Raw genomic sequence first — 121,896 nt, forward strand, 5'->3', positions numbered from 1 at the left:
CCCTACTAAAAAATAAATTTCATTTAAAAAATATTAAATATTTTTATTATAATTTAATAATTGTACACCAAAATAATTTTTTATAATAATTAAGTTCCACATTATATACATATATATATTATGATATGATTTTGTCTCGTAATGTATTTTCACGGAATGTATTCCGTGGTATATTAGATGGGTCTCATGGTACATTAAATGAGTATCAGGGTACGTTTCTACTTTTTAACCCTAATTACCCCTAGATCAATCTCAGCCGTCAGATCAAATAACTCACTCATCTGACGATTGTCGTATGTATTACAATCCGTGAAAGTACAATAACAGAACAAAATCATATCCCTATATATATTAAATAAAGAAAAGATACTATTAGTATTTAGCATTCTTCAACATGTCATATTAATATTAGTACAATTAAGTATCGAGTCTCGTATAATTTAATATAATAATTTTTAAAAAATATCGACAACCAATTGTAAAATACTGTCTTTAAATACTAATGATATATTATAGCAATGTTGTTAAATAAAACAAGATATTAATTAGCATTTACTAATTAGAATAACAAATAAAGTGGGCAAGCGTGCGGACGTGCGTGGGAGTTATAAGGATTAAAGATTCTATTTGGTTGGACCAAAAGAACATCAACACACACACAAACACATCCTTATAGACTATTTGGCTCTTTTTGTTAAGCCATAAAAGAAAGAAGAGAAAAAATGGTAAGAAATGGCAACTATATATAGTACTATTTTATTATGACTATATAGTTGGTTTCAAATAACTTGTTGATTAATTTTTATTTGGGATTTATACTTAGAAACATACCCCACTTTGAGTTTTAGATTCCTTAATTGAGTTTAGTGGCAAGAGCATATAAATGCATCCATTATCTACTTAAATAATTGAAAATTATTAGGTAAGGTATCACTTTTCCTCATGTTGTAGCCTTGTAGGTGTTTTTTATTTTTATATTGTAATTTATGAATAATTAGCAATTTAATTTTTTTTAAAAAAATTTACATTTATAAAAATTTAGTTCTTTTGTTAGGTTCTGTCTCATTATTCCGTTTAAATATTGATGTGCTTTTGTAAATTATTAACTTTTCTCTTAAACATTGACAACTATTAAAACATACCTTCTCTAAATAAAAATGAAAAAGATTAACATTTGTTTTGATTAAATTTTGAAAAATTAATTTAGATCTTAAAAAAAATTATTTTTAATAATTAAGGAAATTAAAATTGTAAAACTAATTAAGTGATTTAAAAAATTAATTATTTTTATTAAAAAATCCATTTACATATTAAAAAAAAAAGTACATTAAAAATTCACTTTTTTTAAAAACTAAATTTTACAAGAATAAAGTCTAGTTTTTTTCTCTAGAAATCTAGATTTGTTTAAATAAACATAATATTCTTTTAGTTTAATTTCTACTTTTTCAAATAATTTTATATTTTTATTAAATTTCTAATTATTTTTCTTTACTTTTAAGATAAGAGTTTGTAAATATAAATAAGTTTAATTTTCTTTTTACAAAATCTTAGTTTGTTATTTAAATTAGTTATTGGATAATAATTTTAGTTTGATTTTTTAAGATATGTGTTTATAAATAAAATAAAGTTTGAAATTATTATCTTTTTAAGAATAATTTTAGTTTTTTAAGTGAACTTAATATTTTTTTTTGTTAATTTAATACTTTTATTAGGTTTTTTAATTTTTTTCTTTTTCAAAATTAATAGAAAATTATAATTTTTGAAATTTAATTTTTTTAATAAAAGGGGACAAAATTAATGGGGAAAAATATTAATTTTTAACGGCAAAAGAAATATAACCTAACAGAAGGGACTTGATTATGTAACTGTTATATTTTAGGAAGAATTTTTAACAAGACATATATTTTAGGAGGCAGAATTATGAGGTTGTATCAAAAGTTTAGGACGCAAAAAATACTAATTCTTCTTTTTATACGACATCATTAATTCATCATTGGACATACTATTTCTTTTTTAAGAAAATTTTAAATAAGATTTAAATATCTAGTTACATTACATGCATATTTTTTTATTTTGAACATAATTTTTTACATCATGAATTATTAAAAAAAAAATCAAAAACATATAAAATATCTATTATATCAAGTCATATATATAATGAAAATACATATAATATCTTTTAAGTGCTTAAAATTAAAAACACTATGATAAAAGTGATTTTCCTACCTAAAATTCTGCATATATATAGATATATGTTATGTATACACAACTTTTTGTATAAGCTCCAAAGTTGGATGCTTTTGTAAGTAAGATCAAAGTGACATATCATATGAAATAATTAAAAGGATTTATACTTCTCTCTTATCTTTTTTCTTCTTGAAGCTTTTGGCTCATCACTTCATCCTGTGGAATATACTCATAATAAGTTTGAGTTTGGTTTAATTTGGTTAGAATTTCATTTTTCTTTGGGCATTTTTTTAGATTTTTATTCCTTGTGGAGTGAGTTTGTGGAAAGTGATGGGCATCAAATCTTAGTGAAGAATCCATATTATTATTAAGAATAATAACTGTTTTTTTTAATTAAGTATTAATTTGTTTAGGTTAGCCACTCACTAGTGTGGCTTAATTAAAATTAAAAATTTGTATTTATTTTTAAGTAATTAAATAGTGGATGTTGGGAAACAAATGGTTGTGTTTTGAGGGGGACAAAACCTGGTTACAGGATTCACCAACTCTTGTCAGGGTGTTTTGGTTTTTGAACCCTTTGAAAATGGATCACATTTAGACAAGAAGGAAAAAAAAAGTTGACAAAATAAAGTTACAAGATTATAGTGAAAAAATAATATAAATTATTGGGTATTTTTATAGTGCATATAACACTCAAAAAGTGAGATACTATAATTAGTGTATTTTAATATCGAGTTCTATACATTTTGATTTAATAATTAATATATAAAACCGTTAACTAATTATAAAGTGTTATATCGATATGATATTGAGTACCTTAAGGTACGAAACAATGCTCATTTCTTAAAGATAGGTGTCCTGATACATTGTATTTCTGATATCTGAATAGTTATTATCTTGATTTGTAGTTTTTATATAAAGTGTATATTGTAGTTATATAAAATATTTTATAAAATTATAAGAAATTTAAAATAATTTATAATATATAAAGTATGATTCTCTATCTATTCAAATAATTTATTTTACACACATTAAAATATAAGATGTATGTGTGATGTGCATAATATAATTGTGTATCTATTATTTTTAACATGTTAAATTATTTTTAAAATTTTCAAAGAGAATTGTTAAAAAGTATTATTGGTGCCTAGTATCCTTCTCAGTGTCATTACGTTATTAGTGTAATTAAGTATTGAATCTTATATAACTTAAGGAAATAGTTTTTAAGAAATACCGTTAACCAATCATAAAATGATACATATAGAAGGTGCTAATGCTCATTCTCAAAATATTACAAAATGTCTTATAAAATAACTATAATATACACTATAAATAAAAAAAAATTAAAATTAAAATTATTTAGACAAAACACAAAGAAATTAAGTGCATTGATACACTTCTTTTTTAGGATCCACCACATAATTTCCTTAAATTAATATTATTCTTTCTGTAGTTTATACTTTTTATAACACCTTGTTTGGTGGGTTGTGTTCATGAGTTGTGAGTATAAAAAAGGAAGAAAAAAAACATGAGTGTGATTGTAATTTGCTCTGCACAATTAATCTTTGACTCTTGTTAATCTATTTCCTTATTATGTGATTCACATGTGTAAACATCTGTGATTAATGTCAGTGTATGTATCCCATGTGAGATGTTTGTGATTTTTTGCTCAAATATTTAATTGAAAATAGACTATATTTTCTCAAATAATTAAGTTAATAATAATAATAATAAAAATAATTAAAAAAAAAACATGACCTGTGTAGGGGACTACATCCCAATCATATTTTATATGCATAAAAGGGCTTTAAATCTCCTTATGCCAATTGGTGAGACAGTCATTAATAAATTAAATTATGGAGAGGCTTTCATTATTAAAAATGTGTTTTGGACAGCTTTAAATATTTGAATGCCCAAAAAAATAAAAAAATAAACTATACTTTAATACTAATAATAATAATCTTAAAGTTTTGCAGGCTTGTTGTGGGGTCATTAAAGATTAAGTCTTATGTGTCTATAGTTTGTACCTTGGCTTTTTAAACATTCTTGGGTTTTAATAAAAACCTCTTTTGATTAGATACCAATATAGGTGTGGACTCATTAAATGGGTGTTTGTAAAGTGGGGTAATTGTTCTTTTTCATGTTGTGAAGGACATGAAAGGTTTTTATTACAAATGTATCTTTCCCTCACATTCTTCCCCCTCTTAATAATTAAGGACACCAATCGAGTTTAGTATGATATTATCTGTTTTGTATTTAAATTTGAGACTCATCACCTTTGTTTGACTTTCTGAAAATATGATCTGTTTTAGGCTCAAGCTTTTACAGTTTTACTATTAGGAACCTTAATTCCCAAAAAAATCTTATATCGATAGAAATAATTATGTCTATTATCAACTGAGATTCATGTCAGTATTGTATATAGTACTGGTGTATAATAATAATGCTTAGTTAAATTCTTCTAAAATACTATACATCATAAAAAATTACAAAATATTATAAAAGTATCGTATCGATATAATATTAAACATCTTAAAATATACAAAAATAACATTAAATAATTATATATAAACAATAAAACAAAACCACACAAATTTAATATATGCATATAGTATTTTATTATAAGAATGTCTGAATAATAAGAAGAAGACCACTAACAGTGTCAAAGATCTAAAGGACAACAGAAGAAAAAATCAATTAAAATATTGAATTTGAAGAGATATTAATTTTAAGTTATTAATTAATATATGATGAGTTTGCAGTTAGGAATGTTCATGTATGTATAGACCGTACATTAATGTATTTTATTTTATAATTAATATATTTGACAATATATTCATGATTCAAGAACCCTTACTAGTTGTGGTTTAATGGAACATAATTAATGAAATTGTGTGGTGTGGGCTCCACAATATATATACCCACTAACTATTAATTTAATTAAATATGGTTTTTACTTTTTAGGATCCACTAAAACAAAAATATATATATTGTTTTTAGGATAATTATTAGTAAATAATAATGGTAATAATAGCAATAGTGATAAAGGATTAGAATTGCATAATTTAAGCTTTAATAATAGCATGACTGAGTTTTTTAATACAAAAAATTCACACTAAAAAACTCATGTAAAACAATTTTTCTATATTATTTGGTTCTTAATTATTTAGGTCTTATTCTTAATTATTTTATTAGCTAGGACTCTATTTAATGACTCGAACATTTGTAGTTTTACTTTTTCTCCTGATTTTTTCTTTTTGAAATATAAATAATTATAATGCTTGTTATTCTTGCTAAACATCTCTTTATATATAATTATATATATTACTATAGGTTGATGCAGGGCAAAAATGTAGTATTTTTCAAAGTCACGAGTAAAAAAAATATATAATTTTAGATAGAGAAATTTTTTTTTTGGGTCCTTGAGCTAGGTGGGTTCTAAGTACAAACTTAGCCCGTCTATGCCCAGGGTCAGGCCTGAGTTGATGTTACGTACAATACAAGTATAATTATTTTTTTTAATTAGGTTTAATTAAATAATGTTAAGTGCAATACATGTTTAATTTTTTTAATTAGATAACGTATTTTTGTTTTTTAATTTTAAAATAAGATTTGAGATTTTGATTTTTGATAAATTTTTTAACTATTGCGGTTATATTGGTGTGTGCTCTTTAAATATAATTATATATATACGTATTTTATATTTACAATAATTAAAAGAATAAATTTCATTGTTATACATATTTTATATTGATTTTTCTATATATAAGTATTATATTAAAAAATATTTTGACAAAATTTGAGTTTGATTAGAGAATTAATTACTTTCAAAATACATTTTGTATATTATGTCTAAACATTTATTTAAAAAAAAAACAATGATAGTGATAGATACAATATTCTTAATTTGTAATTAGAAGAATGTAGTTATAATAAAGTTACAAATTATTAGAAGTTTATATATATATATCATTAATTATTTTTATAATAAAAAATTATCGTAAAATTAAAGTTTAAATATATATATTTTATGTATATATATGTAATTATATATAGATATAATTTTTATTTTAAATATATATAATTAAATTAAATTTTTTATATAAAATATTTATATAATTTTAATTAATAATATTATAAAATTCATAAAAAAAAATATTTTATTTAGTAATTGGGATATTCTGTTAAAGTTAACGTAGAAAACTATAAAATTCTATTAAACTAAAAATTCTGTTACATAAGCATTTATAATAACATTTTGTTTTGCTTATTATTATTATTATTACTATTATTATTATTATTATTATTATTATTTAATAATTTATTTTATTGGGGTCCAGTTCACAGCTTTGTTGAAAATATACAAGGCTAATAAGCACTTGATAGTCAAGATGGATTTATTTATTTTTGGTTGAGGTATATGAAGTGCATTATTAGATAGATGAATTATTATATCTTCTTTTCTTGGACAATTCAACTTTTATTTATGATACATTAATAATTAATTAATTGGTTCTTAGCAGAACAGACTAAACTAAGAGACAAATACAATACATGACAATTTGTATTGGAGCATCCAATTTCCCTAATGATGGAGGAAATTTCATCAACCACACTCTTATGTATATCTATATATAGCACTATGTATCTATATCACTAAGTGGAAAATATTTTTGATTAATATACTTTTTAAAGAAATATTGTTGATTTTTGATACATCTCTTTCTCCATTGTTAAGAATGTGAAAGTTGGTGGATAAATATAGAAATAGGTGAAGTGTATAGTGAACTGTATGAGGTTTTATTTTAAAATTAATTGACAATAAAAAAAGTTTCATGTATTGTATATGTAATACTTTAAATAAGTGCGTTATAATATAGTAGCTCCTTTTTTTTGCTCATCAAGTGTAACACCCTAACTAGCTTAGGTGTATTACGTGATTTTTAAACATACTGTGCAGCTAATTGCTAATCAACGAGGTTTATGGAAATGGTGATTAATTAAAATTTTTGTTTTTTAATTAAACTTATATAATATTTTATACAAAAATATTCGGGATCCTGATTACAAAATACTTTACAAAAGTTTACTGTCTAATACAAAATACATGTCGCTTAGCGACTAGTTACAAAAGCATTGTTGTCCCGAGGATCGTACGCTCCAGGGCTAACCGCCCCGACATGTACAATCTTCATCGGCTCGTCCTCATGGTTCTTCAGCCTTGGCCTTGCCCTTACCTACACATAAACATAGCACTATGAGTCGACAGACTCATTAAGAAAAGTATAATCATAATCATACATAAATCCTGGGTTATGATCAGACGCCCATACCCCTGATCACAACCCTAAATGCCGTGTCCCACACGATACTGAGTCCCGAACGTTCGTACGACGGTACTTTTGACAAAGTAACAACCTATACTCGGTACATTGGTCATACTCCAGCTGCTAGTCATACTCTAGCCTTACCAATGTGTTACAGTATCAGCCTATACTCGGTACACTGGTCATACACCAGCTGCTAGTCATACTCTAGCCCTACCGATGTGATACGGTCAAACAGTACAGTACCACCAACCATAGTATCAGCCTATACTCGGTACACTGGTCATACTCCAGCTGCTAGTCATACTCTAGCCCTACCGATGTGATACAGTGTCAGCCTATACTCGGTACACTGGTCATACTCCAGCTGCTAGTCATACTCTAGCCTTACCGATGTGACACAGTCGGATGGTACAAAGCCAACATACATATCTAATGTAATCTAACAGGCTTCCTAACATGCACGCTAAACATGTAATACATATGCATACTGTTATACTAATCTTACCTCAATTCTGAATTCAGGTGTGTCGGTCAACCTGAGTGGAACGAACAGCACGGCGGTTTATAGGCTCCTAAACCATAAAAATCACAACACTAGATAAGTGATACGCTAAATCACTTCCTGGGGACTTAAACTAGAAACTAGAAGTTTCCCTATCGATAAAAAGCATGGCAATACCCTAAACCACATAAAAACGAGAAAAACTAGGGTTCCTAAAAATCTCCCAACCGGCAGACCGGTTCTGCAACCGGAATTCCAGTTCTAGGAATTCCTGAACCCCATCCGGAATTCCGGTTGCACAACCAGAATTTCGGTTCCTCGCAGGAACATGCAAAATTCCATAACTTGCTCAAATCAAACCCAAATCAAATCAAACCTTCCAGACCTGCTATTTAGACCCTAAAGAACATTTCTAAAGCATCAAAACCATCCAGAAACCACAGATACTAAAAATGCCATTAAAGTTCCATGCTTTGAGTTCAAAACTCAAACTTGGTTAAACATCACTAACATGCATCAAAACTTGATTAAAACTACATAATCATGCATATAGAAACTGCAGAAAATGAACTCAAGCACCATTAACAAACACAACAACTATTTCACATTTTCACTTTGAAAAACCATAGCTTTTGAACCAAAACTCTAAACTAATTTAAAACCAACCAAACATGCATCAAAACAGTTTCATTCTACTCAATCCAACATACTTAAACCTCTGAAAACAACATAAAAACACAGCAGCAACAATCAACTCAAAACTAAGCATGCAACCTATCAACATTTCTCAAAACTTCATAAAACTTAAAAGAAAGCTAAGGGAAACATACCAACAACTTGTGATCACTAAATTTGATTAAAACTAGATGGAAATCCCAAGAAAATGGCCAGCTTCTTGCTGCTCCAAGAGGGCCGAAATAGAGAGAGAGAGTTGAGAGAAAAAGTTTTGCTTTTCTTGATTTATTTTTTCCAATTTGAAAATAAAGGATAAAATGCATAATTCAACTCTTATTCAGCTAACAAATATCATTTAAAATCGTATATTTTCATTACATAAAGTCCACTAAAGGACAAAATATTATTGGGGCAAAATGACCATTTTGTCCCTCCACACTAAAATAACATAAAGGGCACTAAAGGGTATTTTTGGGAAATTCTAAATTCCCGACCACTCCCGACATTCCCAATGTCTAAATAACTGCCCCCTAATACTAACATACTAAGTTGTGATTTTACTGAGCTAAACACCGAGTTCCATGTTACCGGGCACCGGAAATGCAAAATTATGAAATTCACTATATGACATAAAATGCATTTCAGAATTCAATAATAACAGCATAAATAATTATTTAAATATCTATAAATAATTTTCATAATTAAACATAATTAACTGCTAATTTCCAAATTAAACTAAGCGGTCTTTACATCAAGTTTAGACAGCTTGATCACAAGTATTTATTTTGACTCATTATTCTTAAATATGAATCATAAATGACTTTTTTTTTAGCTTAGATACTATGTTATTAATAACATACTCATCTTAAATAAATCTGAGCTCCTTAGTTATAAATTTATAATAGCTAGCCAATTAAAACAAAATTGTAAATTTCAAGTTCCACCGATACTAATATTGTCTCACTATATTAGCTAAAAGAATAGGGAACTCGTTAGATGTAGCAAACTCTATTTATTTTTGGAAAAAAATTATATTATTTTAGTAAGATATTATTTATTATATTATAATTTTAATGAGATACCATCTATATTCAAAATTTAAAATTTTAAATAAAATATTAAAATAGTGAATGTTAGCTAAAGTAAGTGTAAATAGATAGAAAAATATGATCATTCTCAAAAATAACTTTTTAGTTAAAATAACTAAAATTTAGAGAGTATGAGTAAAAATGCTCTAAATGTAAAAATAGATTAAGTGCATATTAAAATATTTGAAATTTGATCTCAAAACCAATTAATAATAATAATAAAAATTACACATACATAAACAAATATAATAAATTTCATTACATCTATTCTTAATATATAAAAATAAGTGGGTGGACCTTTTTTAAGGGGGTTTAGGTTCCTTATAAGCCTACTTTTTTTAGTCTTGATTGGAGAATGTCCTCCTAGTACTACTCTTCAAGAATGCATAATTAAAAAGCTTATGATTAATCATATATATATATTATATAGGCATATTCTCTCTTTACTCTAATGGAGCATTTTAATGGTCTTTAACTAGATAATGAAGCATCTCCATTGCATTCCAGCTAGTGGGAATTAAAGACCTTTTGAATTGGAAGAGAATCATCATCTTTTTCTTAAGCACACCTATTAGCTAGGGATTAATTCTACTTAATAAAGGTTCATTAATTAATCAATACACATATAATATAAGAATAATATTAAAGATTGTTACAATGAATATATTGTAATTATATCCCTAATCTCTTCTTTAATAATTAATAAAGATTTACAAAAGAAAGTCTTCATAGTGAAGATCTATACATGTGCACTTTTTTATCATCATGCATGGCTAAGAATATGATTACTTATATGCTAATTTGAAAACTTTCTAACATCATAATGGGGTCAATATAGTTTTATCAGCTCGAGAAATATTCAAAAATATATATGTTTGCAAATTTAATGCCCTTCTAATGATTATGATCTAATGGATTAAACAAATAATTAAATTTAAAGTATTGTTATATTAAACATTATTTGTACTTAGTACTTTTTATAGGTGGTGCATTATAATTAGTTAGTAAAAATTATTACCTTAAATTATATGAGATGTGATACTTATTATACTATGATACAGAAAAAATACTAAGTGTGCACCAATAATACTTTTTAATATTTCTCTTAAATTTATATTAAAACAAATCAACTATAGAGTAGAGATGATTGCTAGCTAAGCAAAATAAATAAATAACTTTATTCTTTGCTGACTAAGAGCATGTTTGGTATTGTTTTCTGTTTTTTGTTTTAAAAAATTGTTTTTAGAAATGAGAACAAAAAATAGTTTTTGAAATTTTTAAAACACAAGTCACGTTTGGTTAGTGATTTTTAAAAACAATATTGACCAAAAGTGAATTGGTTTTTAAAACAGAAAACAACATTTTGTTGTTTTCAAAATTCTTGTTTTTTGTAACTTTGTTTTCTGAAAACTGTTTTTAAAAAACAATGCCAAACAAGCCAAATTGTTTTTAAAAACAATTTTCTGTTTTTAAAAACAAAAAAAAGTTTTTTAATTATGATGCCAAACATGCACTAAACCTTTCTGTAATTAAGAGACCAGATTTGATTTTGGGCAAAAGTCACAAAAAGTATAAACAAAAATTCACAAAATGTAATCCACTTTGTTTTATGGTCCAACAATATTAGAACCTCTTAATTCAAGAACCAATAATATCTCAGCTAAATACATATATGTTAACCTCAAAATAATTAAAAATATTTAAATAAAATGAGATTTAGGCAATAATAGTTTCTAATTAAGTTTGTCTTTAACTAGTTATACATTGCATTTTAGATAATGAAACACTAATAAAGTCTACTTTTTTCTTGTTTTTTTTTTCTTTTTGTGTGATTAATTATTGAGAGTCATATCTGGTATTCCAATTTCCCAACACTCCTTTGAAAGAATTTCACTTCAAATTGGGCCTTAAAACACTTTTTCAAGATCACCAACTTATTTTAATTTGATGTTTAGAGGAAAAATTCATGCATGATAAAAGAGATTTCCAAATTTTTGTATTAAAAATAATAATAAAAACAAAAATTATTATGTTTAATTTATATTAGGTTGTGTCACAAATATATCTACAAAGGTAAAAATATTGCTAAAGAACTAGAAAAAATGTGTTAAAAAAATTCATTAAAAAGATGAACTATTAGAGCATATCTCCAACCCTCTCGCAACTTTTTTTTTTTTTAAAAAAAAAATAAATAAAAAAAATAAAAAAAAATTATAAACAAATCAATTAGGGAAAAGAAAATAAGCATTGGTCAATGCTTATATTTACAGTTAAGAAGTCAAAAAATTTGGATCACATGGTCTCATGTATGAGTGGTAAATATAATCATAAATAGTATTTACTTTACTTAGTGTAGCTACAATATTCTTAAGTTTTAGTGCATATATAATTATAATATTCTATTCCTTTTATAGTATTTTTTTTTTTTGTTAATTTTTGTGTAAAATTATATATATAATAATATTTTATTATTTATGTATTATTAATATATTGTTTATATGATGTAAAAAAATTTAGGCTAATTAGTAATTTTTTCCCTTAAATTTTGACATGTACTAAATCGTGCCTCCTGAACTTTTTTGGCCATTAAAAATTCCCCCGAACTATTGAGATTGTTAAATTTAAAGACTTTTGTCTAATTTTATTCAATTTTACTGTTTCAGTGATTGTTTATGTACTAAACCATGCTCCCTAGACTTTGATATATATCTACCAAATTATGCCCCTCAAACTTTAATATGTACTAAATTATGCTCCTTGAACTTTCATCTATGTTAGAATTTTTTTACTAAAATTAGACAAAAGTTCTTAAATCTAACAATCTCAATAGTTCAGGGGGAATTTTTAACGGCCAAAAAAGTTCAGGGGGCATGATCTGGTACATGTCAAAGTTCGAGGGAAAAATTACTAATTAGCCAAAAATTTATGGTATAATGTAAATGTTTGATGAGATAAAATAAAATAAAAAAAAATTGAGTTTTAGTGAGGTATTATTTTGAAATATTGAGTAGAGAAATTGATAGAAATGCATGCTATGTAAGCTTACATGTAAATAGAGCATCCTCATTAGAGCTGAAATACCTAAATAGTAAATATGTACATTTATAGAGAGAAGAGAAGGTGTAAAAGTATTGCCCTAGGATATCAAATGATGTATTATATACAAAATATGATAGTATAGTTAAATCTCAAAAAAAAAAAAAAACCTACAATATATTTGAGCTTGTTTGGCTGTGTTTTCAGTTTTCAGTTTTTAAAATTGTACTTTTAAAAGTGAGAATAGAAAGTAGTTTTTAGTCATTTTAAAAATTTAATGGTGTTTGGCACAACTTTTTAAAAACTGTTTTTAGATTTTTTCTTACGAAAAAAAATTAATATTTTAGCACCATACTATGACATTAACCCATTTGGATCTAGGTTCGGGTATGGTTTCGGGTCTAAGATCCGAATATGTGAGCAAAATATAAAATATAATATGTTAGACAAAAAAAAATATTTTTGAAAATTGAAAAAAAAGCATTTTGATGTTTTCTGTTTTCTAGTTTTTTAAAACTCAATTTTTAAAAAACAGTTTTTAAAAATTTTTGTCAAACGACTCCTAATAGTTTTTAAAAACTGTTTTCAATTTTAAAAAATAGAAAACAGTTTTTAAACTGTAAAGCCAAACAGTGTCTTTATTTCTCCTATTTGGAATATTTTTTAGCTATTTATATTTACCAATATTCTTATAATATATTTTGAAACTTATATTTTATCTTTTTAATTAATTTATATTTTAATTTATTTTACAAATTCAGAATATTTTAAAATAAAATATAATTATATTTTGACATTATATATAAATAGATAGTGTAAATATTAAAAGATTTAGGAATATTAGTAATTGTTAGATAAAATATATAAAATAAATAATATATAATATTTCGATGATATAAATAAAATAAAATAAAAATTGATGTATGATGATATTTAAAATAATATATAATTATATTTTAGCCTTTCTTTTCTTCATGTTGTGTTCGGGTGAAGTTATTTTTTAGTTCTATTAGGTCCTTGTTATCTATCTTTCCGGGTGTATGTCTTCAACATGTAATGTGAAATGGTAATACCGCAAAACATGGTGAGATTATGCACTATAAATAGAAAACGAGGTTTTAGGTTGGAAGAAATTTCCTCCTTATTTAATAATCAATGTATTATTTAATTTTCAGTAATGAAATTGATTATTATATTAAAAAAAGTAATTGAAATAAAATCGAAAAAAGTATATATAGTTGTAGTAAAATATTTTTAAAAAATAAAAGTAAACAAATTGATGGAGTGTTCTAATAACGGATAAAGACAAAGAAACACATGAACTTAAAATTGTTGGTTTGAGAAAAATTAATTCACACCTCTAATGGTAGAAAGTGAACTATATGTGATTATTGGTGGAGAGGTCACTTTGTTTCACAAATCATTTTTGATTGAATCACATCAATATTTGAGGCTGCCTCAATTTTTGGAGACAAATTATGCTATTGTGGTCACAATGTTTTTATTTATATTTCTTCATTATTTATGAGGAAATAAACTTTCCACATATATATTACTTATTAGTATTGGTAGTGTAGTAATTTAAGTCACCATACGGATTTAACACGAAAAATAAACCGCCCCATTAGCGGCGTACATTGTGGTCGGCTCCTAATACTACTGTTATTAGCGGCGAATTTGGTCCACTGCTAAAAAATTCGCCGATAATGATCAAATTTGTTGTAGTGTCATGATACGGATTTTACACGAAAAATAATAGTATAAGTTAAAATCTAGTTAAACTCGCAAATAACATGATAATTTTTTTTATTTGAATCAAGGTTAACTCATGTGTATTTAAATTACACGAATTAATCTAGGAAAATTATCTCATATATTATTTTTTTTAATTTTTTTTTAAATTTACGGTTTGGGTTTCTAAAGTGGTTGCAGCGCTAGTTGCAATATGAGTTTCTATGTAGAATTCCGTAAAAATGCAACAAAAAAAAAATATTTTGAAGTGTAAAAATGAAAAAGCCCCATTAATCTATGTGATCATTAAAAATATACTAATTTATATTTAATTTATTACTTATTTCCTTTAAAAAAAAAACAAAAACAAATATTACTTATTTTTCATTAAAGAAAATCTAAAAGTAAAAAGAAACTAGTTAGCATATGAATATATATACCATATCTTATTCAGACATGAAAATTACTTTATATTAATTTTTGATCATTTTATTGATATTTTGTGATAAACTATTTATTAAATTTATCAATTTTGCTTATTTTTTATTTAACATATTTTTAAAATGAGTCAAAAATATTGATAGTAATTATGTTAAACAACATGTAGTCTAAGAAAAATTTAATAGATAAGTAAGAATATTTAATTGGTACATAAACATGATGAGTCACACGAAATTATAAATAAATCAAGATATAATTAACTGATTAGTAATGTTGTATGTGATGAGTACCAAATTTTACCATTTACCAAATTCTACATTTTGATATATTAATAATAATTTTCTTTATGTCAAAAATAATGGGAAATTTATAAAAATATTGAAATTTGGGTTAACTTTTACAAAAATACTGTCACACGAATTTTTTTTCAAAAATACTGTGTTTTTATAAAACACCAGTAAAACACAGAGCAATATAACTCAAAACAACAGTAGAACACTAGTAAAACACCAGTGAAACTTAACACAGTATACTGCAGTATGAAACTTATAAAAAAACACAGTAAAAAAGTAAAAAATACCGCCTGACAGTATTTTTGTAAAAAAATGACAAAAGTTAGTATACTATGTAAATTTTCCTAAATAATAATTATAATTTTCTTAAAAAAAAGGTTTTGTTTTACCACCTGGCCGATAAGGATGGGTGAAGGAAGGGTTTGTTTGTCGATATTAATAATTGGGCCTATTTGCATGAAAAGTGGGCCCATTCAATTGACTTGGCACCAAACAGTACTAGTACTATTGCTCATCCCATAATTAGTATAATAAGACGTAAGAGATTTAAAGGGTAATTTTAATTTGTGTATGTAATAGTAATGAATAATGATATGTGTGTTTGGAGTATTCAATTCAATTTTCAATAATTTTGGAACTAAATTCTGGATTTTAGCTAAGGATACCAATATCATAGAGCTTTCATTCTTGACTCCATCCCCACTTGCACTTGGACTACCTACCAAAAAACTTATCCCAACTCATGATAATAATTATTTAATATAAAATATATATACACATATAATTTGTTTGCTAGGAAGGAAATTAGAATGAATTGTGTGTAAAAAAATAATATTTCATTTTTATGGTTTATTTTCAATGGTAATAACAAAAGAATTACAAAATATATAAATCTTTTATTTTTCAATCTTTGAAATATCAAAAGTTGACTTGAGTAAAGCGAGATAAATAATATTTTTATTTTTATGGTTTATCATTATTATTATCTTTTTTATTGGTTAAAACTAAAAGTCCTTCAGTGAAGATTTAAGGGAAAGAAAAGAAAAGCTACATGTTACACTATGAAATAGTGTAGGGATTTATTAATAATTCACAAAAAGTGAGGTGCGAATCACTATAAATATGTAATTGTATAGTTATTATGAGATATGAATTGAGTAAATAGAACTTTGGTTTAATTGGGAGTTTGATACTGACTCGAAAAGTGCATTTCGGTGATTTGTCCTGTCTCGAAGAGGACTGTTATCTAACACTACCATTAATATGAAGATCGATCCATATCAACCAAAGGGCTCTGCTGCTTGTTATTTAATTTTACTCAATTTATTATTGTACAATTTTGGTTTAAAATTTTAACTAGAATTTAAACACAAGTGAACATGTGAAAAATGAAAAGTAACAACAACATAACATTATCAAAAAAACGAAATTTATGTGTGTTTTGTCTCAGATTGCTCGTATGTGAGTGATAGTATCTACAAAAGCCTTAACCCCACGATAAAATTTTGATAATTGGGTAAATACTATTTCATAACATAAATTGAAAATTGAGACACTACACATTAATAGCCTCACGTTTATATAAGTGGGAAGGTAGCCTTGGAGTAGGAATTGCTTGTAATGGGCTTTTCATGTAAGTAACCATTCCTGGATTTTCAGTCAAGTCAATATCTTCTGGCTTAATTCCCTTACATGGGCTCCAACTGAAATGGTGTAACAAGTGACCCATCATAGAAGTAACCAAATTGATACCAAGTTGAGCTCCCGGGCAAACCCGACGACCCGCCCCGAATGGTAGTAGCCTATAATCATGACCCTTCATGTCAACATCTTCTTCAAGGTACCTTTCGGGTCGAAATTCGAGTGGGTCTTTCCACACCGCGGGGTCACGGGCCACGGCCCAGACGTTGACATGGACTATAGAGCCCTTTGGAATGTCGTAGCCACCAATTTTGACATTGGCATTAGCCTTGTGTGGAAGCATGAGTGGTGTTGGAGGGTGTAACCGTAGTGCTTCTTTAACTACACATTGTAAGTAATGTAATTTTGAGAAATCATTTTCGGTCATAACCCGATCCACACCGATAACCCGATCCAACTCCTCTTGGGCCTTTTGTTGGACTCTTGGGTTCTTGATTACTTCAGCCATGGCCCATTCGGCTGATATTGCTGTAGTGTCCATTCCTGCTGTAATCATATCCTACAATTGCAAATAAATATAATTACTTTGTAGTAATAAAAATATATCTCTTCAATTTTTTCTATTCTATATACATTTACATATTGAAAATCATTTCTTTAGGAAACATAAATAAAATTTCTTAAAAAATTCAACAATTAAGAAGGTTGAACTTGACACCATAACTAAAAACAATATTTTTTTTATTAATTTTTGAACACAAATAGATGTATTTGGCATTATTCAAAAGAGAAAACACACACATTTAGAAACAAAGCTACGAAAGAAAAAATTGAGAACCAAAAGTTTTACTAAACTTCTGTAGTAGACTTTTAAAGGAGTGTTCTGGTAAATGTCTATTTATTCTAACATTTAAGAAAATATTTTAATATAATTTTTGTATGACATATGTTGTAACTATTTAAAATTACATGTAAATTTTCAGAAAATTCTAAATAGTTTATAATATCGAAAATAAAGTTTAAACATTTATGTACTTACCACGTGTATAAAAGAACAGTCATATGTGCAATAAAATATGTAAATCTTATTTTTAGCATTGTAAACTATTTAAAATTTTTTAAAAATTTACAAATAGTCTTAAATAATTATAAAGTATATGATTATAAAAAAAAACTCTAATAGATAAGAGAATCTACTGAAACACCCATATACCCATATGATGTGCACTATAAACTTTTCGAAAAATATTTATCATTGTTTTTTATTGAAGATTTATTTTATAATCATTTAGAAAATAGAAATCAAACATTTTTGTTATTTGTTTCACTAAATGCAAATATAGTAAGAAAGAGTGTAATGTAGTTAATACTTACCCAAAGAAGACCAATAACTGTATCCTCACTAAGATCATACTTATCCTTCAAGGTGAGTAAGGAAGCCACAAAATGCTGTTTGGAAGAATCATCACTTGTTTGGCCAGCTAGAGTGTGTTCATCCATAATCATCTTAGTGAGTCTATCTCTTCTAGCACCGTGTTTGGCAAATGCCTCTTCTTCTATTGGGAACATCCAACGTACCCAATCAATGTGTTCAGCCATGTTTAGGGATGCCCCTAACTTAATCCCATTTCCCACTATTGCTTTGAACTCTTTTCCTTGCTCGTCTATCTCGCCTTCCGAATTCATAAACTGTTTCCCAAACACTAGCCTTGTAATGTTGTTGAAAGCCACTGCCCCTAGAAAATCCCTCACTGGTAAACTTTTTTCATGGTTTTCTGTCAATGAATAAGCAAGATTATTAATAATGCGTACAATTTAACGTGTTTGTTCGATCATATAATTACACTCTCAAACAAAATAATACTATTTTTAGTAGGAAAATTATCAATAAAATCTCTAAATTATTAGATTTGGGTGTAATTTAGACTAATTACAAGATTTTGTATGCTCGTTTGATCAAGTGAAAATAATAATAAAAAAAAAATCTTTTAATAAATATACATATTTTTTGAAATTTTTAAAAATACGATTTATTTTTATAATAAGCTCTCAAAAATATGTTTCTATATTATTGACATGCTTAACCCTATGCATCGGCGAGTTAGGCCTATGCTAGGGTCTCACCTAGCCTAGAGATCTAAAATTTTTTCTTCCCTTTTTTAAAATACATTTATTTATTTTTTACTAATTTTGAAAAATATAATTTTTTTTTCTAAATAAAAGCTTAAATATATTTTTTTTTTTCTTACGATCCACTTAATTTTAATTTTAAGGCTGACCTTAATTATTGACATATAATATTATTCCAATTACATTAGTGCCTCTAGTTATTAAATTGCTTAAATTTACGTACAACAACCCAAAATAATCATTTACCAATAGAAATACCTAAATGAATTTATATTGGGGATATGCATTACCTATATCAAATTATAGCTTACCCCCAAAAAAAAAATGAAAAAATAAAAAGAGAAAAATACATTTTCCAACTAAATTTGGTAGACATCAACCAAATCAATTATGATTTTTCCTTGTCAATTCAAGTAAATTAGAAACCAAGCTAACAAATTATTGAAAAGAAAAATAAACTAATTAAATTATTTATTTTAAAATTGAAGCTAAATATATAAATATAATTAATAATTACAAGTCAATGTTGCCCACCAGCAAGAGGACTATATATTATTGTTAACAAACACCCACATGGGATCGTGCAAAAATACTATGACTCCTTAACCATGTGACTATATTTGTGTAATTTTACTATTTTAATTTTTATGTGTAATCAAATATAGCAATGAAAATTTTAAATAAAAAATTATTTGAATTCCAAATTATCAAACAATTCATAGATGTTATAATTTTCCTAGTCAATAATTTGTTCTATGTTTGTTTTTAGTAGATTGATTCTTTGTCACAAGGTGGTTGTCGAAATTGTTGACTTGGACTAAAAATAATGATTCTTAAATTGGAAAAATTGAACTAACTCTTATTTATATTTAACTCCATTCACACAATGTCTTATCTAATCATCACCAACCTCATTAAAATACTTTCTGATCTATACTGAGTAAGTAATGTAATGACATTTATTTAGTTGATCATAATTTATCAAAATAATTGTATTAATTTCATTATTGGCATTACATATTATATTCATCATCATTTTTGTAGATTTTCGGCATACATCAACATTGTCACAAGTCTTAAATTACAAGAAAAATGTGTGTAATTGATTACATTTGCAATAATAGATATGTAGACCTTATTTAAAATTAACCTATAACTAAAATAAAGATTACTTAAAATTTTTGTTATGAACTTTATAATGTTATTTAAATTTTTAAGACTGTTAAAAATCTATTATGAATTATTAAGAATGTTATATTTGAAAGTTTTTATTCAATTTTAATAATAATAAAAAAAAAAGTGATAAAAGTTGATGGCGCATGATAAATTTGAGAGATATGATTTGGTAAATATTAATATTTGGAAAACATAATTTAATATATAAATAATTACCGATTTAGTAAAATTGAATAAAATTAGATAAAAATCTTTAATTTAATAATCTGAATAGTTTAAAAAAATATTAATAGTCAAAAAAATTTAGCAAGATGATTTAACAAATTAAATTTTAAGGAGTAAAAATACTAGCCTAAATGCACATAACTTGAATGTGTGTGTTGCATTATTACTTTGAGACAAATAAATTATAAAAATTTTATATTATATTTTAAGATGTGAATATACCATAACTCATACTATCCTGTGATTTGAATATATTTTTTTAAAAAAATAAATTATAAATCAAATATTATAAATTATAATAAGCTCAAATTAACTTGTAATGGCATAGTAATGGATAATATAATAATATTTTACAAATAATAATAAAATAAAAAAAGAGATATATTTTATGAAGAAATGACTTACCAGGATTGACAGAGTCTCTGAAAATAGATTCAACCATGGCCATAACCTCATCTTCCCTAATTGGCCTTAGAGCTTCAAGCATCTTAGGTGTGAAAAGCTCAAGTGTACAAACCTTTCTCACCTTAACATAGTGAGGCCCATAATCGGCCCAAATAAGATCCTTCCCGTCTCTACTGAACCTCGCCGACGATCTGGTCCGGTGCCGGTCGGCGAGTTTGTGGTCATGTTCTTTCAGAACCTCTTTAGCCAGTTCCGAGTTGGAAACGACGACGTTTAGAGTGGTCCCAAACCAAACTGATATAATGGGCCCATATGATTGGGCCCACTCCGCGAAACATCGGAACCTTACCGGTTTTATATCGTAGAGATTTCCGACTATGGGCTTGGGTCTTGGGCCTGGTGGGAGCTTGTATCTGAGGCTGTAGTAGAGATTGTATGTGATGAGGATCACTATAATTGAGATGGGTATAGCTATTAGAAGAATAGCCATATTGTTATGTGCTTGTTTTTTTATTCTTTTCTCTTTCTCAATGACCAATCTTGTTTAATATGTAGATGTAGTTATATATATGCTTGATTTTGGAGTTGGTAAGGATGAGGTTGGATATATTTTTCTATGGATGAATTTGTAAGAGAGAAAAATAGTCACCACTACCCTTAGCTAGGCAAGTCAAATGTATGGTATAGATAGATGATTATAGTGTGTGGAAATGGGGCCCATTTGGAGTTGGTGTGAGGTTGGTGAGTAGATGATTTGATGTTGCTTTGGTAGTTGGTGAAAGCTGAGAATTAATGGAAGTGGGGCCTATTGGAGTTGGTGAGGGGTAGAGATGTAATTTTAGTTCATGGGGGAATTGGGTTGTGTCTTCAAGGATATGTATGATAACATAAGCCCCTTGTTTTAGTTTGGTGGTAATAATATTTTGAGTAATGATTATATCAAAACAAAAATAATAATAATAATAATTTAATTAATCTTATTTATAGTGATGAGGTCTTTAATTAAAATTGTTTTAGGAGTCGTTTGGTAGGAGAAGTTAAAAAAAAAATTAATTAATTAAAATATTAAAATGGAGAATATAATTGTGTGGAAATTTATAATTTTATTTTTTTAAGTGGTAATGGTGTTTGATTATGAATAAGAATATTTGTTTAAGCGGTAATTAAATTATATTATTTATTCAGAAGCGAGTACAGCAATGGGAAGGTCGTTTTCTGTCTAAAGCTGGCAAAGAAATACTTCTAAAAACAGTCGCACAAGCCCTCCCAAGTTATGCCATGTCTGTGTTCTTACTTCCTGTTGAGACTTGCAAATCAATGGAAAGTATTATGAGCAAATTCTGGTGGAAGTCTTCAAAACAAAACCAGGGAGTAAGTTGGGCTAGCTGGGCTAAACTTAGTAAGCACAAGAATGAAGGAGGTTTGGGCTTTAAAGATTTAAGAGATTACAACCTAGCAATGCTCGGCAAACAAGCTTGGAGATTAGTATCTAATGCTGATTCTATTGTCTCAAGAGTCTATAAAGCAAGATATTACCCTCATGACTCTTTCCTCTCTGCATCACTTGGAAATAATCCAAGTTTTATCTGGAGAAGCCTTTTCGACACCAAGCAACTTATTGCAGCTGGTTCTGTTATTCATATAGGGAATGGATTATCAACAAAAATCCTCTCTGATCCATGGCTGCCAGATTCTCTCAATCCGAAAGTGACTTCAACTCACCCTGCTCTCACTGATCAGAATGTAGCAAGCCTTATGTGTGTTGATGAACTAAAATGGGATACTGAAATCCTTGATGATTTGTTCAATGACAGAGATAAATTTCTGATTCTTGGAATCCCTATTAGTCATGCTAGCCGTGAAGACTGTTGGAGTTGGCTATTTGAACAGTCTGGAATCTACTCTGTAAAAAGCGCATATAGGTTCCTTCAACAAGCTAAGAACACTAACAACCACAACTCTGATCTTTGGAAAGTGTTTTGGAGAATTCAGATACCACCAAAAGTCCTTCATTTCGGTTGGAAAGCAATTACAGGCTGTCTTCCTACTAAAGTAGAACTTCAATACAAACATGTACCGGTTGACACCCTCTGTCCTTTCTGCAACAATGCATCTGAAACCATCCTTCATGTGCTTGTTACCTGCCCGTTTGCAACCTCCTGCTGGAATAGATCCAGTATTAATTTTTCTGGCAGCAGCAATGGTGATTTCAGAACCTGGTTTGAAGCAATAACAGCAGGAAAAAAGGACAACAGCTTGCAAGAAATTTTAATGATTGCTTGGGCTATCTGGAATGCACGAAACAAACTCCTGTGGAACAAGAAAATTACGTTAGCTGCTGATGTAGTAATGTCTGCAAGATCAACCCTTAATCAATGGAGTTATGCTCATCAAAGGAGAATGGAGCCTCTGCTTATGTTCAATGAACATGATGCTGAGGTAGAGCATTGGATTTCACCTGCAAATAATACGATTAAGGTTAACGTGGACGGAGCAACATTTGAAGCTACAAATTCATTTGGGTTTGGATTCATTGCTAGGAGAGATGATGGTTCCCTGATAGAAGCTGTCTCGGTTGGGAAGATAGGAAGGGTTGCACCTGAAGTAGCTGAAGCTTCAGGCATTAAGGAGGCTCTTAGCTGGATCAAAAGTAAAGGTTGGGAAAGAGTCACTCTTGAATCCGACTGCTTAGTAGCTATACAAGCTATACACAGTAAGGCTTCACTTCCCTCAGCTTTTGGTCTGCTGATCTATGACTGCCAACAGCTTTTGAAAGCTCTAAATAATGTTAAGATTTATTTTGTCAAACGTTCTGCTAACAAGGCTGCGCATTTTCTTGCGAGAAGCTCTTGTTTTTCGTCAGTACGTGTTTTTTATGACTACAACTCACCTTCTGAGTTAGTAGATATTGTTCAGAATGATTATTTGAATTAATAAAATGATCCACTTCCATTCAAAAAAAAAAAATTATATTATTTATTGGACCACATTTAATATTGGTAGATGAATTTAGATATAATTCAATTAGGGATATTAGCAGTAAAATTACTTGAACTATGCGATTGATTATACTTAACCACATAAATTAATTTTTTGACGGTAAAACTACCTAAACTGCTCTTCCGTTTTGGTCTTTATCCTTCCGTTAAATTGATGTTGTTAAGTGCTTAGGTGAACATTCTAATTGTACACAGTGTACATGTGACGAATTTCTAATGGTCCAAATAATATTTATTATTTAATATATTATAAAATTATTTCATAAAATATAAAAAATAATTTTTAAAAAAATAAATAATAAAAATTACAACTCATTTTCTCTTTTTCTTTCTCTAGAACTACGGGAAACAACCACCACCACCTCAACCTATTTCTACAACAAACCCAATAGCCCCCACCAAAACTACCAGTCCCCGTCGCCAGCCACCACTGAAACCACTACCACCACCATTATCACCGTCACACTACTATTACCACCTCCATTATCACCACCACACTACCATTACCACCACCAACAACAAAATTTCTCCAAAATTAAAAAAAAAAAGAAATAGATCTCTAAAAATACAAACAAACAAACAAAAATTTAGAAAGTCTCACGACTCCATCAGATCTCGAACCACCAAACGCCTCGCCCCCCAACAGCTCCAAACTCACTTCCTAATCCTGATGTCAAAGTCGACCTTTTCCTTATTGTTCTTGCCTTCTCCCGATGCTGAAGTCGACTAGTAAAATGATGTCCCGGTCGCACCACCAAGCCCGATAGCTAAATGCTCATCGTCGACTTGGGACCTTTAGGTTCAAGGTTGACGCCAAAAGGAGAAAGAAGAGTGAGGGAGGCAAGCTTCAAGGTTGGGGATTTTGGGGTTTCAAGGGACTTGAGGTCCGCCTGAGTGAGAGGGGGCAAGAGATGGTGGCTCCAGTATGGTTTCGGCACCGCACGAGTGAAAGCACAAGAGAGAAATAGAGGTATTGAGAGAGGAAAAGAGAGATTGAGATTAGGGATTTTCATGCTTAATGCCTCCTATGTGTTTAAATTTATCACGGGAGTAGAAAATTTGCAAGTAGGTTGAGATTTATAAATCGTAGCCCGAATATAAATTTTTTAGTAAATCCACTATCACATTAAAATTAAACTTTAAGAATTAAATCCCAGGATCTGAATGCCATGAATCTTTCCTTATCTGCATTGCCAACCCACCAAAATTTCCTCACGAGAGCATCTAAATCACGACAAATTGAAAGTAGAACCTTAGAAGTTGACATAGAATACACAGGCAAGGAGGCAGCCACCGATTTAATCAGGGTGAGCCTCCCTGCAAAGGATAATGATTTAAGCTTCCATCCTTCCAATCTTTTCATCATATTATCTTTGAGTTTTTGAAAATCCTCTTTTTTTCTCCTCTTGAAAACAAAAGGATTTCCAAGGTGTTTCTCATCCCCAGTCACTTGCTTGATATTCAAACACTTCAATAAAGAATTCCTTTGACTGCTGTTTAGGTTATTTGAAATAGTACACTAAATTTTGACTTACTACAAGCTTGGCCAAACCATTCCTTATATGCATAGATACATTTCATTAGTTGCTTTGCTTCCCCTTCATTAGCTCAACAAAAAAAAAATTGTATCATCAGTAAACATAAGGTCAGAAATTGGCGGGGCCAAGGGCCTAATTTATTCCATGTAAGGCTTTCCTTCTCTCAGATCTACAAATGATTTTCGAGAGGACTTCCTGGCATAGAATAAAAATAAAGGGAGAGAGCGGGTCCCCTTACCTAATTCCTCTTTGAGGAGTAATTTTCTTAAGAGGGCTTCCATTTAAAAGGATCGAGTACGACACACTTGTAATACATCCCATAATAAGCTTGCAACTCCTATCATCAAAACCATTCGCTTGAAGAACCCAATGAATGAAAGGCCACCCCATCCTGTCATAGGCTTTAAGCATATCCAACTTGATTGCCATCAAACCACCTTGGCTTTTTTTTCTGTCTAATCTTGTGGATGATTTCTTGAGTTAAAATTGAAGATTCAGCAATCCACCGACCAAGAATAAAGGCAGCCTGCATCGGGAATACCAACTCATCCATAAACGGTCTCATCCTATTCGAAATAATCTTTGCAACAACCTTGTAGAGGAAATTACAAAGACTAATTGGACGAAATTGATCAATTTTCTCAAGATTTAACAACTTAGAAATGAGACAAATATAGGTATAGTTCAAGCAAGAATCGATCTCACCCTTTCTGAAAACCACCTAAACAGCTGAATAGAAGCAGTCGCCCACTATCTCCCAATACTCGTGGAAGAAAACACCAGAAAGACCATCTGGCCCACGAGCCTTAAGAGGATGGAATCCAAAGACAGTATTTTTAATTTCAGTAATATTCGACATCTGAACAATACAATCATTTTTCTCCATATCAAGCTTATACGAAAAAAAAAACTCATCACAATCCAGAGGCATAGAAGTTTTAGTAGACAAGAATAATTTAGAGAAGTAGGAGTCAATAATACCCGAAATATGATTCCTATCATGCCAAGTCCTCCCACTGTTATCTTTAAGAGCCCAAATCTATTTTATTCTTCTACAAACAGCAGTCGCAACATGAAAAAATCTGGAATTTTGGTCTCGAAGTTTGAGCCATATTTCTCTCAAATTCTGTCTAGCCATGTCCTCTTTATGCCGCCACGCATCTTGCGATTGTGATTGAATCTCTTTCTCTTCTAAACACAAGTTGTGATGCAATCATTGCTGCTAAATCCACTCCAATCTTTCTCCAAGAACCTTGATCTTGTGGTCCCAGTCACCCCAAAACTGCTTCTTCCAACTTTACAACGCTTTTCTCGTATTATCCATGTTTCTAATTATGTTCATAGAAGGCTCAAAATTATTCACCCACCTCGCCAATTCCACCACCACTTTACATGATTCTAGGTTGGTCCATGCGTCAAAAAACTGGAAGGGAATAAACCCTTTACTTCTGAACATCTGGGAGTCTAAAAGAATGGGCGCATGATTTGAAATAGTTATTGGAAAATTATGAACCCCAACTTTAGGACACATATTAATCCAATCAGGGGAGGCAATGGCCCTGCTAAGTAGTGGGCATCATCCAATCCAATCCAATTGAACCGAACCAATCCAATCTAATCCAATTGCAAAAAGTTGGATATCTAATTACAATTGGATTGGATTGGATGCTAAAAGTTAGATTCTAATTGAATTGGATCGGTTATTGGATATCGATCTCAAAATCCAATTAAAAACCGATCCAATCCAATTACATTTATATATATATTAAAAAATTATTTATATAATAAAAAATATTGAAAAATATAATATATATATTTATTATATTTTTATCAGATTTTTTTGTATGTTAAATTTGTAACACTTGATTATTTTGTGTATTTATTTTCATGATATTTTGTTCTATTTTATTACTTAGAAATGTTATTGTTTTAATTATTTAAAATTTTTAGCTACATTACACTTGTAAGAATAGTATGTATATGAAGTATTAAACTTAAATAGAAGGTAATACTTAGTTTTTACATACTTTTTTTGATCATATTTTTAAGTTAATATTGAAATTTAGGTGTATATTTGGATATCCAATTAAAAAACCGATCCAATCCAATTAGTAATTGGATTGGATTGGATTGGATTTTGAGGTCTAATTGGATTGGATCGGATGATGATTTTCCAAATCCAATTACTAATTGGATTGGATTGGATGAGGAAAAAAATGTTGGATTGGATCGGATGCCCACCCCTACTGCCAAGTCTTTCTCTGATTAGCCCATTAAGAAATCTTTTATTATGCCACGTAAACTTACAGTCCCTTGAACGAAGATCAATGCCACCAGTGTTGAGAAGGAACTCATTAAGCCATTTAGTGTCCCTAAAAGAGACTCTCTTCCCTCCCATCATATCCTCCTCCCCCCCTAGACAGCTCAGATCTCCAATGACCATCCAACTTAGGTCATTAGCCAGAATAGAGGATGCTAATCTGCTCCAAAACAGGTCCTTGTATTGTTCATACGGAGGACCATAAACCGTAAAGAGTCTCCAAGAGACATTCATAGAGTGATCATAAACAATTGCTTCAAAAACAGAGTCCACACCTTGAACAATTTGAATTTTCACACCATCATTCCACATTAAACACAAGCCACCAGCAGTACCTTGGGCCAGAATACAGCCGAAAAACCCAACCTACGAGCAACCTCCAACATTCTTCCTTTGTTTACTTTTATTTCCATAAGAAAGGCACATTCTGGATTATACTTTCTTATCCAGACCAACAAAGCCTGGCTTGTCGGGTCCTATGCAAAGCCCCGAAAATTTCACAATAGGATTCTCATTTCGAAGAGGGGGGCAAGTTAAGGGCCGCCTCCTCGCCTATTCGAAAATTTGGAACCGCTTCCACTCTCACTTTGACCAGATTCTTCAGTTCAACTTCTAAATCCTTTGAAACATCTCCATCTATGTCTTCCATTGGGGCTTTATCTTCTTTTCTAGATGCAAAAATCTTTGTACGAGAGCCCTTCCTTTTCTTCTTACCCTCTCTATTTTGAGTCGACAAGGACGCACCATTACCAATCTTAAAAGGGGTGTTAATTGGACCAGGGGAAAACTCAGGAATCACATTACTCTAGTTTCCCATTTTTGACTTATCTTCAAGTTACTGTTTTACATAATTTATTTAGGTTGTGGTGGATTTGACTCAATGGTTCAGTGCCACATCAGCAATCATCTATCCTAAGTGGCATGCAGTTAGTTATTTCAGTTGGAGCCTACAAGCTACAACAACATATAAAAGCCAGTCACTTCCACTAGTCTGAAAAAAAGGCTTTCCTAGATTTGTTTGTACATAGACTTCATACAGAAAAGAGATTCAATTGTGAGAAATTGGAGGGTTGTAAAAGTCTTTCTCATGTATTTGATTTAGTAGACTCAAGTGAGATTAAGTTTTGTAATGTGTTGTTTTTCTGCATGTACATTCAATGTTCATTTGAGGAATAAAGTGGCTATATGTTTCATTGGTTTTCATTCAAATGTTAATCAAGTTCTCAAGTTGGTTTGTCCATTAATTCTCTTGTTTTTCATCTCTGTTTCTGGTTTTAAGTTTCTTGTTCAAGGTATTGTTGTTTGAGTTCAATCTTGCCACTGTTGTTAAGTAACAGTGAGAGAGAAAGGTGAGTTTGATTCACCACAAATGGTATCAGAGCAAGGTGTCAAGAAGAGGTTTCAAGATCCGCACACAAACCTCCAAGATTGATCTTCAAACATCAAGAAACAGATCAAGTTAAATGGCTACTGCAAGATTTGAGGTGGACAAGTTTAATGGATCAAATGACTTCAGTTTATGGAGGATTAAAATGAAAGCCTTCCTAGTGCATCAAGGAATTCATGAAGCTCTTAATGAAGATGCTTTGAACCTAATTGAAGATAAGAAGAGGAAGCTGGAAATCGAACTCAAGGCACACAGTGCAATCCTACTGAGTCTTGGGGATGAGGTACTTCGGGAAGTATCTGATGAGGAAAAGGCACTAGGATTATGGAATAAACTTTCTTCAATTTACAAGAAGAAATCATTGGCAAACAAGTTGTATTTGAAGAAGAGATTGTATACTCTCAAGATGGATGAAACCAGAGAGTTAAGGAGGCATCTTGATGACTTTAACAAGATTATCTTGGATCTTAATAATCTTGGTGTCAAAATAGATGATGAGGATCAAGCAATAATTTTTCTTAGTTCTCTTCTCAAAATGTATGAACATTTTGTTGACACCATCTTGTATGGTAAGGACACTCTCACCATGATTTAAGTGAAGGCAACACTAAACTCAAAGGAAATTCAAAAGAAGGGTGATGAGGGAGGAGATAGCAATGGAGAAGGGCTGTTGATTGTCAAAGGGAAATTTACAAAGAATCACAAGGGAAATCAGAGTCATCACAAGTCAAACCAGTTTAAAACTGGTACAAAGAGCTCTGCAGGAGGATCAAATTCAAGGAGCAACACTGGAAAACAATGTTTCTATTGCAAGAAAGAAGGACATTTTAGAGATAAATGTCTAGCCTTGAAAGCTAAACTAAATAGAGACAGTCAACAATCAAGAACCAGAAATCATGGGGAAGCAGATCTTGCACATGGTTGTGAGACAGTGGATGTTCTGGTTGCATCAAGCTCAGATTCAGGTGGAGAATGGGTGCTTGACTCAGGTTGTTCATTCCACATGACACCAAACAAAGAATTGCTCAGCTCTTTCTCAGAAGCATACAGTGGAACAGTGCTCCTAGGGAACAACAAGGCATGTGCAATTCAAGGAATTGGCACTGTGAGAATAGAAAATCATGCTGGAAAGTTGCAGACCCTACAACAAGTCAGGTTTGTTCCTGAACTCAAAAGAAACCTACTATCTATTGGGATGTTTGACAAATCTGGCTACTCTGTCAAGATTGAAGGAGGGGTAATGAAAATTGGTCATGGAACACAAGATCTCATTACAGGTAATCTAAATAATGGTCTTTATTTCTTGAATGGTAAAACCATTACTGGAAGTGCAGCACCTGCTGTACACAATCCTGCAACAAGTCAAATTAAACTTTGGCATCTGAGACTTGGACATGTGAGCCAAAGAGGACTTGAAGAGTTAAACAAGCAAGGGTTGTTCAAGAAGAAACTACAAGAAAGGTTAGAAGTTTGTGATGAATGTGTACTTGGGAAGGCCTACAGGGTAAAATATAGCAAAGGAGAACACACAACAACAGAAAAACTAGCCTATGTACACTCAGATCTGTGGGGACCATCAAGAATTCCAACCATGGGAGGAGCACACTACTTCATGAGCATCATAGATGACTTCAGTAGAGAAGTATGGGTTTACTTGCTAAAAAATAAGAATCATGCCTTGGATACTTTCATTGAGTGGAGAAAGCTTCTAGAGAACCAAACTGGTAACAAGCTTAAGGTACTTAGGACAGATAATGGCCTAGAGTACTGCTCAGGAGAATTCAAGATGTTTTGTGCTCAAGAAGGCATTTTCAAGCACAAAACAGTGGTGAACACACCACAACAGAATGGCACTGCTGAAAGGATGAACAGGACTCTGTTGGAGGGGTTAGATGCATGCTTGTAGGAGCTGGTTTGGAGAGACCATTTTGGGGAGAAGCTCTCAAAACAGCATGCTATCTAATCAATAGGTGTCCATCAGTGCCAAACAACTTTAAGACACCTCAAGAGGTGTGGACAGGGAAGCCACCAAAGTTTGAACATTTGAAAGTGTTTCGTTGCACAGCCTATGTGCATATCAAACAAGATAAGCTAAAGCCAAGGGCTCTAAGGTGCATGTTTCTGGGATATCCAGAGGGGGTCAAGGGCTACAAGTTGTGGTGCCTTGAACCAAGACACAAGAAATGCTTAATATATAGAGATGTTGTGTTTAAGGAGGAAGAGATGGCCATGAGAGTTAAAGCTATCTCTGAAACTGTTCAAACTACTCTACAGAATGAGAAACAGTTTGAGGTGGACAAATCACCTGATAACTCTACTCGAGAAGAAGACTCAGTTGAAGATGAGAGTAATCAGAGTGATCTAAGCAGCTACCAACTGGCAAGAGACAGAGAAAGAAGAGAAAGCAAACCTCCTAACAGGTTTGGCTATGCTGACTTCATTGCCTATGCTCTGACTGTAGCAGAGGAAATGGATAGCTCAGAACCTACTAGCTATCATGAAGCAGTAAATGGGAAGGATGGCAAAGCTTGGTCAAAAGCTATAGATGAAGAGAAGGCCTACCTAGTGAAGAACAAGACCTGGATAATGGTTAGAAAACCAGAAGGGTGCAAACTGGTAGGCTGCAAGTGGATTTTCAAGCACAAAGAAGGAATCCCTGGTATTGAAGTCACTAGGTTCAAAGCAAGATTAGTGGCAAAGGGTTTTACACAAAAGGAAGGTGTTGATTTCAATGAAATCTTCTCACCGGTGGTCAAACAAGTTTCTATTAGAACTATGATGGCTAAAGCTGCTAAGTTCAGCCTAGAAGTTGACCAAATGGATGTAAGAACTACTTTCTTACATGGGGAGCTTGAGGAGCAAGTGTACATGGAGGTTCCAGAAGGGTTTGAAAAAGAACATACATACCAAGTCTGTTTGCTCAAGAAGTCACTATATGGGCTCAAGCAGGCTCCAAGGCAGTGGAATCTCAGATTTGACTCCTACATGGCCAAGATAGGATTCATCAAAAGTAAGTATGATCCCTGTGTCTATTTCAATGATCATATTTACTTATTGTTGTATGTTGATGATATCCTAATAGTTGGTAAAGAAAGATCAAAGTTGAATGATCTCAAGGTGAAATTGAATGAAGAGTTTGAAATGAAAGACCTTGGTAAAGCCAAAAGAATTCTAGGAATTGATATACACAGACCTACACTTAACTGTATTACACTGTCTCAAGCCAATTACCTACAGAAGGTCCTAGATAAATTTGGCATGGAGAAGTTCAAACCTGTTGGTACCCCCCTTGCACAACATTTCAAGCTTTCATCATCTCAGTCTCCAACAAATGAAACTGAGAGAGTCAAGATGAGCATAATCCCATATGCCAGCTGTGTTGGGAGCTTAATGTACTCAATGGTATGCACTAGACCTGATCTAGCACATGCCATGAGTGTTGTGAGCAGATATATCTCTGACCCTGGAACAGAACACTGGGAAGCTTTGAAGTGGGTCATGAGGTATGTTAAGGGCACACTAAACACTAGCATTGTGTTCAAGAGTGAACACCAATATGAAGAAGAGGTTACTGGTTATGTAGACTCAGACTTTGCTGCAAATATAAACACAAGAAGAAGCTGCACAGGTTTTGTATTCACTGTGTTGGGAAGCTGTGTGAGTTGGAAATCGAATTTGCAGAAAGTTGTTGCATTGTCATCCACAGAGGCTGAATATATGGCTGCAACAGAAGCTGTTAAGGAGGCCATCTGGTTGAAAGGATTGACAAGTGAATTGGGATTAAACTCTGAAGATATTGTTGTCCATTGTGACAACCAAAGTGCTTTACACCTCATGAAAAATCCTATGTTTCATGAGAGATCAAAACACATTGACATAAAGCTACATTTTATTCGAGATGTAGTTATGTCAAAGCAAGTTCAAGTAAAGAAAATTTGCACTCATGATAACCCTGCTGACATTTTTACAAAAAGTGTTACCAGGGACAAATTCATTCATTGCTTGAACCTATTATACATACTAGATTGCAAGGACATGATCAATTTAGCCAGATCTGTCCAGACAGTGAACAAGTGAATCAAATCAGGTGGATTTGTGGTGGATTTGACTCAATGGTTCACTGCCACATCAGCAATCATCTATCCTAAGTGGCATGCAGTTAGTTATTTCAGTTGGAGCCTACAAGCTACAACAACATATAAAAGGCAGTCACTTCCACTAGTCTGAAAAAAAAAAGGCTTTCCTAGATTTGTTTGTACATAGACTTCATACAGAAAAGAGATTCAATTGTGAGAAATTGGAGGGTTGTAAAAGTCTTTCTCATGTATTTGATTGAGTAGACTCAAGTGAGATTAAGTTTTGTAATGTGTTGTTTTTCTGTATTGAATTCTTTGTTGTACCTATGATTTTCAAATCATTCTACATGTACATTCAATGTTCATTTGAGGAATAAAGTGGCTATATGTTTCATTGGTTTTCATTCAAATGTTAATCAAGTTCTCAAGTTAGTTTGTCCATTAATTCTCTTGTTTTTCATCTCTGTTTCTGGTTTTAAATTTCTTGTTCAAGGTATTGTTGTTTGAGTTCAATCTTGCCACTAAGTAACAGTGAGAGAGAAAGGTGAGTTTGATTCACCACATAGGTCTTTTACACTAATGCAATCAAGAACTTCATGTTCCTTGCTTACTGAAGCTCATCTACTTAGCCAAGAAAATGATAATTATTTCAAATTGACAACAATATATCTCTTGTAACATGAACTAATTATTTTAGAATGACTCGTAATTTATGACCATCATGTAGAAGGATATAAAGTTTGCACATTAATCAATTTGTAATGAGTGATGTAACTTATATTCTTACAAGTTAATGAGTGTGCCACACACTCTCCATATAGGACATTATTAGATTGATTGTTGGGTCATTAATCCTAACAAGATAAATTCTTGAACATGTTCTTTCTGTTTTTTCATTTCCTTCATTTACTGTTTTGGTTTTACATTTTGATGCTCCAGGTGAATCCTTTTAAACATTTGATAACTTTCTTTCTTTGTAACAATTCCTTTGTAAACCCATAACCACACCAATCTATTCTTAAATCTTAATTATCTATTGCAATACCTATGATTAGATCATCACAATTATACCATCTACTTCAGAAATAGTGATCTAGGAAGAAAAGTTTAGTAAATCAGAAATACATATATATATATATATCATAATATAATTTAATAAGTCGGTACTGCTGCCTAATTACAATGCTCAATGAAATAAGTCTAAAAAATGTTCTAAAATATTTTTAACCAAGGGTAATGCAAATCTCGCTAATGGAAATGCCAAAAGATACTGTCTAGCACCCTCCAAGGTGTAATATCACAATTAAGTATCAGATCCAATATAATTTAATATAATAACTTTTGTAGAGTATTGCTAACTAATCGCAAAACGTTACCTCTAAATGGTTTTTGTAGAGTATTGCTAACTAATCGCAAAGCGTTACCTCTAAATAGTATTAGATACTATGTGCCTAATAGCAATGTTCAATTCAGAACATTATTATATAGATTAAAATATAGAACGAATAAAGTAATAATATGCTCCTCTCTTCTCCTCTATTCGAGATGGAATCTTACTTTTTGTTAATTAAGTCTTTAATACGAATACATAAAAGTACCAACATATAATAAAAAGAAAAGCATCAAAACATTGGGACAACCATTAGAATAGTCAAACCAAAAGCAAAAGCTGTTACAATGCAATAAAATATCAATTGGTCAAGACTCAAAGATGATACAACAATCTCAAAGTATTTTACTTTATAATATTTAAACCAAAAAATAAAATAAAGCAATAATAATATTAAAAAACTATGTGTTAAAAAAAAACAAAAACCATTCTCCTTTATACTACTAAGTACTAATGACATTTTTCTCTGGGAGTTGACAAAATGATTTGTGAACCATTTTCAATTTCAGTGTCAAAGAGACTCAAAATGAGTGACATATTCGAAGGAACATGTCCTAAACGACATCGAAAAACTTACATTTGTCGTCGTACTTAAATGATTTATCAAACCGAGGGGAAGAACTTGTTGAGATTGAAAGGCAATGAGTAAAACTCTTCACTTCTTGTGTCGGTTTTGAATGATCGGAATCTGTCCCACCAATGCATTCCTCGGTCTTTTCTTGTTGCATTGTCTTTTTTATGCAAGGTGACGTCGAGGAACATTGCCAAAACGCCCGCGACAAAGGGTTCGGATGAGAAGGGCACGTTGATCATGTCGTTGAACTGGAAAACAAAAAATGGACAAGTGTAAAGAGATATGAAACATGGAGTTGGTTTTTTTTTTTTAAAGAATGTTAGATAAGAGGTTTTGGTTGATACCCATCTTGCTCCGGTGTGGACTGGACCATAACCGTTTACCACGGTGTACTCGTTGAAGTATTGGGGGATTGACAAGCCCATGAAGAATGAGAAACCAAGAATAAATTTGGTTCTGAAACTGTTTAGATTGCAAAATTGAAGTAAGCTGAGACCTGCAGAGCCTGCTCATTCGGAATTGTGAAGAATTATATTAGTTAAACAACATAATTTCGAGGTGTGACAGAAATATGCTCAATTGTTTCGTAACTCTTACCGACATAGGCAAAGAAAAGACAGTATAATGCTGCAATTATAGGTGCTGGAATTGAGGCAAAGACTGCTCCAAATTTTCCTGTTGGACCAGAATGGTTTAGTGGCATAATTGTTGTTCGGAAGAGAAGTTAAGATTTGGAAAATAATCAGTTACCGAGTATGGAAAAGAAGATCATGAATCCAGCTGAAATCTGAACAACTCTTCGGCTACCAACTCGTGTCAATGCTAATAGACCGGCATTTTCACTGCAAGAGTATCAAAAAAATGTTCCTCATGCTAGCCGGGGAAGATTGTGATTAAGCAAATCGAAAAATAAATGTATGGTTATGATAAGGTGGGAAGAATCATACACTGATACCGATGGGCCATTTCCAGTTCCAAAAATACCCGAGAAGAGAATGCCAACCCCCTAAAACAAGAGAGAATTCATTTATTGTTATATCAAAGATTAATTGTAGTGCAAGTAATCAAGATTTTTGAGTTTCTTTACCTGCCAACCGATTCCACGGCTAAGTATAGAAGGTGGCAATGGTGTCGCGCTAGCATACCTTGACACGGCAATGAATACACCAGTGGACTGTTAACATAAGAAAAATAAACAAGGATTGATCAGTTTACTCATTAAGAAGTGAGTCGTTTGGGAAATCGAAATTCGAAAGGCTAAAGAAACTTAACAAACGTACCTCTACTAGTGCAACAAATGAAGCAGCCATCATAGCAAAAGCTTCTCCTGCATCGAAAGTTGGGGCTCCCCATTGAAAGGGATATGGAACTCTTATCCTGTGTAATTCAACACATAAATCAAAGGTGTCATAGCAACATGAATTCAGTTACAAGGAAATAGCAAAAGAGGCTTACCACGGGGCAGCACCGATAATGCCAGAACGATCAGTTCGACAGGTAATTTGAGTTTTAGGTCCTGCGTTCTTATATGCTCCGCCCACAGTGAGTAGATGAGCATAAACCCAAACAATTGCCACAGAAAAAATAACAGCGAACCGATCAAACACAGGTCTCTCGCCTCGTATCATATGTGGTATGTACTGAGAGAATTAAGGGGTGAAAATCAATTGACAGAGGAATCAAGTATACACAAAAATCTTGAAAATTGAAATAGGACTAATGAATAGTATATATGTGAAAATTACTTGTGAAAATAACAGTAGAAGGATGAGTTGAGGCAGCCCGATCTCCACACATTTTGCAAGCTAAAAATCCAGACAGATAGTCAAAAGCATAAAAGTCAGATAACAGTAAGAGTAGACTTTTCCTTCCTTTTTTCTTATTGAGAAAAAGTATAAAGACTCCTACCACAGGAAAACCAAACTCGTATAAACCGAAGCCTGATAGAGCTACCAATGGAACAGCTGACAACGGACTCAAGAACCTGTACAAACAGAAATTGTAGCCATGCTTAGAGAAGAGCTAACTATAGCATTGCAAATTAACTAAATGGGAATTTGAGACATAATAAATTGTTAGAGCCTTTGCAGACCTTGCCACATTACGCCAAAGGCCACTGAAACCGACAACAATCTGGAGAGTTGAGGCGACAATGAGAGCGCCCTGAGTACCACGCATTATCCTTTCGAATTTCTACACTCAAAACAGGACATATCAATATCAATTCAATTGGGAAAACGACACTAGAAAAAGAACAAATAGAAGGGTCTGCAATGGAAAAAAACCTCCTGAGGGTTCACTATGTCACTGTATCGGCCAGCTAAGATAATCGAAATGGTTGTTGGCACATAGCTATAAGAAGCTCCAATGACAGCAGGTAAACGAGTTCCAAACAATGTTTGAAACAAAGTGTTTAAACCAGCAACAAAAAGTATTGTTTGGATCATCTTTGCTTTCTCTTCCTAAAAAAGATTATCATAAGTTAATTAAGAGACACAGCAATCAATCAATCAATATAGAGTCATTTAACACTTTGTGTTATAACTTACATTTCCACCTCCCATTTGGGGTACCAAAGAAGCAGGAATGAGAACCGTTGTGCCAAGCATTACCAAGTAATGTTGGAAACCAAGTAAGATAGCTTCAGCTGCATTAAAAAATCAATGGACAATAACCCTTAAAAGAGAGTTTAGAAAAGTCTAGTATTGAAGAAAATGATGAAAAGGGTTGTAAATATAGTTCATAAACTTCATATAACTAAAGAGATATTGAAGAATGGGGTTGAAAAAATGAAGATGAAAGTATGAACTTACGCCATGGAGGAGGACTGGTAATGCAATATGAGATATTTGGTAACTGATCTTTGACTGGATGAGGCTGAAGCTCCTCCTGTTTTGGGGGTGGTGCAGCTCCTCCACCTCCACCTGCCATGTTTGGTTGATGCTTTTTTTTTTTCTCTTCTAAGTCCTCACTTCTCTTCTTCCTCTTTTACAAGTCTATGACACCCAAAAACCATTATTAATTCTACTAATACAGTACTATACTCTAATTTCATAGCAAAACCCAATTAACAAAACAATCAAAAGTGGGGGAAAACAGATTAAAAAACTAATCTTTTTACTAATACCAAGACATTTCAAGACTTTTTAGTCTCCAAGTCCAACAGACCACTCTCTAGAACTACTATCACCAGTCAGTCACCACCCCATAAATATATTTATGCAAATACCAAGATTGATAGACCAGGCCAAAATCAAGAAAATAAAATAAATCACTATATACTTACTGAAGACAGGCTCAGACTCAGGCTCTGCAGTGAAAATCTCTCTCCAATCCAACCCTTTTATGAAAAAGCCTTTTCTCTCAAGCTAAAGAAAGAAGGAAGAACTGAGAGTTAATGCAGTGTAATGTAATGTAATGTAATGAAAACATTGTGATGCTTTTACAACCCAATACCAACTTAGGGGCAAAGAAACATAAAGTGAGTGTGAAGATGTAAGAAAAAGCAAAAGGGGTTGAGAAAGAAAGAGAGAGACAGAGAATACCTCTTAGTGAACCAAAGAATATATGTTGTTTTTGAAATATTTTAGTTATATATTAATGTGGGTCTTCTCCTCTTTTGTTCAGTCACGTAAAGATAAAGGTTATATAAAAGGATCTCCTAATCTCCACCATCGTCACCTTTACTATTTTCTGATAACTCAAACTTAACTTTTTTGCAAACCCATTAAAGTTCTGAGTCTCAAGTTCAAATTTTGATTGAAGATTCAAGATGGGGTTTTTGGAATTAGGCTAATAAGACTAATGAAAATGTTGATGAGTCATTTTCTGTTTCTCAAGTATTGTCAAAACGTACACACAAATACAATCACCATCGTTCTGTCTCTCTGCACATATATATTTTCATTTTTCTTTCCTTTTGTTATGACACTTGGATTCTGAGCTGTCACTCTGCAGAGACCAGTGACACGTCCTCAGAGTTGGACAAACCATAAAGCATTTTCCTTTGGCAGAGACAAAGTTTCATCAATGGGTAATAAATAGGATATGAGAAGAAAAAGGAACAAAATTTACAATGCTTTTGGTGTGTAGTCAAAAGTTAAAAAAGAAAAACGTACAGTCAACTCAACTCATCTCTTCTGTGTACTTATATTTATATTAAATTGCCATTAATGAAGGTCCTAAGTTGAATACACAACACATAATAATAAAAACTTCCTTGTTAATGCTAACCAGATAATATTTCCTTGTAATCAGAAAAAGGTTTGATTTTTTCTTGGATAATTAACTACTAAATTTTTTGTTTAGTGTGAATTCTTATTACAATTTCTTAGTCAATTTTTGTACTCGAAAACATATGCTGAAATATATTTTTTTTTTTATGATAGTGTTCGTTATGCTTACAATATCATTTTTGTAAATTTTTAAAAAATTTCGAATACTTTACAGTGCTAAAAATTCGTTTGAAGTTCTTTGAATACACGTAATATGTTGGAATATCAAGAACTCTATTTTCGGCACGATAAAATATTCAAAAATTTTCAAAATTTTATAGAAATGATATTGTAACTATAACAAATACCGTTATGAAAAATATTTAAAAAAAAATATTCTAACATGTGATTTAATACATTGAAATTAGTTAAAAGATTGTAATAGAAAGTTGTAATTAGCACAATTTAATTTTTATACACTTAATCTTTTTCATTTTTCTATTAAATATTAATAAGAATTATCACTGTGAACACATGTGTACACATGAAAGTAAAACTTTAAATTTAATAAAAACATGTAATGTATATAAGTGTACACAATAATAATTTAATTAATATTTAACGGTGAAATTTAACTGACTCAAATTTACAAACAAAAATAAATTAAAGGAATTATTGCAACAAAAAAATTCAAAAAATTAAATGTATAAAATTAGAATATAAGATGGTTTTACCTAATTCTTTATACTTATTACTTATTAGTATCAATTTGGCAGTAGTAAGAATATGATGCCAAATAAAGTGTTTTACTTTTGGGACTAAAATGGATTGTAGTAGATGAGTTTTGTATCAGGAATTTTATCTCTTTTATTGTGAATTATTATTGGAATAATTAGTAGGATGATATGACCAGATTCCACACCATTTATTAAAACTTATTTATTTTTTTTATTTTAATATTATTATTGAGATGTCCATATTCCCCCAAAATAGCTTCTGATGTGAAACTATAAGTTATTTTACAATACAACAAAAGAAAGAAATTGTCTTGATCTTGGATTTGTTTTGAGTCATTTCATTGAAAATTGAATAAACTAGCTTTCATTACTTTTTCTTTTTTTGAGTTTTGTTATATTTCTTTTAAGGCCTTGTTTTCCAAGGAAGCATTGAAAGTGTTCATTCCATTGTCCCCACTACAACTTTTCCACCTTTAGTTTTTTCCTATTCCTAAGCTTGAACCCAATAAATATGTATGCATATTATCAAAATGAACAAGCTTTTGAAAATTGGAAAAGAGAAAAAAAAAACCCATTATGTAAAGAAAAAGTACTTCAATCAAGAAATTGGAGAGTCTATAATATATGAGTTGGGTTTGGTTGGTGATGTCATAATGATTATAAAGGGTTAGTCTCAAGAAGTTTTTGATCAAAGAAATAAATGATTTGACTATAATCTCATGTGCATTAATACAATTATCATTCACATATATAATAAGATAAATGTTAAAGTGTAGCAGTGGTGCTTAGTATCTTTTTATGTGTCAATATTATTATTGGTCTAATTAAATATTGGGTTTCGTATAGTTTAATATAATAATTTTTAGGGAGTATTCAATCACAACGTGACATGTCGAGAAGGTGCTAGGCACTACTGGTGCCTAATAGCAATGCACATGTGAAAAGGGTACCAATTAATTAAGTATGATTATGGCTTCCAATTCATTCATTATGTCCAATCCACTCTTATTGAATATTTTTTTCTTTTCAAGTGTCATATAGAATGTTGGTGGAGTCATCTTTAAGCATACATTGATTTTGTACCATATTAAACAATACTACTAAAACACAAGAACCCAACAAGGATTTGATTAGTTATATGTAATCCTTTTGTGAAGGATTTGGTTGATTGGTCCTAAATGATTGACTATTCACAGCCATTTGAGATCATTTTATTTTTTTGGGTTAGCTTAAAATCAACTTACACACCTCTCTAATGAATTAATCTTAGAGCAAATTTTCTGGGCAACCATCCTCAATAGAAGATTTAAAATTTGTTAAATTTAGCACAAAAAAAAAATTATATTATATATGACTCATTATTTATAATTGTGATTCAATGCACAATATGTGAAATAAGAAAAAAATAATTAATCATATTGATGGTTATTAAAAATATATAAAAAAATATTATTTTTTTATTATTTAAATAATAGTAATATAAAAAATAAAAGTATAAAACTTAGTAAAATTTAATGAATTGTAATAATTACTAAAATTATATTAAATAAAGTAACATTTATTGTAGGCTAAATTTAACACAATATTATATTTTGTACTAAATTTGATACAATTTTTAGCATGTGTTAAATTTAGAATACTTTTTAAAACACAATTTAAGTAGTTTTTTTTTTTTTTAATGTACTAAAATATAACAATACTCTATTTTTTTTTCACTTCATTAGGATGCTCTAACGCAAAACACTATTTGGAAATTTGGATAATTAAAGGAAGATACTCATATTAATAAATATGGGTGTATAGGGAGTCGTTTCTAATTAGCTTAAACCGAGAAAAAGGAAGAACTTCCTTAAAAGCAGAGCAATCAGACTATAATTTAACCAAGCTAATTGATCCCATAGCCTAAGTGAAAATACTAAATAAAGAAATAAATTTAATCTAATTGCATCAATAGCGATATAACACACCTACTACTCTTAAACTCTTAAAGAAAGATGAAGATTTGCTTGGATGGTAATATAGTTATATACATATGATGCTACCAATAGAATATGCTAAGCTTTACCAATATTATCATGTAGATAATGAATCAAAGATGTAAACACAAAACATGCATAGCTCGTCCATAATTTCTCACAAATTTGTTAATTTCCATAATAACAAGATGTAGTAGCAATACCAACACTTTCGATTCTCTCTTCCGCGAAAATTTTCGTTCTCAGCTTTTTCTTATCTCACTTTCATGATGAAACAAAAAATCCATCCAAACATATGCCCTTAAAGAGTTGTGCAAAGCAAGTGTGCAAGTTTAATTTGAAAGAAACAAAGCAATACTATTTTTCTCTATTTGTTGGAAAAAAAAAATTAGGATCATTTCACTTCAAATCAGTCTTATCAGTAAAACAAGACAACAAAGAGCACATTAAATTAAACATACTGCAGTTGCAGCATACAACAAAGAGCACAATGTTGCCAGGAGGAAAGAATAAACTAAGTGCATTGAACAAGCACAGCACTAGTAATTTTTTTTCACTAATTTAGGCACTTAAATATCCATGGATGTAAGTATCTTTCTCTTCAGCAGGGTTGGTTTCTAGGAACGTACCCGTCACGATTGATCTCTCAAGGTAAATTCTTCCAAGGGGTGAAAGTATGAAGTTCTTACTGACCACTGTTACGAGATTGCAGCCTCTTCCGTTCGAACTCAACCTAGAAAGTTTGAATACGTCAGTAAAAAACCTTGCATGTGTGTGTGTGTGTAAGATTAATTATCAGACTAATAATTTTCTATCTCTTTCTAGTGTCTCACCACTTTCTTCACCCGATCTTTGGCAGCAGCAGTTCCTCCACTAACACACTCGGGAAGATATGGACTGCACACACGCACCTCATTCATCACAACTATAGCAGTCTTGTCCCAGCGAACCGGAAGCCTGATATCAACCACAACCAGTCAGAAAAACCAACATAGTTAACTTTAGGCATCACCCACTCTGCAGATTCTTTTGTCAAAAACCAAGAACAAATTCAACATATTGTACCTTAAATTTGCATTTCAAGCACTGTCAAAAAAGGTTTAAATTAAAAACAAGAAATAGAAATGATATTTTTAAGCATCCCTGCATGCACAGAAATATATTGGTCAACCGGTTTTTGCTCGTGTACGAGTAAAACATAAAGACAAAGCCTAAACTATATCTCAAGTCCAGTCAATTGCCTCAATAACACAAATTCCATACATTATGATTATACATAGTATTATGCTATAAATTTATTGTACTGTAGAATAAAGTGCATAAATGCAAGACCGTATCTTCTTCTAAAAAGGACTTTACATGTCTTCATAAGGGGAAACCAAGATCCTTAAACATCAAATGCTAAGGAGCTAAGATACTTTCTAAATCAATCAAGTACAACACTATCATAAGCTACAAATAAACCACTCCATGAATTCGTATCTTTTATAGATCTTTTAGCTTTAAGAGACCAACAGATGAGTTGCCTACATTAATGAAGTAGGCCAAAATCCATTCTAAATTTCAAATCTACTACGAGCTTTAAGCATCAAACTTGGCCACCAATTTGTCAATTAACCAAATCAATCCAGCTTATATCTTATATTATGTTCTCTAGATGAATTTAATTCCTCATTCCAATAAAATCTACATTTATATATAAAGCTGGTGCATCATGAACAATGAACTACAATAAATACATAAATTTACATTTCTAAACTGAATAAAAACAACCATAGTTGATATCCCAACAAAGAAAGAAGAGAAGAGCTCACGTTTTAGATAATGCATCAAAAATACTCTGTGCCTCACTGGTGACACCAACTCCTATTCTCTCAGCCTCAACCTCTGCTTGTCTGCAATTAATCTCACCATGTTCCCAAAATCAAAAATTAAAACTTCACTGTCAAGATGGGCAATAAAAGCAAAACCCTCAAAAGGGTTAAGGAAATACCTAATGGCCGATTCCTCTCTGGCTTGAAGGCTATTCAAATCGATGTAACACTTCTTTAGATCAAGTGGGTCTTCGGCTTGACCCAATAAAGTAAACTCTTTAATATAGTTTGCCTTTAGTAGCCTTATGTTGCGCCGTGACCCTGCTTTGGAACCCTCTTGTAAGAGACCGATCAGAACAAAAAAAGTTAAGGATCGTACTCTCTGAAACCCCAAAAAGTCTACTTTTTTTTTTCTAGGGCTAGCAAAAAAAAAAAATTAAGAAATCAAAATCAAAATTGGAAGTAATTAAGGATATGAAGGACGAGGATGTTGGAGGGGCGGTCGAAGGTGATGACGTAAGCCTGAAATTCGTCGCCTAAGGTTGTCTTGATGGAGAGGAAGCAACCCACGGCGAAGTCCTCGGCGTTGCTACCTTCCATGGCTGCTCCTTTGGTGTACAGCTCTGCAGCTATTCCGCGCCTTATTGAATCATTTTCTACGGTCGTCTTTGGGCTTGGATTGGGCTTTGGGCCTTAAAGAAATCAGGTTATTTGGGCCTAACTGAAGACCATCGCTGGAATAAGTTTAAAAATACCTTTTTTTATCCATTAATTAAAAATACCATCATATTAGATTTTATTAAAATATACCCACTTTTTTGAGTGTGTTACCCAATATACCCTCACTCCCTACTTAAATTTAGCATATAATTTACATTAACCTAAGGGATCTACTAGGGACATCATCTATAAAAGTGGGTATATCTTAAAAAATATAAAAATAGAGGTAAAAATTAAAACATGTAAAATAAAGTGGTTATACAATATAATTTCCTCACGCTTCTCTAAAAAAGCCCAACTATAATAATCAAAGAATTTTTACTGTAACTGAAAAATAATTACAGAAATATAATAGAGAATATAACCTTAATTATCTAAATAATTGTAGAACTACCTGATTTTCTATCATTTACTTTGAAATTGGTATCTCACAAATTATTAATTCACATCCTATTATCACAAGAACTAGACCAATTGGTAGAAAAAAAGTAAAAATTTGTGTATGAGTTAATTTAAGGGTGTATTATGAACTCTAATATGTTAATAACATATTTAGTATTATTTTTATTATTATTATATATTCTAATAACATATTATGAACGCCTATTAGAATGTGGATTATATGGATTATAGAGAATATACTTTGAATCTTTATTCACATTTTATTTTGGGAATTTTTAGTTTTTATTATGAACATGAGGTTTGATGAATAAATTTTAGTAATTATTTGGTTTTGAATTGATTTTTGTACTTTAAATTTAGAATTAATGCCTTTTCTTTTAAGTGCTATGTTTAATTTTCATAAATAAATATAGTAGAAAAAATAACTATATAAAATTTGGATTAAAAAAAGGGCATTTTACAATTTTGTATACATTAGCAAAAAAACTTATTATCATTTTCTCATACACTTTTATATATAATTAAAAACTTTTTTTCAATTTTTATTATAATATATATATGGTAATAATTATTGATTAGTATATATATGGTAATATTGGTTATGTTTATTTTTATGTTTACAATTATAATAAACATACTAATAATATAAAACATTTTATATATGTGTTTATTGGCTATGTTTATTTTTATGTTTACAATTATAATAAACATACTAATAATATAAAATATTTTATATATGTATTTATTTTATTTTCTATTAATTAAACATACTAATTTAATAAACAAAATAATAATATTCACATAAGTTTATTATATCACTCTACGTGTGTTATGTTTATTTTTTTAGTAATTTTTTAGAAAATAAATAATATATATATAAAAAATTGTTTATCTTTATCTTTTTCTTTGTTTATTAATTGTGTCGTGTTTATTTTTTTTAATTAAATAATTTTTGGAATTTATAAAGTTATGCTTGTTTATTTATTTTTTGATGTAAGAATTATACTTCAATAAAAAACTTGTTCACTAACTCATTAGAAAATAATCAATATATAGAAACAATAGAAAGAAAATATACTTATTTTAGTATAGTATAAATTGACTATGTCTATTTTTATGTTTACAATTATAATAAACATACTAATAATATAAAATACTTTGTATATATATGTTTATTTTATTTTCTATTTATTAAACATACTACTTTAATAAACAAAATAATAATATTCACATATGTTTATTATATCACTCTACGTGTCATGTTTATTTTTAGTAATTTTAAGTATTGATTTATATTTATATACATTAATGTTTATAATTTTGATATTGTATTTTATTAAAACAAATCTTATTAAATTATAATAATTCATACTAAAATAGATAATAAACATTTATCTTTTAATAAAAAAATATTTAACTTGTTTATTTTTATAAAACCGTTTAATTAATTTTACGAAATTGTTTATTTTGAGGTTTAATAAACATATTAAAAATGTATGGTTTCATGTAATAAGTTTTCAAAATGTATAAATTTTTAAAATAATTTTTTTTTGCACATTTTTTGTAATTATTTTATTTTTGTTGTACATTTATGAAAAAAGCCCTTAAAAAAAATAACCGGGTCAACCCGTCCAAACCCCGAATGCGCAAATTTGTAAATCCGCAACACGTGAACGGATGGGTATGGGTTTATTTTTTTCACCCAAAACTTATGAACCTAAAACCATCCAACTCAAAACCCAATCCACCTGTCCGATATTCAATCTTATTACCATGCACTTCAAGAAAACAAGTGGTAGTAAATGAATATAAAAAATATAAAATTTAGTATCAAAGATTTTAAAAACATATATTTAGAGAAAGTTGTATGCAACTGTAAATTTTCCAAACAATTGAATGTCTTTCATAATTTGATTACTTGAGTTTGTCTTGTTTTGTTTTATTTTTTAGAAGAGAAGGAGAAGTAGTCATGAAAAGTCATATTCTTGTTGTCATTAATACAATACTAGATAACGATGTTGTTGTTGTTATTGTTGTGGATGGGATGGGTTGCTTTCAATGTAGAATTTTGTAGCAACAAAATCAAGTTTGTCCTCTTTAGTCACCACAGACAGAGCCATATATTAATTCATTCACTCCATCTTTGTGTGGGCCCAAAATTATAAGCTGGCCCATCTGCAATAATAGCCCATTCTCTAATCCTTACAATCTGACCTGACCTGAGGTGACCAGGCTTCCTGCATTGCATGCTTATGCACCTGTCACCCTCTTACAATCTATACTCTTATTATAAGAAATTACATGGTATACCCACTTTACTTTATTTGTTTTAATTTTTACCTCTATTTTTATATCTTTTAAGATATCCACTTTTATTAATGATGTCTTCATTAGATCCCTTAAGTTAATGTAAAATATATGCTAGACTTAAGTAGAGAGTAAGGGTATAATAGGCAATCCACTCAAGAAAGTAAAAAAGTAGGTATATTTTATTAAAATAAAATATAAAAGTATTTTGATTAATAGATACTGACATTTTTTAACATATCCCCTCTTATTATTATTTTATTTAACGACAAAATTATATAAATTTTAGGATTATTAGCGGCTAAACAACTTAAATTGGTAGTTGATCTCCTACTGTCAAGTGGATATTGGGATGTCCACAAACTGAATAGTCTTTTTGAACAGGAGACTGTTTCTGCAATCTTGAAAGGTGGTAAGCCCTCGGGACAAGGTAAGGATAAATGGATTTGGACCTTGGAAAGCAACGGGCAGTTCTCGTGTAAATCGACTTATCTGAACCAGGCCTTGGATAGAGCTCCTCATTGTGTTGTTGCTCCGGCACTTTAGAATAAGCTTTGGAATAGTAAAATCTTGGCGCGCCATAAAGTTCTCTGGTGGTGTATCCTTTCTAATGCGCTCCCTATGAGATCAGTTATTAGAAGAAGGTTTCAGATTGAGAACTCAAACTGCCATTTGTGCGGGTTGAGGGAGGAATCTATTGAACATTTATTTCTCTCCTGTTAGGTGGCGCAACACTTATGGCGTTCTTCACCTTGGGGTATTTACTCTGTGTGCGATACTGGTATTCGTGTTTGGGATTGGATTAAATTTATATGGGATCTTAGACATAAGGGGATCCGTGCTGAGGATGTATTTCTTTATGCATCGATTGTTGTCGACAACATCTGGAGGACGCGCAATGAAATGGTACACAATAAATCCCCCCAGATATGATGAAATGTATTGACAATATTTGTACTTCTTTTGTAGAGTTACATGATTCTCTCTTATCTGCTCCTACACCGACCTTGAGGGAGACTTGGAACCCTCCTCCACAGGATTGGATAAAACTGAATTGTGATGTTAGAGTGGCCTTAGAGAGCATGTGCATAGCTGGTGTAGCAAGGAATCATCTGTGCAAGGTGGTTCGGGTTGACACGTCTCGGTTGGATTTCTCGGATGCATTATGAGGAGAAGCTGCGACCTGGCTGTTTCGATGGCTATGGATTTAGGGTATAAGTATATTATTGTGGAGAGTGACTCGAGGCTAGCTATCAATGCGCTCAATGGGAAGCTGTCCCATTGGGCTCTTGAGAACTATGTCTCCTTTTGTATTAAGTCTTCTCCTGCTTTTATTTGTTGTAACTTTTCTCATGTTAGTAGGACTTGTAACTATGTTGCCCATAATGTGGCTAAGTGGGCTTTCTCCCACCAACTGTATGGTTCTATTCCGATCTCCTCTTTACCGAGGAATCTATTTTGCAATGACTGCGAGGTCTAACTGTTTAATTGTTTAATGAATGTTTCACGCTTATTTTTTTTTAAAAAAAAATAATTTTAAATTTTTTAACATTTAATCAGAAAAATTGATTTTTTAAGTTGCTAAACAGAACCTTATTATATTATACTATACAAAATTAGTCTAATAATTTACTACAACCTATGACATTCTGAATGTGTATATTGGATCAAAATATAAATATCCTCATCATGTATTGATTAATATTTTTTAATTGTTTTTCTCTCTTTCTCTTTTGGTTGTCGTTGAATGTGGTCATAATACAATTCAAGAATCCAGATCCAGACTTAACATATCTCTACAAAATTAAATATATAAAAATACTGCTGTTAAATAAACTAATAATAATGTGGTTGGTGATTAATTACCTGAAATTATAACGTGGTAGTTTAGACATGTTAGGTTAGTTTACCCCATTACATTAAGGACCAAAATAAGTAGACTTTTGACTTTTGAGGTTAAAATTACTTATATGAGTAAGTGTACACAACATATATACCAAACCAATAGAGGTAAATACAATTTTCCACTTTATATTTGTAAAAATTACTTATTAAATTATATGCTTTGTTAAATGATAAATTAGACCATATATTTTTTAAAATTAGGTAATTTTCAAAGTTAATAATATACCGATCTAGAATTGTTATCATAAAATTGGATATATTTTCTGCATATATTCGTGTTAGTGTTATAAGTTGTCTTCAAGTTGATTATATTACAAAAATTATTAAAAACTGAGTTCAGTTACTATTTTGTACTATTTTAGAAAATACAGAGTTCAATTTATCGTTTTACAAAATAGAGTCTAATCGATAACTTTTACAAAGCACAAGTCCAAAATAATTTAACCCAATAATAAATAATAATATAGCGTTTTAAACTTTTAATACAAATTTAGTAGGAGAGTTATTTGCGGCATAACCTCCTTAAGTGGCCAGGTTTTTGCAACTAACCCCCAATTCTAAAATTTTGATGGTAAAACCTCTTAAACCCAAGTTCTGTTAGCACTTAGCCCTTTCCATCCATTTTTGGCTGTAAACTGCCATGGTGGAATGTCTACGTGTACACAGTGTGCACGTGGCACAATTTTATTAGTCCACGTAATAAATATTTAAAATTAAAATAAAAAAATTAATTATTTTAAAAATAAAAATAAAAAAATTCTTTAAAAATTAAAAAAATTAAAAATTAAAAAAATTATTTTTATATTTTTTTTTTCTTTTCTTTCTCTTTTCTTTCTTCTTCTTCTTCTATCCTCAGCCTCCTTCATTCTAACCCTACCTGCCGCCCCCTCCTGACCTCCTCCTCCTCCTCCTTCTTCTTCTTCTTCTTCTTCTTCTTCTTCTTCTTCTTCTTCTTCTTCTTCTACAAAACCCTAATTCTCAAATCCATGGCAATGGCGACTCTTCCACTCAAGAAGAGCTATCGCTGTGTACCATCTCTACAACGGTTCTACACCGGTGGACCTTTAGTAGTCTCATCCGACGGCTCATTCATCGTCTGTATCTGCGGAGATTCCATCAAAATCGTCGAATCTTCCAACGCCGCTATTCGCGCAACCATCGATGGAGACTCAGAAACCTTCACGGCTTTAGCGCTTTCCCCCCGATGATAAGCTTCTATTCTCGTCCGAACACAGTCGTATGATTAGGATTTGGGACCTTTCAACCTTGAAATGCGTTCGGTCATGGAAGGTAGTATTTTTGATTGAATTGAATGAATTTTTTTGGGTGAATTTATGAAAAAACTGATCTTTTGTTGTTTTGGGGGGTTTAGGGACATGATGGTCCTGTGATGGGTATGGCTTGTCATCCTTCTGGGGGTTTGCTTGCGATTGCTGGAGCTGATAGGAAAGTTCTTGTTTGGGATGTTGATGGTGGCTTCTGTACTCATTACTTTAAGGGTCATAAGGGAGTTGTTTGAGTATAAACTGTGTTGTTATGAGTTGTCGGGGAAGAAGAAGGAGTTAGGAAGTGGCAACCCGTGGGGGTTAATTCTGGTTTCTACAACCTGTGTGGTGGTTGATTTTGGTCTCTGAGATGGTGGTACTGGGTTGCGATGGTGGTGAGTTGCCATGGGTGGTGGTGGTGGTCAGGGCTGCAAATGAAGATAGAGGAAGAAGAAGAAGAAGAAGAAGGAGGGCAAAAGAGAAAAGAGGAAATGTAGGAATTTAGGTTTTTTTTTTTAATTTTTATTTTTTTAAAATTGTTTTTTTAATTTTATTTTTTTTTTAAAATAAAAAGAAATTTTTTTAATTTTTTAATTTTTATTTTTAAAAGAATTAATTTTGTTATTTTTTTTAAATATTTATTTACGTGGACCAATAAAATTGTGCCACGTGTACCAGTGTACACGTGGACATTCCACCATGGCAGTTAACAACCAAAAATGGATGGAAAGGGCTAAGTGCTAACAGAACACGAGTTTAGGGGGTTTTACCACCAAAATTTTAAAATTGGGGATTAGTTGCAAAAACCTGGCTACTTAAGGAGGTTATGCCGCAAATTACTCTTTAGTATGAAGTTAATATTTTTGTAAGGGATATTTGCGACAATAAATCTTTTTTGTCGTTGCACTTTATTACCATTTTTTTGCCGTAATAATACAAAAAATTAATATTTTATTGTACTTTAATATCTATTTTTTTTTTGCAGTAATAATAATAAAAAATAATATTTTGTCACAATTAAATACAAATTGTGAATTTTTGTTGTCAAAACAATGATGTGGCATAGTATATTTTAATATTTTTTTTATTTTCAGTAGAACCTCTATTCAAGAATACACTTTGATCCAAGTAAATTATATTCTAATTTGGAGGTTATAACTAAATAGAGTTATACTAGAAAAAAAAATTAAAAAACCAAAAAATATCAATGTAACAATAATAACAATAAATAATCATTAATACTACATCATAATAAAAATATTTTAGAGTAAATATAATTTCATACATCTATTATAATTTAAAATAAAATTATTAATTGTACATAAATAAATTTACAAAATACATGTATATATTTTATTAAGATGTAATTATTCTTATATAGAGGTATACTTTGTTAATACGGGACTTAGAAAATGTATAACTAATTACAATTTAGAGGTTATTCTTATTTATAACTGGCCCAAATCGGGACTTAATTTTTTTATAACAAATTAGAGGTTATTCTTGAATAGAGTATTCTTAAATAGAGGTTCTTATTGTGGACAATGTCCCACGTGAAATAAATGGTAGAGAATTGAGCCATATATAAGAACATGGGCTACTCCACTCATAGCCAATTGGTTTTGAGATGGAACCCCATGATTCTCAATATGGTATCAGAGCCATATCCCTTGCGGGCAAGTGATCATATCCGATCCGCACCTATACAGATAGTGACCATGTCCACTCTGATACGGTTCAAGATTGATGAGCAAAAAATAGCCATCATCTTGAGGGGGAATATTGTGGACAATGTCCCACATGGAATAAATGGTAGAGAATTGAGCCATATATAAGAACATGAGTTACTCCACTCATTGCCAATTGGTTTTGAGATGGAACCCCATAATTCTCAATAATTCTACTGTAGTTTATATTTTAAATATCTTTTTTATGTTAGCTCAATATTACCATGTCATCATCATTTAATAACAAAGCATATTAATGATTTGTACATATAATTGCAACAAAGTATTAAATTTTTTGTATTACTTCCGCCAATAAAAATTAAGAATTAAATTGTAATAAAATGTTAATTTTTTATATTATTATCAAAAAAAAAAATATTTAAGTATTAAAGATCATCAATCAAAAAGATTTAAACATTATTGTTGCAAATATTTCTTTTTGTAATGGTATCTATTGCTCATTCTTTATCTTTCATTTTTATCATAACAATTTTCAGTCCTTTTTTTCCCCAAATAATAATGAAAAAACAAATTTCATTTTTTTTTATGAAATGTGGTAATTATTGTTTATTAATTTGAAAGGGAAAAAAACAATTGGGTCAACCATTAATTATGGTTTCTCAGAAGCCAAAAACTCAATTATTCGAACACGAATCCAACCATGTTGTACAAAATTATCCTAAGCTCAAACTCGATTAATATTAATTTAATTAATTAACAAATGTGTTATATTATATATATTAATTGTAACTAAATTACATTATTATATAAACAAATAAATGGCTGTGATTGACATTATGTGGTTGGTTCAGATCTAAAAGAGTTACAAGATTAATAATTAATTTGTTCAATAATTTTGAGTCTTTAAATAGTGATCATTCTCAATTGTTTTACATGATTCACTTCAATAATTTAGAATATAGTACATGCATAAAAATTCAAATACATATTGTGAAAATAAAATGTACACATGAGTACCATAGTCAACTCTACACGTCTTATAAGATATATAAGATCAAGATTACTTTTATGCATGTACAGAGACTAAATGAAATTTTGTTTTATTTTAATACAATTATGAGCTGTTTAATTAATAATCACTATTTTTAAAAAAAAAAAAGGAAATGAAAAAAAATACAGGAAAATAGTGATTTTTTGTTAGGGGCTTTCTCACATAAGTATATATAGATTTGTTTATTACTTAGATTGTACTATAAATATAATTCAATACGATGGACCAATAAAATTGTGCCACGTGTACACAGTGTACACGTGGACATTCCACCATGGCAGTTAACAACCAAAAATGGATGGAAAGGGCTAAGTGCTAACAGAACACGAGTTTAGGGGGTTTTACCACCAAAATTTTAAAATTGGAGATTAGTTGCAAAAACCTGGCTACTTAAGGAGGTTATGCCGCAAATTACTCTTTAGTATGAAGTTAATATTTTTGTAAGGGATATTTGCGACAATAAATCTTTTTTGTCGTTGCACTTTATTACCATTTTTTTGCCGTAATAATACAAAAAATTAATATTTTATTTTACTTTAATATCTATTTTTTTTTTTTTGCAGTAATAATAAAAAAAAAATAATATTTTGTCACAATTAAATACAAATTGTGAATTTTTGTTGTCAAAACAATGATGTGGCATAGTATATTTTAATATTTTTTTTATTTACAGTAGAACCTCTATTCAAGAATACACTTTGATCCAAGTAAATTATATTCTAATTTGGAGGTTATAACTAAATAGAGTTATACTAGAAAAAAAAATTAAAAAACCAAAAAATATCAATGTAACAATAATAACAATAAATAATCATTAATACTACATCATAATAGAAATATTTTAGAGTAAATATAATTTCATACATCTATTATAATTTAAAATAAAATTATTAATTGTACATAAATAAATTTACAAAATACATGTATATATTTTATTAAGATGTAATTATTCTTATATAGAGGTATACTTTGTTAATACGGGACTTAGAAAATGTATAACTAATTACAATTTAGAGGTTATTCTTATTTATAACTGGCCCAAATCGGGACTTAATTTTTTTATAACAAATTAGAGGTTATTCTTGAATAGAGTATTCTAGTTTTGATTTTCTCGGAAAATCAATACTTTCACCTAGTCATTACTACATCACACCATATTTTCTTTAAACTCTTTCAGAAGTGACTCTACAACATAATCCACAATTAGGAATATCATCATTATTCAACCTAAACCCTCTTAAGTTATTTAGCTCCTGAATGACAACTCAAAGAGAGAGAGAGAGATTTGAGGTAAACAGCAGATGAACATAAGGTTGTTACTTGTGACTTGTGAGGAGAAGAAGCAAAGAATTTGGTGAAAGGAATATGATATAATTTAATTTTGAGGCCAAGATGGGTAGTTACAGAGAGTGCTTTCTAATTGGAACAGTTTTCAAATAAAATAGGGTATGAGACTAGAAAAAAGCAGGGACTCTTGAAGAGAGAGATCAAGTCGAAGAGGCTCGCCACAATTTCTACGAAAATCGTTACAAAGTCACTCCCTCCAGTGATCTCATCTTCCGATTTCGGTCCTAACAAAAAAGCGATTCCAATTCTCAAGCAAACTGGTCAATATATGAGGAAACCCAACAAATGCATTTCTTTCGTAAGTACAATCAAATTATATTTTAACTAATATATTTTATGTATTTAAATATTTTAAAGTCATAAAAAGATCAGATCTGAATGATATCTCAGATCCTCTTTTGGATTGGACTTAAAACTCGATTATGAGATGAGTTTCTTTTTTGTTTTTGAATTAAATCTTCTTTTCCTTTTAGATATTCATATGAGTTATGAATTTTAGAAATATCTTTTCGAACTCAAAATTTTAATCCCTTAAATTTTCTTGGCCCGTGACCCCAATTTCTCCATAGGAGACGGATTTCTAAAACATAGTAACACTATTCCTCTAGTTTATATTATTTTATTTTTCATTTTGTACCACAGATTGTATACATGCAGTATGTGAATCTAGATAACACTAGTCCTTTAGTTTTAGAATCATTAGGATTGTTTGTAGTTGGTTTGTTGGGAAATTTACGCTGGTTTCTTTTTGAGTTAGTGAAAGGCCTATAGATTTTAGAATTTTTGCTTGAATGTTTGCACAGTGTGATGAAGTTTTTGAGTTAAATTTTTTAAATTTAGTTTTGAGCTTGGGAGATCTCGGTCAGTGTCGTGTTGGGTTGAAGGCTGAAATGGTGGATAGTTGATTTCATCTTGTTGTTTGTTATTGATTTTGTTCTTTTTTGGATGAACTGATATAATGGGATACACTGTTAATTTTGTTATAGATTTGTTTTATATTGATTTTGTTCTATTTTGCGCCATTATTTATGGCTTTGGCGCCTTACAAGGCTTTAGCACCTATTATATGGTTGGCCCCTAATTATTTAGGGTAATTTGTTTAAATTTTCATGTTTTTTGGTATTGAATGTATAAGAAAATTTTGACAGAAGAATATTTTAAAGTTAAAGTTATGCACTATACAGATTTATTAGTCAGAATAAAAAGATTATTTTAGTTAAGGTATGATTTAAAGAATATTTTAAACTGAAATAAAGTTTAAGAGGGTTTATTTTAAATGCTAATTCCTATTAGCTATATTTTGGTTTATATTTTTTAAGGAATTTTCGTGTTTGGAATTTTAGTATTCAGATTCTAATATTATAATTAATTAAATAAATTGAAGAATAAGAATCTTGAGGATCTTGTAATAAAGGGAGGTGGGAACACTAATGGTCTAATGAGAATATATTGCTTCAGATATATTTGGGAAGTCAAATTATTATGGAATTCTTGTTTGTTCTCAATATTATGGGAATGTACCAAAATTATTACATTATTTGTATTTTTAAATAATTTCTGGATGAGTGGTATTAGTTTTTATGGAAGAAATGGAAGTACAAATTTGATGGATGAGCTGCGCCATTGTTTATGGCTTTGGTGCCTTTCAAGGTTTTCGCGCCTGATTTATGGCTGGCCCCTAATTATTTAGGATAATTTGGGTAAAATTACAAGATATCATTAATTATAAAAAATATTATAAAATTTAATAGCTAACAATTATGATATGTAATTATGAGATTATTGCCTCATTAGTTTATTATGGATAACATAATATTAATTTTCGTATATAAATTATAAATGTGAGATTTTGTAATTAATTGGAGGTAGGAACATTTATTGTGAATTGAGAATATTTTGTTTTATTTTATTTTTGGAAAGATATTGAAATAAATGATAAGTAAATGCTAATGAAGTATTGAGATTATTGCCTTATTAGTTGTATAGGAAGATACTAATATGAATGGTTTTTATAATAATTTGAATGGTATAATATTTAGGAGGTAATCTTTTTAAATAATAAATAAGGAAACATTATGTCATAATACCGAATTGGATTAATTAATATTAATTTAATATTATTAATTAAATGTATAATTAAGTATTAGAAAAAATGTATTTTGAATGTGAAGAGTGCAATCTTAAATTTTAAGGATATTAATACAATTTTGATTTAATTTAGGCTGAATAAAGATTATAGATACCATGTTTTACGCTATAAATAAAATAATAAATAATTTGACTTATTAAGAATTTTGACATGTTTTAGTCTAAAAATAACTAATACTTTTAAGAGATAAAATGAAATAATTAGTATATAATATTTTGAATATTTAAAGGAATAATGGATATTAAAAGGAAAATTTTATTTATGTTTGTTTTTAAAAGGGTAAAGGTAAGGAATAGGGATCCTATGAATGTTATGAAGTATATTGCTATAATTTAGTTGTTACTAGCCAAAGGGAGTACCCTTTGGCTAGTTTTAGTATTTTATAGGGAGATCTAGTTGCTTAGTCTTGGTGGTTGGTTGAATCTATTCAGTTTGAATAGTTTTCTAATTAAAGTTTTATTCTGTTTTTGATATTTTTTTCAGGTGGAACTTCAGTATTATATTGAGTTGGGAGCGTTGTTAGAAGATGTTATAGCTTTATTGTCTAAATTTCCGGGGGCAGTTTTGTCCCACGGGGCTCGCTCTTAGATTTTAGCGGCCTATGGTTGGCAAAGCATGCTCTGCGGTTAGACGATGAGCTATCCTGGTTCGAGGAGGTTCCAGCGCCGGTGGCGGACGTGGGCGTCGTAAATTCATGAGTGATTTTAATCACTTTGTCAAAAAAAAAAAATTAAATAAAAATGTACGTTTGCATACTTTAATTGCGGGTGGAATTATTTGGTGTCTTAGACGTTGGTGGTTTTATTGTTGACCCCTCCCTCGACCATCCTCTTAAGTGGCAGGGCGGGCCCTGACTTTTAGTGGGTTATAGAAAAAAAAAATTATTTTGGACTTTTATTTAGAAAAAAATATGGTATTTTTTAAAATCAATAAAAAAAATGGTATAATTTTAAAAGGTAAATATTTTTTTTTGGGCCCCCTGAGATAGGTGGGCTCTAGGCACAGGCCTAGCCCGCCTATGCCCAGGGCCGGGCCTGTTAAGTGGTAGTGGTGGTAGTGGTGGTAGTAGTGGTATGTCTTTCCTTCCTCACTACGAAGAATTTTGACATTCCTTAAGGCATCTCGAATAGAGAAACTCAAATTTACTGTTAAATCAATACCAAAAAATTTTCAACACTAAATTTTTTTTCAATTCCAACCACAACACCAAAAAATTACACCAAATATTATATTCTTCATTATTCTATTATTTTATTAATATAATAAGAATATTTTAATATTAAATATTTGTTAAATCCAATAAGTTATATTAGTAAATATTTAACTATTTCATTAGCGTGTATATTTTATTAGGGGTGTTAATCAATTCATTTTTAATATGCGATTCAAATTGCACCGCACCACACATTATAAAAATACTAATTTTTTTATTTAGTTAGGTCCAATATGTGAATGTCCAACTCAAAGCCCACTAATTATTGTATTATTGAAATTTATTTTCAAGCCTTATGGTATTTTGACAAGTGTTACTCAAGCTTTATTGTATTTGTAATAGTTTAATTATTGGTGATAGTCCAAACTGCAAAAATTGCACTGCATCGCACCATTATCTGCAGTGTGGTTTTCGCAATTTTTTAGTTTCGCGGTGCGGGTGTGGTTTGGGAAATTGGAAAAACTGCATGTGTCGATTGGTTTAAAAAAATAGTCAAAGACTGCAATACCCGCCCCGCGAACACCCCTAAATTATTTTTTTAACACACTTAAAAATATAAAAATACAAACAAATACATTTATAAAAGTTTTGATTAATAATATTTATTTATAATTATTTAGTTTTTTAAAATATTATATAATTATTAAAAAATTTTAAAAAAATAAAACAATTTAGTATTGTCTACAGTGCCCACCTAAATATAGTGGGACACTATAAACAAACTCAAAAATGAATATACAATTGCCGTTCGGTTGGAGGAGGTTTTGGTGTGATAACACACTGTATTTGAAGTTTTGCAAGTCCATAAGAGGTGGCTTTACCTTTATGTTATGCCAAAAATATGCTAATTTTGGTGATTAGATATTGTCGAATTGGAGATTTATGTAATAGAAGATCATTTATTGACATATTATTAAAGAAAATTTATGGTATAAAAATTTTATGTTTTTAATTTTATATATTTAAATATTATTATTATTATTAATAATAATAATAATTAATGATAAAGAAAAAGAAAAAGGGATAAAATAAAAGATAGTAATACTATGCATGGTTGCTAATTAAAGAGCCTTAAAAGTTGGTTTATGTACATTGTTTCATGAGTGACATTTCCTTTTGCATATTGTTTCATGTGATGAGATTGATTTATATATGATATTGAATTTAATTATGAGTTGGTTTGTTGACCTTTTAACTTACCAAAAAGTTGGCCTTTTAGGTAGAACGTCTTGTATTGCATGCCATCTCCACCCTATAAAATCACATTATATTTATTTCTATCCTCCAAATCCACATTTTATACACATAACAAAGAAAAGAAAAGAAGTACCAAAGAAACGGGCAGACAAAATTGCAAACATATTGGGAATGTGTAAAATGAAGCCAGATGCTACGTACTTAGGCCTTCCTTTGTTTCGAACAGAGAAGGATTCACACAAGAAGAATTACCTGGTGAGAAAAGTCCTTAACAGAGTGGAAGGGTGGAAGTCGAGGCTTCTATCTAAGGCGGGAAGAACTTGTTTAATTCAATCTGTGGGAGGATCAATGCCAATTTATGCGGCTGCTGCCGATGTCATTCCTTGTGGAATTGCATCTACCATCGACAAGAGCCTCAGGAATTTTTGGTGGAATGGAGCGGATGATAGAAAACCGATCCATACGCTGTCGTGGAGCTCTTTGTGCAAATCTAAGTTTCTAGGAGGCCTTGGGTTCAGGAAAATTAGTGATATCAACAGTGCTTTCATTTTGAAATGGGGGTGGAAGATTATAAATGATTCCACTAGCTTATGGAGTGCAACAATGAAAGCCAAGTACTTGAAGAATACAAATTTTTTTGATGTGGAGCCAAAGCAGACTGATTCGAAATTGTGGAAAGCAATGTTACGACATAGAGAGAAACTCAATGAAGGGATGTGTAGAAGGATCGGTGATGGAAAAACTACATCTATTTGGTTTGATGCTTGGGTCCCTACGGGTGATCACAAACCGGCTCCCCTCCTAGACGCCACTAAAGGAGCTAACCTGGTCAAGGATTTCATTAACGAGAATCTAACCTGGAACGAACAAAGAATTAAAAAGTGGTTTGGATCGGGGGATGCCAAGCACATCCTAAATATCGCCCTGCCCGCGACAAGGAAGGACGATTCTTGGATGTGGCTAGGTGAAACAAGCGGACAATTCTCAATTAAATCAGCCTACCATCTAGTGAAGAATGGACCAAGATCCTTGCCCCCTACTTGGCAATGGAAGTTAGTGTGGAATACCAAAATGCACACTAGATTGAAGATATTGTGCTGGCAGATTCTAAGGGATGCTCTCCCAACTCGAGCCAAGTTGGGACAGATCATGACGCTCCCCTCCGTTCTCTGCCCACTCTGTAATGATGAGGAGGAGACTTCTATACATCTGTTTTGGCAATGTTCTTTTGCCAAAGCAGTTTGGTATGGAAGCCTTTGGGGCATCAGAACGGACTCCTTCATATTCCATGATTGGATGGGGTGGCTTCAGTGGTTCAATTGCTCAAGAAACCTTCCCAACAACCTGGAATTTGGTACTTTCCTCATTGGGGCTATATGCATATTCGAGGTGCTATGGCACAATCGTAATAAGGTAATTCATGGAACCATCAGTACTCCGATTAATGAGGTTATCGGCATTGTGAGGCGTAAATTCCAGGATCACTCATATGCTAGCCAACCCCTTCCAAAGAGTGCTGAGATATGTATAACTCCTCCTACGGGATGGATAGCGTGTCATACGGATGTATCTATTGATGCGGATCAATCCTACGGAGCGGCAGTGTTCAGGGACTCGAGTAACCGAATTCAGGCCGTCTTCTCGATTCATCTCAATGTAACAAATCCAACATTAGCAGAGGCCTTGACAATAGTGAGTGCTGCTGAATTTGGGGTGCGACGCACCTTCACTAATGTAATATTTCTTTGTGACAATTCGCTGGTGGTATCGTATTTTAACGCTCTGCAACGAGAGGATCATCAACTGCTGAATGGCGCTGTAGAGAGATTCTATGCAGCTGTTCCCAATCTTGTAAACTGGAAGGTCAAAAAGATCAGCAGGGGGGTCAATTTCTTGGCTCACAACTCTGCTAAATGGGCTCGATACCATGGCTCTGTTGGGGAACTTGCAGTGAGCAACATGGATGTAGGAGTGTTTAGGGATGATACTGAATGGGTCCCTGATCCGGGATAGAATTTGATATTGCTGCAGTTGTTCTGGATTCGTCTTGGTCATGGATTTTGGCCCTGTGTTTTTTTCTTATTTCCCTGTTTACTGTTGTTTTATCTTTTTCCTTTGTGTTAAGTTGTCTTGAGTTTTTCCGTTTGTTTAGACTTTTTCACTAGCCTTTGGTTAGTTGTTTTGTAGTATTGTGTTTTGCTTCAATGAATCTGGTGCAATCGCACCACCCTTTTCACCAAAAAAAAAGAAAAGAAAAGAAAAAACTTTCTCTCATGTTATCTCATTGTCAATATATTTGATTTTTTTAGGGTATTACCAGATGAGTTGTCCATGTGGAGCATTAACTCGAGTTAGAAATTTTCTAATTTAGTCCATATACATTTAGGAGTGTTTGGAATGGGTTAATGCTAACAAGGGAATGATAATGTGAAACATTATTGTTTTGAGTCTTTAGCCTTAGAATGTTATTCCCTTAGTATTATAACTACCTTAAGGAGGGTAATGTTAATACTTTAAAAAATGGTAGGATTGAATCATTACCTTCTATTATATTAATTTGAATAGAATTTTTGAATTAATATATAAATTTAAATACCAATAATATTATCATTTATTATAAATAAAATATTACGGTATATATTTAGTTTGTGAGATCAGTTTTTTTTAACTGAGTTATTTTTATATTATTAGCAATAATATATGTATATTCATTATACATAAATTTTATGCCGATGGTGTACACATAAATGACATAGCAAACAAAAATAAATAATATAGTGATAAAATATATAGAAATATTCATTTTAATTAATAAAAAATACAATAAAATTTAATATGGGCTTTTTCATTTTCACACTTCAAAATAGTTTTTTTTTTTTTTTTTTTTTGCATTTTTACGAAATTCTACATAGAAACCTCTATTGCAACTAACGTTGCGACTTAAATTGCAACAAAAAATCGTATAAAACCCATATTGCAACTATCGCTGCAACCACTTTAAAAACTCAAACTGTAAATTTGAAAAAAAAAAGTTAAAAAAAAAATATATGGGGTAATTTCCCAATTTAATATTATCTAATTAATAAATAAATTTCCTTAATAAATAGTTATTTTATTTTTATATATAAGTAATATTAAATAAATATATATAAAAATATTTTTATTTTTATTTTTTCAAATAATATATAAGATTCATGTACTCAACCAAACACTTTAATTTAATTAACAGGAATATGATTACATATTACCCTACACAACCAAACACAGTTTACACATTTCCCTATAATCATATTCTCCTTCATAATATTTCCTATAATCAAATTATTTGAAACACCTCATACCAAACGCCCCCTAGGATAATTGCATAATGAATTTTGAATTTTTACCTTTAAAGATTTTTTAAAAATATTTTTACAATATTCCATATAAATAACACGAAAAATAATAAAAAGATTATATAAAAGTAACAGAAAATAATATTCAAATAAAATAAAAAAAAAACATACAAATAATCAAAAATTAAGAAAAATACAACATAAAAATACATCACAAGACTGTATTTTCTGTCAATAAAATTATAAAAATTGTAAAAATATTTAAAATTTCGTAGTTACGTATTTTTGTACTTTTTTTATTGTTTGAATAAAAATTTTGTTTGAACCTTAATTTCAACACGGTAAAATATTCAGAATTTTTTAAGAATTTACAAGTGATCCTACATAGCTTACACAACCGGTCCTCCACCTCCCCGCTGCCTCCAGAAGCACGATCCAAACCCCAAATGCAGACCATGATTTCCAAGCCAAATCTGACCGCACAAAGCCAACGAAACAACCCTAGGAAAACACCACCACCTCGAGGCCAGAGATCGACAAAAAAGATTAACAACGCAGACAAACCAGATGACTGCCAACGACATCAAACTCCTGCACTCAAGTAAGAATGAAACCGAGAAGAAATGAGAAACTTGAAGGCCGAAAGTAAAACACTACAAAGAGATCAAAAACAATGTGGGAATTACACTAGTCCTCACCATAGCCACGCCTAAACCAATAAGAGCAGGCGGGCCTGGCCGAAAAACTCTGAAAAAGCAGCAGCTGGGGTGTATGAAGAAACCCTATAGTGTAAGAGAGAAAATTATAACATGTATTATCTTTTTCTTTTAACTATTAATAATTCCTTTTTATATTTATCAAACTATATTCTAATAGTATAAAATATAAAAAGTTTATTTTATATACTAATTATAAAATATTTTTAATTGGGCTGCAAGTAAAAAACAAATAAATATATATTATTTTTTTAAAAGAAATAAATATATATTATTGAAGTGATTAGTTTCTAATGTAAAAATAAGAAAAAAAAATATATATATAAAAAAATGTTTAGTCAAAAGTGAAATTGATAATAACACTGATAATAACTAGAACATATAAAAGAGAGAAAGAAATGAGGCTCTATCTACTTCTATATGTAATTCAGAAAGAAGGAAATGAATAAATAAATAATAAAATATTATTAAAGAATCTACATTAATTTATAAATGTGGAGCAAATCTCATAAAAAAAAATAATAATTAAACGATGAAGTAGTTAATAAGGATTATTTCAAGGAAAATTCCGTATATTTTAATGAATATGGGAGTTTAAAGCTCCAATGGATTGGTTGAAAAAAGATTTAGCTAAAAGACACTATTAATCTCTAATATTACCTAAAGTATCATATTGTTATAGGTATATAAAGTATTAAATTTTACATAATTTAATAAAATAATTTGTGACATATATACTTAAGTTTAACTTTTGTTTGTAAATATATACATAAGTTTAAACTTTAGCGATAATAATAGGGGTTTTTTCATAAATGTACAACAAAAATAAAATAATTACAAAAAATGTGCAAAAAAAAATTATTTTAAAAATTTATACATTTTGAAAACTTATTACATGAAACCATACATTTTTAATATGTTTATTAAACCTCAAAATAAACAATTTCGTAAAATTAATTAAACAAATTTATAAAAATAAACAAGTTAAATATTTTTTTATTAAAAGATAAATGTTTATTATCTATTTTAGTATGAATTATTATAATTTAATAAGATTTTTTTTAATAAAATACAATATCAAAATTATAAACATTAATGTATATAAATATAAATCAATACTTAAAATTACTAAAAATAAACATGACACGTAGAGTGATATAATAAACATATGTGAATATTATTATTTTGTTTATTAAAGTAGTATGTTTAATAAATAGAAAATAAAATAAACATATATATACAAAGTATTTATATTATTAGTATGTTTATTATAATTGTAAACATAAAAATAGACATAGTCAATTTATACTATACTAAAATAAGTATATTTTCTTTCTATTGTTTCTTTATATTGATTATTTTCTAATGAGTTAGTGAACGAGTTTTCTATTGAAGTATAATTCTTACATCAAAAAATAAATAAACAAACATAACTCTATAAATTCTAAAAATTATTTAATTAAAAAAAATAAACACGACACAATTAATAAACAAAGAAAAAGATAAAGATAAACAATTTTTTATATATATTATTTATTTTCTAAAAAATTACTAAAAAATAAACATAACACACGTAGAGTGATATAATAAACTTATGTGAATATTATTATTTTGTTTATTAAATTAGTATGTTTAATTAATAGAAAATAAAATAAACACATATATAAAATATTTTATATTATTAGTATGTTTATTATAATTGTAAACATAAAAATAAACATAGCCAATAAACACATATATAAAATGTTTTATATTATTAGTATGTTTATTATAATTGTAAATATAAAAAAAAAAAACATAACCAATATTACCATATATATACTAATCAATAATTATTACCATATATATATATATTATAAAAAAATTGAAAAAAAGTTTTTAATTATATATAAAAGTGTATGAGAAAATGATAATAAGTTTTTTTGCACATATTTTGTAATTAATTAAAATAATGTATACAAAATTGTAAAATGCCCATAATAATACATAAGTTATAATTCTGGAACTTCTGTAGGTATCTAATTGTTAAGTGTTAAGTAAATTGTCACGTGGTAATCTCTGATTGGTCCAAGTGATTAAATTTGTATTTTTTTAAAAAAAAAATTAATTTAAATATACTAATAAGAAAATAATACATGGATAATAACTTGACATTTAACAGTCATGTACACGTATATAGAGTTCTAAAAATATAACTTAAGTATTATTACTACTAAAAATGAAACTTAAATATTTATTTGCAACTAAAAATTAAACTTAAATAAATACTACAAATTACTCAATTTAATATAATAAATTTTTATAAAATATCATTAATTATTTTAAGACACTACTTTGTGGTGGTGCTAACACTAGCCACTAATAATAGTTAATAGTAATGTTCAAATTTTTAGTGTAAAACATATGGAGACATATCATACCTAATACCTTTGCTTTTTATTAAATGATAATGTCATTATAATATGATTAGTTTATTTTATGAGTATTGTTTTGTAGTGATTAGTACCTTTAGATGTATTACTTTATAATTAGTTAGTAATATTTTTTAGGGTGTCTACACATTTGGTATCATGTGTTTTATCTAAATATAAATTTGGTACCCTATATTTTTAATAATGCTTATTTGGTACCTTGCATTTTAAAATTATACTTATTTGGTACCCTAAATTCATATTTTTTTGATAAAATTTAATCAATACTATCAATAGTCTAAAATTTTATGAATTTTAAATTCTAATTTATTTATTTGATTACATATAACTGAGAATTGTTTGGTTAAATTAATAAAATTGTATTGATTAAATTTTATTTTAAGGTACTAAATATGTACAATTTAAAAATATAAGGTACCAATTAAGTATTATTAAAAACATAGGGTACCAAATATATTTTTCATAAAAACACAAGGTACTAAATGAATATATTCCCTAATTTTTAAAAATTATTACATAAAATTATATAAAATCATTAATATTAATGCGTAAAAAAATACTAGACACGGATACATTTTAAAGCCGGCCTTCAGATTTGGTGGGTCTTAACAAAATAAAAAATTATTAGGTCTTTTATTTAAAAATAATATATATTTTTAAAGAAAAAATATTTTTTTAGTCTCTAAGCTAAGTGAAAGTGTTAGTTCATCCCCGCTTTAATCCATTTTCAGCTATTCTCTTATACATTGTAATACTAAATTGTAGAAAGTACTTGGAGAGTGTGAACTCTTCTAAATTATTATTATTATTATTATTTATGAAAAAGAAAACACAAATATAGTATGAGGTGTATATAAGAACATGCCTTGAGTTGAGACCTGTAATAAACAAAAAGGAATGTCCCCCATAAAAAACCAAGCCATACATGTCCAGCCAAATCACTAATAAAATATACCAAACAAAATACAATAATGGCCTCTTTTTTCTTTTTTAAAATAATAAAAATAATAATTAGCAGTATTGAATTGAGCACTTTTAAAAATAAAAAAATAATAAATATAATAATGGGCAATGATACATCTATTCTAGACTCAGTGGAAGGGTGGCCACGTGGGTTATTAACAATTTGACATTAAAAAAAAAAGAATTACAATAACTTATTCAAGTCCCAATATTATCTTCCCTTCTCAAAATAACATTGCTGTCTTTAATAAAAATAAATAAATAAAAAATTGCTGTTTTTTTTTACTATAGATTCTAATAATATTTACAAAGGAAAAAGATAATGACATTTTGAAGAAAAAAATAAAACATATTTAATTCGAGTTAATAAAAAAAGAATTTTTTTTTTTTATATTTGACTTTAAATGGTGGAAAAATTTCAACAAAAAATTATAGTTCAATTTTTTTAAAATTATTTATTATATTTATTTAAAATTATTGTAAATTTTTACAAAATTTAATTTACTTGCCAAAAATAAAATTTAAACTATTATTTTTACACGTATAAAAAAAATAATTACATACAAAATATCAAAATAAATGGAAAATATAAAAGATATAATATAAAATTATATTTAAAAAATATGTTAAATTATTTATATTTGTCATCTCAAAAATAAGAGCATCAAATGGTATTATTTATTTTATAGTTAAAATAGCTAAAAATTAAAATAAAAATTATTTTTATTATTATTACTCTAATTAATTTATATTTAATTATTTGTATAACATTATATAATATTTTTTAAATATAAATTAATTTTATAAAAATAATAGTAATTTTGATAAAAATACTATTAAATAATATTAACAAAAATGAATAAGGAAAGCTCCGTATTCATTGTTTATTATAGAGAGTTATTGTTATGGTTGAAGTTACTTTTTTAAGTCTCACTCTCTATTTTGTAAAAAATTATATTTAGAGAGCATAGCTAGAGGTAGATGCTCTAAGAGCATCTCCAAGGATACATCATTTTTAGTGTTACACCATTACTAAATTTAACCTCAAAAAGTATTTCTACTCCAACCACAACATCAAAAATTACACTAAAAAATCATTCTCATTATTATATTAATTTTTTAATAAAATAAAAAAATTAATATCATCTTAATTAACAAAAATTACCACAATGTGTACTCTTGATCAATAAGAATATGATGTCTAGTGTGTTTAATTTTAATATGTTTAAATTTGTATTATTTTTATTATTTAATTTTCTAATAAAAAAAATATAATAAAACATCACTTTTTAAAAATGTGCATGGTAAAATTTCTCAAAATACAATTCTTAATTTTATAAATGCAATAGTATAAATATATATATAAATATTCTTAAATTAAAAAAAAAAAAGAGAGAGAGAAAGATATGCAGTGACTACAGTGCACCGCATATATGCCGTGCACTGTAGACAAAACCTCAAAATGCTGCAAGAAATGCAGTATCGTTAGAGCAAATATGCACGGTATATATGATATATACCGGCTCCTTGGTGTTGCTCTAGGACCCTTATAATTGTAATATGGTTTTCAAAAGAGAATTGCTAAAAAGTATAAATGTTAGGCACCACTAGTATAACTCTAAGGAAAAATATTATTAAATAATGTTAGAAAAAATGTAAAAAGCTCGAAACTCCTTATCTATTTTTTATTATAAAGAACTATTTTTTTATGATTGAAACTTACTTTTTTAAGTTCCACTCTCTATTTTAATAAAAGATTATATTTAGAGAGCACGATAAATGCTCTAAGACCTTTATAACTAAAACATGGTTTCTAAAAGAGAATTGTTAAAAAGCACTATTAGTTTCTAGCAACCACCTTAGTGTAATTAAATATCGAGTCTCGTATAATTTAAAAAAATAATTTTTAAGTAATATTACTAATTAATTGTAAAATACTACTTGTAAAAGGTACTAGACACCAATAATATTTAATATTTTTTTTTACATAAATATATAGATACTGAACCGTAAATTTGAGTAATTCTTTTTTTTCCATTTTCTCTAAATTTTATAACTTTGAGTACGACAATCAATCACATGTTAGAAGAGGCATGCGGACAACAGTGGCAGCAGCGCCAATAGTTCCCAAAATTAGTTGGCCAACCACACACACATACATAATGCCCTTTCCAATCTCACCTTGACTTAATCATCATCCTTACCACAAACCCAAAAAACACTCTCTCTCTTTCTCTCTTTCTCTTTCACCAAAAAATAAAAAACAAAAGCTTTTTTTTTTCTTTATTTCTTCCCAAACTCAAAAACTCAGCTTCCTCTTCCTCAAAAACCAACCATAAACATAGTAGAAGAAAGAAGAGAAAAGGGTATATATATATATATATGAGATGGGCACTATAATAAATCCATTCAAAGATCAATACCATTCATCTCAATCTTTCTTAACCAAAAAGCTCTTACCTTGGACCATATATTGTATTCTTCCCATAGCTGTGTTTCGCTTATACTTTTACCCTCTTAACCTTCCTCTTTCCTCAATAGATCAATTCCCTAATTCAACCCCAATTACTATAAAACCTTCCTTATCTCATCCTCCTCCTTCTCAAGGTATTTTGATTTTGATTTTTGGGCTATTTTTTGTTCTTTCTTTTATATCTAAACAAAAGTTGGTTTTTTTTTGTAGGAAATGAAGGAACTTTAAATGCAACTTCTTCTTGTGATTACACAAGTGGCAAATGGGTTCCTGATAAACAGGGTCCTCTGTACAATGGCACAAGTTGTGGAACAATCAAACAAGGTCAGAATTGTATCTCCCATGGCAGACCTGATCTGGGTTTTCTCCAATGGAGATGGAAACCCAATCAGTGTTCAATTCCAAGGTTTAACCCCAACACTTTTCTTCAACTCATTCAAAACAAACACATAGCTTTTGTTGGTGACTCCATGGCCAGAAATCAATTAGAGTCTCTTCTTTGCATGTTGTCAACAGTCTCAACTCCTAATTTAATCTACAAAAATGGTGAAGATAGCAAATTTCGTAGATGGAATTTCCCTTCTCATAATGCCAACCTCTCAATTTACTGGTCACCATTTCTTGTTCAAGGAGTTGAAAAATCAAACAATGGTCCAAACCATAATAAGCTTTATTTGAATAGAGTTGATGAGAAATGGGGTTCTGAATTAGGTACTATAGACCAAGTTGTTCTCTCAATTGGGCATTGGTTTCTTCATCCAGCTGTTTATTACGATCAAGATTCTGTTATTGGTTGCCATTATTGTCCTGGTTTGAACCATACTGAGATTGGTTTCTATGATGTTTTAAGAAAGGCCTTAAAGACCACTCTTAATGCAATAATGAAGAAAAGTGAAGAAGCTAAAGGTAAACGAATCGACGTCGTTTTGACTACTTTCTCTCCTTCCCATTTTGAAGGTGAATGGGATAAAGCTGGGGCTTGTCCTAAAACAGAGCCTGAATTAGAGGAAAAGTTGGTTGAAGGAATGAATGGTGAGATGAGAAATATTGAGGTTGAAGAAGTTGGTTTTGCTAAAGAGAAATCTGATAAAGGGTTTAGAGTTGAAGCTTTGGATGTTACTAAGCTATCATTGATGAGACCAGATGGTCATCCTGGTCCTTATATGTATCCATTTCCATTTGCTAATGGTGTCACTGAAAGGGTTCAAAATGACTGTGTTCATTGGTGTCTTCCTGGGCCTATTGATACTTGGAATGAGATTTTGTTAGAGGTCATGAAGAAATGGAATCTGGGTCAATCTTGAAAACAAGAGTTCAGTTACGATTTTCTGAACTTTTACATGTACCAAATTATGTTTCGAAATTATTCTGAATTATAGAAATTGTTGGATTTAGAGATTTCTTTCTGTCAAATTCTTTTAGTACATGGACAATAAAATTAGACAGAAGTCTTTGAGTTCAGAAGAAAATTATTCATAGTGGCAAGAATGAGCTCTTCTTATGTGATGAAGATGAATTTAGGAAACAATTGGGGGAGTTTTTGGAATTTGAAATGATTTTTTTTGTGAAGAGATACTTCTGACAATGGAATTTAATGGTGGTGCCAAAGTAGTTTTGGACCTTTATGATTGATTGATCTGTGAAGCTTATTACAATGGTCTTTCAAAAATTATATGAAGTACAGAATTTTGTAATTGCTGTCATTGGCACTTCTGCTGTTTTTTTTGTTTGAATCAAGAGTTTATATACACATGTATATTATCTATATATGAATATATAATGTGTGATTTTTTTTGGGCTGATTTCGTACTCGGTTCCTGCAATTTGACAGCCTTCATATTTTTGTCTCTTGAGGAATTTGTTTGGATGTGTTGAGAATAAAAAGGTATTTTTCACTTTATCTTTCTTTCATGTACTTTTTAACTGTTTTTTTTGTGTATTGTTTCTCTCCCATTTTTGAGCAAAATGTAGTTTTAATGATAAATTTGTTGATTTGTATGATTAGTGACATAAAATATTTGAAAAATCTATATTACACACTCTAAAAGGTTATTTTAGATTTTTTTAGTACTCAAATTAAAGGTTATTTGTAAATTTTTTAAAATTTTTGAATAATTTATATTGTTAAAAATAAAGTTTAAACATTTTGTACAAATAATTATTTAAATTTTTATTTTTGGTATTGTACACTACTTAAATTTTTTTAAAAAATTTACTAATACTATTAAATAACTATAATGTACAAAAAAAAATTAAACTAAAAAACTTTTTCTTAAATACGAAAATAAATAACAAAACACCTATAGGATTGTACTACAAATTTTTCATATTTTTAGCAGGAATGAATTGTTCAAATCATAATGTAAAATGTAGCAAACATAGACCTCTTTAGAACCTAGATATTCTAGATGATTATTATTATTTGAGTCATTCAAATAAGTTTTCATTAGTCATGATATTGGTTTGTTTTTTATAGTACATGAGCATTAATTTTCTCTTTGAAAGTTTACATTTCACCAACCCAAGAAAATTTATATCATGCCTTTTTTTGTGTGGCCCCATTTTTAATGCAAATGTGCAAAATAGAAAAGTCACCCTCTTTTGCTACTTTTGTGGGGTTAACCCAATAATATTTGGGTACTCTTCTCTATATGTTTGTTCCATTAGTTGGAAAATTTTAAGTATCCTAAGTTACTTTTGAGCTAGCTTGTGCTTGAAGAAACATAAAGAAGAGAGGTAATAATAAGAGGATAAGAGGAATCTTTGTTGTAGTTGTTTTAAAAGAGAGCTATATTTAGTTTCAAAAATATGTGAAATGTAAAATTGTGTTGGTAAAATTTACTTAAATGGCTTAATTGTTAGTTTTATAATAGTTTGGAAAGTAAATGAAAGTTTGAACTATGTATAAATAAATGAAAAAAAAAGCTAATTAGTGCTATTATACACACACTATTGAGAATTGTCAAAAGATTATTTGTAATTTTAAGTTAGACTATAGTATATAATACTTATTTTGTAAGACATATTTTAAAAGATAAATTGTTATTATATATTTAATATTAAAAAATAAAATAAAAACAAACAAAAATGATTACGATAACACGTTTACTAAACTGTATTTGGAATTAGAATAATCAATAGGAGAAATAAATGGGTTAAAAATATAAAATAATCTGAAATAATATTTTATTATGATGTTTATTAAACTATTTGAAAAAAAAAATAGAATTATTTTATTTTGTTTACATAACTAAGAAGGTAATCGAAATGATAAAATTTGACTAAATTGTCATTGTTAAAAAATTTTAAGTGTTTTTATTTATAACTTTTTTAAACACATATTTGGTTTTTCAGTTTTTAATTAATAATATTAAAATAAAAATAAAGTAGTTACAGAAGAGAGGTATTCCTTGGAGGAGAACCTTTTTTTTCTCCTTAGTTTAAGGACATGTTTACTTAAAGGAATGGAAATCAATGACATGGTATTGATTCTCGTACAATTGTTTACTAAATTGTTGAAAGAAAAAAAGTAGTAGAGCCCACACAAATTAAGAAGAAAATAAAAAGAAATGTTCTCTCCCTATTTTTATAGAGAATATATTTTCCTTCCTAACTTATTTTATTTTGATTTTAATTATTATTAACTAAAAATAAAAAAAAGGCAATTATACCTTTTAAAAATCTATAAAAAAAAAATATTTACATGTTCTAATAATGATAATTTTGTCAAATTAAATTATTCTGGTTATCTTTCCTAATTATGTAAACAAAATAATATGATTTTGATTTTGTTACTGGATAATTTAGTAAACAACATAATAATTGAGAGTCTTGCAAGGAGATGGACATTCAACAGAAAATACTGTATTGTAGTGATATCTTACAAGTTTGGGGAAAGACTTACACTGATAATTCTAAAGATACGATTAAAGATTGTAAACAAAGATTAATATTTTGAAAAGCTCGGTGTCCAAGTTTAAGGAAGCTAAGAAGAAACTTTTTGAAGTTTTCACTCAAAGAGATATGTTTTAGAGACAACGCTCTAAATAATTATAGCTTCAAGAAGGTGATCAGAATAGTAAATTTTTTCACGCTGCTGTTAATGCTAGAATGAGAAATAATGCGATTGTGAAGCTTCAAGGGCCTAATGGAGCTTGGTTTGATTGGGAAAATGGTTTGTCTTATGTGGTGGTCAATTATTTTCAGGATATCTTCTTGGCTTCAGGGGTGGACAACTCTGAGGTCATAAATTGTATTAGACCTTGTATCACTGAGGAACAAAACTGCTTTCTACTTTAGCCGATTTCAAATGAGGAGGTTAAGAAAGCTTTGTTTCATAGGCATCTAAATAAATCTCCTGGTCCTGATGGTATGACACCAGCTTTTTACCAGAGGGGAGTGGTTGGGACAGATGTGATTAATCAAGTTCGAAAATTCTATGCCGAAGGATTTTGCCTATGGGATTGAATGATACTAATGTTGTTCTCATTCCCAGAAAGAAGCATCCTACAACCATGGGTGATTTAAGACCTATTGCTCTATGCAATGTTCTCTATAAGGTGATTTCTAAAGTCATTGCTAATAGGCTTAAAGGTATTTTGTCTACTGCTATTTCAGATACTTAAAGTGCGTTTCTGCCAGGAAAATTGATTTCTGACAATGTTATGGTCTCCTTTGAGATTATGCATTATTTGAAGCGAAAACGGACTGGCTTGGCTTCAAAACTAGACATGAGCAAAGCTTATGACCATCTAGAGTAGTTTTTTTTAAGAGCAATTTTACAAAGGATGGGCTTTAGTGATACATGGATTAAACTTCTAATGACTTGTGTGTCATCAGTCTCTTACAAGTTTGTACATGGTGGAAGGGCGATGGGTCCTTTGATCTCTTCTCGGGGCATTTGCCAAGGTGATCCTTTGTCTCCATACTTGTTCATTGTTTGTGAAAAGGGGTTTTCTTTCCTTCTACATAGGTATGAGATGAATGGTTCTATTTGGGGTTGCAAGGTGACTAGGAGAGCTCCAATGGTTTCTCACATGTTATTTGTCGACGATAATTATGTGTATTGCAAAGTTATTGAACAAGAAGCCTCTACTGCTCTTAATCTCCTTCGGGTGTTTGAAGGTGCCTCTAGCCAACAAATTAATTTTGTAAAGTCTTCTGTTTTTTCAGTTTTAATACGGAGGTCAGTGTCCGAACTAGGATCTGTGGTTTATTAGGGATTCAGGAGGCTGGTGAGAATAGTACTTATTTGGGTCTTCCCAATACTATGGGTTGTAAGAAGACTGCTATCTTGGGTTTCCTTAATGATTGGTTGAAGAAGCAGATCCAAGGGTGGGAGGGAAAGCTTCTTTCTCGGGCTGGTAAAGAAGTCCTTCTAAAGGCTATTGCCCAATCTCTTCCAAATTGTGTTATGAGCGTTTTTCTCTTACCACTGGACATTTTTAAAGAATTGGAATGTCTCATGGCAAGGTTTTGGTGGCAATCTGATTCTTCTCAACATAAAGGTATTCATTGAATGAGTTGGTCGCGCTTGAGTCGTCATAAACATGTTGGAGGGTTGGGCTTTCGTAATCTACATGATTTTAATTTGGCTCTTTTAGGCAAACAAGGCTGACATTTATTAACTCCAGGTAATTCTCTAACTGGTAAGGTTTTTAAGGCTAGGTATTATCCACATGGTTTGTTCCTTTCAGCTACACTTGGTGATAATTCGAGTTTCATTTGGAGGAGCATCTTTGAGTCACAACAACTTCTTTGAGCTAGTACTCGTAGATCCATTGGTGGGGGTCATGAAGCTCTCATTATGAATGAGCCTTGGTTACCAGATAATGAGTACCCATATGTGATTTCCAATCACACATGCTTGAAAAACAAGGTTGTCTCAAGTTTATTTCAGATGAATGAGCGAGTTTAGGATACTAATATACTTCATGATTTGTTTGATGCTCGAGATTGTGAGCTTATTTAGACATTCAGTTGAGCTCTACTGCTGTACATGATGGGTGGTGTTGAAAGAAGGAAACTTTAGGTATCTACTTAGTTAAGAGTGCCTATTGTTTTATTTAGGAGTTAAAAGGGTCGTGGTCTTTAGACAATAATGTAGACTTTTTGGCGCAAACTGTGGAATTTGAAAATTCTCCCAAAAGCTCGAAACTTTCTTTGGTGTGTCATTTCTAATTGCTTTCCTACTCGGGCTCAACTGAGAACTAAGCATGTGGAGCTTGTTAATTGTGTCCAATGTGTAATGCCTATGCTGAATCTATTTTTCATGTTCTTGTTGGATGCACTTTTGTAAGATCTTGCTAGCTTCGATCTTCAGTTTCTCTGGGTATTGTTACTTGAAGTTTTGGAAATTGGTGGGCCAATTTGATGTCTCATTCAAGTACTGGTGTGGTTGAAGAAGCTGTTATGGTTGCTTTAGGAATTTGGAGTGCACGCAATGAGAAGGTCTGGAATGACAAATCATCTAATGCAGCAACAATGGTGTTATCTGCTAGAATTTCACTTGAACAATGAAAACTTGCTCAATCAAAAAGGCATGATGCCTTGCTTGTTGCGCCTGCAACTATAAGAGACGAGTGTTGGAAAAAACCAACAACAAAACAGGTGAAAATTAATGTGGATGGGGCTCTCTTTGCTGTAGAGGGTCGTTTTGGGGTGGGATTGGTGGCTCGGGACGGCAGTGGGAAGGTCCTGAAGGCGTTTTCTCGTGCCAAGACTGGTAGAGTTGATCCTTTAATTGATGAAATCTTTGGAGTCAAGGAAGCATTAAGTTGGGTTGACAGGAATAAGTGGTCAAATGCTGTTATAGAAACATATAGTCTTATGTGTGTTCAAACTCTTTATTGTTATTTTTCTATTCCTTCTGAGTTTGGCATTTTGACTCAAGATTGTAGAGCTTTATTGCTCAATTGTCAAAATGTTGTCGTTTCTTTTGTTCAGCGATCTGCAAACAAAGCTACTCATTTCATGTTATTTTTATATAGTTTTCTTGTTATTTTCGTGTTGTTTTTATGGAAAACCGTAAAAATATATAATTTTTTTTTTTAAAAAAAATTTTACATCAAAAATCCAATTTACTCAATTTATTACAAAAAAACTCCTACACGCTTACATCAGCATTTTTACCTTTCCTATTTCTTTTATTACAATTATACCACTTACACACCAATTCCATGCATGCAGCCACGTCATTGATTGATGACTTATATCAATCACACCTTACATCATTCACTTATCTTTTTCTCTTCTTCCTTTTTTTTTTATTATTTTCAATTTCTTTTCAGTTTTTTTTTTCTAAATAAAACCTCCATAGCTGAACTCTTCTCCTCCCCTTTGCCAAAGAAAAGTTCTAAAATGGGGTTGAAATCTGTAGCTAATAGGAATAAGACGATAACTCCGATTTTGCTTCTCAACTGTCGAAACGTGAGCAAGCTCCTCCTAAAAAAAATCAAAGGTTGCTGCCCAGGAAAAAATTCATCAAGATAATGCTCAAAAAATGATTAAGATGGAGCTGGTCTTCGATCTCAGGTTTGTTTTCGGTTTCTTTTTCGTTTCCCCCCTTTTTGAAATTTTTTTCGTATTTGACATTAGTGTGTTTTGTGTTTATCGATTTTACTATTGTAGGTTTTTCATTTTAACATTTCTTTTAGTTTTGTTTGGTTTTTTAGGGCTTCTATTTTTTTTAGTTTAATTTATTTGTTCTTTTTATGAGTTTTTCATTTTTGTTTGTTTAGTCTTAATTTCTGTTTTATTTTGTTTTTTTTGTTTTTTTTTTGTTTTTGTTTTTCGAGATGTTTTATTGTTTTTCATTTCAGTTTCTTCATTTGATTATTTCTCATTTTGTAATAGTTTTTTCATAGTTTTTTAACAGTGTAAACACCTTCTGTATGTATTTTTTTTTTAATATGTTTTTTGTCTAGTTGTTTCCTGTCCATTTTTATATCATCAATGGGTAACAATGAGATTTATCATGGATGTTGATGTTCAAAGAGTTTTTCCTGTATTTTAGTTTGTATACAGTTGTTTTGTAGTTTTATTATAGTTTTGCTACTTGCATATGTTATTTCATTATAAAACTAATATGCAACTATTTTGCACAAAACTTACCATGTATAACTACTATTTCTTAGTCCCCGTCAAATTAAATTCCTGCATAATATATAAACTAACATAAAACGATAATGCAACTATAAGGCAACCAAAACAAAAAATAAACTGACTTATACGTAACTGGTTGTACCTTAATTCAAATTTACTCTTCTTATTGTGTTTCTAAAAAAATACATATATAGTGGAAACCAGTAATCAATCAAAATGCAACTGTATATAACGTAGATGTATTATTCATGAGGTTTTTTTTAAAATTTTTCACATCATACATTGTTTTGGATTTGGTGGGAGCTCCAGATCTGTTTGTTACAGATCTACATTTCATGAATATAGATTTCGATATTAGGGGGAGTTATTTTGATCGAATAAAATAGAAAACAAATGTGTAATTTCAGTTTCTTCACAGTTTTTCTGATTTTTTTTTTTCGTCATTTTTTGTTTAGATCATTCCAGGTCTTCTTTTCCAGTTGATTTCGCCAGAATTAATAGTTGTATTTTTATCGTTTTGGTTTCATTTTGGTTGTTTTGCGGTTTTGAAACGATCGCGGTATTTTCACCTTCATGGTTCGCTCTGTACAGCTGCAGACTTAGTGAATGTAGTATTTTTGTAAATATTTGTATGTGGACTGTATAAATGTTTAATGGGCCGGCCCAAAGTATTTTTGTAATTTTTTTTCCTTTTTTATATTTTTCTGTTTTTTTCCCAATTCTTTAACTGTAAAAATATAATTTTTTTTACAAAAAAATAGTGTCTTATGTAATTACTAGGTAGAAGTTACGTGCAATGCACGTATATTTAGTTAGATGCTTAATTTGTAAAAATGGGAAATTGAAACCAAAATAAATTAATATTTTCACATGATGCATAGTCTAACCTTGTTACAAATTCAATTTTCAAGAAGCTGAAAAAAAAAAATACAACAAAATTATTAGTTTCATAACGATTATGTGATGAAAAGAAATTTAATGTTATAAGGCTAAAACTTACTCAATTTAAAAACACAAGTTGAGAAATCCTTAGCATTATTCTACTCATCAAGGTCATTTGAAATTACCTAATCTTGCGGAGAACACTGGACTACTCATGCTTTTTCTTCCTCTTGTGGGTTTCGAATTTCCCTCTTTGCTACTTTATTAAAGATAAGATATATTTAATTCAATATCTCTGTATCATATTTTTAAGTTTTTTTACCATTCTTATATTTTGTTCCGTTGAAAATTTTATGAACCCAACTTTTTTTTGAAAAAAACAAATAATACATCTTTATAGCATTGTACAAATTATATAAAAAAAACAATAATACAAAATGCTTTCAAAAACAAATAATTATACAAATTATTTAAAGATATTGGTCACATCATAAATATATACACATGCCAAGTTAACTTTGTTCTACAATGGTAATCCTTAACAATATAAATCCAAATTCAATAATATAACTACCAAAGAAAGAAGAAGATACACTGACATAAGAAGAACCCAAGTTTTCGTACCAAGAAAGAAAGTTATCTACAGTTATCATTGCCAATACAGTAATCATAGCACCCAAAATCCAGAGACACAAAAACGATTTTGAAATAATTAATAATGTAATTATTAATAAATCTGTATAAAAGAGCAGCATTTGCACTCATAAGTGGATAAGCAATTAAGCATAACCAAATATCATTCTGCTCATGATAAAAGCAATTAAAGTCCCTTAATGATTTGAATATAGAAAAGAATTACTCAATTAAAGTAAGCAATGCATAAAATGAGAGAAATTTCTATAAACAAAATTATATAAATGGCTATTTCAATAGCTGGGAAAAAGTAGAATGGCTACTAATTAACCATAAACAAAATTCACACATAAATCTCATTATACATTATGAAATTCAAACCCATAAACAATTCAGAATTATTTCAAAGCTTCTTGTTCATTAAACAATTAGAAAGAGCAAAAAAATTTATTTTGATATTCCAAGTCAAGAAAAAAAAAACCAAGTTCAATCATAAATATCAATAACTCTAGCTTTAATAAACTTGAAACAAATCATGACTGTAATTGAACTCTATCGAAATTAAAGGGTCAAAATCCTAAAGTTAAGAGATCCAATGATAGTGATCTATATGAGAGAGTGAGAGAGAAGAGAAGTTAACCTAAGTAATAAAAATTTGAAAAGAACAAAAGAAAAAAGTACACATTGAAGTGAGCAGAATACTAAGTAAAACCAAAATTTCCAGCAAATTTAGGCAAAAGTTTGAAATTGAATGCGTGCCAGCTAGTTAGAAGTACAATGAGATAACATTAGTATGATAATTTTAAAGATAAACTACTATGCTCCTATCTAAATATTACTAAGATATTTTAATTGTATATATTGAATAACTAACAAGGGCAAACCAACAATTAGACCATGCAACAGAAAATCATAAGAGTCAAACAATGAAAAAGCAGAAAACTTTTCATAAAAAAATACATTTGACAACATATGCAATAACAAAAAACAAAATGAGGAGAAACCCAAATTAAATTAAGCTAAACAATTAAGAACTCCAAAATCTTCAATTTTTTTCGAGGCATGATTAAGTATGAACCAAAGAAGATTCATCTCATTTTACAGGCAAAAATATTGAATTTCTGGTTAGAACATATTCTCATTAAATGCAATAGTTTTCGAGTATGTAATTTTCTTCAACATCGACACTTAAATCTTCAGCAATTAGTTAAGCTAATCCAATCAACACCACATAACACATTTCTTACAGAGTAACTGAATTAAGGATCTAAGCTGAAGATAACTACCACAATTAGTTCCCAGCACATAGAGCTTTTCCAAATTTAAGTGGTGCTCCACAGCTCTTAATGCTGCAGTTTAAGAAATTACTCTGCATTACAATGGTACAAGTCACAACAGAGAAGAAGTAAAACAACACACTTTTATTCGAAATACAAAGCATACCTTGCACTTGGCAACCGACACCGCAGAAAAGAAGGAGCTTAACATTTGCAGCCTATTTCACATAAAATAAGATCACTTCATTTGCAGCCTAAAAATTTATATTCCAATATACAATATTTTTGTTTTCTCCAAATCATAATTTTCACTGAATTTATAACTGAACAGAAGATGAAAATATGCAGAGATAAGCATTTATATCACTTCATTTTACACATGAAACAAAATTACAAGCAAATATATTTTACTTTTTCCTTTTTTAATTATATAAATATTTTATATATTATAAAACTTTTGGTCATTTTTCAAAAACGACAACAATTTTCAGTTGGGATGAGGAACAGCGGCTTGTGCCTCCTCGTCGTACGTGGTTGGAGGATGAATCTTCATTGATGAGGACAAAGAAGTGACAGCCTCTCCAACTGTCAAGTACAGATTTTCTGGTCTCATAAAATCACGTGTCTCCGCTGCTCTTTGTAATTTTTCTATAATTTCTCCCAATGGGTTCACCAACACAAGCTGATCAATACATCAAATTTTATTCATTACAAAGTTGAGAAACAGAACAAAAAAAAAACTATATATATAAGCTGTAAAATATTTCAATGATTAATTGTTACTTACCTCCATTCCTTTTTTCTCAATTGCTTTCTTTAGCTCCTTAATAAGTGTAACACCGGTTGTATCTATGCCACTCACAGCTGAAAAAAATTGCATATAAAACACAAACCCAATTTTGATTAGTATTTCTCCATTCACAATTGAATTTGGCAACATGTGACTTTTCTTTACCTGACATGTCTAGAATCACGTACTGAATATTGATTGAATGCTTTTTTGCATTTTCTTTCTCCTCATATTCTTCCACCCATCTCAAAATCCTTCATCAAACAAAATTTGTTCATTGTCAGGGAAGAAAAGAATAAATAAGACTTGCACAGAATACATACATAAAAATAAAACTTAAAAATTAGAAATAACCTTTCATTGAGGTACATGCTGTTAGCAAAATTAATAGGAGCTTCAATGGATATAATGAAGAAACCAGGCACTTCCACTGCATCCTTATAGTGATGTAAATTCCTATAAATATCAGAACCAGGTATGCTTCCCAACACCACAGTCCTTGGCCTAGTTACTTGCAAGAGTATCTTAAAGATGGAAACTCCAACCTTATCAACATCAAAAGAACCAAAACAAAACCATTATTTATGTATGAATAAACATTTACATTTTTTCGATTATAAATTTTGTTGTGACTGAAAAATTGTTAAGTAAATTACCGCGATAGCAAGGCCTTCTTGGACAGAGATGAAGAGAACACCAAAGAAGGCAGTGAGCATGACAACGAAATCAAACTTGTCAGTCCTCCAAATGTTGATAGCAGCTGGAACATCAACAAGGCCAATCACCGCCGTGACAATTATAGCTCCCAACACAAGGTTGGGAGTGTATTCGAAGAGTGGCATTAAGAAGAGGAGTGTCACCATAACCGTTATTGACATAACTATGTTAGACACCGCTGTCTTTGCTCCTGCATTGTGGTTCACCGCAGACCGAGAAAATGCGCCTGTAAAATAAAAACAATAATTTGAGTTCACAAGTCTTGTTTTAAATTCAACTAAACATAAAGTATGGTCAAGAAAAGTTACCTGTTGTAACATAGCAGGAAGTGAAGGAGCCAACTATGTTCATGAGGCCAATGGCCATCATTTCTTTGTTGCCATCTACCCTATAGTCCTTAAGAGCAGCAAATGTTCTCCCAACCGCAATACCTTCCTATAAGTTAGAATGAAATTTGCTCTTATGATTATAATGGTAAATAAATAAATAAAAAAGAGGGAATTATGAGGAGGATCTTACAGTGAGGGAAATAATGCCAGTGACAAATCCGGTCTTGATCACAAGTCCAAGATGGGAACCGTGGAAAACCAACATATTCCATGAAGGTGGGTTTAGTCCTTCTTGTAACTTTCCAATCTACCAAATAAAAATGGTATTTTTAGAAATAAAATTTACAAAATGAGTATTTATGTGTGTAAAATATAAGCCTATGAAACTGAAAAGGTTTAACGAAAATCACAATTTGACAATACCGAAAACACAAACCATTCAATATAAACGTAAAACGAAACGTACCTGAAAAATCAAGCGACTTACTGGGCAAAGTGCAAGCTCCAACACTCATGTCTCTTCCGTCGTCATCTTCGACAGCCGACACTCATCTTTCTCTCTTCTCCACAACGTTGTTTGGAATGTCGCCCACACTCATCCCAACACTTCCCAATACGAAAAGTCCTGGACTTGGTTCTCCCACACCGACGTTTCGGCCTGTGATGACTTTCAGAAACTCACTTGATCCGACGCTTCGGATCTCCTAAACGGGTCATGGGTTGTATTCACTGGTGACTCACAGTCACGATTCTTCGCTCTATCACTTTTGGGTTTGGCAATGAAACCCCAAGCTGTTGAGTCAGTGAAAAACGATCTATTTAGGAGGCACAATGATTATCGGACTATGTTGATGAGATTGGGATGAAATTGGATTTTGTATGGGCTCCGTACGAATCCAATTTGACCGATTTGGTTACAACATTCAAGCAAAATAGAAGCTCTCCCGATGTTTTGATCATGGGTTCAGGGCTATGGCATATGCTTAGGGTTACGAATGAATCGGATTGCAGGGTTTCGTTACAGAGGGTCAATCGTTAGAAACTCAATTTTTATTTTTGAGAATGTTAACGGAGTTAATCTTCCGTTTACTTTTTCTTAAAAAAAAAAGAATCGTTAAACCAAGAATCGTTAAACCAAGAATTGCCGTTAGATAGGCACTTTTAATATATAAAGATATTTTTTTTAATACACATAGATAAGATAAATAAATATTAAGACAAAAAATATATAAAAATTTATTTTTGGTAAAATAATATAAGAAAGAGTAATAATGAAATGAACACAATATATTTAGAATTGGTGATAAGTGAAGTAACCTATGTTCTTATACATGATTCAATATTTTTACATTTAATTCATGTAGGACCAGGACCGACCTTGAGGTGAGACGAATGAGGTGGCCGTCTTAAGCCTCCCACCGCTCAGGTTCCCTATTTCGAAAAAAAAAATTAAAATATAATTAATAATAAAATTAAAAAAAATACTCATAATACTAAATATATGTTGCAACTAATTTGATTAGAGTAACTTATTGTTTATTTTTATCTAAGGTTTAAATTAGCATAAAATCAGTACGTAGGACAATGTTGTTCAATATCTCCCTTTAAGATACTAACTATTTTTCACTCACTAATCTTATTTGCGGTTAGAGTGCCATTTGCTCGTTTTCGATTCACTAATTATTTAGATATGCGTGGATCGAAAACCCGTTAGAAATATAACTTCGATATCACACCTAGTATATATGGAATATTTATTTATTTATTTATTTTTTGATAATTATATTTATTTATTTATTTAATTGGTGAATTGATGAAAAAAGAAAGAAGTGGTGGTCGATGGTCGTGGAGGAAGGCGATGCTTCCAAACGAATCTGATCCAACATAGCCTCCACTCCAGTCCAGTCCAGTCCAGTCCACCACAACTCTCTTCACTCCAACTCCAATGGCTACCCCTGCAACTCTCTCACTCTCCTTCTCCTTAGATCCCCAACACCACCTTCCCCACCATTACTGCTGCGCAACCCATTTCAAGCCCCATCAAACGCTTCTCTTCAACTCCACCACTCCTCTCCCCAAATACCCACTTCTTTTCCACCCCAAATCCGACCGTTACATCGTCAAATCTTCATCTTCATCTTCTCCGCCTTCACCTTCTTCAACTACAGCTCCAGAACCAGACCCAGAACCAGCCTCGCCTTACTTCTTAGACACACTTGGTACAGGTCGGTTCTTGACCAATGAAGAGCTTGATAAGCTCAAATTCCTTGATGGGTTCTCGTATTCTCAGGAATTGGAATCTGGGGTTTTATGTGTTCGGGTTATGAGAGCAGAGGAAATGGATATGACCATTTCTTTGCTCGCTGAGTCCTTTGCTGAGTCCATGGCTATGGCTTCGGCTTATGATACTCTGCTTAAGTTCTTCATAAAGCAATACTTGATGGAAAGAAGGTCTCTAATGCCTCATGCTGTAACCCTCGTTGGATTTTTCAGAAAGAAAAAACAGCAAGAAGATGATGATGAAGAAGAAGAAGAGGAATTGGCGGGAACAGTAGAAGTTAGTTTTGACAAGAGGGGTGCTAATACGTCTCCTCCAACGCCTACTCCTCCCAAGAATTCGCCTTATATATGTAACATGACTGTGAAGCATCAGCTCCGGAGGTAAAAGCATATGATAATTATTCTATCAATATATTTTTCTAATTCAATGTCTAATGATATTGATATTGTGTCTTGTATATATTATGTGCGGACTAGTTCTCTGTATAAACTGAAGGGTAATTAGGATTTTTTATCTAATAATTGAGATTGTTGGATTAAAGGATTTTTGCTAAATTTTGTTCAATTTGACTAGAGGTGTAACTAGGCAATTGTTCATATATCAAATCGTGGCTCTCTAACTTCTATCCTTGTCGGTTGTCTTTTACTAAAATTAAACAGAATTGGACAGAAGTGCTTGACTCCAACAATCTCAATAGTTCATTAAAAATTTTAATGGCCTAAAAAGTTCAGGGCACAATTTGGTACATGACATGTCAAAATTCGGGGAAAAAATTTTTTAATTATCCATAAAATAATGATGGGTCTTTCCACTTTGTTTACTTGAATTGGATAGTCCAGTTGTGTATGTGGATTTGCATTTTAGACTCTATTTGGGTATAAGGAGAAAATAGTTCATCAAATGAAACAGGAAAGTGGCAAGTGTTAGTTAGATAAGCATGATGAGTATTTTTAATGTTAGCTCAAGTGTTTAGAGTTGGGAAAGTATTTAACACTTAGTTAATCACAATACTAACTTCTTTAGCTATGGATCCTCTAATAACATTTGGTGACAGTATGTGTATTATTAAGAGTTGGATTTTTTGATTTATTTTTGGAACTCTCAGGAGAGGAATTGGGTGGCATCTTCTAAAGGCTTCAGAAGAACTAATTTCTCAGATGAGTTCGACTAGGGATGTGTACTTACACTGCAGAATGATTGATGAAGCTCCCTTTAACATGTACATAAAAGCAGGTTACCATGTTGTAAAGACAGATACCATTTTGATTTTATTGATGTTACAACGTCGCAAGCACTTGATGTGCAAAAAGCTTCCAGTTGTAACAATCTCCGAAGAATCATCCGATGAGGAATGTTAATGAATTAAGCATGTTTGCCTGAGGTATTCTAAGCTACTCACGCAAATTGTTAAGAGGCCTTTGATTAATATTCATACTTTATTCCACTTCTAAGTAACTTTTACCCCATTACTTCTTTACTGTTGATTTCCAAGATCTTCATGTCAGTTTCATCTATGAAAGATTGTCTCTAGTGTAACCCCAACCTACATTTTTTGTTGCTTGTATCCAGGTGAAGGATGTAATTGAATGAGATTTTTGACAAATATGGGGTTGGCTATTCGAGTGGCAGGTCGAATTGGCATCCAGTAATTGTTGCTTGTATCTATTATAAAGGTGGGAACCTGCTCTGTTGCAGGTATTATCCTCATGCAAACTAGTCCTCATATACAATACATTACTTCCAATACAATTACAAATTCACAATGCATTCATGATTTACTTTAGTTTTTCTTCTTTTTACATACAAAATAATCGATTTTTACCATTTAAACATATGATATTCACGGCACTAGAAATACAAACCATTCCCCCTCACATTGCAGAATTTTCAAACTTAATTCAGAAACACCTATAACTACAATCCCCATTCCCATAGCCTATTGTATCTAGTTACAATTACTCAATTGCATTATCTATGAACCTCACCAAATTCTGTGTCATAATCTTAAAATACTTGGGATGAGCCTCCAACAAGTAATCGGTATCAATGAAATGATCGAGCATATTATTATTATGATATAAACAGTTTAACTCGGTATTATTACAGTTAAGCTCAATAGAGCTTTCTAAAAGTATACGTAACCCCACCCAAGCCTTTTGAATTTGTATAGATTATCAGCTGGAGTTCTTTTACACATTCTTCCATGGAGGGTCTTTCACTGCTTTCAACACGAACACATCTCGATGCCAGATTCGCAAACATTGCTATAGACTCCATGGTGTATGAACTTCGACTCAGCTCTGGATCTATTACCTTCCTCAGTTTCTTTCTATCATTCAATATATGCCTTACCTGGAATATGCATCAATAACTTTCATTGCTCAAATTCTAGTTTCTTGATAACCAAATTTCAAAGAGTGAAAAAGTAAATAGACTTTTTCTTTTCTAACCTGTAGAACAAGGTTTTGGTCGTTCGGTCCCAGGTTCAGATCCACAGCCCGACGTCCAGTCAATAACTCCAGAAGAACCACACCAAATGCATAAACATCACTTTGTAAAGTGAGCTTCCCTGTCTGTCATCAAAGCAATTAACTTTTTCACTGTTTTGGTTTTCATTTGCATTAGTAAAGGTAAATAAGTAAGTCTTTGCATTTACATGATTCAAATTCTGGGCATAAAGTATGGTATTTGCTTTTAACATTGTGCATTAGTACATAGTGATGAGAACATTTGATTTTTGAGTCTGAGCCAGGGGCCACATGATCAGGATTGCTTGATTTGGGGTTTTAGGGAAAGATTATCTTATATTTTCAAACATTCATTCATTCCACAAAGGACATGTTTCACTTACAATTGAAACTAAATAGTTGCTTATAAATGCATACCGATGTATATTCGGGATCGAAATAGCCAAATGTACCAAGCACCCTAGCTGTGACATAGATTTCTTGGCCCTCTGGCATAAACTTGGCAAGACCAAAATCAGAAATCTGCAATGAAAAAAAGAATGTGAACTTTATCTCTTTTCAAGTTTTGATTAGTCCACACAAATCACCAACCGATATTGTTATTACCTTTGCTTCAAAATTGGTATCCAAAAGAATGTTGGTGGATTTGAAATCTCTATGTACAATTGGCATTCCAATAGCTGTACTTGAATGGAGATAAGCTAATCCCTTTGCTGCTCCAATTGCCACTCTTAGCCTTTTAGGCCAATCCATTTTAGCTTCCCCTATTCCTAGACAAGTAGAAAAACCTTATTTACTTAACATTATCATATATTCAATAGTATTTTTTGACTTGAAAAACTTACCATTCAAGTGATCTTGCAGATTCCCATTTTTCATATATTCATATACAAGAAACCGGTCCTTCCCATCTGCACAGTAGCCCACCAAAGTAACCAGATTTGGGTGATCAAGTCTGCTCAGTATATCGACTTCTACACGAAATTCCAGTTCTCCCTCGGCTTCTTTAAATGGTGCTAGCTCCATTTTCTTGATTGCTACAACCTTTTTTGTGTCCAAAACAGTAAGAAATCAATATATGTATCACCAAATACAAACATTCTTATACTTATTTTGTTTGGTATATGAAAAATTATTATGTATCTTTGGGAAGATTTTTCATTTATGTTTTTTTTCACCATACCTCTCCTGATGGCAAAGTGCCTCGGTATACTCGGCCGAAACCCCCTTTTCCAAGAAAATTTTCCTCCCTGAATGAACCTGTTGCCACTTCCATCTCTCTCAATGTGAAAACTGATGATCCATGGTGTCGTTTGGTGGCTCGTGGCGTTTGTTCTTCAATCTGCCAATGCTCCGCGGGTTTATAAACCCCTGAAAAACGAGTCATAAACATTAAAACTCGAAACTACGAAGCCTACCTTAGAAGAAGAAAAGAAGAAGAAGGGAATATACAAGGGTCTGAATGATCATGGGATTTGCTTCTCCGGCGCTTGTTCCAGGCCGAAACCAAACCGAAAGGCATAATGGGTTTCCCTCCAATGAGATGAGAATACTAATCCTATGTTGTTTTTAATAAATGAAATAACAGATCTTATGATCATATGAAATAGACTCTTGGATAGAGAAAGTTAGCTGCATGACACCCTTCAGAGAAAACCATTTTAACTTTATTACACGTTCGAGTTAAAAGGTCTTGCTCAAGCCAAAAACTAAAGAAAAAAGAGAAAAGAATGATAAACTAGTATTTTACTTTTAGGTGTATGAGAATTTGATCTGATAAGAAAATACACTATTCTCAAAAGGGTACGTATAGAATAAGTGAAGGTTTGATTAGAAGAATTTACTCAACTACTACCTCTTCAACAACTATAGAATTTTAAAGATATGGGATGAGATATGGGGTTGAAGAGCTTGAAATGTACTTGAAGAAAAAGAAAAAGCAATAGAAAGGAAAGTTGGTATGTCTTTGACAAGGAAGTAGAAGCTGTAACCTCACCCCCCAAATTCTAGTTTCTTTTACAGATTTCTTAGCAATGAAAGGTAGCCGTTGAGAGGGAGTTTTCATCTGAATATTATTATTTCATTTATTTAGTAGTGTTCTTTTTTTTATACTAAATACCCTTCTCTCTGTAAGATAAAGTAATTATTATAGTCATTGTTTGAAAATGACAAGATGGTCAATAATTTCATCACCATCCATATGGACCTACAGCCTTTTGTTTTTGTATTTTGTTTTTTTGTGTAAAGGATACCAATTTATTATTTTCAAGCAATCTTTTGGCAAAAAGAATCAATTTAGATGCCCTAAGCTAGCTTTTTTCTAAGTTAATAGGAGTGTTTAGAGCCAGTACTAGCTTTATAAAAATTGAATTTGTAGGGAGTGTTTTTTGGCTACATAAATTGTTAAGGGTTGTTTAAACAAGGGGTTAGGTCCATATTGGATTCAAGTAAGGCTCATTATGCTGCTGGTTTACCTAATTAAGCCTCATGCCAAATGTTGGTATTTGATTTTATATTCCTTAATCTCAATGATGAGATAGAAGACCACACATTGAAATGGGACATAGAAATTCTTGAGGGCAATTTGGTCATTTTCTAGTCTACTTATTAAAAACATATTGTGTATTTTGTCAAGTTACTCATTCTTAAAGTTTCCTCTTTTCCATTTTGCCTTGAACTAAGAGAAAAACAAAGAAAATAAAAGAGGATGCAAACACAATTTATTATTTTCTTTTTGGCTGAGTTATATGCTTAAGCAGTCCAATTTTATATGTCCAAATGTTTTCTAAAACAATTTGGAGTGGATTGTATCAATAGGTTTAAGGGGATATTAGAATGATATTGATAGAGATTTTTAAGTCTAAAAGGGCAAAGCAAAAGAATTGTTGATCAAAATGCCATGGAGGATTAGGTTTAAGAAGCTTTGTTCAATATAATCAAGCATTGCTACAAAATAGAAGCGACAGACACATTCTAGTGAATCCCTTGTTTCATTATGCAAGTACTAAGGCCAAATCCAATGGACATTCAAAAATATTAAATTTATTGAGATTTGACTAAGAATTTATTTTAACCTTACTCTAAAATTATCTTATATAAAATATTGTCTATAGTGTTCCACCTTATAATATTAAGGAAAAACTTTATTGTAACACACACATGTATATCTTAGTTACATTAGTGCTGTAACATTTTTAATTTATATATTTTTTTTATGTTCACATTGTTTTATTACCGTCTGTTGACTGAGATTTTCAGCAACTTCTTAATCTTGTTTTAAGAAAATTAATTATGAGTAGAGAATGATATTTTTATGTGGTTCAAGTGTTAATTAACTTTAGTCCACGAGCCACTTTTGTTGATGAGTAATATTGTTATTACTTGAGAGTATATTCTTCTTACAATTTCAGAGTTTCATTAATTCTCTAGATTCTTCGATGCCATTTCCTCTTACATTTCTCTTTTATTTATAGGTAGAGAAATTAGATATTTTTGGGTGATTGGTACATCTTCTTTTTATCTCTAGGCTCTACATGACTTTTTTTGTATGTGTAGGAAATGATGTTTGTTATGTATGCATAAGATAAACCCTAAAGTAGGAGTTTGTTGAGACAAGACCTATCTTCTGTGCAACTGATGGGGTTAGCCCCATATCAACTCATCCTGCAGGCCTATTGTTTAATGGTCAGACTCTTTATTTTTTATGTAGCTCGGAAGTGGGAGGCTCCCACTCTTGCTGATATTTTATTTTTTAAGAACTTGTATCACTCCCATAGAAGAGAGATAAATTTAAGGATAGTTTTTATTCCTTGCAACCTCACCCAAAACATAAGGGTAAAGTTTCATATAACCATCAAAAGAACGTCAAAGATTGCGGGCATCAATTGGTTTTCATCTGGGTTTCAAGCCTTTGAGAGCCCAAAGCTCATGACTAAATGAACGATTCCTCTACTGCGGATAGCTCCCACTCAACACTTCAAGGATCATGAAGCGGTGTTGCACACCCTCAATAGGATCGAGTTGAATGTCGAAGACATGGTGACTACTGCCAATTGTCGGAGGGTAGGTCTCCTAAAGGCTCCTCAGACGTCAAAGACGCAAATGTTTCGAAGGTCATCTGTCCTAACACCCAGGATAAGGCAGCGGAGGAGGAAATTCGTAGGTCAACCATCCAATAAGCTAAGCAAAGTATAACACCTTCCAAAGACAGGAAGAGGAAGAGGACCAGGTGGCAAGGGCTCAAAGCAGCGCCACTGACCGAAAGGCAGCTAAAAAGACAGACAAACCCCTTGAAGCCCTTTGGTTTTTAATAATATTAAATCAGTTGACATATTGAATTTTGAATTTATTTTAAGTTATTGCTTACTTTTTTATTTGTCATTAAGTTACTTTTAATTCTGAAAATTTAATTCGGTGAAAAAACCTATAGTTATTTTCTTGTAAGTTATTTTAAAATCGATCAAAAATATTCTACCAAAGAAATTTGTGAGAATACAATTTGATAACTAAAATATTACCTATTTAATACTAGTAAGAAAAATTATATGTTTCCTACGTATCAAAATGATCATTAAAAATAGATCATAATAGTGCAATTTTTAAGCACAAATAATTATTGTTGTGACTGGAAAAGTATAATAGAAAATTAAAATTAATCAACATTGCTTCATAAAAGTAAACTTATGTAGCATACAATTTAGTAACTTTTAATATTAAATAATAAAATATATTTTTAATAACTAATAAAATTGGTTGGTATATTTTATTTTGTTTAAACTTAAACTTAAATTTTGATTTTTTTGTTGTTAATTAAACCAAAAGAAAGTAAGTATGTTTGTTTTGGTGTAATCAAGATTAAAATGGAATGGAGATTACAATTACAATGTTTGGTTGGAGCTTTTAACTTTTATAATCATTTTACATTGTAATGAGTATTACACTACTTGATGAATAATTACATGAGTATGACTCATGAATGATGAGTATGACTCGAATTATAATTACCAATATACTACAAAAAGGCTTTTTTATATTTCTTTCTTATCTCTTTACCAAATATAATCGATAAGAAATAAAAGGGATTTTTTCATTTTTACACTTTAAAATATTTTTTTTTTTGCATTTTTACGAAATTCTACATAGAAACCCCTATTGCAACTAGCGCTGCAACTTAAATTGCAACAAAAAATCGTATAAAAATCCCTATTGCAACTAGCGCTGTAACCATTTTAGAAACCCAAACCGTAAATTTGAAAAAAAAATTAAAAAAATAATATATGTAGTAATTCCCCTAAATAAAATTAGAATATTTTGGTCAATATTTTAATTATTCAATTTTATTTTTATACTAAACCAAATAAAAAAAAAAAATTGATTACAAAGATCATTACAAAATAAGATAATAATAATTCTATTACTATTCCTATTATTATTACAATTATAGTAAACCAAACACCACCTTAAAAAGGTTACTTTTAATATTAAAGAAAGAATGAAACCCTAAATCTCTTCTTCTCTCCCTTAGACTCACGCACCTCTCTCTCTTGCTTTCCCTAAATCGTGACGACATCATCAGCCATCTCTCCGGTGAACGACGTCCTTCTCCTCTCCTCGTCGTTCGTGGTGGCTGTTGGTGCAGCAGCAACATTCGGCTTTAGTTCGCGACAAGGCAGGTACCTTCTTTCTTCATAATCATATTTGCTCACCCTCTCTTAGTTTCTTTCATGGCTGCTTCTTAGTTCTTAGATCGGTTCAATACTTTTTTTTTTCTTGTTGTTCTTTAAACTTTAAAATCTGAGCTTATTTTATTATTCCTTGGTGATTTTGTGATCTTGGGAAAAATTAGAAATTAGAAGAAGAGAATGAGAATAGGGTATACAGTTTAATATATCTTATATACCAAAAACTTGTTGAATGTATTCTAATTAGTTTATGTTCAAATTGGTTGTGATGAAGTGTTTGGTGACATCGAGAAACTTCTCTTCAAATAAAATATAGTTTATGGTGTTTCTAGACAATTTGAATTGTAATTATATAAATTACTCATAGTGGCAAATAAGTTACCTTGGAACAAGTTTGTGTTGTTGATTGTTGAAATAATTTGTAGTTGTTTCAAATTTTTTCAGGTATTTTAATAAAATAGGCAATGCTTCATTGAATAGTTACCAATTAATAACCAGCAGAAGTTCTGAACCAAAATGGACAATGTTTCATTGATGGTTGTCTGTTTCCTGTGTATTTAGTATAGATAGGTTTAATTAAGATTACTGGTTTTGTTTTCATATATTGATGATACTAGTCGTATGATAGACTTTTGGTTGATGGTCTGTTTGGGTGTAATCTGATTTTGATGATAGTAGGATTAGAATTAGAATGTGTTGGGTGCTTCAGACTATCTCACTAAGTAAATACTATGTATAATCGTTGGATGCTATTTTGCATAAAGAAAGTCATTTTATTTTTATTAAAGATTGGTGTCAGTGGTGTTCTAGTACGTATGTTATGTGTTATAGAGCAAAACAATCATATCGGCTAAGTAAAGTATTTGGAATATAATATAAGATGATTATAAACAAGTTTTGAAGTTATTGTTTTGTAGCTTGTGTTACTTTTTCAAGTACATAAATTTCTTGACATTTGGGGATGTTATAGTTGGTTTCCTTTTTGGAAATTGTTGTTATACTACTGACCATGAATTTGGGAACATCAGTGGCTGCTCCTCAAGGTCTATTCACAATGGTTGCTCATTTGATACTTATACTTAATATGGTTGGCTATGCTGTGTGTTGCTAGTGATTGTCACCTGCAGATTTAGGTAGTTTAGGGGTCTACTCTCTATGTAGTGTTTTGAGTGTCAAGGGAGTCAAAAGAGTGTGGACTATTGTATGGGTCAGATGAACAGCGTAGAGAGGTCTAACTGCCCTGTCTGTCTTTAAGACAAAAGCTTTCTGTCTAGTGTTTTGAGGCTATAGTGAGTAGTTTATGAATAACAAAAGTTTTCTGTCTCTCTCTAAGCCAAAATGAAAAGTTTACTAACAAAGTAGAATGATTTAGCTTAATGCTTTGTACTGAGTTTAGCCTTGGTGGCGTTTTGTTTGGCCATACAGTAACAAGTCCATGCCTCAACTCTCTCTAATTGATTGGTCCCCATATCATACCAATCGAAGATTAAATTTTATGTATAGCTAGAATTGTTACTTTGGGAAAGAACTTGGATAAGCGTAGCTGATTTTGTAAGCATGTCATAAAGATATTAAGCTATAATTATTTGACGGTATCATAATTGCTAAAGAACTTATTTGTTGTACTTAGATAGAAGCCATTAGCTTCCAAATTAAGTTACATAGTTGTATCGTTTGTACACATTTTTAAAATGGCCTCTCACACTATTCAGATCTCCATTATTTATTTCTTCTTTGTGATGTCTTGTAATCCTGTTCAACTTTTTCTTTATCTTTTTGGTAAAGTTTCTAACATACTTGTAAATGTTTCATGGACAGAAATCTAAAGTAAAAAATGGGAGAAAGAAAGGTACTGAACAAGTACTACCCACCAGATTTCGATCCATCAAAGCTCCCTCGGATTCGGAGGCCTAAGAACCAGCAAATTAAGGTTCGGATGATGCTTCCGATGAGTATCCGCTGCAACACGTGTGGTAATTACATCTACAAGGGTACAAAGTTCAATTCCCGCAAGGAAGACGTCGTTGGCGAGGTTTTCCTTTTCTCACTAAATTTCCTTATGAACATTTTTTAGTACATTTTTAGGGTTTCAGTTGATTTTTGCATGTGTTTGAGCCTCAAAGAGTGAACACTTACTATATTGTTATGTCTTATTTTTGCAGACTTATTTGGGTATCCAAATATTTAGATTTTATTTCAAGTGCACTCGGTGCTCGGCTGAGCTTGCAATGAAAACAGACCCACAAAATTCAGATTATGTTGTGGAGTCTGGTGCCATGAGAAATTTTGAACCTTGGCGTGATGAGGACGAGGTTAATTTTTTGGAATTTTGTAGAACTGATTATATCAATGATAAATTTTGATTTTCTTTTAGTTTTTCTCTTTCATTTTCTAATGAGATTTGTTTTCTCTTCAGCAAGTAGATAAGGAAAAACAAAAACGGGAATTAGAAGAAGTGGGGGATGCTATGAAATCTCTGGAGAACCGAACACTAGACTCCAAAAGAGAGATGGATATCATGGCTGCATTGGATGAGATGAAGTCGATGAAGGTAATTGTTCTTAAACTTTGAAGTTTCATAAGCAACTATGTGATATGTATTCTCTAATACTAATACAGATTTTCATGTTTTTTGCAGTCCAGACACGCTACTGTCAGTGTAGATGCAATGCTCGAGGCCCTGCAACATACCGCTGCTCAAAAGGTATGATAGAAAATCTAAGTTGCTAATACATGTTTTTATCCTCCTGAATGAAACCCCCTTGACTTGTTATGATTAATATGGTGGCAGGAGAAGAAATTGGAGGAGGAGGATGAAGCACTAATAAAGTCAGTTGTTTTCCATGTAAGTATATCATATCGATCTTCCTTTTTTTTTTTTTTAACTTTGTAGGTTGCTTAGTTCTAATAACTTGTTTCTATTTCATGACACATTAACAGAATTCCAAAGATTTCATTCGGCGGATTGATGATGATGATGTTGACGATGACGATGACAACAATGGTATCGGTCTAATTCGTCCTCCAACTAGCAGTATTGAGACTTTGAGTGCCATTCTGGTTTCCAATGGAGTTTCCAGAGGTAATTAACTCCATTTGATCAATTCTTGAATTTTGTAAGATTTTTTCTTATTTCTGCCTTTTAAAACAAACCATAGACCATGTTTTTGCTCTCCATACAATAATAATAATAATAATACCAATTTGAATTGCGAAACCATTGTGTTGTTTGTTATTTGTAGGAAAGCGAAAAGATCCCGAGGCTCCGATTAGACTTGTTACCAAGTCTTCAACAATTTTAATAAAGAAGTCAAAACCGGAGGAGAAGAAACCCGACGGGTGCAGTGGCAGCGTACTGCAGTCTTTGTGTTCAAATTATGGGAGTGATGACAGCGATTAGATGAGTTGGGTTCTTTGCAGCTGAAATTCCCAACACTGTTATTAGTCCTTGATTATTATGTGTTATAAAATTTGTTAAATATTAATTTGATGTACATATACAACCCCTTTAATGTCCTTGATTAACTTCATTTTTGTCTTTGTCCAAGTTTGATTTCCAGCCCTTCCCAAAGGTTTCTAATAATATTTACATGTATACTCGTTCAACTTATTTACTTTCTTCCAATATAAACAGTACATTATGAACAATAAAATATTTACTAGAAAATGTGTATAGATTATGCAGAAAATATAAGTTCCCAATTGTTAATATAAAAACACTCTTTTCTGGAAATGCTAGAAATTGCAAATATTTGTTGGAACCTTTTAGGCTTTGTAGCGCGTTACTAAGATGTTTTTTTTTTCTTTTCTTTTGAAGTAATAATTTTTCTAACATGCATGAAAGTTCAAGAGACATGATTTAGTACATATCAAAGTTTAAGGGGCATGATTTTGTAGATATAAAGTCTAGGGAGCATGATTTAGTACATAAACAATCACTGAAACAGTAAAATTGAATGAAATTAGACATAAGTTCTTAAATTTAACAATCTCAATAGTTCGAGGGGAATTTTTAACGGCCAGAAAAATTCAGGGGGCACGATTTGGTACATGTCAAAGTCCAGGGAGAAAAATTACTAATTAGCTTTTTTTTTTTTGAAAAACAGGGTGACATAAAATATTCGATCTAATTCAATCCGTACGATTCAATCCACAAAGTGCAGTTATCCGCACTTATGCAGATTGGATTGGATTAGATTGAAAAATTAAAAATTTACACTTGTGCGGATTAAATGTGGATTGACATGTAAAAACAACCAGTTCAACCCACACATATATATATTTTAAAAATTAATATATATATATATATAAAATATGTATACAATTAATATTTTAATGTAAAAAAATAACAATTTAAAGATCCAATACATATGATATAAATATATTTAAAAACTTAATACATCAAATGTATATTACATTCTTATATATAAAGAAAATATAATTAAAAACAAAATTACATATTTCTTTCTACATACAATCTTTTTTCCTTTAAATTTTTTGTTTTAATTTGTTGTTAGTTGTGTAAAAAATATTTTTTTAATAAATATTAAATAATTTAATATCAAAAAATAACAAATCTAAAATAACAGATCCAATTCGCACTTTTACGAATTGGATTGGATTGGATTTGAGCTATGGCGCAGATTGAATTGGATCTAAAATATGAAATCCGCACTTAGCGCAGATCAGATGGCACTATGAGCAAAATAGTTTATTTTGAGTTAGACCTCATGGTCATTATAAATAATATTTGTTGGAATAGTTCACACAACAACCATACGAGGTAAGTTTTGGACAACAACCAATAGTTCAACTCTTCAAGGATCGCAAAGCGGTGTTCCAAACCCTCAATAGGAACGAGTTGAACTTCAGGGACTTGGTGACTACTACCAATTGCCAGAGGGTGGGTCTCTTGAAGGCTCCTTAGACCGTCAAAGACGCAAATCTTTCAAAGGTCGTCTTTCCCAACACTCGGGATAAGGCAGCAGAGGAGAAAATTCGTAGGCCAACCATCCAAGAAGCTGAGCGAAGTATAACACCTTCCAAAGATAGAAGGAGGAAGAGGACCAGGTGGCTAGGGCTCAAAACGTGATTGACTAAAAGGCAGCTAAAAAGATAGACAAAATCCTTGAGGCCCCTCGCCCTTAATACCCATTTTCAGTGTCGAATGGAGGGACTCCTAAAGACAGTTCATCCGACATCCACAAGTCTCATTTATCTTTAAGTTATGTACCCTCTATTCGGGAATATGCTCGTGTCAGGCCAAGTGACTTTTGACAAGAGTCTTTATAGGTTAAGCATGCCCCATTCCCGATTGGGTTATAGAGAAAAATAAATGTATTTTTTTGTACATTGGAGATTTCTTAGATAAATCTCGGATGCGGTCAAGTCCTCCCGTTCCCATCCTTCTGAACAATTTTTGTTACATCATCTTCAGTTGATTCCTTCCATCTGATAGATACTTAGGGAATGATGACTCTAGTAATTTGATTTATCAATTTGTTAAAGAGGAATTAGGGCGCCAAGGTAGGACTAATTCCTTTTCATAACCTCTGTTAAGCTTGACCAACTTGTTGTTATTGTTGTGTTGCTTTTGTATTTGATACTTATGAAATATCGTTGCTCTTATTTTGCAGATCGCCCCATGGAATGCTGGAAATGGTGGACGTAGATCTTGAAGGGGTCGAGACTACTTTGACTGCCGTGGTCCCCAAAGTGATGGTTACTTTAAGGGGCCCATTGAGTCAAACCAAGATGATCCAGAAGTAATCCTACTTGAGGAGGGCGAGATACTCCCGTTCAAGAGCTAGAAGGGTAAGTGGAAGGAGCACTCTTCCTCTAAATCGACTTCGTCCAAGAGGTCTAAGTCTTCTAATACGCCGTCTCAGGACATGTCTAACTTAAGAATCCCCTCATAGGCGACTCATTTTCTAAGGGTGCCTTCCATTCGGTTCACCCAGATGAGGCTCACTCGCATCTCCAGCTTGCTAGGCACAACTTTGTCGTAGACAAGCATACTAAGGGAAGTGCGGAGGCCGAGGCTTCAAAAATGTGGTTGGACGAAAAGTAAGATGGGGCATTCCGAGGTGAGTACTCCGGGCAGGTGCATGATTTAAACCTAGACCCTATGGCAGAATATTTCTCTAACTTCCTTGGCTCTTCCCTCACTCCTTTTGCTTATGAGATTGTCAGCAACTTGGCAGCTGATCTGGTCTAATTTCCTACTAAGAGGTTCGCGACTTATGCGTCCTCACCGTCTATTAAGCTCAAGACTTAAGCATGGTGTTGGCTTCAATGAGTTAAATTGTCGTCATTATCATTTGCTTCTTTATATCTTTATTACTCAAGCTTACTGTTGCATTATTTATGATCAGATCAGGCTGCCACGGAGGTTGACCGACTGTCTAAAGAACAAATTGACCAAGGACACGCAACTGCTACCTTGGTTGGGCTTTCAGAGATGCAGGCCAAGCTGAAGAAAGTAGAGGAGGAGGTGGAGGCCTTAAAGGATGACGTCCCAGCCCAGAAGACGCTAAGGGAGCGAGACCAGAAGCTGGCAACTGAGACGAAGAAAGCCATGAAGGAGAGCCAAGACTTAATGACTCAAGCTCATGCCCAGCTGTTGGCTGCTAAATATGCTTGTTTTTAAAAAGAAGTTGACCTATCCCAAGTCCAATTGGAGAACGAGAACTTGAAGCTTCTCCTATCTAAGCTTTAGGAGCTTCATAAAGTCGGCTTGCAGTTCGTCGCTAATATGTTTGTAGAGTTGAAAGAACTTCATTTGCTTTGGGACTCCAACAAATTAGTTGATGAAGTCTCACCTAAGATGGCTATCTGACTTCCTTCTCCGATTACTTGTCACATAGCGTGAAGCGCTATGAGGATGTGGTTTCATATGCTGGAAGATGAATAACTTTCATTCTCGTCTTCACTTCTTGACCGATCCTAAAGCTACCATGAAGCGCTTCTTGGAGAAGAACAAGAAGTTAAAGGCATCTTGAGCAGCGAAGATGGGCGAACCTCGGCTAGTGGCCCTTTTGGCTTCTCCAAGATGATAGATGACTCAAGATTTTTAAATAGTATCTTATATATATATATATATGGAACACTTCTTAATGGGTAATACCCATTGATGGGAACTAAAAAAATTAATAAGGTAATAATCTAATAACCTTTTATGGCAAGTTTCTATTTTTTTTTTTTTAAAAAAATTATATTTATTTTTTATAAAATTGGAAATAATAATTACAACTAATAATTTAAAAAAAAAAATATAAATTATTTTTAAAAATTAATTAAAATTACTACTATATTATTTTATGAAATTATGAGTTTATTAATAATTTATTATTGTAAAACTAAAAATCATTTACATGTATATTAATGTGTTTTTTTATTAGAAGAATATGAGCTTGATTGTGGAATCCAATTGTCTTAATATTATTCATATTCTTAAAAATAAAACGCTACAATACTTCTTAGTTCTTACTTAGGCTATCATTGTTAGAAAAATATTATTACCATCCAATGATTTTTTTGATATTACCATGAATCATTCTCCTAGAATAACTAATGAGGTGTTGTTCATTATTTATATTTTTAGGATTAGAAGATGATAATCTCGTCTAGGGGTCAAATATAATTTTTTGTGCTGAAATTCTTGTGTTGTCAATTGCCATTATTCAATAATGTTTATAACACTTTTTTCTTCCTTTATTTTTTTTTTGTTAAAATTTTCTTCACTGGTTTTGTTCTTATAGATTTGGTAAGCTCAAGTATTTAAAAAAAAATATATATATATATATATAAATAATTGTTAATTATTATAAAATTAAAGATTTTAGGTTTAAAAAAAATCTTATACATTTTATGTGTATTACAGTTTAAAGCTTAAAATTATTATTTTTTTTTATTTTCAATAATGCAATTTAGAATTCTAGTATGAAGAAATTTTATAAAAAGATAAATATACACTTTTTTTCTTTTTAATCTTTAAAATGATTTTTATTAAAAAAAATAGTTTGTTAATTTTTTTTAGTGTATTTTATTTTTTAAATAACAATTCCATTTATAAATTTATTATTTCTATTAATAGTTTTATCTATTTTAGGAATGTAGAGAATAACAAAATAGGAAATATTAATTTTTTAATATTTAATTAATGATTATAAATATCAACCATTAGATATTTGATCCAATGGTCAAGAATAAAATACCCATACATGAGTAATACCCATTAAGAGCATACCCAAATATATTTATATATATATATTTGTTATTTTATTTACAAGCTTTCGGGAGATTACTTTTGAAATCTTGCATCGGGAGGATACAAGCACACAACCTTCGGGAGAAGGTTTTACAGACTTTTGGAAGATTGCTTTTAAGTCTTGAATCGAGAGGAATTCAAGTACTCTTCAAAGTGATCGAAGGGATTTCGAGCTCTTGGAGTTTTATCAAGATTCGGTTAGTAGGTGGAATGCATCAAGCTTGCGGCATACAATAAGAGTGAGTCTATTTATGCATAAGTCAATTACTTTGTACTATTATTCTTAAATTTCATTTTGACAAAAAATCAGTTTAGGATCCTATTTGTACTATTTTGGAAAATACAGGATCCATTTTGTCATTTAACAAAATAGAGTGTCTAATTAGTAACTTTTACAAAATACAGGGTCCAAAATAGTATTTACCCAATAATTATTATTAAATAAATTAAATACTTACTTTTTTTTTTCTTTTTAAATTGAAGCGTTTAAATATACAGGATTTGATCCAGGATTCTCAATACACATTCATCTTTCCATACTCTCAATTAGAGGTGGGCATCTGATCCAATATATTTTTCTCTTCATCCGATTCAATCCAATTGTAATTAGATTTGGAAAATTATTATCTGATCCAATCCAATTACACACCTAAATTTTAATATTAATTTAAAGATTTGCAGAAAAATACATAAAAATTAAGTATCACATTTTATTTAAGTTTAATACCCCATAAACATACCATCGTGATAAGTGTAATGTAACTAAAAGTTTTAAATAATTAAAATAACAATATTTTTAAGTAATAAAATAGAACAAAATATCATGAAAGTAAATATACAAAACAACCAAGTGTTATAAATTCATCACAAAAAAATATAATAAAAATCTAATTAATGTATATATATATATATTATATTTTTTAATATTATATAAATAATTTCTTAACATATATAAATGTAATTGGATTAGATCGATTTTTAATTGGATTTTGAGATTGACATCTAATAACCGATCTAATTCAATTAAAATTTAACTTTTAGCATTCAATCCAATCCAATTGTAATTGGATATCTAATTTTTTGTAATTAAATTAGATTAGATTGGATCATTTCCGTTCTATTAGATTAGATTGAATGTTATCTACCCTACTCTCTATGGTTACTTGAGCTAACCTCATATGATTAAAAATTAAATACCTAACAAACATTAAATTAATTGGCTTAGCGAAATACTAGCATGTAGACTAAGATTGTATCATTAAATACATACCTAACAAAATTTATTAATTTTTATAGCATTATGGCATACATAGAGGTGTCGTTACATTTTCAAAATAGCATATATTTTTTGTTTGAGAAATTACCCCATTTACTATTTTTTTAATTTTTGTTTATATTTACGGTTTGAGTTTCTAAAGTGGTTGCAGCGCTAGTTGCAATAGGGGTTTCTATAAGATTTTTTATTGCAATTTAGGTTGCAGCGCTAGTTGCAATAGGAGTTTCTATGTAGAATTCCGTAAAAATGCAAGAAAAAAAAAAAAAAAAAACTGATTTGAAGTGTACAAATAAAAAAGCCCTTATTTTTTATATAAAATAATATATATTAGAAAATTTTATGGTACACTTTGTGTTTCGGTATTCAGAATTATTTTTTAGTTTAATTTTTTTTTTTTTTATGTTCATGTACGTTTACAGTTATTTAAGACATCCAAAAGTAAGATTTAAATAACTTACTATACTCGTGACTAATTTATTTTATACGCGTGTGAAATAACATATTTGAACATTGCTTTGTATATTGTAAATTATTTCAATTTTGTTAAAATTTTTAGAGAGTGTCTTAAATAACTATAACTTACATGATCATAGAAAAAGTAAAACCAAAATTTGTTGTTGATGCCAAAATGCATCGATACACGACCATATATAAAACTCATTTTTACTTCTCAAAGGAGGGGGGTTTTTTTTTTTTTGTATTTTTACGAAAATTCACATAATAATTAACGGAGCAACCTAAATTACAACTAAAATTTATATAACAACTCATATAGAAACTATCGAAGCAACCCAAATCGTAATTTTAAAAAGAGAAATGCAAGTAAATAGCCCTATTTTTTAATTTAGTAATAGTTAATGTCTTTTTTTTTTTTAAAAAAATAATAAAATAAATGTCATTTTTTACTTTTTAATACCTAAAATATCTTTACTGATAGATATTTTAGAGTAATATGAATATAACATACCTTAGAGTAATAAGAGTATTATGTCTTTTTTTATTTTTTTTACTGATAGATATTCTTTTAATTTTATTTTTATTTCTTTCCTTCATGATATATAATATAACATACAAATATTATACCTTAGAGTAATATGAATATACCATAACAATTCTATAGTCAAATAAATATATAAAAGAATTTAAATAAACTTCCACAAGTTTTTTTTTCTCTTTCTTTCATGATATACCATAGCAAATAAAAATAATATACCACTCTATTTATTTATTAATATATCATAGCACATAATAAAGATCAACCGTACAGAATAAAAAAATAATACTAAAAACTTAAATTAATATTTAATAGTTTTTTTTCTTTCTATCTTTAACGATATACCATATAACATACAAATGATATACCTTAGACCAATATGAATATACCATAAACTCAAACGAATATACTATTAAATGATTTTTTTTCTACGATATACAATAGCATATAAAAACTATATTCAACAATTATAAGCATAAATACTATAGTGAAAAATTAAAAAAAATATATACATACAAAAAACTTAATTTAATATTCCACATATTTTTTTTTTCTTTTTCTTTCCTTCATGATATACTAATGAACATATAAAGACAATATATCCTAGTGAAATATAACTATACATCAAACTTAAACTAATATTCCACATTTTTTAATTTTCGTGTTTCGTTTATTATATACCATAGCACATTAAAATAATATACCACAATCTTAAACTAATATACTACCTTTCAGTTTTATTTTAATATACTATTGCACATAAAAACGATATATTATTGTGCAAAATAACTATACCAAACACTTAATTATTCAAGGTTATAATTGTAATTTCATCATCAAACTTTTACAGAATGGACATTTTGTTAATTTTTTATAAAAAAGGACATTTATTAACTTAATTATTAGATTTAGGACCATTTTGCATCTTGGCTCTTTTAAAAAAATAATTAAAAAATAGTATATGAGATGATCTCCCTTACAAAAAGAGATTATTTTACAAATACACAAAAATAATTAAAAAATTACAAAAATACAGTTGTACGAAATTTTAAATATTTTTATGATTTTATTTACAGAAAATACAGTCTTTTGATGTATTTTTATGTTGTACTCTTATTGATTTATTTGTTGATTTTTTGTTATTTATATGTTATTTTTTGTTATTATTTTGATATTATTTTTTTTGTTATTTTTATATAATTTTTTTTATTATTTTAGTGTTATTTTTATAAAATAATATAAAAAAGAAACGAAAAAAATATAAAAAAAGAAAACGTACAAATATAAAAAAAAACCCATAAAAAATATGGCTAACTAATTGATACTAAATATAAAAAAAATTAAACGTACAAATATAAAAAAAATAATGCATTATGTAATTATTTTTAAAAAAACGTGATAATGAGTCCATGACTTTTCTCGCATACGCTGATATATACGGATAATGGACTGAAGGAGTCTCCTGGACCACATATATATAAGGGTAATTTTTAGTAATATACCTAAAATGTAACAAAATTAGCAATATAACCTTCGGTCATTAATTGTAGCAAATACCGTTTATGTCCCTATCGAAAACGGAAACTAATATACGTGATTTTAAGAAACCACCATCTTCTCCGGGTGAAGAAACAACCGACATCAACAGCCCAAATTTCCCTGAAAAAATGGAAAAAAAAGATGAGCAATACACTATTAGTAACTCCTATATATACTTTAACCTCACCAGAAAAATAATTGAAGCAATGTACAGAACCTCCATTAGAGCTCTGCAACTCAACAATCGAAGGTCCGATCTTGTGAAAAATCATCAGAAACTCTCGATTCCAGAAATCAAACCAAAAAAAAAAGGCAACCGATTGTGAAAACATCCTTGATTTAACACCTACATCTGCAAAAAAAAACACAGCGATCGAGCATGCCAATATCCAAAAAAGTTTCAGATCGATCACCACAATTTTCACAAAAAATTAAGTCGATCGTCACCATAACGTTTCTCTAATCATCAAATACACGATCGAAGCTGTGCAAACTGAAAATTAGTTGATCAATCGAATCTTCAGAATCGCCGCTGGAAAAACTCAACAACATCTTCGTTCCTCATACAAAGTTTCCTGCAGAAAAAAGCAACAAAACAGCTCCAACAAACACTCAATTTCTCCAAAGAAGCTAAGAAAACAGAGGTAATTTCTCTATAAAACAGAGGTAATTAAAGGATTATCCTAACATACATTTGTAATTTTTCAACAGAAAAGTTAATATTACATTTATACCTCATTATGCACATTCAACTAGACATGTTCTATTCCTTTTTCTGAAAATCTTTACATTGTTAATCTCAGACAAATGGAATTGATGACATTGGTGCTTTACTACAATGGTAAAATTGTGGATAAATGCATATACACTGATTATGAAGTCACAGGGATACTATTACCAAAAAGTTTCTCATACAATGACCTACAAACCAAAATTTGTAGTGAGTTAGACTTGAACAACAAGACACTAATCAGTATGGAAATCCAGTTTCAAATACGACCAACTATACCACCAATGAAGATCAAGGATGACAGTGGCTGCAGATTCTATGAGCAAATAAGGAAAAAAAATGATGATGAGGCTGCATACCCATTACTCATTAACTTTTCAGTGTCTTCAGACCCCAACCAAAGTCTATCAGACCAACAATTATCATGCATTCCCCACTCAACTCAAATAGACAGCAATGCTGAACCGTATGTACAAGAAACAGAAGAGTTACCTACAACAGCTCAACTTGCACAAACAATTGCAGAATATATAACAGACCAAGTTGAAAAAGCAACCAACACAAGCTGGGAGAACACATCAAACATAATTACTGATCCAAGGGTTGAAAGCATACAAATTGGACAGCTTTATAAAGACAAAGACACAATGAAACTCGCCATAAGCCTCTATGCCATAAAAATGAATCAACAATACAAGGTAAAAAGGTCATCATCCAAGGACTACAGCCTAATATGTGTTGACAGTAACTGCAAATGGTACTTCCTAGCATCAAAACATGGCAAAACCGACATGTTTAAGGTCAGAAAACTCAATGACACTCATACATGCTCCCTAGAAATCATTTATGAAGACCATCCTCAAGCAACAAGTGACATAATTGCTGATTGCATCAAACGAAGGATCATAAACCCCAAAAGAAACTACAAACCAAATGACATTGTTGAAGACATAGCGGAAGATTATAGTATCTCCATCTCCTACCACAAAGCATGGAGAGCAAAAGAAAAAGCTACTTTCGACGTTAAAGGTAGCCCATATGATTCATACAATGAAATCCCTGGCTTCCTATACATGATTCAAAAATGCAACCCAGGTACACAAATAAACTTATAATAAAACAATTAGTAACAAAACAGTACCTGTTTCATAAATTAACTATATCATAATGTGTAATATTTGTAGGAACAATAACAGATCTTGTACAAGATGATGAGGGGAGATTCAAATACTGTTTCTTTGCATTAGCATCTTCTATCAAAGGCTGGAATCACTGCACACCAATAATAGTTGTGGATGCAACTTTTTTGAAGAATGCATATGGAGGTACTCTTATAGTTGCTAATGCACAAGATGCTGACAGACATATATTTCCACTAGCTTTTGCAATAGTCGATTCAGAAAATGATGCGTCATGGCAATACTTCATGGATAAACTCAAACAAACATATGGGGAACGGGAAGAGCAATGCATAATTTCAGATAGACATGAAAGTATCGCCAAATCAGTGAAAATGGTATTTCCCAACTTGATGCATGGGGTATGTTGCTTCCATCTATTCCAAAATATAAAATCAAGATTTAGAAAAGGAGGAGATGAGCTGAGAGATGCATTCTATTGTGCAGCAAAAGCATATAATCTTGCTGATTTTGAAGGATTCATGAAAGAAATAGACACCATAGACAACCGAATTCGTCCTTACTTGACAAATGAAGTTGGCCTCAATAAATGGAGAAGGGTTTATAGCACAAACAAGCGTTACTCAACAATGACCTCAAATATATCAGAATCCGTGAATTCAGCCTTGAAAGAAGTAAGAGAGTTACCCATTGGCACACTACTAGAATGTCTACGCTGCTTGGTTCAAAGATGGAGTTGGACAAACAAAAATAGAGCTCTTGCTACACTCACAACACTAGCAAAAGGACCAGAAAAGGAACTCAAAGACAAATTAGATCGCAGTAAAAAATTGCAGGTAATATATCTTTTCAACAATTCTTCATTATAACCTGTGAAAAATACTTAACAGTTACCTTCCTATAACTTTCCAGGTTGAAACATCAAACCATGCCATATATACAGTCAATGAGTTAAAAAGTTCGTACATAGTAGACATTCAAAAAAAGACATGCACATGTCAAAGATTCCAATATGACGAAATGCCATGTTCTCATGCAATGGCAGTAATATCAAAAAGACACTTCAAATGCTACAATTTCTGCTCTTATTTCTACACAAAACAAGCCTTCCTTGCAACATACGAAGAAACTGTGTTTCCAATAGGTGACCGAGACTCATGGGAGTTACCTGATCATATTAGACAAATTGAAGTACTGCCACCAAAGCACAAAAGACCAGCAGGAAGGCCAAGAAAACAACGGTATAAGACCGCAATGGAGAAAGCAACACAGAATCAATGCACACAATGCTTGAAAAGAGGACACAACCGAAGGACTTGCAAGAATGAACCATTGGAACCATCCGCAAAGAGAAAAAGATACTAAATAGACATTGAATTCCTACAACTACTAAATAAACATGAACAATACGTTCCAATTACTATCTGCAACCAAATTTCTTCTTTTTTCATGTATGTTCTGTTTGAATAATTCAACATCAAATAAAGATTTCCACATGGAAAATTTGAAGATACAATCATAAATCTCATATAAGAAACAGTTACTAATGTGTACCTTAATTATAATTAATCTCATAAAAATACAGTCACTCTTCCTATGCCATACCCAACTGCTAATTATAACTCCTGTAAAAAAAATAAAAAATAAATAAATAATAGAATCACCTTTTTATAAATAATTCAATAATATCAATCTTTAAAAAAAATAACCAACATACATACAACAAAACATTATAAACTTCAACAAAAATATCACACTAAAAATCCAAAATATATATCCAACATAATACTTTGCCAATATCCATTATAAGGCAAAAAATAACAACAGCAAATCGTACTTAGTCTTAGAAATACAAAAAGGTACTAAATATATCCAAAAGAGTTACTATATTGTAACTATTTACAAACAATCCAAAAAAGTTACTATGCATTTTCCAATCTGTCCACTTCTAAACCTAAGCCTTCATTTCTGTCCACTTCTTCCAATCCTCCCTGGAAACTCAGATTCAGACTCGTACCCATTGATCTCCTTCTTCTTAGCATGAACATACAGATCCACAGCAAGCTTGTTTCTAAAGAACTTCACATCTAATGGATTTGGAAGTAAATCAATCGCACCGTGGATAAAAAACTCAGCATACTTAGCAACAAACAACCCGCAATCACTGCAACAAACAAAAAAAAAACAAAATAAATAAAAATATACAAACTAAAACATAAAAACAAAAAAAAAAACATACACTTACTTATCCAATTGCTGAGGCAGATTAGTCACGGTAAACACATCAAGCTTGTCACTGTCTTTCTTCCCTCTAAACCAACCTTTGCTCCGGTCAATATCCTCCCTTCGACTATAAAAGTCCATCAAATGCAAACATATTGGCAACATAACAGCAAGAGGCCTGATATACAATCCTGTCGTCTTGTCACCATCTCTTTTCGACCACATTGAATTATAGACATTGAGACACCTATTCTTTATATCAAAAACAACTAAAACCCAATGTTGATCATCTTTGACATGAACATATATCAAAACATAATCAACAAACAACCACCGAGTATTAGCATACATACAATACCCCTCCATATACTCAATTACCATATTACTCTTGGGCACAGAATCAATATTTTTCTTAGACTTCACAAAGTTTTCATACAACTCAACCACCTTGTTGTAAAAATTAAAATCTGTCGTAGTTGCAGAAACAGTAACCCGAGGATCATACTTCAGTTTCTTTCTCAAGTAGTAAAATATAACATCCAAATGCTGAAAAAGAAAATTATATAAATTATAGACAACAACAAAAAAACATACAAACAATAAAAAAAGATACAAAAATATATATAAAAATACTCACAGAGTCAGACAAACATCTCCCAGGCGTCAATAGATCATAAAACCACCATTTATCACTAACAAAATCAATTGAGAAATCCAAAGGTGCATCCAACATGTTCTTTCCCCTAACAAACTTCTTCTTCCTATTAAAAGTAACAGATTAGTGAATAACCATATACAGATAAACATCAAACAAAAAAAGTTGTGTAAAAAAAAAAAACCATACTTATTCTGGTCATTAAAGCCATCAAGAAACCACTCATCAAATGAATCTTGTTGAAGACAATGCGGTGGATCTAGCAACTCAGAATTGAAAGGGTGTAGACCTTTCAAATACTTTGTTTCACCAATCTTATCAGATTTTCCGGACGAATCCCCAAAGTCAATTCTAATAACACCTTGCAAATCCCTTGGGGTACCAGCACTACCCAAATCAATAACTTTGGATTTTTCCTACAATAATATGAAAACCCAAAACAAAAAGTCAAAATAAATAAAAAAATAATTAAAAAAATTAATCATACATAAATATATACAATTCATACCATACTCTTCTTCAACTCATAATCATGACAAACAACATCCACTTTCTCTGATATAATTAACATCTCAGCAGATGTAATACCATCGTCAGTGCTCTCACTATCCCTTTTAGATGCTTCTATAACATTGTCATCCCCAACAATTTTTTTATCTTCCAACAAATCTACAACATTTTCAGACTGGGCCAACAAGGAACCCATAATATCAAAACTTGGACGATCATTACCAACCTGAAAAAGCAACATATTAGTTACTAAATCAACAAAACAAAATACAAAAGCATAATAAAACAAAAATAAATAAAAAACAAAACCTTATCCATGCAATCCTCAGCATGTTGATCACCAGCCTGATCGACAACTTCATTAACAACAGCATCTGATATTTGTCTTATTTCCTGAAAAAAGACAGCAAAAAGATACAAATATATAATAAAACCTATAAACACAAATAATAATATAAAAACACCACCCAAATCATCATCCTAAAAACTTATAAACTTATAAACACCTTATAAACTTCAGCACCATCATCTTTAACACCACCCAAATCATCAACAGCTGCACCATTACCCTCACCATCATCCTACAATGACAAACACGTATGAAAAAAATTATAAACAAAATAAAAATTGAAAAGTTATTAAAATGGAAACTAAACATTATATTATATACTAAAATAAAATAAAAAACCAACATAAAAACTCAAAAAGTAACCTATCAGTACCTCATTTTCCACATCAATATCATCAAGTTTCCCAGAATCAGAATTATCATCGTCCCCATCACCACCATCACCACTGTCATCACCGCCATCACCACCATCACCGCCATCACCGCCATCACCGCCATCACTTCCATCATCATCCGCACCACCACTATCATCACTCCCATCACCACCATTTTGATCATCATACCTCTAAAACAAATATTAATAAATAACAAAACATTAAAATAAAAACACACAAAAATTAAAAAATTAAAAAATAATAATAAAGTAAAGTGAACTTTACCTGACTAGTAACACAATCTTTCAAGCCCTCCAATACATCATTTAAATCTGAAAACTTCTTATCCAAATACAAAACCAAACCCTCTTCAATTTTAGAATCAATGCGAGCCTTCATTTTACTCTCAAATTGAACAAACTTATCATCAATATCCTTCCTCAGCTCCTTCAAAGAACTCCCAATCTCAGATTGCTTATTGATAATACGCATCACATAATGTTTAACATCATCAAACATAGGACCCCCAACAGTAACTTTTTCCTTAACACCTGAAGACTCACCCTTGTCTAACTGCCTCTTAGGTACTTTCACACTCTCAAAATCATCATCAGACAATGAAAAATAAGAAAAATTAAATCCAGTAAGATCAAATTTCTCATTCTCCTCAGCAGAAGGAAACACAGGAGTAACTGAAAGCTGAAATACAAACAAAACATAACTCAAAAAACAGATAATGAAAAAAAACACACACAAAAAAAACAACATAATAAAAAAAAGCAACCATACCTTAGATGACAAGTAGATTTTCCTCTCTACCTCACTTGAAGTAACTTCTTTCGCACTGGACCACATACACACCCTATATGTTGAAGAAGGGTCAAAAGTACAAATGTTTTGACTTCTAAAAAGAGGAATAACCTCATACAACCAAACTTGGAAGATGAAAGGAAACCCAGCCAATTTGTAAGTTTTACAATTTGAATCACTCCCCTTCTTATCAATTCCTTTTGCCTTAGCAAGAGCTTTCAATTTAGCACCCTTCTTACCTTTCAAACCAAGCCTCAAATAGTACAATGTAGTATCATAAACAACCTTGCCCCATGGGAAACTATCAAACTCACCCGAACCTACCAAATGTAACAACTCAATACTAACATGTTTATCTGGAGGTTTGCTTAACAAGTAGTTAGTAACCAAATACAACACCGCCATCCTAACTGCAAAGTCATCATCTTTAAAAGTACTACTCAGAAAACGCTGCTTAACGGCTCCATGAGTCACCGTCATATCACTAAAGTACTTGTCTACAAACACGTCTCCCTTCCCAACATACTTCATCATATCAATATCACCCTTACACAACAGACCACTAATAACAGCAAACTCCCCTAAACCAAAACGAACCCTATCATGACCAAAATCAAACCACATCTCTTTCGAATTTGGTTGATGGACTTCCCTATTCAATGCAGTGTGAAAAATCTGATGCTGCAACTTATAAGACTGAATATCCAATAAATGCCCAAAACAAGTTGCAACAAACATAGCACGCTGCTTCTCAGTCAATTTTGCTCTAATATCTACTAAAACATCATCATTATGAGCCCAGAATATGATTTTACCACAAAATCTTTCCTCTGGCTTCAAGTAAAATTCCCACAACTGCAACATAAACGTGTACCATAAAACCATTAAAAATCACAAAAAAAGTAACACAATAGACACTTACACCGCATAAAACACATGAACAGTTTAAAAGATAATGTCATAATGAACTCTTTTGTTACAACTTAACTAGTTGAGACTACACTCCAGCTTTAACAAAACCTTAAATCCCCCTACTAACTGCCTTAACAGAACAAGCAACCAACCAAAAAACACAACGGTTCCCATTTTTTCCATATCAAATAAAATTCAGCAAAACTTAAAACACTTACAAAATACACTATGAACACTCTACTATACAAAAAGAAACTAAATAGAAACTTTTCAACACAACATATAACAACATACACAAAAAAACCTAAAAAGATTCTAAACAAAAAACCTTTAAAAAAAAACAAAAAACAAACATCTCAACCTCCAAACATCAAAACAGACCCTATAAAAAGTCTAAAATAACAAAAAAAAAACAATAAAAAAAAAACAAAACAGTCACTGATCAACTAATAAAAAAAAAAACAACACATCTTCACTAAAAAATCACCAAACTAACCTTGGCTTTCGAAGGAATAGCAATACTACTTTCATCCTCAGAATCTAGATCTCCTTCATCAATCTCTGCCACACTCTTCAACTTTAACTTCTTCGATTTACGATCATCAGGAACAATATCAGGCACACGACTCTTTTTCTTCGCCAAAGAACTCACTGAACTCTTCTTCACACTCTCAGCAACCTTCTCGTTAATTTTCTTACTCTTCTCATTCACAACATCCTTAGACACAGGATCGTTACTCTTCTTACTCCTCCTCTCATTCACAACATCCCTGCTAACAAAATCATCACTCTTATCATCACCCAAAGACATTTTCCTCACATTGCCTTCCTCATCACCAACATCTTTTCTTTTCGAACCAGACGGTGATGGAGAAATCGAACTTCTCGTAATCGCCATACCACCACATTCAAACTCTTACAGATCACAAAAACAAACCCTAAAAATCAGTTCTATTTCGAAAAACTTAAAGAAGAAGAACAGAAAAAAAAAATAAAAAAGAAATGCAGAAACATAAAGAAATCTTACTTGATCAATTCAAAATATATAGAACCTTGAGAAAATAAACCGTCTTAGATCGTGACTGGTTAAGCAAAAAACGATTTGAAACTGAACAATGAAAGAGAGAGAAGATTAAAGAAAAAGAAGGAAATGATCGTGACTGATTGGGACTAACTGAAAAAGGCAAATCTAGCTATATCCCTATAAACGTGTATTACACGTATCAGATATGGACAAAACCAATAACACATCAAACGGTATACGTGGCATAAAAAATTTGAAAAAAAAACGGTATAAAACCGTATTATTTAAAGCGAGGCCAAATCCGTAAATAAGTGCAAAATTAGGTTCCCTGGTGCAAAAACTTCTATATATAATGGTTGAACATTTTATAGGGAAACTTATAAAAATATTAGAATTTTGGGTAAATTTTACAAAAATACTGTCACACGGAAAAGTTTACAAAAATACTGTGTTTTTATAAAACACCAGTAGAACACAAAAATTATTCAACTCAAAACACTAGTAGAACAACTAAAAAACATTGTAGAACACCAGTGAAAAATACCGTCTGACAATATTTTTGTAAAAAAATGATAAAAGTTAGTATACCATGTAGATTTTCTTATTTTATATGAGGCACTCAATTCCAACATATAAAATATATTTGAGGATTGCTAATTATAATTTTTAAGTCAATCTAAAATTACATGTTAAAATATTGTTTTTTTTTTTAATTTTCTTTTATAGTGGTATACGTTATAGTTATAATATGTCTCTGTAAATTTTTGAAAAATTCTGAATAGTTTACCGTATCAAAAATAAAATTTATAATATTTCAATTTATCACTCGTGTTCAAAGAACTTCAAACATATTTTTGGCATTATAAATAATTTGATTTTTTTTAAAAAAATTTACTGGAATGATGTTGTAAATATAACAAACACCGTCATGAATTTTCTTTTTTTTTAAAAAATTCCAACATACAGAGATTAACTAAGAGTAATAGAAGGTTGACGGTAGCACTTCTCTTATATATATAGACGAACTCTTAATGAGTATTACTGCATGAATGTGTAGTATTAAAAAAATTTGAGCTTTTATACTTAATTTTACTATCTAATTAGAAAATTAAATCTCTCAATTTAATATAAATTGAGATTGTTTCATCGAAAAAAATAAAAAAACATTACAAAAAAAAAAATAAAATTACTTATTATTATTTTTTTTTTTATAAAAACACATTTTTAATAAACAGTACTAAAAAGAGATGTTTTTTTAGGTTTTTGCATTTTTTTTAATTTAATAATTAAATTAACATAAAAATTGAAATTTCTTTGTCATGATTTTTCATTCTATTAAAATTTAATGTTTTTAAAATCAATTATATATGTATATATATTCATTGGCGGACCCAATTAAGAACCAGTGTGGGCTTAAGCTCATACTGAAAAAAAATATTTCTTTTACTTCTTAACTAAAAAAAAATCTTTTGAATTATTTTAATTGCCCACGATAAATGCGCAACAAAATGAGAGATCAATAGTTGAATAATAATTTGACAGTATATCTCGAAAAGGATGTATTCAATACTATTGAGAACGAGCTTATCATTCATCGTTTTCAAAACATAAAAACTCGTCGATGACAACTCTAAAGATATGAGCTCAAAAATTGATATATTTTCTAAAATTTTAAAATATTGAGTATGTTATATATTTTGAATATAGTTTTAGATTGCTTTTTTATTTATTTATTTATTTTTTTTCCTATTAGAAGATTTTTAGGGCTTGATATTTAATATCTTTTTAGTTGAGAATTGAAATATTGAATTGTTTTTTTTTTAATATATATTTACTTGTTTTCTTGAAATATTTTTATATATGAAAAAAATTTACGCCCACCATCCAATTAAATTCTAGTCCGCCACTTAATATATTTATATGAAAATAATTCCAAAGAATTTAATAACATATCTCTCAGACATATCACATTTATTTTTATCTTGTAGGGTATATACATTAGATACCAATCTTCAATCCACACACAAAAACAAAAAAAAAAAATAGTCGATCAAGCTATTTTGATAAGTACTTTTATATTTATTATAATTATTAATTAAATCACATAAATAATATTCAACCAATATTTTGTATATATATATAGCAATATCTAATGTTGTATATTATGATCAAGCCCAAAAGTTATAGCACTTCTCTCTCTTTTTCTTTTGGGTCAAATAATAATACTAAAAATATGGAAAGAAAAAAGATTGAAGATGAGCTTGATTGCAAATCTAATGCAAATAAGATTTGGGCATCACTTAGGGATCTCTACTATGTTTACCCAAAAGCCTTTCCTCCTGGTACATACAAAAGTATTGATGTTCTTCATGGTGATGGTGTTCACCCTGGTTCTATTAGAGTCCGTACATATAAAGAAGGTATATATAGTAATTTTCTTTTATGGTTATTATTATTTTTTTTCTTCTATTTTTTCAATTTATACCAAATGGGTTTCGTATATATTTTATTATTTGTGTGTTTGTTTTGGTAAATTAAGGTTCTCCTATTACGATGTTCAAAGAAAAGATTGAAGTTGTTGATGAGGAAAAGAAGATATTTGGGTTTAGTATTATTGGTGGGGATTTGTTAAAGGACTACAAAAGTTTCAAGATGAGTATCCAAGTGGTTCCTAAGGATGATGATGATGATGGTAATGATCAAGGAAGTTTGCTTAAAATGAGTTGTGAGTATGAGAAGATTGCTCTTCATAATCCTGATCCAATTCATGTTAAGGATTTTGCTTTCAAGCTCCTTAAACAACTTGATGACTACACTGCGCCACAATTATATGATAAGATTGTATAATTTATAATATATATATACCTATATATTTAGGGACACGATTTTGTCCGGTGATATACTTTTACGGACTGTATTTCGTGATGTACGGAATACATTAGATGAGTCTCAGAGTACGTAATAATGGGTCTCGGGGTACGTTACTATTTTTTAACCCTAATTACCCCTAGATCAATTTCAGCATTCAGATCAAATAACTCGCTCATCTAACGACTGCCGTACATCACAGAATATATAATATCCTTATATATTTATATATATATGATTGTGATTTATGATCAAATGATCCATCCCACTCTCATTCATCCTCGTACTATTTATATATATATCATTATCATATCATGTGTGTATGTATATGTGCCACTTATTTGAATAAAAAAATTATCTGAATTGAATTGTATGGAGTATTGAATTTTCTGCATTATTATTTTAATAATGCACGTGAGAGCTACACTTAGTAATTTTGCCAAGTTTCTTTACCTTAATTTTTTTTAGCATTGATAATATTGGTCGTCCCTAACGCCTTTTAGAAGTGTTGTCTTATAATTAGTTATTGATACTCTTTAAATGTTATTATTAAATTAAATTATATAAGATTTAATATTTAATTGTAAAATATAATATATAAAAAAGTACTAAACACTGCTAATACATATTAATATTTTTAATTTTTATTGATCAGGGAGTATTTATTAATATAATTAATAGTATTTATAAAATATAATTATAATTAATTCTATATATATACATATACCAAGAGTTTTTTCATTTTATTTATGAAAGGGATGTTATATATATGTAATGTAACGATGTATGGAAAGATTTTGGCCATATATGATAGATAGGATTAGAGTTGTTAAATATGTGTCGTATTTTTGACATAGTACAAATTTAACATGAGTATGAGTATGACCCAACACCAAAAAAAAAAAAATATATGACTTAGACATGACAAAATATGTATGATATTATAAATTAACATGATACGACACATAAAAAAATAAGTTTAGCCACGACATGATATTATAAGCCCGAAGACACAATACATAAGCATAAATAGACTAACTCAAAAACAGATTTCGTTAAAAATTCTTACAATTTAATAATAATAATATATGTTAACTAATAAATATTCAATTTAATCATTCTAATAAACGACATGACATAACAAGCACGAAGACACGATACATAAGTATAAATAGACTAACTCAAAAACAGAATGCGTTAAAAATTCTTACAATTTGATAATAATAATATATATGTTAACTAATGAATATTCAAATTTTAGTCATTCTAATAATTTTTTGTATAATTATGTACAACGTATTATTGAAATATTATATAAAAATAATTAAAACTATAAAAAATACATATAATTTAATGATTAACTCATTAATTGTTAAAAAAATAGTAAATAAGTAAAGCTCGAGTTTGACTTGTATAAGAAAACAGGTTGACCTATTTATAAAAAAAAAGTTGGCCCGAGTAAAGCACGACATGAGTCTATGCACAACATGAAAATGTGGGTTTACAGGCTGTGTCGAGCTTACCCTTTAAAATATTAGTACAACATGACCCATATTATAGCGGGCTTTTCAAAATATGGGTTGGTCGGATCGACACGATACATACGTATTCACAGCTATATAGTTAGGACTCTTTATGTTTTATTTTGACAATATTAACAATTATAGTCATAAGCTTATGTGCATCTTACACAGTTTGTTTGGTATGCTGTAATACACCTCCGTTAGTCATTCCACAGCCTCTGTCCTGGTCACGGGGATGAGGGGAATCCAAATCTCTCCAATCGCCACCAGTCTTGACCACATCCTCCCAACTTCTTGTGTTTTGTCAAGCATCTATTCTATAGGACAAGCCTACAAATTCATGAGTCAGCAATTGGTCAGGCAGCGATCAAAATTGTAATCTACTCACTGCTTACATGGGAACATAATACACTCTTACTCAATTATCAGTCTACTAACATGCTTCCTATCAAAATTTTCTAATAATGCATAATAAATTTAAACTACTAAAGCACGCAAAAGCTTGCTGAATCGTGAGTTGAGCTTAACTCTGATGGTTATTGTACATATATTGACGATCTTTGGAGAACAACCTGGCGACTCTGATGCCAAATTGTAACGCCATACTAGTTTAGGCGCGCTACAGTATTTTTTTTAATTACTGTGCACTCCTTTGATAATTAAAGGATTTATTGAAAAAATATGATTAATTGAAATTTTTTAAAAAACTTAAACTTAAATAATTAAACATAATTTACATAAGTCCTAGATCCCGTTAAAAGTTTACAAGTATTTTCGAAATATATTTTATACAAAAGTTATCGTCTAGCGACTAACAAAATGTGAGCCTAAACTACCTTGATGACTCTAACACTCCAGGCTTAATTGTCTCTATATGTACAATCTTCATTCAACTCTAAACTCATTCCAGTTCAGTCCTGGCTCTTACATGCACATGCAAATAATAACAGTGAGTCGACAAACTCAGTAACAAAAGCATAAAACATAAACATATAATCGACCTGTAACCAGGCTCCCACACACCTACTTACAGGTCTAAAACTAGGTTAGGAATGTTCTTGATAAAAAGCCTAGCATATATCTATTGGTACCACAGTGCAGCTCTATGTACACTTCACCGACACTCTGTTATGCTAATCTGATGGCTACTGTTTTGCCAGTATATATCTATTGATATTTCAGTGCAGATCTATGTACATTTCACCAATATCTTGATATGCTAATCTAATGGCATCTAAAAATGCACGCTAAACATGTATACACATATGTATCTATTTATACTAATCTTACCTCAATTCCACAATTAAGTGTAAATTAGTATAAATAGATATATACTAATTTACGAAAGTGGAGATCCACTCATGACCAAAGTGAAGCTGCGTCCAAAGTGTTCCACCACGCGCACCAAGCCAACCTTCAGTGCTCCCCATTGGGCCCATCCTCAAAACTCGCCAAGACCATACACTCATGTGGAAGGTAATCTCGTGCTAGACACATGCCATTAGAGCTAGTCCAAAAAATATCTACAACAAGTTATCATTGTTTGAAGATATTTATTTTAAAATATTATTTTAATACTTTTTTTATATTTTAAACTTAAATTTTTTAAAAAATAGATATATTGGGTTAAGAAACCCTAAGCCCTATGATGCAAACCTATATAAAGGTTATGAAATCAGTTGTAAACGGCATTAAAAGACACATACGCTCTCTCTCTCTCTGACTTACACTTCTTCACTCTAAAAACTCACTTGAGAACTAAACTCTTGGAGAATTCTTTTCAAGCATTGAGATCAATAAAACTCTAAGTGGATAGTCTATTACCGCTGAAAGGGGGTGAACACATATCAAATATTGTGTTCATCATTGTTAGTTTTCTTTTCTACAAATTAATTTGCTTTGATCGATAATTACTTATGTTCATCTTTCTTGTTTACGATCTTCTTAGGTTCGTTGACAAAAAATTATGCCAACAATTTGGTGCTTTCAGTAAGAACAATGAACACAAGAGTTAATCACCACTTGAGACCATGGTGAGTACAAGGTGAACAAACTATAAGGAAGAGGACACTGAGGTCCCCTTGAACGAAGAAAACACCATGGACCACCAACAAGAATTTCAACTTGATGAGCCCACAAGTGAAGGGACCTCTCAACGTCCAGGCAAGTACCCATGCCCAACAACAAAGGTCAAGTCTAAGATGCTGAGAGTTCGTTGTTGACATCCCATGGTGTACGACAGACCGCTAATGTCCATGAGGTGTTCGTGGAGAACGAGGTGCTACACCAATGCTTAAAAGAGACTCTTAGACTCAATAGAGAATGGCAAGAGAAGCATAATGCCCATGAAACCGCAAGACCACCACGATGTAGAGCTCGTGTTGAGAGGCGCCCTAGTACAACAAGAAGGGGACAACCTTGTGGGAGTCACTTGACTTGTTACCCTTTCGAAAGCCAAGAGAGGTCACAAAAAATGACGACCCAAAGTCGAGATACTACTCGTAATACCGTACCACAACGACCTTCTCGTGAGAACAACACCCATGGGGGGAGGAATGAGCGTCCTTCGTCACAACAATGTTAATGGGCAACCACCCTGGGCCGTGAGAATAGAAAGAACAATGAACCTCCTCATATGCAAAATAAGACCTAGAGGGACATGCAAAAGCATGCTGTCCCTCAAAACAATGTTCCACCTCCTCCACGACAAAACTTGCGTGAGATGCAATAACACGGTTCCATCTTCTCAACCATCCATTGCTTTTAGAGATATTAACGTTGATGAAGGAGGAAGGAATTATGGATGGAACCCTCTATCTTCAATGAGGTTCCCTCCATCAAAAATTATATATCTTGAGCCTCCTCGTACTAACGCTCCACCACCACAATAACCAGTTCGATAAAGGTCCCAACCTAGGGGCACCTCCAAGTCACTCTTCAACTCACAACTTACGTCAACTTCCTTGAGATAGATAAGAGAACTCACGAGATAACTATAATGTCCTAATTAAAGGAACGACACATGTCGTGATTATATTGTGCTAGTCTCATTAATTGGGATCTAATAAGCCAAGTGATTAAAACAATTTTAACTTAAATAATAAAATAGCTTGTAATAATAGTAAGAACCTTTAATTAAAATCAAAATAATATAGTTACATATTCGGGATCCCATAATTTTCTTAAAAAATATTACAAGTTGTTTATATACAAGCTGACCTAAGCGACAAAACTAAGATTTCTAAACAATTTTCCTGCTAGACCCAACTCTCGTGGTCTAGCTTGGTAGGAACATGTACAACCTCTGAACTCATGGCTGGCCTGACACTATTTTGCCCTTGCTGCACAATAGAGCACCTGTGAACCAAGACCAAGCAAGAAAGCATAATCAAACCAAGTATAACATATAGCATACATATCACACATAATATGATGATGTGCAAATAATCGTGTCATCGTACTAATATAACACACCACTGCACTTATAATGATGCCACCGTATCCTAAGTCTATATTGTATAGGTACTACGTGATACACTCACACATCTTTTTATTACATAAGGCCTTATTAAGGTTTATCTTAATTCTAATTACCGAGTCTAACCTAGTTATGCCTTGATCGAACAACTCTTAACATATATTAAACTTGTAATGCCTTACTCGTATAACCTTATTCATATACTTAATTAATTCATGTATTGCATGCATAGATATAGAAACTTAAGGGTAATGACGCTAATTCACATTTTTAACTAAGGATTTTACATAATATACAAGTGCGCCACTACGTTATACTATATGTGCAAGGTTCAATTTCTTACCTGAAAGCTAAAGTATGAGGAGAATTTCCAGTCTACAGGTGATCTCGAGCAAGTGTCGGTATTCCTAGTCACAATCTTAAATTTATACAAAATAGGGTTAATTCTAAAATTATATTTAATAAATATTCACTATTATGACTCCAACTCTAGACCAAGTACTAGAGCTCGTCACGAGCTTACCAACGATATAAAAAATGCCCAAAACGAAGTTCAGAATAAAAAGTTATGGTCAAAATAAGTTTACAAAAATTTGGGCCAAAAGGGAATTAACACGCGAGAGTGCCGCTACGTATCTCTTACAGGGAAGATCCCCTGTTTTCGAGACTCATGGGCACCGCGACGACCAAAAACATGGCCGCGGTGCCTAGGTTTAAAACCTAGAAAACTCAAATATTACCATTTCAAAATTGCACCAATTCAAATCCAACTTTCACATATGTTAACATATTGGCTCACAAACCCAATATAAAGTATAAATATGTATAATCACCATCACAATATATACATGCCTAAACACACATATTTCACTAAGCTCAAAATTACAAAATTCATGATATCAAACTCAAAGAAAACTAAGTAGAATTTATGCTCAAAGTCACCAAATTTATAGCCATTAATCAACTAGAATTTACCAACCCTAACTCAACTCAAAACCCAAATTATCACAACAA

General features: G+C 30.7%; 11 protein-coding genes and 1 pseudogene across 22 annotated transcripts; 6 read left to right on the forward strand and 6 right to left on the reverse strand.

The window, feature by feature from the left end:
- Positions 1 to 16,563: 16,563 nt before the first annotated feature.
- On the reverse strand, positions 16,564 to 21,523 carry LOC115712743 (cytochrome P450 98A2). Its single transcript, XM_030641095.2, has 3 exons — positions 20,861 to 21,523; positions 18,299 to 18,699; positions 16,564 to 17,483 (listed from the first exon to the last, which is right to left on the reverse strand). Exons 1-3 carry the CDS (start codon positions 21,348 to 21,350, stop codon positions 16,839 to 16,841), a joined length of 1,536 nt encoding a protein of 511 aa, XP_030496955.2. The 5' UTR covers positions 21,351 to 21,523; the 3' UTR covers positions 16,564 to 16,838.
- Positions 21,524 to 34,828: 13,305 nt separating this feature from the next.
- Positions 34,829 to 39,150, reverse strand: LOC115715020 (nucleobase-ascorbate transporter 7). Its single transcript, XM_030643803.2, has 16 exons — positions 38,690 to 39,150; positions 38,431 to 38,512; positions 37,958 to 38,140; positions 37,694 to 37,791; positions 37,430 to 37,606; positions 37,237 to 37,337; positions 37,053 to 37,128; positions 36,890 to 36,949; positions 36,600 to 36,784; positions 36,425 to 36,521; positions 36,232 to 36,318; positions 36,092 to 36,150; positions 35,895 to 35,986; positions 35,742 to 35,819; positions 35,489 to 35,649; positions 34,829 to 35,392 (listed from the first exon to the last, which is right to left on the reverse strand). Exons 3-16 carry the CDS (start codon positions 38,073 to 38,075, stop codon positions 35,174 to 35,176), a joined length of 1,608 nt encoding a protein of 535 aa, XP_030499663.1. The 5' UTR covers positions 38,076 to 38,140; positions 38,431 to 38,512; positions 38,690 to 39,150; the 3' UTR covers positions 34,829 to 35,173.
- A 3,300-nt stretch (positions 39,151 to 42,450) lies between these two features.
- Positions 42,451 to 44,524, reverse strand: LOC115714856 (uncharacterized). Its single transcript, XM_061113167.1, has 5 exons — positions 44,361 to 44,524; positions 44,065 to 44,223; positions 43,886 to 43,966; positions 42,905 to 43,028; positions 42,451 to 42,804 (listed from the first exon to the last, which is right to left on the reverse strand). Exons 1-5 carry the CDS (start codon positions 44,483 to 44,485, stop codon positions 42,757 to 42,759), a joined length of 537 nt encoding a protein of 178 aa, XP_060969150.1. The 5' UTR covers positions 44,486 to 44,524; the 3' UTR covers positions 42,451 to 42,756.
- A 24,239-nt stretch (positions 44,525 to 68,763) lies between these two features.
- Positions 68,764 to 70,948, forward strand: LOC115715236 (xyloglucan O-acetyltransferase 1). The gene is made up of 2 exons (XM_030644075.2): positions 68,764 to 69,182; positions 69,259 to 70,948. The coding sequence occupies exons 1-2, from the start codon at positions 68,963 to 68,965 to the stop codon at positions 70,350 to 70,352; spliced, it is 1,314 nt and encodes a 437-aa protein (XP_030499935.2). The 5' UTR covers positions 68,764 to 68,962; the 3' UTR covers positions 70,353 to 70,948.
- A 2,887-nt stretch (positions 70,949 to 73,835) lies between these two features.
- Positions 73,836 to 75,567, forward strand: LOC133036587 (uncharacterized). Its single transcript, XM_061113099.1, has 4 exons — positions 73,836 to 74,172; positions 74,268 to 74,520; positions 74,652 to 74,681; positions 75,396 to 75,567. Exons 1-4 carry the CDS (start codon positions 73,836 to 73,838, stop codon positions 75,565 to 75,567), a joined length of 792 nt encoding a protein of 263 aa, XP_060969082.1.
- Positions 75,568 to 79,673: 4,106 nt separating this feature from the next.
- LOC133036588 (probable sulfate transporter 3.3) lies at positions 79,674 to 83,112 on the reverse strand (annotated as a pseudogene).
- A 429-nt stretch (positions 83,113 to 83,541) lies between these two features.
- Positions 83,542 to 87,670, forward strand: LOC115712853 (GCN5-related N-acetyltransferase 5, chloroplastic). Of its 9 annotated transcripts, none has more exons than XR_009687560.1 (6): positions 83,582 to 84,440; positions 85,166 to 85,441; positions 85,630 to 85,755; positions 86,231 to 86,340; positions 86,517 to 86,619; positions 87,393 to 87,670. XR_009687560.1 is itself a non-coding variant. In XM_061114795.1 (3 exons), exons 1-2 carry the CDS (start codon positions 83,725 to 83,727, stop codon positions 85,416 to 85,418), a joined length of 969 nt encoding a protein of 322 aa, XP_060970778.1. In that variant the 5' UTR covers positions 83,582 to 83,724; the 3' UTR covers positions 85,419 to 85,441; positions 85,630 to 85,827. The 9 variants fall into 9 exon arrangements, 1 of the variants encoding a protein (XP_060970778.1); XR_009687563.1 differs by having other exon boundaries at positions 85,630 to 85,733; XR_009687562.1 differs by lacking the exon at positions 86,517 to 86,619.
- LOC115712852 (probable serine/threonine-protein kinase PBL28) lies at positions 85,845 to 88,721 on the reverse strand. Its single transcript, XM_030641244.2, has 7 exons — positions 87,981 to 88,721; positions 87,712 to 87,899; positions 87,374 to 87,572; positions 87,135 to 87,298; positions 86,946 to 87,050; positions 86,511 to 86,633; positions 85,845 to 86,412 (listed from the first exon to the last, which is right to left on the reverse strand). The coding sequence occupies exons 1-7, from the start codon at positions 88,048 to 88,050 to the stop codon at positions 86,173 to 86,175; spliced, it is 1,089 nt and encodes a 362-aa protein (XP_030497104.1). The 5' UTR covers positions 88,051 to 88,721; the 3' UTR covers positions 85,845 to 86,172.
- A 3,247-nt stretch (positions 88,722 to 91,968) lies between these two features.
- On the forward strand, positions 91,969 to 95,876 carry LOC115714561 (uncharacterized). Of its 2 annotated transcripts, none has more exons than XM_030643297.2 (8): positions 91,969 to 92,200; positions 94,028 to 94,241; positions 94,372 to 94,521; positions 94,626 to 94,760; positions 94,848 to 94,913; positions 95,001 to 95,054; positions 95,150 to 95,291; positions 95,452 to 95,876. In XM_030643297.2, the coding sequence occupies exons 2-8, from the start codon at positions 94,044 to 94,046 to the stop codon at positions 95,607 to 95,609; spliced, it is 903 nt and encodes a 300-aa protein (XP_030499157.2). In that variant the 5' UTR covers positions 91,969 to 92,200; positions 94,028 to 94,043; the 3' UTR covers positions 95,610 to 95,876. The 2 variants fall into 2 exon arrangements, with proteins under 2 accessions (XP_030499157.2, XP_030499159.2); XM_030643299.2 differs by having other exon boundaries at positions 92,008 to 92,196.
- Positions 95,877 to 104,214: 8,338 nt separating this feature from the next.
- Positions 104,215 to 108,268, forward strand: LOC115720523 (uncharacterized). 2 transcript variants are annotated; one of them, XM_061114799.1, is made up of 4 exons: positions 104,215 to 104,931; positions 105,091 to 106,112; positions 106,202 to 106,992; positions 107,069 to 108,268. In XM_061114799.1, exons 2-4 carry the CDS (start codon positions 105,095 to 105,097, stop codon positions 107,519 to 107,521), a joined length of 2,262 nt encoding a protein of 753 aa, XP_060970782.1. In that variant the 5' UTR covers positions 104,215 to 104,931; positions 105,091 to 105,094; the 3' UTR covers positions 107,522 to 108,268. The 2 variants fall into 2 exon arrangements, with proteins under 2 accessions (XP_060970782.1, XP_060970781.1); XM_061114798.1 differs by having other exon boundaries at positions 104,215 to 106,112.
- A 98-nt stretch (positions 108,269 to 108,366) lies between these two features.
- On the reverse strand, positions 108,367 to 113,518 carry LOC115704282 (uncharacterized). Of its 2 annotated transcripts, XM_061114797.1 has the most exons (10): positions 112,486 to 113,518; positions 111,057 to 111,932; positions 110,553 to 110,966; positions 110,267 to 110,458; positions 110,051 to 110,125; positions 109,854 to 109,937; positions 109,543 to 109,770; positions 109,224 to 109,450; positions 109,017 to 109,140; positions 108,367 to 108,925 (listed from the first exon to the last, which is right to left on the reverse strand). In XM_061114797.1, exons 1-10 carry the CDS (start codon positions 112,885 to 112,887, stop codon positions 108,398 to 108,400), a joined length of 3,150 nt encoding a protein of 1,049 aa, XP_060970780.1. In that variant the 5' UTR covers positions 112,888 to 113,518; the 3' UTR covers positions 108,367 to 108,397. The 2 variants fall into 2 exon arrangements, with proteins under 2 accessions (XP_060970780.1, XP_060970779.1); XM_061114796.1 differs by having other exon boundaries at positions 110,553 to 111,932.
- Positions 113,519 to 115,158: 1,640 nt separating this feature from the next.
- LOC115712859 (MLP-like protein 423) lies at positions 115,159 to 116,254 on the forward strand. The gene is made up of 2 exons (XM_030641262.2): positions 115,159 to 115,433; positions 115,553 to 116,254. The coding sequence occupies exons 1-2, from the start codon at positions 115,166 to 115,168 to the stop codon at positions 115,858 to 115,860; spliced, it is 576 nt and encodes a 191-aa protein (XP_030497122.2). The 5' UTR covers positions 115,159 to 115,165; the 3' UTR covers positions 115,861 to 116,254.
- Positions 116,255 to 121,896: the final 5,642 nt, after the last annotated feature.

This window comes from Cannabis sativa, chromosome 4, assembly GCF_029168945.1.
Source record: "Cannabis sativa cultivar Pink pepper isolate KNU-18-1 chromosome 4, ASM2916894v1, whole genome shotgun sequence".
Lineage (NCBI taxonomy): Eukaryota > Viridiplantae > Streptophyta > Magnoliopsida > Rosales > Cannabaceae > Cannabis > Cannabis sativa.

Excerpts from the sequence above, each read along its gene's own strand:
- LOC115712859 (XM_030641262.2), top strand. The coding sequence starts at position 115,166 with ATGTTGTATATTATGATCAAGCCCAAAAGTTATAGCACTTCTCTCTCT. Across the intron at positions 115,434-115,552 it reads AGTCCGTACATATAAAGAAG|GTTCTCCTATTACGATGTTC; the intron begins GTATATATAGTA and ends TGGTAAATTAAG.
- LOC115704282 (XM_061114796.1), bottom strand. The coding sequence starts at position 112,887 with ATGGCGATTACGAGAAGTTCGATTTCTCCATCACCGTCTGGTTCGAAA. Across the intron at positions 111,933-112,485 it reads CTATTCCTTCGAAAGCCAAG|TTGTGGGAATTTTACTTGAA; the intron begins GTTAGTTTGGTG and ends TTTATGTTGCAG. Across the intron at positions 109,451-109,542 it reads ATGAGTTGAAGAAGAGTATG|GAAAAATCCAAAGTTATTGA; the intron begins GTATGAATTGTA and ends ATATTATTGTAG.
- LOC115715020 (XM_030643803.2), bottom strand. The coding sequence starts at position 38,075 with ATGGCAGGTGGAGGTGGAGGAGCTGCACCACCCCCAAAACAGGAGGAG. Across the intron at positions 36,151-36,231 it reads GCCGTGGAATCGGTTGGCAG|GGGGTTGGCATTCTCTTCTC; the intron begins GTAAAGAAACTC and ends CTCTTGTTTTAG. Across the intron at positions 35,393-35,488 it reads TCCACACCGGAGCAAGATGG|TTCAACGACATGATCAACGT; the intron begins GTATCAACCAAA and ends TTTGTTTTCCAG.
- LOC115712852 (XM_030641244.2), bottom strand. The coding sequence starts at position 88,050 with ATGCCTTTCGGTTTGGTTTCGGCCTGGAACAAGCGCCGGAGAAGCAAA. Across the intron at positions 87,573-87,711 it reads GCACTTTGCCATCAGGAGAG|GTTGTAGCAATCAAGAAAAT; the intron begins GTATGGTGAAAA and ends GACACAAAAAAG. Across the intron at positions 87,299-87,373 it reads TCTGCAAGATCACTTGAATG|GAATAGGGGAAGCTAAAATG; the intron begins GTAAGTTTTTCA and ends CTACTTGTCTAG.
- LOC115720523 (XM_061114798.1), top strand. The coding sequence starts at position 105,095 with ATGGAATTGATGACATTGGTGCTTTACTACAATGGTAAAATTGTGGAT. Across the intron at positions 106,113-106,201 it reads GATTCAAAAATGCAACCCAG|GAACAATAACAGATCTTGTA; the intron begins GTACACAAATAA and ends TAATATTTGTAG. Across the intron at positions 106,993-107,068 it reads ATCGCAGTAAAAAATTGCAG|GTTGAAACATCAAACCATGC; the intron begins GTAATATATCTT and ends ATAACTTTCCAG.
- LOC115712743 (XM_030641095.2), bottom strand. The coding sequence starts at position 21,350 with ATGGCTATTCTTCTAATAGCTATACCCATCTCAATTATAGTGATCCTC. Across the intron at positions 18,700-20,860 it reads CAGAGACTCTGTCAATCCTG|AAAACCATGAAAAAAGTTTA; the intron begins GTAAGTCATTTC and ends ATTCATTGACAG. Across the intron at positions 17,484-18,298 it reads CAGTTATTGGTCTTCTTTGG|GATATGATTACAGCAGGAAT; the intron begins GTAAGTATTAAC and ends TTGCAATTGTAG.
- LOC115714856 (XM_061113167.1), bottom strand. The coding sequence starts at position 44,485 with ATGGAAGGTAGCAACGCCGAGGACTTCGCCGTGGGTTGCTTCCTCTCC. Across the intron at positions 44,224-44,360 it reads TCCAACATCCTCGTCCTTCA|AGAGGGTTCCAAAGCAGGGT; the intron begins TATCCTTAATTA and ends CGGTCTCTTACA. Across the intron at positions 43,967-44,064 it reads AGAGAGGAATCGGCCATTAG|ACAAGCAGAGGTTGAGGCTG; the intron begins GTATTTCCTTAA and ends GATTAATTGCAG.
- LOC133036587 (XM_061113099.1), top strand. The coding sequence starts at position 73,836 with ATGGGCTTTAGTGATACATGGATTAAACTTCTAATGACTTGTGTGTCA. Across the intron at positions 74,521-74,651 it reads TTGGAATGTCTCATGGCAAG|GCAAACAAGGCTGACATTTA; the intron begins GTTTTGGTGGCA and ends TGGCTCTTTTAG. Across the intron at positions 74,682-75,395 it reads CTGACATTTATTAACTCCAG|TTTTGGAAATTGGTGGGCCA; the intron begins GTAATTCTCTAA and ends TGTTACTTGAAG.
- LOC115714561 (XM_030643297.2), top strand. The coding sequence starts at position 94,044 with ATGGGAGAAAGAAAGGTACTGAACAAGTACTACCCACCAGATTTCGAT. Across the intron at positions 94,522-94,625 it reads CTTGGCGTGATGAGGACGAG|CAAGTAGATAAGGAAAAACA; the intron begins GTTAATTTTTTG and ends TTTTCTCTTCAG. Across the intron at positions 95,055-95,149 it reads TAAAGTCAGTTGTTTTCCAT|AATTCCAAAGATTTCATTCG; the intron begins GTAAGTATATCA and ends ACACATTAACAG.
- LOC115712853 (XM_061114795.1), top strand. The coding sequence starts at position 83,725 with ATGGCTACCCCTGCAACTCTCTCACTCTCCTTCTCCTTAGATCCCCAA. Across the intron at positions 84,441-85,165 it reads GTGAAGCATCAGCTCCGGAG|GAGAGGAATTGGGTGGCATC; the intron begins GTAAAAGCATAT and ends TGGAACTCTCAG.
- LOC115715236 (XM_030644075.2), top strand. The coding sequence starts at position 68,963 with ATGGGCACTATAATAAATCCATTCAAAGATCAATACCATTCATCTCAA. Across the intron at positions 69,183-69,258 it reads TCATCCTCCTCCTTCTCAAG|GAAATGAAGGAACTTTAAAT; the intron begins GTATTTTGATTT and ends TTTTTTTTGTAG.